The 126,316-nt window shown below is 43.0% G+C and overlaps 1 protein-coding gene across 1 annotated transcript; it reads right to left on the bottom strand.

Annotated features, from left to right (window-relative positions):
• Positions 1-6,143: 6,143 nt before the first annotated feature.
• On the bottom strand, positions 6,144-70,739 carry RAP1A (RAP1A, member of RAS oncogene family). The gene is made up of 8 exons (XM_053914815.1): positions 70,623-70,739; positions 24,002-24,085; positions 20,009-20,077; positions 17,815-17,871; positions 16,274-16,414; positions 14,578-14,721; positions 9,327-9,442; positions 6,144-6,843 (listed from the first exon to the last, which is right to left on the bottom strand). Exons 2-7 carry the CDS (start codon positions 24,056-24,058, stop codon positions 9,356-9,358), a joined length of 555 nt encoding a protein of 184 aa, XP_053770790.1. The 5' UTR covers positions 24,059-24,085; positions 70,623-70,739; the 3' UTR covers positions 6,144-6,843; positions 9,327-9,355.
• Positions 70,740-126,316: the final 55,577 nt, after the last annotated feature.

The raw sequence follows: 126,316 nt of genomic DNA, 5'->3' as shown, positions 1-126,316 counted from the left end.
CGAGGGGAAGGAAGTTGGGTGTTCAGCGCCTTGCCTACCTCAGCCACCCTGCTGGCCACACTCCAGGCATTGTCTCCGGGGGGCTGAGGGGCTACTGAGGCACCGGGCGGACAGTCACTTGTTTGGACGTGGTGGGAAATGGGAGGGTGTCAGGCATATATTTTTAAAAGCCAAAAAAACCCCAGAACAAAAAAAAAAAAACTAGAAAGTTTCTTCCAAACAGGGTAAGTGTAGCAACTAAAACTGCTGCATAGACTCAGCCCCCTGAGCCAAGGCGCGAAGGCTGGTAACTTCTCCCCCAACGGCCTCCCCTCAGAGCCTCCGGCCCTACCCTGGACAGCCTCGGAGCGTGCTCTTGATCTCGGGGAGCCCTGGGCCAGATGGACTCAGGCAGGTGTTAGGATCCCTGATCGGAGGTTCTAGGCATCTGTTCAGATAAGCCCATTTATATCCCAGAAAATAAGGGAATTCAAGGGCCCCCAAACTCCAAAGCGTCTGGCTTGGGCTTCAAGGACCCTGCTGGAGCATAGGGATCAAGTACCGTCTTTAAACTTCCCCATTGAAAGGATCGGCTGCCACGGGACCCCATGCCCGGTCCCAGTTCCAGCTCCTGCTTTCCAAACCAGGGAGACGGCATGCTCAGCATCCCCTCAAGCCCCGTGGCTCTTCAAACTGCCCAACCCCTCCGAACAGAGAGACGCTGGTGATGCCAAGGGTAAGGTGGACAGGGAGCGACAGCGTGGCTCTCCACTCACCTTGGGGAAGGCCCGAATGATGGGAACCTGGTGTGAGTGCTGGCACCTACCACACAGAGGAGGATTAAGGAAAAGATCCTCTCCCCTGGCTGGTGTGGCTCAGTGGATTGAGTGCCGGCCTGCGAACCCTAGGGTTGCTGGTTCGATTCCCAATCAGGGCACAGGCCTGGGTTGTGGACCAGGTCCCCAGTAGGGGGCATGTAAGAGGCAAACACACATTGATGTTTCTCTCCCTCTCTTTCTTCCTCCTTTTCCCTCTCTAAAAACAAATAAAATCTTGAAAAAAAGGGAAGACCCTCTTACCAGCCTTCTTAATCTATACAGTACATCCCCTGGGAAGGGCTGGGGGGCCACTGTCTCATGCTATGGAGTAACAGGAAAGACAGGAAGACTTGGGAGGGGTGGGGGTGGGAGTATTTACTACATGCCCAGCAGGTGCCCCAAATTCTGAGGGCAGCAGACTCACGCCAGGTGAAGCAGGCGAATACAGAGCAAAGATTTCTCTCTTCAACCCTAACATCTCTGAGTACCATATTCACGCTGGTCCCTGTCTAAACTGAGCTTTTGTTTGGGGAGGTTGACAACCGTGTGCCACAGAGAGATCGTCTCCATTCAAGGGGGGAAATGAAGTGAGAGATGAGGACCAGGAAGACAGAGTCCCGGGGAGCAAACAATTCTGAAACTTTCCTTCTGGTCGGTTCTGAAATGCCCCCACCCTGCCTTCTCCACATCTCACCTAGCTGACGCTCTGCCTAGTTACCTAGTCTAACCCACGAGATTGTCCACTTCCTATTCCAAGGCTCCATGCCTGATACGGCCCCAACCTGCTCCCCCAGCCTCCTCCTTCCACGCTAACACCGACGGAAACTACATTGCTTCTTGTCCATTTTCTGCACTTGCTTTCTCCCGGACTCTGAGTGTAGTATTTATTCTCCCGGCTCTCACCCTAAGGCCTACCTCCCACCCGCCTCTCGGAAGCATTTCAGACCCCAGAACAGAGGGCACCTGTCACTCCCATCTCATACTACTGTTCTCTGCTTAAAACTCCATGGCATTTTTTACCAGTCCTTGTAACCTACCAGTTCCTATACCCGCACGCTGCCCTCCCTTCCGCACCAGGCCTGCCTGTGCTCCAACCTGGTCAGCGTCTTCCCTTGCCCACAAGATCCCATTTCCTCTCCACAGTTGTCCCCAGTGGGTCCCCACCTCAGACACAAACACACGTTGCTTCACCATCTTCACAGAGCAGCTGTGCTCGACGTCTCCAAGGCCTTCCTCCCACGTGCTCCCACACCTACTCCTGACACTGTCCCCGCCACTCCACCGAAGCCCAGCTAGGTCACCAGTGGCCTCCAGGTTCTCCTCTGCTCATCGCTCCTTATCTTCCCACCCCACGCCGGCACTCCTACACCTCCTCCCCACCTGCACTCAACCCTAGTGGCCCCGTTCACCTTCCTGCTCTTAAACATTAAATGTCACTCTCCTGCCTGAACTTCTTCCTCTGAATCGGACTCATACTCATATTCTGCCTCCTAACTGGTCCCTCTGCAGGCTCTTCTCAGCTCAGCAGCCAGAGCATGCCTGGTGGTGGGTGGAGTCGGATCATATTTTCTATCCTTTGCTGAAATCCTTCCTGTGGATTCCACTCAGAACATGCTAAAGCAGATCTGCCCCCTCCCCAATCCCACCCGACTCCTCTCTCCCCAGTGCTCACTCCGCTCCACCTGCGCTGGCCTCCTTGCTAGTCCTCCCACACGCCCGGCACCCACCGACCTGAAGGCATTCACACAGGCCCTTTCCACTGCATGGACGCCACCCTAGCCTCCCCCCCCCACCAACTGCTATACTGTTCTCCACAGCACTCACCCCCCCCCAAATGCGCATGCATGCGCACATAAACCTGGCACAAACTCCACAAGGGAGGGATCTGTACTATTCACCGCTGGGTCTCCAACATGCAGAGCAGCATCCGGCATACAGCAGGAGCACACTAAATGCTTGCTGCTAAGCCCATAGTGATCATGCCCTGTTCTGCTCTGAATGCCCTACAAGAACTTCTGCACAGGCAAGAGCAAACACAAGAACTCACATGGTTAAACTTAAAAAGTGAGTGCATGGAAAACAACAGCTCACAGTAAGTCACATCACTGCTTAAAATGGGAAGGCTTATTAAGGTTTTTCCTCAAGAGGAACAGCCAAGCCCAGGTTTAAGAGAAGCAATTAGCAGGGAATGTATGTCACACCTTGGGCCCAGAACCACAGGAGGCTGCTGCTTAACAAGCCGAAGAACTTGCACCCCGCCCCCCAACCCCCTTGTAAAGCTCCTGCTAACAGAGCTGCAAAACAGAATCCACGCTGCATTCCCAGAAAACAGAACTGGGCACCCAGTTCCAGGCTTCCCGCTGTTCTCAGCAAGAGTATCTAAGCAAGACGCGGCCTTAACTAAGTGAGCCGCACACTCAACAGACCCGCGACAAGACCGCAGGAAGAAAAATCCACGCTCAATGCCATGTCTGTACCACATTTTCAGGCGTAGCTTGCATTTTGTACATTTTGGGGGAATAGAAATGCTAAAAGCTGGGTGGTTGACTGCCTCAAAGCTCACATTCATTTCCCTCCCTGCAAGACGGGCTCTTTCCAGATCCTGGACGAGCACCCAAACCGCTCTGCCCTCTGAGGTTTGGAGCTGAGCCCACAGGGGCCATTTCAACACACATTCAAGTAGCACCTTAAGTAAGTACAAAACCCGAATAAAACAAAGGATTGTTTTACAAACTATTTTCCTCCTCCAGATACCAGACAATTTCTTCACCATTTGGCTTCCCCACACATACAATTTGTAACAGCGTAGTTTGTGTCCTTTAAGACTCTGATGGCTTACCCAGGGACATACTGAGGTCACCTGTATGTCTCTCTGTCCTCGGTCCTAAAAACAAAAGCCAGACACGTGAACTGACCACTGTGCCAGTGAGGGTAATGAGGCGAAACAGTTGGAACTGCACAGGCCCAGAAAAACAGAGGATGTTCATGAGTGGAGAAAAACAGCTCCCTATCAAGTAACCTGTTTTAATAAAGTTGGTAATAAAATAAAGATCAGTATCTTCCCAAGGATTAACTTTCTCCATGCACACGCTCGCCTCAAAGCAGCAGACCGCTCCACGGAGGGGTGAGCAGTGGCAGTGACGACGGCAGGGGCAGGCCACGGTGCCCAGGTGACAAGTCCAGTTGCAGGGCCCGGGAGGAAGAGAACCAATGCCAGGGCCTCAGCTCTTTAAGTCACACATCTGTGACGAATTGCTTCTGTGTCTTCCCTGCCCACTCGGGTGGCGAACTCATGTGGGAAGGCCTTCATGCCTCTCTGCGAGGCGTGCAGCGCTTACAGAGCAGATGGTTTGCATACGTACTTTGAATTTCGTGCTTATAGAAATGCTAGCTGACACTGAAGCTCCCCCTGGTGGACGGTAAAACTAGATTAGCTATTTATTGTTAACATCTAAAGCCAGATTGCTGAGGGCACCGCTGAGCCACTAAAGCTGTGTCTGTCTGTGTTGGCAGAAAAGAGCTACTTCTCAACTGTGACGTCAGGTCTCCTCCAAGTCCTGTGAGACTCACATAACCAAAGCCACTGCACTTTCAATAGCCACGCCAAGGGACAGGGCGCCAGTCCTCATGCATTTACCATCTGGGCTGCATGTGATCTTAAGGGTGTTTTGGGCTATACAAATACACCGTATTTTCAGGTGTCCCGTCCTCCAGAACCAAGACTGAGGAGTTCACATGAGGACAACGTGAGAGCACACCTGTCTCACTTTCTAACAGGACACCTGTCCACCTCGCTCGGCCAAGGCAGTCTCCTCGAGACCGCGGTGCCCATCTCTGACCCCAGCTGGGCCCACTCTGCACACTACCAGGCAGCTCACGGGCATTTTCTCCACTGTCCCACCTGTATCCCAAGGGGACCGTAGGAGTCGTGACAAAGGAACCAGGACCTGTCATCTTTCTCTAAACCACAGGACACCAAGTTCATGCTACTCGTCAATCAGACTGTAACTCAGAGTCATTCTCATTTAATAATTTCTACTTAGTCTGGCAAGCAGCTCCATAGTTTACATCACAGGTTCTATTCAGACACTGTTACTCCTTTGTGAGATGCCCGTCTATGTTCGAGTCCGAAAGAATGCTTGAGAGGTGAGGTAAAAACGACTTCAGAGGCCTTCAAACATGCCACCCTGACCTGGACAGACTGGCCCTAACGCTTCACTTGCTTTTTAAAAATATATTGCATTTGTTAGAGTTTTGGTCCATCAATCCCAAGCATAAGTGTAAGTGCATCAATAGGAGGGAAGGTATTGGGTAACTAAGTTTATTAGAAACTCAAAAGAATACAATTTCAAATTTTTTTTTTTTTACAATACTTTAATATTTTCTCAGGTTGGTCAGAGCTTACATTTGAAATCTGAGTTTTAAATTTCAACTTCATAATGGATGGGCTGGTTGACCACACTCCTGGGAAGTCTCAGCAAGGCATGAACGCTACGTCACACCTAGTTGCTCCGAGACAGCATCTAGATCCCTGAGCAAAGATTCAGACTTTCTGGGTCTGGTCTCCTAATATTCAGGGACAAGGCACAGGGTTCCCTAAGCTCGTTTCCTTGCTTCTCCAGCACTGTTCTGCTCGACCTCTATGGAGAATACATAAGTCATCATCACCCCGGTCCATGTCCTACTTAAGCCCCATCTTTGTTTAAAAAAAAAAAAAAAAAAAAAGGAAAACACCGGGAAGGAAAAGGAAAGCACCACTACACAATCCGCTAAAAGGTCACCTCGGCGATCTTTTCACACCGCCGCTGTTACGCTACTTTCCATGCAGCCAAAGCCAAAGCATCCATGTTATCTCACGTGCGCCCACTTCTCTCAGACTCCTCCATCCATGGCGAAGCAAGTTGGGAAAACTTTACAGACCATTTCACTGGTGGGCCTATACCCACAAATTAACAAGGGCAACAGCATTCCCTTGATCAGATTACAAGCCACGGAAGATTTGCAAAAGTTAAACCCTGATACAGTATTAAATTTATCTTTTTACATATAAAAATAATACACAGTGGGATATTTTATTCAATAAGATACAATCTTTAAGATCCAGAGAGAATATACAAAACTATTCTATGCAGTCCGATGTCTGTCACTGGACAGGAGGGATGAATGTATCTGGAACAGACAGTGTGAGGCCTGTTCCTGGAGAAGTCACCCGTCACTCGGGCTTCACAGCCAAGTGCTCTGCAGGTTCTAGGCGGAAAAGAGCTACTTGTTGCTTTTAAAATGATGTAATCATTATAAAAGAAAGGCCTTAAATCTATAAACAATAACAAAAACACACAAACCAAATGAAAATGTACTAAAATTTAATCATTCATAAAAGCTGTAATTTAATCTGGCAGTAAAACACAAGAAGCAATATTAGAGTTGGTTTAGTATATTATATATTTTAGCTTTGAAAGCCATAGAAATCAGTTATCCCAGTTTTTTTTCCTATAAAAGACCCATTTTCCAAAGCATTATGCACAAACAATTTTAATTAGAATATAATGACAGAATGATATTTCATAATTTTTAAATATAAAATGAAGTCAATGACTCAAAAAAGTTATCTGCTGTAATGAGTCTGGGGGGGTCTCATAGTCTCTGTCATCACAGATACAAAGCGTGATGGTTCGGCATCTCGGTGCCTACAGGGGCAGGAGGGGGGGGCATGGTAAAAAGGTCGGTATGAAATCATCTGATTATAGTAGCAATATCTAACTTCGGAAATGCATCCATGCTCTTTTGTATAATCATATTAGAAGTCAAGTATATTTATTTTCACATCTGTTATAACTGCTATTGCAAAGGAGAAATACTATTGTCTTATTTTCCAAGAGATATACACAGAGCAAATTTTTTCTCTCTCCAGGGAACTTGTGCAAACCAATATAAGATCTAAATTCTTCACATAATATATAAAACAGGAGAAGCCTCTTCAGATTTGTTTTTGAAGTCTGGAATGCTGGCACTTTCCAATTAGGCAACAGTTCTTCATTCCTGCAATCTAGAACATGGAACAGACAAGACATGATATCTACGTTAATCTGCATGCTAGAAGGTGACCGTGAACAGGCAGCTAACCAGTAGCAGAGAGAGACGATGGCTTTGGCTGACCGTCACTAGCGAACACAGTCGGACCACCCGCTGCAGCCACAGGGCTACGTTAAACCCCCTTAGAGATGCTTAGAAAGTAGTTTCATCACACGTAGCATGCCACGACGCCCGACAGTCCCGTCCGCAAGAGGAAACGGTGGTCGTTTCATTTCTACCCCATTGCAGCTCCACTCGGAAAGCCCCTTCCCCTAAGGAAACAGCACCTGCCCGCACCAGCTGTCTGCGGGAAATGCTTCACTCAGCCACCTCGTGACCAAGTACATTGGGGCCACTGCTTCCCAGGCGGCTAGGACAGGGGGAGACGATTCGGAGGAGCTGGTCCCATACTCAAGGGCAGAAGACCCCCCAGCCTTACTGCTCAGCAGGAGAAAATAAGGTTAAAGGAAGACTCTCCCGAAAGGAACTGTTCTCCTAGGTCTTGGAAAGGGGTAAAAACACTGGCCCCGTATCTCAGGACTTTTCAAATGGGATCAGTGTGGCCCTCCCGTCCATAATCACAACAGCGTGCTCTGCCAGCCGAGTGCTCTGACTGCTCAGGACTCTGCCCCAGCACTTGGAGAGCCCAGGTGACCCAGCGCCTAGATGGTAAACTGAGTGACACAGCGGAGTCTGAGGACTTACACAACCAGGATGCAAGTCTGATTCCTAGATCCAGGCCAAGGTCTCTTTCCTCCGAGGCAAACCTCACAACGCCCCGCAGGGTGTGCAAGAGTGCATTCTCACGACAGGCCAGGAGATGGCACCTCTTCCTTTAAGTATGGGCTGACTGGACAATTCTGAGTTGGAAATTCAACTAGGACCAGTCAGGGTAAAGGCAAACCAGGCCAGCCAACTCCAAGAGAGCTAAATGACATAACTCAGACCTCAGACGGAGTCCTCATCTCCCCCACCTCTGCACAGCAGCAATTTAAACAAGAACCACTTTCAGGGAGCTGAGACCTGAGAGCTACTGAACCAGGATTTCACTAGGAGTCTAAGGCCACGGTTCGGCTGGCGCTGTCTTTCCTGAATCCAGCTCCCAGAGGTGATTGCACGCCCCTTCCCCTTTCTGCCTAGTCCCCTCTACTTCCTTTCAAAAAGGGGTGCAACGATGGAGACTCGGGAAGAGGCAGTCTACTAAACAGACCAAACAGACAAGGGTTAGCACAACCAGCTCCTAAGTGGGCGCTCCTCTCAGCGGGCCTAGTGGACAAGCCACAGCACAAATCCACTGCATAAAAACACTCCTCTATGGTACTGTCTACAGTTAATGAAGATAAGCAGAAACTGGCCAGGGGACTGAAACGCACAACTGAAGAAAAACAAGCAAATGGCCTCACAGGGCCTGGCTTCTCACTGGACAGGTGGCTTCAGTGCTGGCAATCATTTCTTTCCAAAGCGTTCACTGGTGAAAACTTACATGGCGAAGTCACTACTAGCTGGAAGCCTCCAGAGAAAACATCTGCAGGAAGCCAACCCGTATCTGCGGTAAAGCGACTACCGATGCCACACGGATGCAGCTCCACACGCCCCGCGCACGGCTCCGGTTGGAAAGACCCGCAACGCTAAATTTGGGGAGGAGCTGGAACCCAAGCTGCCGGTAGGTGTGTTAACTGGTACAACTACTGAAACACTTCCTTGTGGTACCTACTAAAGCCGTCCGCCCAGAGTGTACGACCCGGCCACCCCATTCCTGGAGACACACCGAACAGAGCCACACGCACACGTGCTGGAGGATCTGCGGCCGACGTGCTCGGCAGACCCGCCCGCGCTAGCGCCCGACGAGAGCCCGAAGGTCCCTCTGCACAGCAGAATGCACTCAGTCGTGTAACAAAATCAAACTACTGCTATACGCGGTCAGGACAATTCTCCGAAGACCCACATTTTTGAGTAAAAGAAGCCAGACATAAAATAATCCACGTTTTAGTTTGTATTAAATTCAAAGAGAGGAAAACTACTCCGTGTTTTTTGGATTCAGGGCAGGACTTCCACCTGGGGAGAAAACACTGCTGTTAAGATATGTGGGTATGTTCACTTTAAATAATTCATCCAATGTGCACCTAAGCCTTTTTGTAAGCCGATTTGGCATGAATTGGGGAGTGACCTTGGTGGGCATTCTATTCACTCCGCCACTGTTCTTTGAAGACCACTCTGTACCAGGCACTGGGGACACCGTGGTGAGCAAAACAGACCTGGTCCGGCCCTCACACAGCTTAGAATCTCACGGAGGGAGACAAGGGACTCCCCAGAGGGCCGTATCTACAAAGTAGGCACCACACTTACAAGTTACAGAAGCCTGGAAATACCCTAACAAGCGCGACAGGATGTGGTTAAGCTTGGGGACAGCCCAATACAAAGGGAGAGGGACAGACAGGCACGCGGTCTGCGTCTCACCTGGCTCAGAGCTGCTGCTCCCCGCGGGTCTAGAGCAGCAGACATGACTTCTTTTTAGGCTTCTTCTTCTCCACTGGTGTTTTCCTATTTATCTGTCTGACCAGGTCATAAAATATCTGAATAAAAGAAAGAAAAAAGGACTGATTCAACCAACATTTGAGACCTTGTTCCACAAAACAGTCCTGGTTCTGTTAAAAATTATTCTGCTCTTGTGCTTTGTTTTAAAGGCAGGTGCGTTCGAAGCCCCAGCTGCCTCTCGGTCAGGGTGAAGCAGGACTTACCTACTTATAGTGAGGGAAACACACTTGCCCTGAGATATCCAATATCAAGCTAAGCAAAATAATCAGTGCAAAAGAAGATAGCAAAGTTATATTCTTCATGGAATCTTCCATGCTTGAAGACCGAATCTTCGTATTTATTTCTTAAAAACTTCAAACTCACAAAAAAGTTGCAAACATTGTACCAAGAACTTGTGTACACTCTCTACCCAGATTCACCCATCAGTAACATCCTGCCACGTGATCATCGCCACACGCTCTCAACGCTCACACGCACATGCACGCCTGTTCTCTCGGCTGTGTGAGAGCAGTCTGCGTAGCACAGGCTCCTCGCGGGCGGAGCGTGCGCTTCCTCAGAACAAGGCTGCTCTCTTACACAGCCACGGCCACACCACGGTCACCGCGTTCCACACACGCGGGCACTGCCCCGTCGCTCTGCACCGTCCACAGCACAACCCAGTAACGTGCTTTATAGTAACTCCCCTCCTGCGCCCCAAAGGGTCCACCCAAGATCTCCCACTGCATTTGCTGCCTGCCCCTTGAACCTTTTATAATCTGGAAGAGTCCCCCACCTTTGTCGATGACACTGTCATTTCTGAACAAAATGGCTAGTGACTTCACAGAGTTTTCCTTGACTCAGGTTTGCCTGGTGTCTCTGCACGGGCAGACCCCACGTCACAGTTTTGGCTGGAATAGGACAGAAGCGCTGCTGTGTGCCCTCAGCCCATGGTGTTGCTTGCCCCTCTCAGTGATGTCAATTCGGTGAAAGGGCAAAGAGAAAAGGTCTGTGACCCCTGACCTAAAGTGACAGGCAGTGTCTGTTAATAAATCTTTCGGGCTCACTCTGGATGAAAAATACAAGGTACCAAAGACGAAAGTGCACTACTCCTCATTTCTCGGACGCAGGTAAATTCTGGCTTCACAGAGCTACGTATCACACGCCCAAGGGTCGGAGCATGGCTGAGTTGGGCTCTCCGCTGTGTAATGCAAATGCTCATTTACCAATGACCCGGAATAGAAACAAATGACCCCGGACGCTCCTGACTACTATTCATCTGTAACAAACAGTGCTTTGTAGACGTGTACCAAATTGTTCCAGCTTTTAGGGGCAGTACAGGGACAACTGGCAAAATCTAAAATATGTGCTCAACATGGACTGTGTCAGCATCAATTTTCTTGATTTTTTTAAGAAAGATTTTTTATGTTACTTATTTAGAGAGAGGGGAAGGGAGGGAGAGAACATAGGTGGGCAAGAGATTCGGCTGTCCCTGGCACACCCCCCCACTAGGGGACCGACCTGGCCTGCAACCTAGTCATGTGCCCTGACTGGGAATCGAACTGGCAACCTATCAGCTGGCAGGCCAGCACTCACTGAGCCACGCCAGCCAGGGCAGTTTTCTTGATTTTTAATAACTGTATATGTAACAGTTGGGTAAGAGAACGTCTGGGAGCTAAGGGCGCACACGCTAACTGAGGAGTAAAGAAGAGCGCTATACAAACATGACGAACTGTTAGTAACTGATGAATCTGAAGGGTGAACAAAAATTCTTTTTATTGTTCTTGTATCCTTTCAGTACATTTTCAAAGTAAAATACTTTTTAAGTTATTGGTCTACATTTTAAAAGATGGATTCAGATAAAGCAACTTCTACTTATCTTTAAAAATGGTCCTAGGGTTAGCAATTGTTAGGAAAAACACTACTGAGGGGTTTATCCTAAACCTATAAAAGTGACTATTCATTTATATTTTTTTCTTTCTGCTCCCCTCCTCCCATCTTCTTCATACCATTTAACTATCATCTTTTGCTAAGAAAGGTGAACACACAGAGTGTATGAACAAAACGGTTTTGTTTCGCAGCTCTGAAATACAAGCTGGCTTACAACTCTGAAGCCCTTGAAGGGCTTAGTATGCGTAAGCTATGAACATGCACTAGTTAGCTTGCTAGCCTCAATGCGTAAACTATAAAGTGAAAACTGATAAAGATAAACTAAAACAGTAAATTAATCAAACCCATGTTTCCCCATGCCAGCCAGATGCAGTTTCTGATACCGTACAGAGCGGTAGCTGATTTCGCAGCAGTAATTACCCTCCACGACTTCTCTGGCAAACGCTGCCTCCCTCAGAACAGGAGCTGGCTCCTGATGAGCCAAGTTCAAGCCGTGCTGTTTGTTAGGCAGGCCGCAAGTCCTAGCCTAGGCTCCTCGTCTCTCTGAACTACAGAAACATCTAAAGGGAGCACACAATAGTTTCTCGATCCCTCTGCCATCCCTCAATTAGGATGTTTGACTCCTATTATTATTCTCAGCAAAGAACAATGAATTCTTGACAGTGATTCTAGTATAGCTATGTATTACTTTCAAAACATTGCAAAAATGGTGTGGATAAAAGTTTAAAATAGGTAGGTAGTAGGTAGGTAATCAGAGAATGAGACAGCTATTTAGCCAAGCAGTATGTCCTGTACAATTGCAAATTTGAGTCCAAGAACTGAATCTTGTGAGAGTGTGATCCCTCTATCTTCCGGCATCCAGAAATCTCACCTTTACAGGCATCAGTTGTCTGAGGAACTATTAACTATTTAAGGGACTGTAGCTGGGTTATCAGGCGATTAAAGAAAGAAAGAAAAACAAAAAACCCCACCAACCTAGCATGAAGTTTGTGGTGTTTTCCAAAAGAGTAAAGATTCTTAAATAGCTAATGTATTCCACTGTGTTTTGTTTTTCTATTTTTGTTTTATAAACCCACATGTCAAGGGGTGACTTTAACAACTGCTGTGAAGAAGTAGTTCTACTGCACTGGTAGCCACAACCCAGAGAAAGATTTAGTAGCATGTAACTTCCCATAAACGTGTCATGTTTAAACGGCAAGGAACAACTCCTGTCCACTGTGCTCAGTGGACCCTGGCCCAACCCAGCCCAGCTGAGCCCCAGAACTTGGTGGGTGGTCCCAGGAAGGGAGAGGACAGAACAGCAAGGAACCAGATCCCTAAGGCCAATCACCCTGCAGGTGGTAACCCTGTACTACTACTGTTATCCTAATAGGTTTTATCTCAAAGTTATCTTTCTTTTTTTTCTTTTTGGAAAAGACTATACAAAGTTAAAATTTTATGATTAGCCAAGTTTTTCAAAATAACATCTATGAAACTGTAATTCTATACCAGAGAAAGTTGAAGCTGGAAGCATCTCACACTTCCATGTACTTGGCAGTGAACACTAATTATTCCTGAAGATCTCAGCAGGACCTGTTCCCTGTTACTCTGGTGCCTAACACAGTACCAGACACGTAGGCACATGATCATGAAATTTATGAATTTATTTTTATGTACTTATTAAAATTGGTTTTACCTAAAAAAAAAGCAAGCTTTGACACTCTTATTTGTAAAACAGAAATCTTCAGCAAATTTAATATTTTTCCTGGCACATACTTAAAAGTAATTTGGTCATTTCAAAAGTCAGACAACCATAATAATGGGTTGGCCAAAAAATCCGCTACATTTTTTCTATACAATAAAAGACACATTTTTCATTTTCACCAATAACTTTACTGATTTGGATATTTGAGTATGTCAGCTGTCTCCTGCTATTGGCTTCTAGCGGTAGAGGCCAGGGGTGCTGCTAAACATCTTCCAATGCATAAGACAGCCCCACAGCAGAGAATTATTTGGCCAAAATGTCAATAGTACCGAGACACTTCGCAGACCACTTCTGACACATTCGATCAGTCTCAGCACCTTCTCTGTACAGTGCACACATCTTTTTGTTTACGTTTCAGTTGTGGTTTTTACCTTCCTTGAAATAATAAAACATAATATGCCAAAAATGTTGCAGGTTTTCTTCCATCTTTAGTATTCAAATGGCTACACGAACATTCACCAATTCTGGTGAGGTTTTAAAAATGCATGCTGATACATTTACAGTCATCACAATACAATCTAACAAAATTGTTTTGAATGAAGTTAAAGACAACTAAGCACTACTAGAGCCATCGTACAGAAAAAACCAAACAAACTGTTTGGCCAACCCAATATTAGTCAAGTAAGAATGACTTATAGAACCAAAGGTCAGAGGAATAGCAAGCAAACACAAGACTATGATAACCTAATCTGTCCTTTGCTCTCATCTTTACTGTGTGTGAGCCGAATTCCAACCAATCACCTGGGATGCTACAACCCGCAAGCACACCAGCAAGTGAAGCTTATGCGCTTCCAAGAAAAGAATGAAGGCATTAAAAAATGTTTATGTCAAAATTAATAAAGCAAAGGGAACCTCAAGTTCCCGCTTGGTTGGCGGGGGTGGCTGGGGACCGCACTAATCTCTCAGGGGTCCGGCAGACTACCGGCCCTGCACACCCTGGCAGGCGGCTTGCTTGTTGAGCATTCCCGTCTGCAGCCATGTTCTCGAGATAGCGGAGTGCTCACGTCACGGACAGAAAAAGCCTCGTGTACCCGCTGTATTGGGCGGAAAAGAGCGTGAACAGCAGTCCGCACTCAGAGTCCTCCCTGAGTCACGCACTAGAGGGAGGCAGGGCTCAAAACTCCAACTTCTGTGATGTCCACAAGGTAATAACGTTTCTGCGTAACATACATTCACAACAACAACTATTTTAATTTTTGTGGCTTCCTACATCCCATTCTTACATATCTGCGTAAGTAACTGTTACAATGCAGGGGTGATGTGACAATTTTCACATACCAGTTCCTGGCATATTATTTAGAGGCTTAGCAGGACTTGAAACATATTCTGTAACTTCAGCTTCATCTTTTCCAATAAGGTGAATGTGAACGTTCTCATTACATCATCAAAGTGATTTCGTGCGAGCAAGAGAGTATGCTTTCCACGAATTTCTTAGTGTTTTCTACAAATTGTAGAATCGAGAGTGTTTAAAAGAATACATTTTTTTCTTAAATAATTTTTGGCTGTTAACTTCAAGGAAATAAAAAAAGCACTTGTCTGTGTCGCCGAGCGGTGCCAGGTTACCTCATTAACGTTGATCTTTGACTTTGCAGAAGATTCTAAGAAGGCACAGTTACACCACTGTCTTGCTAAATTCTGACCCTGTTCCTTGCCAACTACTCGCTCATCTTCCAGGTCACATTTATTGCCAACCAAAATCATTGGAACCTGTGGGAAGGGAGTAAAAGAAAATGATCACCAACATAATTATTATTTATCCTTTCAAAGTAAGCAATACCAGCCACCAACTGGAATGTATTAATGAGGACTGTGCGCTTCACCCAGAGCTTAAAGAAAGGTATATGAATGTGTGCTGGGGAGGGAGGGGGTCGGGGAGGGGAGAAGGTGGATAGAAGGGGACAGACAGAAGCATTATGGAATATAATCCCAGAATTCTCATGTGGGCTGCGAAGGACAGTGGAATTCCAAGCAGAAAAATCTGCGTACAGAGAAGAATGTACTCATCGGGCCTGTGGTTTAAGTCCTTCATCTTACAGTCCGACAAACGCCAGAAGCGGTGGCAAGACCAACACAGCAACTGTAACAGGCCCTGCTTCTACATTTGCCACAGAGATCTAACGACCAGTTCAGGTGGGTTGTGAGGAGAAAAGAAAGACACAAAGCAGTGCTGCCTTCCCTTCTTCTCCACGCTGGAAGTGCTTGGCCATGTCTATCCACACCCCCTACTTCCTTCCAATAAAACAGACCGCTAACCAAGTGTACAACATCCTTAGTCCAAAGGTGTCCAGAGAGCAAAGTCACCTGTGAGGTGACGGACACAATACAAAAAGGAATCTAAGGGACGTGGTGCATCTTGCACCTAAAAGGAGACAATCACGGAACACTAGGCACCTGCAACCCCATCATTTTCAGTCTGTTGTATGGGGTGAAGAGATTAACATGCCTGAGCCCAGTGACTTGCATTTAATTGTCCAAAACAGAATTTTCTTAGATCAATTAGTCCCGGGAAGGGAGAGAACTATGCACTGGGTTACTGTCGGTCCTGAGTCATATGGTGTAAACCCCTCCCACCTTCAATACTACCGAAGTTAAGGTCCGGAGCAGGCACGCAGGTTCCCGTTAGAAATGCGAGAACGCGCTAAAGGGAAAGAAAGACAAGAAGGAAATTCTATAGCCTAACTGACACAACCGGAAAGGAACCCTCCGTGGTTCAAAACTGAAGTGAACATGTAAAATATACCTTTCGTCTTTGCAAAAAGGCACAACAGCAGCGACGCTACTCACCAAGTAAGACAAGAGTTCTAACAGTCCAGTTCACTAAAATTTTTAACGTAATCGAGCAAAGAAAAAAACCTGACATAAAAACTATTACCAACAGAATTTTAGAAACAGGAACAAATCCTTATGGTCCTCAACAATGCTCTTTGACCTCCGTTCCTGCCAACACTGCCACCTCTCCCAGCTCAGTCGAGCCCCGCCTGTTCCACCAAGCCCGCAGGTCCTCTGCTCTCCCTGCTGCACTTCGAGCCCACGCAGCACGAGGCGTGCTTTCCCACTCAGCGCACCCTCCTTTCTAACCGCCTCAGCAGGCACGGCATTTGTAGGTGAATTTAGAAAGGTAAAATTTGTTGTGGGCCCAGGGGCCCTTTTAGGCACGTGGTAGGTAACCTCCAAATGCTCTACAGACAGAGCAAACAGGCATTTTTTATGTGGCCGCAGAGAGATGGCCGTGTGTCCTGTAGAAGGGAAAAATACTTACATCTTCTGTATCCTTAACCCGTAAAATTTGCTCCCGCAGGTCCTGTAAGTCATTAAACGTGGACTGAGCTGTAATAGAATATACTAGTGCAAACCCTTGGCCATTCTTCATATACAAATCCCTCATCGCTGTAAATTGCTCCTACAATAAAAACATGCAATTATAAACATGATTTCTCAAACACATGCTGGAACAACGTAAATGAGACTCATCACAAGTGAGCTATTGCATTTATTACATACTTTATAAGCCTAAGACAGGACATACAGTTTCTAGAAACTCCTGACATGATGTTCCTGTTCTCCCTACTTACTTGACTAGAACAATGAAAATACACTAAAATTAGAAGGAAAATCTTAACCTCCTTAATTTGCTTTTGTGTGATTTAGGAAAAAGGGGTATCATTTCTTTTCACTATATAGATCCTAATTAAATTATTTCAATGCCGCAAAGATGGCCTCCAAGGCAGCGCTGTCAGGGAAGAGAAGGCCGAGGACGGAACCCGCAGGCTCTCTGTCACCAACAGTTGGCAAGATGAAGACGGGAGGAAAGAAAACTTAGGAGTGGCCAGCGGTACAGGAAGAAAACCAACAAGTGGTGTTTCCTGGAAACCAAGCGGACAGACAGGGAACAACTGAGTGGAAGGTGCTGAAAAGCCACAGGGCTAAGAATGCCTGCAGGGGACGACGGAGGAGCAACAGGCCACGGGCCTGAAGCTATGTGAAGGGGGTGAGGGCATGAGAGCAATCAGATGTCAGGGTGAACGGACTGCAGGTTGCCCCGAAGCTGCAGGGTGTGAGAGGAAGTGAGCAGAGAGAGCAGGAAGTGGGAGTGGTGTGCTGGATAAAGAGACCGGGCAGAGCCATGGTTATGGGAGCTGACAGCGAAGCAGGACGGCAGCCAAGGCACCGACAGGCCAGGCTGCTGGAGAAGTCTCTCCAGCACATCTGGACACAAAAATCACCAAGGACTCCCACTGCAGCGGTGCTGGAAGGAGTGAGCAGAGTTCTTCTGGGGGAAGAAGTGGTCCGAAACAGGACACACTGATGTCGTTACACTCAGTTAAAGGTAAGAAAAGTGAGGCTCCGAACAATCCCAAAGGGTTTTGTCAGAAAACGTGTCAGTAGCCCTCTGCGATGTTCAAATACAATACTGATAAAAAGCGAAAACAATTTTTATAAAATGAAATGAATGACTCTGGTGCCAAGAGAGAAAGTCTTATTTGAACCCAGTGAAATACCTATCTTACCTAAAATTCTGGATCTAAAACACCTTTTTTGGAGCAGTAACAACATCCTCCTTACCTGAACACAGGGAAAAGAAACCCACCACACAGATTCTACAGGTGAACTCGACATACAATTTGATAGTGAGAGGTGGGCTTTAGGCTCATCACAGATGGTTTCATGCACATATGAATTATTTAAGAAGCCCTACATTTAGAGAATTTGTTCTTAATCAGAATAATTACTTTTACTCAGAGAAGTACTGATGATAAAACCTGTTCACAAATTAAATTTATCAAAAAAGGAGAAGCTTACTGTTCCTGCTGTATCCAGGATTTCGAGCATACACTGTTGGCAATCTACTTCAACTTGCTGTTGGGGCAGAAAAAAATGAGAAAGAACATCAAAGTGTCAGTCTGTTTTCCTCCCACCCCTCCACTCAAAGCGCGTATTAACAACTGCACAGCCTTTCCTCAGCGGACCGTCCTACTGGGTGAGGCCTAACTTGGGGTTACGATTAATGACAGGAGGTCTCGGGCATTTTCTATTAATGGTACAGCAGCCAGGACTGTTAATGCTGAGTTTGGGTATTTCTGACCACTGTAAACTCTGATCATAAAAAATAAAAACCATTTTTTATTATTAGAAAGCAAATGGTCAAAAATGTATAAAAATGTTTATTTTATCTTTAAAGAAAACAAAGCACAAAATATTAAATAACTCATAATGAAGACAGGTTTTGGGGCAAAGAAATTTTGGCAACTGGCCATGTTTCAAGCTGTTAAAAGTTTTACTGAAATATATTGTATCCCACATTTAATACATTAAAAAAATTTTAATTTGAGAGATAAAGGGGGCCCTGCCTGGGTATCTCAGTTGGTTAGAGCCTTGTCCTAATACGCCAACGTTGTGGGTTCAATCCCCCGTCAGGGCACATACAAGAATCAACCAATGAATGCATCAATAAATGAAACAAGAAATCCATGCTTTTCTCCCTTCCTCTCTCTCTAAAATATCAATAAATAAAATTTATTTAAAAAAGAGATAAAGGGAACACAGAAGAGCCGATGGATAACACTGAACTCATACAGTCCTGGAGATTTTAAGAACAAGGTTTTCTTTGGAAAAGCCTGTGGCCTGTGTGCATAAGGTGAAATTTTATACACTGAACTTTTATTTTCCCAGCATCTTATAAAAGAAGAGAAGGTTGGCCTAAAGAAAGTATCCACTCTCAACTGTGTGGAAAATTTTTAATCAAGAAGGGATTAAGAAAGTGGTCAGTCTCCTGCATTCCACGTACCGATCCCCATTTGTAGTTAAAGCTTTAACCAGCAACTTATTTGGGGGTAATTTCAGCAATGCAGCACTGTCTTCTAAAATTAACCTGGGGGCTATTTTAAACTTTGCGTGCGTCAGAGCAGGGACTGACGAGCACCACCGGTGTGGCCACAGACTCACTGTCCCACTACTTACGGGACGAATGTGGTGACCTGTAAATGGGCGGATTCAAGGAATGGTGAATTAGGCCTGCGGTTTCTCAAAGTCTCTCAAGCACAATTTTGTATCCAATTTGCAGACAATGAAACTGCTCCTCCACTACAGCCTGATGAACTTAATTTCCTATTTGCTGAAAGGTAGGTTTAATCTTTTGTGTGTGTGTGTGTGTGTGTGTGTGTATCATTGGCTGCTAGTCTTTCTTATAATTCTAGGTTCCCCCCCACCCCACCCCCATAAGGTCTAGGAAATAAAATCATAAAAATTCTCTACAATTCTAGCTAGTCTTGTAGTTAAATAAAATAGTACTTTTTGTCAAGATCAACTTTTTCCTTTTAATTAAGCTTTACTGTTTTGGTTCACAACAAAACTGGGCGGAAAGCGGAGTTCCCATACACCTTTCTCCTGCTCCCCACTAGCCGCCCTCACCGTCAGCATCCCACACTGGAGTTGCTTCTGCTGGAATCAACGGACCTATATTATATAGACACACCGCTACCATCCGAAGCCCACAGTTCACAATAGAGTTCACTCCTGGTTACGTTCTGTGGGTTGGAACAAATGTAGAATGGTACGTGTCTACCAATATGGTATCATACAGAATCCAGTAACTAACTTTTTATAGTCTAAAGATGAAATACTATCTTTAAAGTTATTATCTAACTAAACATAAAATCTTTTAGTCACTGGAAAACTGCAAGCATAAAAGTGATCTTGATTTTAGTTCACAAAAGTTTGTCAAAAATATACCTACTTACTTAAGTGCAATTTTTCTACATTAAAAATAGTCCCCACTAGGAAAATGAAGTATACTAAAGAACAGATTACTAAATTCCCTGTACCTAAGCAGCATTCAGTAATAAATATTTTGTCTAGGTGTAACTTTTAAAAACAGATACAGAACATTTGTATCATTTCTCAAAACTATTTTTAAGAAGCAATTCCGTGGATGAAGTTTTAAAGTCTTAAGGAACTACTTGTAAGCATAGGCACGCATACAAGTTTGACATTTTACCTTTCTGTAGGAGTCTTCTATCGTTGGGTCATATTTTTCAACAAAAATTCCCTGAACAAACTGAACTGTCTAAAAAAAAAAAAGGCAGAAAATAGTTAAGGACCTAAAAGAAAAACCAACACCTATATGTTACTTAACCTCACAATGTGGTCAAGACGAAATAACACTGAGTGAAAATTCTGGGTAAATACGCAAACGTGAAACATCGGTATTTTTCAATACGAGGCCACACTGATAAACAAGATCATGCTGATGATGAAAGGGGGGGGTCACGTTAAAAACCATCAGCAATGCTGCTGCTGGCATTACACTATTAATTACTATACTGAGTTTTAAAATACAAGATACAATGATACATTCTAATTTATTAAAAAATGGAAATTATCAGTAAACTCCTATTACTCTTCTCTGTATCTATAGTAACTTTTATCTCACGGTCTTAAAGGAGACAGACAAAAGGTTCTAAATTTTAAAGTCTTTAACCAGTCTTTTGAATTTGGGGGGAAAGGGAATTAAAATGTATTGAATTTACTCAATGTATAATAATCACATTCAAATTGCACATTCACCTCGGGAATTTTCCCCACTTGCCAGCTGAGAGTCCAGCGTACACAGTCCTGGTTCCAAAGCTTTATGCTTTTCACTGGAACCCGCTGCCTACAAATCTTTCTCAGGTTATCTACTTTTATCTCGAGGATTACGGGAAGCACAGACTAGAAACTAGGTATTTTATCATTTGACAATGAAAAGAAGCACTGAAGACGATTGTGCACTACTTCCTGGACAGCTTTGAAACAGGATCTGGTCCATCACTGCCCAAAGCACGGTTAAGTTTGTGGGGCTGAGCTCATGTGTACTTCAGTTACCCAGAGGAGGGTTCTGTACAGGATTTTAGCTTTAGCTAAACAGACCAACTTGAATATGGCAAAACTTCTAATGTCTTTCTCCTACTAAGCTTCTGTTCTTCAAAGGAAACTCAGGATATTATACCAAAAACTTTATTTTTATCAAGGATATAATCACCTCATCTTCTTAGTACTACATACCATTTAAATATGAAAAACTTCCTAGTATGCTTTAGACTAGAGCAGAGGTCCTCAATATGGTTTAGGGCAGAGATTTAGGAAAAAACCTGTTTTCCTAATAATACTATAATGCATTCTCTCATAAATTTACAGTGGAATTTTTCAAAGGATATATATATATATATATATATATACACACACACACATATATATATATACCCCCACACACATATATATACATATACAGGATCTGGTCCAATAATGCCCCTTTTTATTACAAAATCATAAGCATGTGATTCTGTAACATAACAATATCACACTCAAGCACACCGTATGACATTTTAGGTGACATGTTCAAATTAAAACCATACATTATTACACCTACATTATTCCCCTACTGACCACACTCACACAGGCGTTACTTCTGCCGGACCCTGTACACCACATGCTTTAAACAAGAAATCGCATGCAGAAGCAGGTATGAGAACCCAAGTCATTTTACAAGCCAGTTGTTAGCAAGGGACTTGCAAAAAAGCCTGTCCCACACTTCTCACTCCTTTCTTATAAAGGCAAGCTTCGGTTACTTCTCTGACCCTCATGCTCTCAGCTCTTACAAACATCTCAATCATCCATACAGACTGTTGTTTTAATTCTTTCATTTTCCCTCTGGATCCGCTGCTCCCTTCCTGGCTCGCTGTCTTTTCTGTACCAATCACTCCCTTCTCCTACAGACTTGTTTTCCTCTCCACTGTATTACTGCCTCCAGCCCACTAACATGCCCTCCCATCTCCCAACCTAAAATGAAAACCTCCCCTAACTCCACACCCCTTCCAGCTCCTGCCCCCTCACGGTCCCCCTCCCCTACAAGGGTGGTTCCACGACCTCAGCTTTCACTCACTCTTCAACCCACCCCAGGAGGGTCAGGCCACCATCACTTACTGAAGCCGCTTTTATGAAGCCCAGCCACCTCCTCGTTCCCAGATCCTTTTCCTTTGCCTGACCTGACTTCTGAGCAGTCGTAAAGACAGTCTTCACATTCCAGTACACAACATTTTCTTCTATATATGTGGGGCCCTTCAACTCTACCTACCATTCAAAGGCTGAGAGGTCCTCAGAGCCCAGTCCCGAGCTCTCCCCTCTCCCCAGACAACCTTACTTATTCCCACGGATTTTTATTTTTAATTATTCTATTTATTTTCAAAAGGGTAATTTCATGGACATAGGATAAAGTGCCAAAGATCCAAAAGAGTATGCCATGGTAACTCACCAACCCTCCCTACCACCTCTGTCCCCAGAGACTCCACTCCACTCGCAAGGAAGTGACCGTTCTCTGCAGCTTACTTAACCCTGCAGAGGGCGGTCTGTGCATTTTAGGTCTCTCTTCCTCATCCTCCCTTGTTTATGAAATACAAATGGCAGTATGCACTGTCTGGGACCTTTTTGCTCCCTAAATAATACATCCTGGGTATCATTACGTATCTACATATGTAGAGCTGCTACACTCTTTTTAATAGTTCTACAGCAGTCTCCTGAAAATATGCTATTAAAAACTTACTAAACTAGGCACTCAGGTTGTTTCCAAACTCTTGCCACTGTGAAGAAGGTCCCAGTGGGTACCCCTGACCACGTACGTCACTTTGTGAACTTTGTGGGGGGATAAATTTCAGACAGACGTGCTGATGTGACATCACATGCTCATGAAATTAAACACCACTGACATATTCATCACACCCCAAGTCCTATCAAAAATCTCTCTTTTAAGCTGTTATCTTGAGGATCCATTGTTTATTTGATATTATTACTCAAACAGCTCACAAACATAAAATTGGACATGACTCTTGACCTTCACTCTAAATCTGCTTGTTCCCCAGTGTTTCCCTTCTATTTCAATGGTCCACCATAAAATGGGTAGCTTGATTAGAAATGTGGGAGTCATCCTTGACAGCTCCTTCTCTCCTTGTCCCCACATCACTCCAGCACTAAGTTATGTCAGTTCTACTCCTATTTAAGTCTCAAAACATCTACTTTCCTCTCCTTGACTGCCACGGCCCTCATGTAAGCTTCCACAAATAAGAAGAAGAGGTACTGCGTTAACTCCCAATCTGCGCCCACATCCACTGCCTCTTGTCTAGTTACTCTCCACAGAGCAGTCCAAGCGCCCTCTTTAAAACACACGCCCAGTTCTGCCAGCCCTCCCCCCAAACCCTGTCTTCAAGGGCTTCTCATCATCGTGAAGAGTAGGTTCCAAGTTCTGAGATGGTTTTTAAGCCATCTGGCGCTGCCTGCTTCTCACCTCATTTCCTTCTACTTCCCCTCTTTCAACCCCTGCGCCAGCAAGCGTGACCTTTCTCTTGGTTTAAATGCTATTAGGTTCACCTGCCACAGGGGTCTCTCTTAACAACCTGTACTTTTCTTTCAAACTATGTCTCTGGCAATTATAATCATGTGGTTCTTTGTTTAATTGTGCATTTATCCCATCTGGTCCAAGGTGACGAGAGACTGGGATCATGTGTGCTCACTGTCAGAACCTCAGAGCCGGACACTGTCAAAGCTCCATAAATATTTATAAATACACACGCACAGGAAGAAAACCTCTTCGTTCCATGTAGCTCTGGGATAAAGGTAGGGTAGGACTTACTCCACTGGTACCCATAATACTCAGTCTCTTCCACTGGAATGTAAGTTCCTTAAAAATCGAAATAATCTCACACCTCTTTGAATCAGGAACAGTAGTGTTTGACATAGAGTAGGAGCCAGTAAGTATGTGGTAAATGAAAGCATGAATGAGTCACCATTACAAAACAATACATCCACGGTTACCAAAAGAACCCGTCCTCTCTGGGCTAGATGTAAGCATATGAAGAAATACTGCCACCTTTTCTCTTAGTGACGTGAAATTTCAAAGCAAGAAAATGTCAATGTTCTTCTTGTATTATACTAATTAGTCATAGTTAGGTGGCTAACTTACCAGAGCAGACTTCCCCACGCCTCCTGAACCAAGGACCACTAGCTTGTACTCACGCATGATGTGGTCTGTTTAAATACTGACAACCTGGGGAAAAAAACCAAAGATTACTCTCAGTTGGCCAAAAACTCTGTTATCTTTTTCCATTAAATAAAAGGCACATTTTTCATTTTCACCAATAACTGTACTGATTTGGATATTTGACTATGTCGGCTATCTCCTGTTATTGGCTTCTAGTGTGTAGCGAGAGGCCAGGGGTGCTGCTAAACACCTTCCAATGCATAAGACAGCCCCACAGCAGAGAATTATTTGGTCAGAATGTCAAGAATACCAAGAAACTCTGAAAATCACTTTTGACACATTCAAACAGTCCCAGCACCTTCTCCACACACCGCACAAATCTTTTTCTGTGTTTCAGTTGTGTTACCTTTCTTGAACTAATAAAGCACAATATGCCAAAAATACTGCGTTTTCTCCCATCTTCATTATTAAAATGGCTACACAAAAATTCACCAATTTTGATTTTTTAAAAAATGCATGCTGATATGACAATTGTCACAATACAATCTAACAACACTTTTTTGAGTGAAGTTGAAGACAACTAAGCACTACCAGAGCCGTCGTGCAGAAAAAAACATGACCGACTTTTTTGGCCAGGCCAATACACATACTAAGATCAGCCTAAGGATGTACAACTGTTACACAAAATAATAGGAGGTTTTGCTTTTGTCTGCTTCCCCCCTAAGACTATCCAAGCAAAGTCAGAGAGGCCACACAGTGAAACCACGCAGAGGTTAACATAAACTTCCAGGACCACTGCCAAGCGTTCTGACTCATCGCAGTCATCTCTGACTAGCATCAATCGTTAGCCTGTTCATGCCACTTTTAAGACTGATCAGAAAATAAGGTTAAAACTAGCAGTTATAAGTACAATTATAAATTCAATTATTTATGAAGCTATCATTTAAACAACTTTCGTACTTTTAAAAAAAGTTTACTCATAACCTTTAGTATAATGTACATGCTGTTTAATTTGCTCGAAATATGATACAATAATTCTATACTATTTGCTCTCATTATTGTACTATAGCTGAACTATGTAAATGTTACCTTGAAAATTACTAGGATACGAATGGGAGATTATGGATGAAGCTGTTAAAACTTACTACATCGGTGGGTAGTAGTAATATCCTCCATGAGGCCCAAATTGCTACAGAGAAGAAAAGGAAATATAAGCATTTTTTAAATCTCCATGCTTATCCTAAAAGGTAAAAAGGCAGGGAAGAATTTCCAGTGGTCAGGATGGAATACCTAAGAATGAGCTTTCCATCCTACAATCGCAGCACTACCAGATGAAACAGATAAAAACAAGCGCTGTCCCACACGGCCAACAAGCAGTACAGGACTGTGATCGCTGGGTGGGTGGGTGGGTGGGGAGGAACTGAAGCGAGACCTGCCACGGCCCGGCTTTCTGCTGGAAGGCGCCGTTCGGGCTGTGGCACAGGGAGGAGAGCTCAAGCAGAGATCAGGAGCATACCAGGAAAGAAAGTTACATGCAGAAAATTCCAGAAATCTGCACAGAAGTCTGTCCACTTGAGTCTGTGGCCGAATACTAAGCCGGGTATGCAGGATGAAACTCCATGAGGTAAGATAAAGAATAAATAAGCATCTACAAGCTGAACACTTCCAAGAGCACTGGGAAATAATGGAGTTCTGACCAGGAAAGTCCTCCTTGTTGAAATACAGGCAACCAATTCAACCCAGAAGATTCATACTAGAGAGGATATTCTAGATGCTTCCTAACAAAGCTTCAACACAAGCCTCAAACGGAGAGAGCCAATCCATAAGTAACTCAATTGCTTGTCGTAACAAAATCCAAAATTCTTTAAAAGAAGAAAAAATATCCATCATATAAAAAAACACTGTAAAATTTCTAATGTCCATTTCATCCAATAAAGAATTAGTGGACATGTGAAGAAGAAAGAATATGCAACCTGAAATCAGGGCGAAAAGAGTCCACTGTTAACAGTCCCAGAAACGAGACAACGTAGTAAGGACTCAGAAGCTGCCATTACAAACACGCTCAGGACCTAAAGGAAAACACGAGAAGAGATGTGATGGGGGAAAGAGCCAAAATTAACTTTAGAGTTCAAAACTAATATCTGCAATAAGATATCTCTGGATGGGATTAAGAGTCTATGAAATACGACAGAAGGAAATGTCAGAGAACTAAGCTGCAGAGAGAAGAAAGGTGAGGAGGAGGAGGGTAAAGAGGGAGTCGAAAGGAGAAGGGAGAGGGAGAAAAGAGAAGAAAAATAAGAGAAGAGAACCACAGGACAACATTAAGCTATCAGAAAGACTTCCCAAATTTGATAAGAAATATAAATCAGCAGATTCAAGAAATTCATTGAGCCCCCTCCTCAGTATAAATACAAAGAAAAGTGAAAGGCACAATAATTAAATTCCTGAAAAACTGTCAAGAAGAGAAAATGTTAGAAGAGAAAGAATTTAGACAGCAGAGGAACAAACTTAAGAAAATATGGAGCCTTTCTGAGAAGCTATACAAGACACAAAAATGAAACATTTTTAGAATGCTTGAAGAAAAAAGTAGTGAACCTAGAATGGTAAATACAATGAATATATTCTTCAAAATGAAAGTAAAAGCTTTTACAGACCAAAAAAAAAAAAGCGGGGGGAAAAAGTTGACCAGCATACTCTTATGAAAGCAGAGGAAGTTCTTGACGTGGAAGAAAATGCTGAGACAGAAACTAGATCTGCGTAAAGGAATGAACTGTTGACAGATGCAACAACATGGACGGATCTCAAAAGCACACCAAGCAAAATAAGCCAGACAGACCCAAAGAGTGACTGCTGTAGGGTTCCACTTGCGTAAACCCTCGAAAAGATACACTAAGTCACTGCCAGAAAGCTGCTTGGGACCGGTGGTGATAGGGCAGGGCTGGTGACCACAAAGGTGCACGAGGGAACTTAGATGACCTGTACCTTGACTGGGGCGGTGGTTACACACGTGCATACATTTATCAAAACTCATTGGACTGTACCTTTAAAATAGGTACATTTTACTGCATGTAAATTATAGCTCAACAGAACTAATTTAAGAAAATTCAACGAGAAAAAAGGGAAATTTCTCAGAATGCCAATGATATTCATGGCATCATGAACTGAATGCATCCTCTGCAAATTCTTACCTTGAAACCCAACCCCTAACTCGATGGTACTAAGAGGAGGGGCCTTTGGGAGGTAACCGGGGTTAGATGGGATCATGAGGGCAGAGCCCTGATGAATGGGGTTAGTGCCTTTACACGAGACCTAAAAAGTCTGTGTCTCTCTGTGCTCGCCTTGTGAGGATACAAGCCAGGAAGCAGGTCCTCCCCACACAAGTGATCTGCCAGAGCTTTGATCTTGGGCTTCTCAGCCTCCAGAACTGTGAAAGGGAAACTTGCTGTTTAAGCCATCCAGTCTATGGTAATTTGTTACAGCAACCTGAGCTGATTAAGTGACAGTAAGGATGTATTAGTAGACCATGCAACAGACACTACGGCAAGTACGGTGGTTGTTCTGAGTCAAACCCTTAGAAAGCATCTCCTGGGTATCATCAGTTCTATGCTAGGTGCCAGGGACACGAAAATCGAAAGCATGTGTTTCCCATCCTCAAGTAGCTCATAGAGGAAGAAAAAACAAATGACTACCATATGACGTGAACAAAGTTACTACAAAGACACAATCAGAGGGCTGGGGAGGGGTAGAGGAGCAAAGGGGAGTGCAAGACAGTTTTTCAATGCAAGTTACGAAGAGCTAAGTGAACAACTGAATAGGAACGCTCCAGGTTATGTAGGGAAGGGCACTCCAAGCAGAGGAAACAGCTTGAGCAAGCACTCTAACCCATGAAACAGAGAAGATCCAGTGTGGCTAGAACACAGGGTTTTAAAAGGTCTAAAACGTGAGGCTGGGTATGGGGACTGGGTAATGCTTGCAGAGGCATTTGCCATATTTAGAGTTTACACTTTATGCCTAGTAAGCAATGGGGAGAAAATAGTGATTCTTTAAAAAAAGTAATATAGTTACATATATTCTCCAGCAAAATAGCTGGTAACAGTACATATATCAAGCGGACTGAAGAGAAAGTGAAGGCAGGGGAGGAGGCCCCGGGGAGGGCTGCAGTGCGAACAGAGAGGGCTGCGCGACAGCATGGGGCTGAAGAGGGAACAGCGGTGCCTGCAGGGAGAGCTGAGAGGAGAGTGTGGCCCATCCTGGGCTACTATTAAGGTGAATGAAGAAGAGTCGACGGTAACTCCTAGACATCTAGCTTGGACAAATGAGGTGGCTGGCAGCCGCCTCCCATAAAGATAGGAACTACAAAAGGAGGTTTAAAACCAAGATACTACTTTCTGCCAAACATTCAGTTTGAGATTCCTGAGGAAAAAGTAAAGTGGGAGAGGTGTATGCTGGACACTAGTCACCCAATACCTCCACCTGCACCCGGTGATTCTCTGACTTCCACGGAAAAAAATACTGATGGTTAAACACAAGCGCATGTATTTCACCCAGACAGATTCACATCCCTGAAACTCCCTTTCCAGGCCCCAGCTGATTCTTAGTCAGAGGACTGCTGTCATTTCAATGAGATGTTGAATGAACGAGAATTCATGATTTCATTTAATCCAAAGACATGTATCTTTCAAGAGGTAACCCTAATACTCTCCAAATTGCCTCCCAGGGCAAGAAAATTTGGGGAAAGCACTCAAGCACGGCCAAATTACCTTGGGCATTCTGCAACAATAAAACACTCGGCCTCTGTGCCTCAAGTAAAGTGACATGACATTCAAGTTCCAGAGTCATTTTTCACATGTACTGTAGGTACAGAAAATTATTTCTTTTACACGTAACAAATACCATGCTTACAAAGGTAAATCTATATGCGCACATGCAAATACAAAATACAAAGCTCAGGTAAGAAAGCACACACACACGCAAATACCCAGAAGGAATGATGTGAATTAATATTTTCTTTTTAAAGGGGTTAGTTCTAGCTCACGACCGCCAAGTTAGAAAACCACTGTGCTCTTCCGAGCAAATCTCATGCCTTTTTATGGAAATCCCTGTGCCCTGAACTCCCAACACAGCACCAGGAAATTTCTCACTCTGGTTAAGACTCCCCGACAAATAAGGAGGACAAGAATAAACATTACACTATGTTTAAATTTTAAGTCAATCTTGAGTACCTAACATTATGGTCCAAAGTTACACTATAGCATTTTTTCTCTTCTTCCTTCAGCAATAGTACTTCTAAACTTCACAAAGTAATACATAACTTGATTCTTTGACACAAATTGATCCCACTTTGTTTTTAATTATGTAAACTAAGTAATTGAAAGACAAAATAGTTTCTCTACAACTAAACCTAAAAAACAAAATCTATTAAAGAAAATTTAGTTGTGACAAGAATTTTTAGAGAAAAAAAATTTTACATTAAAAAACACGATGGTAGTTTCTTAACAAGCAGTTACTTTGTTGGTTATATTTCGATATTTGTAGAAGCCATGAACATTTAAAAACGGACAACTGACCACGACATGCTGGGGGTAGGGTGGGGGGGAGTGGTGAGTAAATATGGAAACCATGGTCAGGATTTAACTTTCTAAAATATGAAGTGTTCTTCATAGTACATAGCAATGGAAGTCCAACTTTTTTGTGACATGAAGTCACATGATTTTTTCACTGAGACAATCTTCTTTATACTTTCTTCTCCTTCTGTTCCAGACCAGTACTTTGGGAGGAGGATGTAGACAGAGGTAAAATGATGAGACACAATGTCCTTATCAACAGTTTATAAATCAGTCCTCACACTCTTTCCACCGGGCACAACGAGTCCGACAGCTCTTCCCACCCCTTCCCACCGTGAAAGGAGATCAACTCCTGTAAACACAAGAGGCCAACATGGGTTCCCAACCAGAGGAGACAATCACAAATTTGAGGAAAACAATTTGACAGGGGCAATAAATTCAACAAAGCAAGATTCAAAGAAAACTGAGTTAAGAGGACCTACAAAAGACTGCAAAGTAAATGTAATATCCTTAAAGAAATTCGTGAAGGACACAATGGAAAACTTAGGACACAAAACATGACCACCAAAAAAGCCCAGCAGAGCCTGAAGGGAAAACGGATACGGCTGGAAAGCCGGTGTGTGAACCAGGGCACTGCACCCACCAGCCACAGAGCGCAGAGCCCAAGGCCAGGGACGAAAGAAGAACGGTAAATCCCAAGTCTGCCAGCTATCTGCAAGGGAGTCTAGAAATGGGACAGAAACACCGAAGAAATCACAGGACATTTCCAGAGGTAAATTAAGAAAGTTAGGAATCACCAGGTTTAAAGGGCTCAGTGAATGCAACATCATCATCACCATCATCACCACCATCATCATCATATCATCAAGATTCACGACTGCAAATATTGTAGTTGAAATTTCAAACCACCAAAAGTGAAGGCAAAATCCTGAAAGTTTCCTGAAGAGAAAAAATACATCCCCACCGCCCGAACACGGGCGGGTTGAGTAAACAAACAGCAGAAGAGAGGTGGTCTGACTTCTGAAGCTAGAAAGAGCACCAGAGCTGTGCGGCTGCCCCGGAGCTGCCACTTTGGAGAGACCACAGGGACAGAGTGGCCTGAGGAGCCCCAGCTCTTGGAGTCCTGCCAGAACTATGAGTAAGGGAGTCTTCGAGATGATCCCAGACAGCCAGCATCTGACTACAACCCCCCCAAGAGACCTTAGGCCAGATCCACCCCGCTGAGCCACTCCCTAATTCCCCAGTCAAGAGCCTCTGGAGTTGCAATGCATGTTATTGTTTTAAACCACTACATTCTGGAATGGGTTAATGACTAAAACCAGAAGAAGAAAGGAAAAATAAAGGAACAAAGATCAGATGGACAAACAGAAAATGAACTGATGTCAGACTATCCAAATATATCATTTATTAATATAATATAGTATTAAATGTCTGATAGGAAAAAAAAATTAAAACATACAGAGCACCACACCCAACAGCGGCGAATCACACGCTTTTCCCAAGTACACGTGGATCATGTATCAGCACAGACCACGCAGGGCCACAAATCAGGTCTCAGCAAACTTCAGAGGACTGAAATCATGCAGAATGTATATTTAACCATCATGCGATTAAACTAGAAATCAATACAAAAATATCACTACATAATCTCAGAATGATTGGAAGTTAAACAGCTCAAGTATAAATAATATAAACAGTAAGACCTAATGATAAAAATACATATCAAAAATTAGTGGAGTTGATAATCCAACAAAAAGAGGAATTTTATTCAAGAAATAGAAAGGCACTAAAACAAGAAATCATGGCAAGCAAATACATCAGTAAAAATTACTGCTAGAAATCTAATTATCACTATAAAATACATACAAAAATCTGGAAATAAAACTATGATTACCTCAACATTTTGGTTTGGGAGGAGTTAAAAAGTAAAGTTATGTTAAAGTTTTTCTCTTGGGAAAAGGATAAGGACATTCAATCTCTGTATACATGTTGAAAAAATATAAATCTAAATGTGAAAAATGTAATGTCAACAACTGGATTATATACAACCTAAAAATCACTACAGGAAAAATGGACAAAGGGATCTTGACCAATTCCACATGAGGTAGAAAATGAAAAATAGCCCTGGCTGGTGTGGCTCAGTGGATTGAGTGCTGGCCTGTGAACCAAAGGGTCACTGGTTCGACTCCCAGTCAGGGCACATGCCTGGGTTGCGGGCTGGGTCCCCGGTGGGGGATGCACAAGAAGCAACCACACATTGATGTTTATTTTCCTCCCTTTTTCCCTCCCTTACCACCTCTCTAAAAATAAATAAAATCTTAAAAAAAAAAAAGAAAAATAAATAACAGTAAAGAAAGGTACACAAAAGTAATAAGAAAAAACAAATCAGTCCCAATACAGTAAAAAGAAATCCCCCCAAATCACAATTTTGTAAACCACAAATGATAGAAGTTGGAGACTTAGAAAATAATACACTTAACTTACAGGTACCAAATCTTACATGTTGTATGAATAGCTTATTTTGTCTTTTTTTAAATATTGAATATGCCTGAACTACAGTGTGTTTCTTTTGTTGCAACTCACTCTAAACACATTTCTAGATATGATGGACTGTCTAGTTCTTTCAAATCTACCCTCACAAAACCATCCATTCCATTTCTGGGTAATCTGATATTAGAATGTTCTTCCCTCTGCTGGGTCTTTGTAGTGTCTGCACAGTGGGTCTCTGCCCTTGCATGATAAGCAGAATAAAGAGAGTTCCTCTTCTAGTCTATACCACTTCAAACACCTGAAGACAGTTATCTCCCTGCCCCTGCCCGCCATATCCTCTTTTTCAATAAGCAACTCTAGTTTCTTTTCCAAATATTAAAGTTTCAAATTCTGTTATCATCTGGTCTTCTCTGCAAAAGCTTTAGTTCTTTACTGACATAAAAGTAATATATGCAAATTGGCACTATTAGCAGTCATTACAAAAATAAAAACATTAGGAACAAAAAAACATTCACTGTATTTTCTTAACCTACAACTACTTCAAACTTGTTTCTTTGAACGTCTTCCCCTGTATTTCTAAATAAGACAGTTACACTACTATCTCTTGGTTTTCAGTTTTAGATACTGCTATTATGATAGATGAGGATTTTAGCTCTCTTAAATGACACAAAGCAAAGTAGTATGTCAAGATTGCCTTTCCTTTTTTGTATAACTTGTTTATTCTGGAATTTTTGTGCATGAAAATAATTTTCTACCCAAACTTGCCAGATAATCAATTCAACCCTCTTACTTATTCAGGAGTCAAAGTTCTGGCAAGTTTGATAAGGGTCTCAAAAGGCTTAATATGCTGTTATGACAACACATAAAACAATACACTGTTTAAATTAGTCCTTAGACAAAAGTGTGTTGTATGCTTTTCTAATAATCACCTCTGTAGCATCAGTAGTTACAGCTCCTTTTTCATTTTTATTGTTTACTTTTGCCATTCCCCCTCTCTCTGCATCAATCTTAGCAGGTTTGTTCATTTTATGACTTTTTAATAAACTCTGGCTTTATGCATTCTCCACTGTGGCTTGTTTTATATTACTTTAATTTCTGCTTTTAGGTCTATTATTTCTTTCCTTTCTTTTTCTGCTTTACATTGAGTGCTTGGCTATTTAAGTTTTAGTCTTTCTCATTTCCAACTGATATCTCAGACATTCCACCAGGAATCACTCTCCTTCTACCTACAGTGTCTCTTTGTAAATCTGTCTTAGTGATGTTCTCTTGGTGGTAAAAAATCTTTCAGTTTTTATTTTTCAGAGAACTTTATGTTACCTACACTCTTTAAAAATATTTTAGTTTTAATAGTTATTTATTCTCAGCACATTGTAGTTATTATTCTCTTGTCTTCTGGTTTTAATTTTTCCTTTCAATAAGTCAACCTAATTGTAGGTCTTTTGGAGGTAATTTGTCTTTGCTCTATGGCTATTTTTAAGATCTCTGAACATGTGCGAATTTAACCATGAACTGTTTAGGTTTTGATTTTTACAGCCTGTTTAGGATTCGTGTTTTTACAGTTTTCAAAATTCAAAATCATGATCTCATCAAATGTTATCTCTACTTGATTTTTCTTCACATCTGGACTCAGCTCAACTGTTAGTTTCTCGTGCTCTTTTATTATTTAGGACTAGGCTCCTGTAATAAGAGGCCCTACTGTGGCTTTAAACAAAATTCAAGAATTTTTTCCCTCTCATGCCAGATGGAAGGGACAGTGCAGGCTGGTTTGGCAGCCCAGCCAGCTAACGTGGCTGAGCTCTCACATCCTGCTCTGTCGTCCTTCGGGCACTGCCCTCTTCCACCCGGCTGAGAATAGTTCACCACCATGCCCACACTCTAGGCCGTGGGAAGGAGGAAAGAGGAAGGAAGGGATACCCCTTTCCTCTTACAGGCATCATCTGTAAGGTTAAAACCTATGCATGCGTCACTTCCACTTGCATCCAAGTTGCCAAACCTCGTCATACAGCCAAACCTTACTGTCAAAAGGTCTGTCATAGAGTCAACCCTTACTATCACACGCAGAAGCTGTAAAGCTTGCTCAACAAACAAGCCAACGAATACATCCATTACTTAGGAGAAATGAAACAAGGGAAATCAGCAGTTTCTGCCACAATTCTCCAATTCCTTTTTTTGCTTAGATATTTCCCATCCCGGCCTCTTCATTTTGGTTAATTTATTTTTGAGATCATCTTCCAGTGCGCTAAATTCTCTAGTCTAATCTATTTTTAAACCTATCTAGAGTTTTAAGAACTTTATTTAGAGTTTTCATCTCTACAAGTTCCCTACCCGGGCCCCTCCCCCAGCCTCATTCTTTTTCCTCACAAGCACTCTCATGAAATGGTTAAAAGTCTGAACTTCGGGTGCTTCCTGTCGGGCTAGAATCCTGCTCGACCACTTACTAACCTGACTACAACTTTTCCTCACAGGATCCAAAAATATCCCATACTCTGTGCCTGTGGGTAGGACATGTGTTCTTAAATCCATGAGATGTCAAAAAAAAAAAAAAAAAGTAAATGCCTATATTCTATTTTAGCAACATAGTAAGTCATCAGAAAGTGCATCATAGGGGAACCCTTTTTACTTGTATTACTATCTGCTTAGTAAAATGAGTATTTTTCAGCAACTGTTATCATCACAGGCAAATAAAAATTTATAAACCATGAAGAAAATTTTATAGGCAATGACCAACACTTTCTAGGTTGACAAAAATACTTTTTCTCAAAAAATAAGGTTTACTAAATTAGGTTTACTACTTTATCCTAGGTATAGCTAAGTCTATCAATTCTAGACACTTGATAGATACATTATCCTCTTAAGGGCATTACCTCATAAATTATATAATCATAATTGTAAAACATAAGACTAATGCAAAAAAGAAGCCATTGCTAAAGTATGAATTTAGAATAATTTCTAAAGCAAAATGGCATAACTGTCACTAAATTTCTGAAATTTTTATTCTTTAAAGACTACTTCACTTCTTAAAACCAACTGACATGCCTGGACTTTTCCCAGAGGGAAAGTAAATGATGTGACCTATACCAACTAAATTTTATGTAGCATTTTATCATTTATAAAGGTCTTTCCCTTTATATTTTTTAGTGCATCAAAATCAAAACTGTATAGTTATATCCCCATTATAAAGATGAGAAAACTATACAAAGTTTAATTTGGATTAAATGATGTAAGTGAAAACTAACTAGGAGGCTGTATGTCTCCTGATTTTATTGAAAGATTTTATGTGTTTATTTTTAGAAAGAAGGGAAGGGAGGGAGAGAGGGAAACATCCATGTGCAAGAGAAACTTTGATTGGTTGCCTCCCACACGCCCCCTACTGGGGAACCTGGCCCACAACCCAGGCATGTGCCCTGACCAGGAATCAAACCTGCAACGTTTCGGTTCGCAGACCAATGCTCAATCCATTGAGCAACATCAGCCAAGGTTCTCTCTTGATTTTAAATGCCATTCTCTTTTCTATGTAATATGACTTGTTATATAACAACAATAACAGCATACATTTACCGAGAGCTTACCACATTCCAGGCACTGTTGTAGAAATCCTCACAAAAAAGATTATGAGGTGGGTACTAGTCATTTGCCCAACCCACACACCTAGTAATAGAAGCCAGACTCTGTACTCTTTAACCATCAGACTAACTAGCCCTGACTCATACACGTATACAGAAATTTGTACTTGCATAGAATACCTTGGGAAGGAAACTGAGGAATGAAGGGATATGGAAAGAAGAGAGATTTTTTCACTATGCCTTGCATGAATTTCTTGAAGGTCAGGCAGAGGAAAGGGTGCAGGTAGAGGGAGATTATAACAGACATGGAATTGCATTTAACAAGGCACAAATTCAGGACAATAAAGAGTCTAATGAAAAAATTATTTTAAGAAGTCTAGGTAGCTTGAGCATTTTCAGTGAAAGGGAGGGGGAAGGCCTGAGTACGGACGGATGTGGCCAAAGTCCCTGTGTGAGAGATATCCTAAGAGCTTGAAACTTTCTGACCAGAGGGGGAAAGCCACCTAAGGGTTTTTGAGCAGAGAATTTGAGGGGGAAAAAAGAATTGTAAGAACTGTATAGGTTGGAACAAAAGAATGAGAAACTGGAGTATGTGGACTAGTTAGGAGGGTAAGGAATGGGGCTGAGATTTGAAATAGAAAGAGGGTTATCTTCAAAGGACATAGTTCAGCAATGTTGCTGTGAACATCAAATGAGATAACGCACATGAACGCCTTGCTTTGTAAGGAGAGTGTTACTTGGTATTTTGAGCCCACCAGAGGAGAGGTAATGTAAAACAGGAGTGGAGAGCGCTGTCAGATTAGGAACTTCAAATCTGGAGCCAGCAGAATACCACTTACTGATTCTGAACCTTACTGACTTGAAAGGTCCCCAGTTTTTGAAAACCATCAACCAGAGACGGAAATAGAGATCTAGGAACCCAAATTAACAACCTCTGAGTGAAAGGAAAGATCTTTCTGCTGGCATATCTGGATCCAAGAACAAGCTCTTAAAGGGTTTGGTGGGAAGAATTATGGGAAGAATCCGCTATAAAGTACTGGTACTACCTGTGAAGTGGTATATTAATGTGGACTTGGATTAGCTGTAAATATATATTTCAAATACAAAGGAAACCACTAAAAAAAAAAGTATAACTGATATGGTAAGGGGGGGAGGAGAAAAGGTCATATAAAATGCTCAATTTAAACCAGAAGGTATTAGAAGTAGCATAGAAGGAGAAAAAAAAATCACCCACAAAAAAAAAAAAACAAAGGCAATGAATAGAAAAACAGGAACTATGGAAGGTATTAATCCAACTATACCCACAATCACTTTAAACATCAATAGCCTCAATACACAAATTAAAAGAAACTGTCGGAGTGGTTAAAAAAAAAAAAGATCCAACCATATATATGTTGTCTACAAGCAACCCACTTTTGAATATAAAAACAGACAGATTAAAAGTAAATGGATGGAGTAAGATATACCATGTGAAAACTAATCAAAAGAAAGCTGGAACAGCTATGTTAATTTCAGAGGAAGCAGACTTTAGAGCAATAAAAATTATCAGGGATAAAGAGAGGCATTATACAACGATAAACGGGTCAATCCTCCAATAATTCTCCGATCCTTAATGTGGGTGTGCCTAACCACAGAGTGCCAAATACTCAAAGTAAAAACTGATAGAACAACAAGGAGAAAATCAGTTACGGACAAAGTTCACAGTCAGTCAATTGGATCTAATTGATATTTATAGAATACTTCACCCAACAACAAAATACACATTATTTTCAAATGCACATGGAACATTTAACAAGACAGACCCAAATCTAGCCTATAAATCTCAATAAACTTAAAGGAATTCCTTTAAATTCAATGGAATTAACTTAGAAATCAATAATAGAAAGACATCAAGAAAACCCCCAAATTTTGGGAAACTAACTAAACAATTTATGATTCAAAGAAGAAATCAAAAGGGAAATTAGTATTCCAAATAGAATAAAAATTAAAACACAACATGTCAAAATTTGTTGAATAGAGAGCCCAGAAACTAACCCTTACATACAAGTGGTTAAGTGATTTGCCAGCACGCTAATGCCATTCAATGAGGAAAGGACGGTCTCTTCAGCAAATGGTATTGGGAAACCAGGATATTCATTCATCTGCAAAAGAACTAATTTGGACCCTTACCTTACACTGTATATAAAAATTAATTCAGAATGGAGCAAAACCTAAATATAAAGAGCAAAACCATAAAACTCTTAGAGGTTAAATATACAAATTAAGTCCTACATCTCAAAAACAAAACAAATTTAAAAATGAGTAAAACTGAGTCGAAGGGACAATTATCCAAAGGTAACGTACAAATGGTCTTGAACACACGCAAAGATGTTCAACATCAGTAATTACTAGGGAAATGCGAGTCAAAGCCACAGTTAGATATCACCTCATATCCATTAAGATGGCTATCACAAAACAAAATCAAACAAATAAGGAAGCAGAAAACAACAAGTGCTGGTGAGGATGTGGAGAAACTGCGAACTGCCCGTGGGAATGTGAAAAACAGCATGGTGGTTCTTGAAAGACTGTGAAGTGGATTTACCACGACCCAGCAGTTCCACTTCCGGTGTATCCCCAAGAGAATGGAAAGCAGGGACTCACAAGAGGTATCTGTAAAGACACCCACGTTCACAGCAGCATTATTCACAATAGGCCCCAAGAGGAAGCTACGCAAGTAGCTGTCAGCAGATGAGCGGGTAAACAAAATGCGGTCTGCACGTTCAGTGGAATATTCTTCAGCCTTAAAAAGGAAAATTCCGACATGTGCTACAACATGGATGAACCTTGAGAACATGACAGTAAGTGAAACAAGCCAGTCACAAAAGGACAAACCCTGTATGATCCCACTTACATAAAGTACCTAGAGTAGTCCACAGTCAAATTCACAGGCAGTAGAATGGGGGCTGCCAGGGACTGGGAAAAGGGGGGAATAGCGAGTTAGTCTTTAATGCGTACAGAGTGGCAGTCTGGAAAAATGAAAAAACTCTGGAGGTGGATGGTGCTAACAGGTTCACAAAAATGTGGATGTACTTAACTCCCCTGAACATTTAAAGATGGTTATAATGACGCCTATTATAATTTTTTAAAAAGTGTAACTCACCATATTAACTTAAAAACAAAAAAACCCACAGACAGGAGAGCCAATGAAGGAGGACAAGAAGCAGCAGCCAGTGAAGTTGGGGAAAACCACATGTGTGATTTTTTGGAACAAAGAACATATTTCCAAGAGGAGGAAGTGATCTACTGCTAACATGCAGCTGACAGGTTGAGATGAGCAAGAACTGACCACTGGATGTCCCTGGAGACTCGATGAGCTCATTTCAATGGCATAACCTAGGGCCAAAAGCCTGGCTGGGTTCAGCAAAGACTGGAAGGTAAGAAATTGAAAATCACATTATAGAGAATTTTTTTGAGGAGTTTGCTTAAAGAATGGGGGGGGGGGGCGGGGTCGTTAGTACAAGGGAAAGAGGATTTGGATCCAAGAGGGTCTTTCCCTCCTTCACTTTTACACTAGGCAGAAGCAGGGACACCGACATTTCAGAGCTGCTCCGGAAACGTCCAGAAGGAACTACTGCAGGGGCACTCTCGAGACCCGTGCACGCCTGACACCAGCGGACAGTGCTGCGGTTTTCAGTCGCATCTTTCCTCTCCAAACATCGTCTCACCATCTTTTTCTGAGGTCGTTAAAATTTTTCATAAAATTCTTCAACAAGTAATGCAACAATACAATACATGTACAACGATTCAACTCCCCTTTTTGCTGGCCAGCCCCAGGTGTCTGCTACTACAGGTAATGCTGCAGCGAGTCTGCACGCACACTTAACCAGAGCTGCCATCTTCGTCTGCCGGTGACACTCTCAAGATGGCTCATCACTAGATCTGGTGAGGAATATTTTTAAGGTTCTTCACGGAAATCAGCAGTTCTATCAATTTACATTCCCATCAGGAATATGTGAGTCCCATTTCACTATATCCCTCACAGCACAGAGTTTCAAATTAAATTTTCTTATTTCAACTTAAATGTTCTTATTTTGTTAATACATCAAAAATGTATGGTCGTACTTTAACTTTCTTTGATTAACTGGCATGGTTAGACTTTTCCAAATATTTATCAGTCACATCTTTTTTCTTCTGTGAATTGCCTGTTCTTTTCTGACATTTGTCTTTGAAAGAAGTTCTTCTCCCCATCAGTCCAATCTGTTTAGCAACAAGGACATCCACCGTTTTGATTACTGCAGGTATTCCCTCCTATTGCTTTTAATTGTTTATTTTATCATGCTCGAGTTAATTTTTGTTAATTATGTTAAATCTAACTTTCCTTTGTCATTTTCCCTTCAGAGTTCGTAATTCAGTTATAATTGCCAAGGACTGGGTACCAGTGGATTAAAACAAAAGACTAGGTTTAGAAAGTTCTGGTGTAAGGAAGTTACAAAAGTCCCCTGTGCCATGAATACCTGGTTTATTCTGGTCTTTTACTATTTTTTTAAGATTTCACTTATTTTTAGAGAGAGGGGAAGGGAGGGAGAAAGAGAGGCAGAGAAACATCGATGTATGAGAGAAACCTGTATCGGTTGCCTCCCGCATGCCCTGCCAACTGGGGACCTGGCCCGCGACCCAGGCCTGTGCCCTCACCAGCAATGAAACCTGCGGCCCTTCTGTTTGCAGGACGATGCCCTACCTACAGAGCCACACCAGTCAGGGCTGGCCTCCTTTTAAATGCAAGTCAGAAAGTTTCTTGATATATGACTAATAGATAAATAAGTAGGTAGTAAAATCCGGTAAAAAGCAATGAGAAGAACAGGACTTGGACTGTGAACACCTACCGTAAGTGCTGGCTCTACCACTTACTGGCTGGAAGACTTTGGACTTCAGAGCCTCACTCAATTCTCAGGATCTATCAATAGCATAACTTTCATTGAGGGATTACCATATGTCAGACATGATTCTAAGAATTTTATTTTTGTCAACTTATTCAAATACTACTCTAGCATATTATAATCATCACTTTATGTAAGAGAATGCATATAACCTAGAGAGGTAAAATAATTCATCAAAACTCTCATAAAATAGAAAATGGTAGAACCAGGATTTGAACCTAGGCTTTCTAATTCATGTCACGTCCTGGCACTGAAATCTCATAGGTGTGGTGAGAGCATTGCACGAGGCAATACACACGGAAGCATTTCATAAAGTGTGTGACTTAAAATTGGTTAAAAACGAAAAAGATGGCAGCAAATCCCTCAGTACATACCTGTACTGACAACTGAAACCCTTGCCGTAACCTGCTCAAATACCAGGGCAGACAGCCCCTAGGTCTTGCTCTCTGGCTGGAAAAAATTCTGCACCAGGCTAGAAGAATATGTGATTTATTCCATGGAAATGATAGTACAGAGCATGATCTCTTCGCAGGTCAGATCAGTTACATATTCCAATCTAGAAGCCCCGTGAAAACAAGAGACTCAGCTTGTCTTTCGTCCTCTTACATCATCGTGCCATGTCTTCCTTTTCCGTTAGGCACAGTATTGTGGCTTGCACCCCCTTCCTTAGATCTGTAATGCCATACCTAGTTCCCCATTTCCTATCCAAATCCTCCATGCCCTCTGGGGTGCATTTCAAGCCCCAACCTCAAATTTATATCCATTAACTCAGCAGTCCCCAACCTTTTTGGTACCAAGGACCAGTTTCGTGGAAGACAATTTTTCTGTGTGTGTGGGGGGGGGCAGGGAGGGGGGGTTCAGGATGATTCAAGCGCATTACATTCAAGCTCACCTCCGGCTGTGGGGCTGGGTTCCTAAAGGCCCTGACTGGTATGTGCGGCTCCAGGTTGTGGAACCCTGCATTAACTCGTGCTTTTTGCCTTCTCTTCTTTACCTGGCCTCTCATTATTTCCTTTATAAAAACTACATAGTCTCTGGTCACATTTTCTTTTTTTGAGATATACTTTACATACATAAAACTCACTACCTTCAAAGGGTATGGTTCAGTGGTTTAAAGTACATTCACAGGTTGTACAACCATGACCACTACCCAATTCCAGAGCATCTCGCCACCCTAACAGCAAACCCTGTATCATTAGCACTCATACCCCATTTCCTGGCCCTGCAGCCTCTGGCAACCAATCACCTATTCTCTACGTCTATGAGTTTGACAATTCTAGACATTTCTATAAATGGAAGAGCACTGTGACCTTCTGTGTCTGCCTTGTTCCCTTACCATTATCATGTTTTCAAGGCCTACCCATGTTGTAGCGCGTATCGGTACTTAATCTCTCTTTATGGCTGCATAATATTCCATTCTCTGGCTGTGCCACATTGTGCTTACCCATTCGTCAGCTGACGGACATGAGCTGTTTCCACTTTTTGGCCACTAGGACCAATAATAGCATGAACACAGTGAACCGGTTTTCATATGAACGTTTCCAATTCTCCTGGGTACATACCTAGAATGGAACTGCTAGGTCATATAGTAACTTTATGTCTACCTTTTTAAGGGACTGCCAAACTGTTTCTATAACACCCTTACCACTTCACGTTCCACCAGCAATGGATGTTCTAATCCCCCCCAGTCTTGTCAAAACTTGCCATTGTCCATTTTTTGATTACAGCTTTCCTAGTCATAAAATAGTACCTCATTGTGGTTTTGATTTGCATTCCCTAATGTCTCTGGTTAATTTTATTTTATCTGATATATGAGTATATTTCTTTAATTTGCTGCTAGCAAACTTCTCCTGTGAAGGGCTGGATTATAAATATTCTATGTTTTATGGGTCCCATATGGTCTATATTGCATATTCTGCTTTGGTTTTTTAAAATTTTATGGTTTGTTGGTAAAACAACAAAAGCAAAAGCCATTTCCACCTTGAGAGCCATACAAAAACAGGCCTTAGATTGTAGTAATTTGGCCACCTCCACTCTGTTTCATAATGAGCCTTGCCTTATCCATCAATGTCCACTTTGTCGAAAGCAAGGCCGGCACTATTTTGTATTCCTTTACAGTGATCTGCACTTAGCCCATGAATAGAAGAGCAGAGGTTCTAAAAATATTTGAACTGAACTGCTTGCACAAAGAATGTCCCCAGTCTAAAAGAATATTATACATCTCCCCATGAGTATTTACACAATATAAGGCATACTAGTTTTTAAAATGATTACTAAAAGCAAAAAGTTAGTTTTCTTTTGAAAGTGGGCGGCTTGACTAAGAATATTATAAGGAAGAAAATTTCATAATGCCCTTTGAATCAAAATTAGTCAGTCAGTGAACTCACCAATTTATTTTGAGGACATACTTCTGAATCAAATATCTCTAAGTCCTAACGCTGCAAGTAAAATTAAAATTACAACAATATACTGCAGCAGAACTTGGCATCTGTCCCTCTAACTTGCCATACACCACCTACCAAAAATCAGAAGGTGCATACTTCTGGCAAATGTGAAAAGCCAGTAATTTCAACAACTTGAGTTTTACATTCTGAAAATCATAGGCTGTTTATATAGAAGCACTTTGATATAGTATTTAGAATGAAACTAATTTGAGAGAGAGCAGACATAACTAGCTATTTATCTCTGGGAAAGTCATTCAACATCTCCAAAGTCCAGACTTCCTCATCTTGAAGAGTAGGAGTTACTCCATCTGTCTTACCTTTTCACAGAATTGGGAAAATCAAATGAGACAGTTTACAAAGGCTTGTAAAAAGCACTCTACAAATATGACTCATATTGTTATAAGGATTCTAAAGCCAAACCATGGTGGCGGTTCTTCTTCAAGGCTCTCTAACAGAGGGATGGAACTCAGCACAATCTGGTCCCACACTATGAATGGCATAAAGGTTAACCAAATGCATAAAAGCATTCAGACCGGTTCCCCAGGTCTTAGGAATGTAAGACAACATTCATTCTTTTGCAGCTGTCACTTATTTTAGCTAAAAGGAATAATGGATTAAATATTCCTTTAAACTCTAAACTGCCTGCTAAAAATTCAACTGGAGCCAAACAGTAACCTCAAAAATTAAGTCAGAATCAGTAGTAAAGTTTTGATCTACAGAAAAGAAAAAAATGAATAAAGCAATGATAACATCTACTATTCCATGGTAGGTACTTTACAGGGCCATACCAATGGATTTTCTTGAACATAAGGTAGGGCTCCTATTATTATCATTCACATTATACAGGTAAAGAAAACGAGGCTAAGAAAAGCACCTCACCGAAGACCACGGACAGTAATTTGCATTGCTGAGATCAGAACTCAGGCAACAGGACGCTGGGTCCACATTCTTAACCTACACTGCTGTTTTCTGACACTGTGTTGATCAGATTTCATTTTCTATAGTAAAAGCAAAACAAAATCCAAGGAGAAAATTTCCACATGTGTACTTCATCTCATTTTCTTTCCACATCTAACTACCACAAAACTAAATAAAAGTAGTTAAAAGACCAGAAGACCATACAACAAAACAGGGTGATGGAGGGAGGATTGACCTAACATCACCTATATTCTAATAATAGCTTCTAATTTTTTAAAGTTCAAAATGAAGCCTTGTTTGAGCAGGTCTCTTTGCTCATGGTGGCTGAATTCTTTTAAGAAAGCTCATTCCAATGACTTCAGGCCTCTCTCTAGTCACGTGCTGAAAAGGTGCTGGAGTACTTCCACAGGGTAGGAGGACACTAAACACTTGAAATACTGTTTGTTGGCAGAAATGACTGCCAGGAAATATTTGTGACATCCGGGTCCACCCACTTTCCATCAGCATAACCGACTAATCCCACCTCCACTTTCCCTACTCCCATTCCTACTTTGGTATATGCATTAGTGTGAGGTCCAGCGCATAAAGACGCTGCGAGTTTGCAGAAACTAGTATGAGTGTCCTTGAAAATGCCATTCTCATCCAAGTTTTAAACTATGAAAATTATTTTGAATACATCTTTGCTGGGAAAATTGTGACTAGAAAAATATTAATCCTGGCAAATGTGTGCTTGATAGTATCTAATTCTATTTTTTAAAAGTTGTTGTATCTGAATGAGTTGTACCTTTATCTAGAGAACACAGTACAGGAGGAAAACCCCCACAATCTTGCAGTGACCAAGGATCACAGACATGGAAACGGTTAAGAATATTTAAAAAAGCTGGGGAAGAAATAAAATTGAAATAATTAAAATTACAAAACTAAAACATGAATGTATGGGAACAATTTTTAAGTTGTAAAAAAAAGAAAGAGTCCCATGAAATGTGATAAAATTTCCTACACACGAAAAAACACAATAGAAATTACAGTTGAATAATGACTTTGTTATAATATACCTGAAAATATGATGATTACAGAGGGACTTCTATGTAGAATTAGTTCTAGACACGAAGTACGCCAGTCATTTTCCCTGAGGAGTAGAATTCTCAGGGCAGTACAGACTAAAAGACTGGTAATGTTATCGGTAACATTCATACACTTCACAGTGATAAGGAGAAATTAATCTGCTGGCTGTATGAAACTTATCAGAATAACAGCATATACAAACTATGAAATCTGAAAAACGCAACAAATAAATGATAAAATTACTAATTCTACACATTGTGCTTGAGTCTTAATACTTTTATACTTACATACTTCTCTCGAGGTTCTTAAAAATGAACTACAATCTTTTGTTGTTATAACAAAAGAATTTATCAATTTGATTAAGTTCACATCAGTTAAAGGATACCAATCAATAAAAATAAAGGACTTACTTTGAAGCCCAGATTTGGACCAAGCTTGTTAACTGGGAAAAAGTATTTACAGCCAAATCAAAAACCACCTGAATTCAAGAGACACCTTAAGTATTATTGTATTACTAAAGCCTGAGGTCTGGGTGCAGAGGGAAATACTACAATTAAACATCTACGATAACACTTTCCAGAAGCAACAATCCTGACATGGATTAGATCAGAGCCCTGTTTCTAACAGTACCTTCACTGGCTAGAAACACGTAATTGAAACATTAGCCCAAATCAACCTGTAAGGCATGCCAAGCACAGCAAACATCAAACTTACCTCAATACCCAGATTAATACAGGAAGATATATAATAATAGTCCCTGATATTACAAATACCTATCACGTCTATCTACTAAGGACATGAGGCCATGAGGGAGAAAGAAAAATAAAGTTGGTTACCTAGATTTAATAAGAAAAAAAAATACTATAATCCTTTCTCAAAGTGTTAGTTTGAGTAAATTATCAATTAAGAGTAACAAACACTGTTGGGAAAAGCCAAGTATTTAGGTGCTTCTCTCTGAGGGATGAATTCATTTTTCTACTCCCTTAGTCTGCATTTGCTGAAATTATTTATAGATTGGGTACCAAGTTAAACAAAAATAAAGGGAAGGAAGTCTGATGGAGAACTTACAGGGAGACCAGTGCTGCCTCTCCTAAAAGTCCGAACACAACATCTGTAGCTGTAACTGACAGGGCTCCCCCAATGCGTGGACAGTATACCAGCAGATACAACTCACTGAAGTGAAAAAGCTTGCCGAATAAATGTTCAGATATGGAGGAAGAGAAAGAGTAGAAGCAATCTGCTCATTTACTAGGGGTTCTTCAAACCCAGGGCGCTGGGGCACACACAAGGAAACACGAGAGGTTTACTTTTACAAGGGTCTTACTATCAGCACACAGACATGACTCACGAAAAAAGATCATTAAGAATCACTGGTAATTGTCTAATTTCCTTTTCCCCACCCCATCGAAACCTCAGACATTTTGATCCCTTCATCTCCCAGCCCATCATCTCCTCTCTCTCTCCTACACTGATCATCAGCGTAATTTAGCAGCTATGCACGGACTTTGAAACTTAACTGCCTGGGTTTAAAGTCCAGCTCCCATCACACTTGCTCTGTAACCCTAGGCAATGTCTTAACTTCTCTCTGCTTCAGTTTCATCACCGGGATAAGAGTGCCTACTTCACAGGGTTATTTTGAGAGTGAATTAGCATCCTTGAAACACCCTTATAAATGTGCCCAGCACAGGGTAAGAGCTCTATCTTTATCACTATCATCTTTATCTGAGTTAATTCTTTGCCTAGACCCTCTATTCCTGGTATTTCTGTGTTTCCCCCAAATCAGCCTGTATAACCAATACCCATGAATGAATCTTAAAACCTCTCTTCACTGCTGGAGGAAATACCATTATGTAACTCTGTCACTAGTGAAAATTTCTAAAATCTCACCCGGGCCCTCAGTACTGCCCACCAACCTTTTTCCAATCTCCCCTTTTCTCATTCCCTCTCCTCACTGGTAAACTTATCAAGTCCAGTCACTACCACCTTTTTTCCTCCAGCCCCACTCAGAGGACAAAGCTGTCCCTCGTCACATTTACGGTCGGCCGTCCCACCTGGCCTCTGCAATGCTGTCATGCAAGCTAGAAACACACCAGCCAATCGATTCTATTTCCCATATATAATAAACAGCTAAACTAGTTCTATGGATTCTTAGCTCCTAAATATTTTTTAAATTATTTACGCTTTTCATCTCTATTACCAGTCTGTTAATCAAAGCCCTCATCATCTCTTAGCCAAATCCTTCCATGAGATGAGCAAGGAGATTAAGGAGAATCGAGAAAAAGCAAATATCAGAAGCTGAGGGAGATATAATATTGTGATTGTTTTTGCAGTCTCCAACCTTTCATCTCTCGAACATCCCCCAATGATTTACTTAACATACAGCTCTCCTGTGGCTCCCCTGCCAAAAATCATTAAATAGTGCACACCACCACCCTCTGTCCCTATGAGCTCTTAGCCTTTCAGCACTAGCCCCTCTCCCACCAATCATGGACATACTTTAGAAAGTACCAGAAGTTCTTGAAATGCTATGCCAAACAAAACAAAAACCAATCTTTTTAACAGCATAATTGTCTGAAGAGAGGAAGGAAGAGGGCCCAATCCAAAAATTTCAAATTTTCAGTGGGGTCTATGACTCCCCAAAAGGTTCACTATTCTAGAGAGTAAGGCCCAAGCTCATTAACGGCCTGTGACGTTTTCCACGACCAGGCCCTCGTCCACGTCCGCCTCACCAGCTGTCCCTCCATGTGGGTAGGTAACAAGAGTTGGTGTGAAGCAGACATGTTATTTTTGCATGTCTAGTATCCCTTCCTTCTTTTGGAACAGCATCCCGACTCTCTGTTGGGAAATAACCCTCGTCTCCCTCATTGCAGTTTCCGTGGTAATGTCGGTGAAGGTTCCACACCCTCCACGGGGCATGGAAGACATCTCTCCCAACCTTGAACCAGGCCCACTAGGCGGAGTTTCCCAAGAAGCTGAATCGTGAACTGGTCAGAGCTGACTCATCCTGACTGCGGTACACGGTTGTTCCTGCCACCAGGTTCCGACCCGTGCAAACTGCCCTGGTTCTCCTCCAGCTTCCTACAGCTCGCATGGTCGTTTCTCACGTAAATTCTGCTATTCGACATTCCTAAATAAACACTCTTTTTCTGCTTAGATTAACCATTTTAGCCATTTGTTCATTTATTAGAAAAATGTTTATTAAACCATGTGATGGTTCGTTGGATGTGGTCACTTGGCTACGCTACCCACAGTCCCCAGCTACAGAAACACACACTAGTGTCGCGGCGTTGCTGTGACGGCATGACGTAAACAACACTTGGGTGGGTAACATCTGCAATCAGTTGGCTTTAAGCAGACACCAGCAATGAGAGGAGGCCTCAACCCATCAGCTGAAAGGCCCTGAGGGAAAAACTGAGGTTTCACCGAAATTCTTCAGCAAGGCTGCCAGAGTCCCCAGCTGGCCTGCCCTGCAGATTCTGGACTTGCCAGTCCGCATGCTCACATATTACAGTTCCTTGAAATAAACCTCTCTCTCCCCCACACACAATGCGCACGTACTGCGTGTGAACACGCACGCACCCTACTGGTCTGTTGCTTGCAACCAAAGAATCCTAAGTACACAGGTCGCTGAGGATAGCGTCCCCAAAGAGTTCGCTGTCTCACACCAGTGCTAATAGTTTAAGAGCAAAGCTGGGAGTAGAATTTTTGAATTCTAACCCTGATGGCAATAAAACTAATTTTCTAGATTCCTTCAAAGTACAGGGAAATGCACGAAGGAAGGCTGCTTAGGGCAGGGCGTCTCCAATTGTTGCGCAGGTTCCTTCACTCTCCTTCAGGGGGCCGCAAACTAGGACTCGCAGGCCAAATCTGGCCCGCTGCCTATTTTTGTGTGGCCTGTAAACTAAGAATGGTTTTTACATTCTGAAATATTTTTTTAATCAAAATAAAACTAGTACTTCATGCCAATTATGGAAAATTCAAATTCAGTGGACACAGCCATGCTCATTTGTTTATGTGTATCGTCCATGGCTGCTTTTGCCCCGTAACAGCAGAAGTGAGTACGCCAACAGAGACCACACGACCCTCAAAACCTGCAGCACTTTTTATCTGGCCCTTACTGGAAAGGGTCTGCTGGCCCCTGCTCCAGTTCACTGGAGAAAGCATTAACTCATCTTGAGGAGGAAAAGGGGAGAGAAAGGTGGGAAAGCTTAAAAAAGAAGATATAAGAAAAGAAACAAATTGTATCATTTATTGGGTACTTACCATGTACAAAATACTGCCTTGAGCTCTTTACATGTATCGTATACTTTGTATCCTCACAACACTCCTGTGACGCAGAGACTATCATCCCCGTTCTACAGATGAGGCAGAAGGGCTTCGACAACACCGACCACAGAACCGGGAGCACAGCCCGGCAGCGTGGCTCTCGCAGCTGCGCGGTGACCCAGCACCGCACTGCGTCCTCACTCACCCTGCCCACTGAACCCGCGCTGCGCGAGTGCCGTTCACTGGCCTTAGCACTGCAGCAGCACGAACTCTGTAGACAGCCAGTGCTGGAACGCGCAGACACTGCGGTAGTGCGTTCCTGAGACAACTTGAGGGGTTCCAACAAAGGAGGGGTTCCTGAAGGCAGGAAACTGAGAAGATTCCCCCTTGCATTCAATCGCTGCCTTCTCCCAAACCAAACTGGGACTTGGAAGCTCAGGCAAGCTTCTAGATGCAGGCTAAGATAAAGCATGGCCTCTTCCCATGTGTCATGTCTCATCATGACCAATTAAATAAAAATCTCTGAACTATGGGGCCAGGATATGGCTATTTCTCCAATCTTCTTAGTTAACTCTATTTTAGAGCCAAACTGGGTTGAGACCCACCACACTATACTACCTCATTCCGTTTAGGGAGAAGAATGGTGATTAAAAGGAAAAAAATACAGGTGAGGAGAAGAGCAAGGGTAGAGAGATGTGGGAACCTGACAAAACTTGTCTGTGAAAATGGGAGTTTTCATTTAGTGCCCCAGCATGCTAGTAAAAAACATTTCCAGTCTTCGTGTCTCATTTTACATACGAAAACTTAAAGAAAAAAAAGCAGCCCTGGCTGGGTATCTCAGCTGGTTAGTGTCAGTCATCCCGATGCACCAAGGTTGCAGGTTTGATCCCTGGCCAGGGCACATACAAGAGTCAACCAATGAGCGCATAAACAAGTGGAACAAGTCAGCGTTTCTCTTTCTCTTCTTTCTCAAATCAACAAGCGTGAAAATTTTTTTAAAAAAGAAAGCAGATTGAAAACAAAACTAAGTATTTCTGTACTTAGCATCTATTCTTAGGAAATTCCTTTAAGGACACATAGCAAACTGTAACTAATATTTTTTTCTTATCTGTATTTTTTAACCTGATCTTTATTTTTGCATAATGTATTACTTATTTAGTTAAAAATAGTGACTTCATTTTTAAAAGTGGGACTAACAGGATGTTCAAAGATTAATTGTACTTTGAACGGAAAAATAATTGTGTAGAGAGCTAGTAAAAATTACTCAATGCTCTCCTGAAAAGCACTTTACTTTCTGTCGGAGCGCAAAGCATGAAATCACCCCACATGTGCGTGCAGTGGAGCTGTGTCCTCCAACCAAACCTGACACAGAACCCTTTCCGACAGGTGGGCACTACTTAAAGTCTAGTGGGCACTGATTTATCACAACACTTAGTGTGAGGGGGACACATTTCAAATAATGAGAAAGAGTAAAGTGGAAAAATTTTGAAGTTTACAAACACAAATGTCTATCACATTCTAATTTTTATAATCGACATAACATTTAACTAAATGTTAACTAATCTCACATAACATTTAACTAAAATCAAATACCCTCCCCTTCTATGGACTATTCATTTAAATAAATCTGACGTTTTTGATACGGCTTCAGGCTTCTGCAAACCAAGCACTAGGCAGTAGGCGTGGTAAGGCAGTAGTACCCGAGTAGTCACACAGGCCTGGCCCAAAGTCTCAAGTCCTACACAGCTCAAGCAGGGGTTGTCACGACTGCGGCTGTCACCCTGAGTACAGAAACCAGCTTCATGTATTTGCACAAAGCGGGCAAGCTGAATTCTGCACCAAAGAATAAAATCTCCGACTTGGTTCAATGGTGAGCCTCAACAGACAAAATCACATTTGAGATGGTAATTGTTTTAAACATACCATGCAAAAAAACAAAAAAACCCCACTACCACGAGGGGAAAAGTGCGTGTGTGTGTTTCCCACTTTGCCAGATGAAGACCCACGCCGCAGAGTGAGGGAACCTCTGTCAGCATCAGGAGCCTGCCTAAGCCAGCGGTGGTGACACCCGGCTCCAGCCGAGGCTGCTCTCAGAAAACGGCCCCAGTACTGAGTGGCATTTGTACTACGTATTATAATTACACAGTACATCATATGTTATACATTACATATATATTATAATTAGCCTTCATCCTAGTGGTGAGTGCAGTACTCTCAGGAGAGATTCTTCATTATGAAGGTAAACTAACTCTTCCAGGACATTAAGACCATTTGAAGGTCTCACTCCAGCATGTATCTTAAAAAGCAAGGTTGGCTCATGGATAGAACTGTAGTTAAGCAGGGTCAGAATCAACATTTAAAGATTTTAGTAATGGTGTAAGCAATTAAATTTAAAGGAGAAACTGCCTCAGAAAAAAATCAGTGCTTTAAAAAAAAAACCAAACTAAAAGCATTTCTACTTTTATAGAGCATAGTTCTTTAGCAATGCTTAGTGGTTTCCTATAAAGAAATCTGCTTGAATCCAGAAAACACTAGATTAGAGTAAGAGTCTGTAAAAATTGGATTCCGATTCACAAAAGTGCTACCCAATATAGTATCTGTTCTGATATATTTTTAACTTTATGAAACTCTAAACCTCAGAAACATGTATAAATAACTTTGGAAACAATATATAAAGAAACTATATAAAATTAGCAAAAACTTATGAGGTGTCTAAAATAAGGACATTACCAGAAATGTAAAAGGAGAGGATTTCTTTCCTTCTCAGAGGAATACAAGTTAGACAGCAGAGAGTCTAACTTCCTTCAATCAATAAACCCAAGATTAAAAGGCGTATTTGACAGAAATGTTGTGGTTCCAGATATTCCCAGAAAGCTCACAGCTCACCAGCTTGTTTATTTACTTTGCAAGTTAGAGGTGCTTTTAGAGTTCTGAATTACTGCCAGGCAATAAATGGTTTCCAGCCTAAAAGTAAAAATCTTGTATTATTCTAATCTCGTTAAAATACATATACTTGTCTTAAAAACAAAAGCAAAAACAAAACCCTAGCCAAACTTAAAACTGTTAACTTGTAACCTGAAAAATAAACAGGCACATCTGACTACTTAATGTAACATTTTCTATCTCCAGATATAAAAGTACAATGCTATAAAGTTACAGTAATTAAAATGTAGGACTACCAACATCAGAGTAGGCAAATAAAAAAATGAAAGAGAGTAAGCCTAAAAAAAGACTCAAGCATATAAAGTGCTTCCGATTCTTAAATGACCCAGTATTTCTACCACAAATGGAAATTCATGGCACAAAAAAACACAAGCAAACGAAAATGTATGCCAGAAACAAACAAACAAAAAAGCCAGGAAACCAAAGATCCTTCACTAGAAGAACAGATACACTACCATACATCAATACAGCAGAATACTGCTCAAAAGAATAAAGTAGAATTATGGAGCGACATGAAAAGATGACCAAAATACCTCAGGCAAAAAAATAATAATTTGCCATAATTAAATTGCAATCTAATCTTCTTTAACAAATATTCACATTAACAGTAGATGTTCTTGGGGAAAGGGACTTCCATTGTTTAAGTTACATATACCCAAGATATTTAAACATACAGAATAAAATAATTAAAAATGCATGAAAAATTCAACTACAATGATTTTTCACAGTACAGCTTTTATAATAAAAAAATGAAAACTATAGGGTATCATTTAAGGAAATGATCACAAATTCACATAATGGAATACTATGCATTGATATTATTTATCCATTAGATATGACACTATTAAAATATATTTTTTCATGAAAAACTCACAATATAAAAATATTATGCATCTGATCTCATTTTTTTTAAAGAGAAAATACATGCTTGAAAAGCACTGAGAAAGAAGTGTAAGAAAATGTTTACAGACTGAGGTGATGTTTCTTTTAGCCTACTGTGTACATTCTCCACAGGGGCAATACTGCCCCCAAGTGGGTAAAAAGTGGCTCTTGAGGAAAAAAAAAACCCAAACCCCCAAACAAACAAAAACCCCTCAACTCTTTTAGAATATAAAGCACAGTCTAATATACAATACATAAACAAATATACAGTATGTCCGTGGTATTAAAACATCACAAGGGGACAATTAGGAAAAAAAAATCTAAAAAGGCTGCGGTGAGGCGGGGAACAACTGATCACAACAAAAATGGCTGGAAACACGCTCGTTGGTACTTTCCCATTTCTTCTACGTTGGTATTACTTGGTTTGAGTAAGTAACGTATGTACCTTGAACTAATTAAAAAGGGACATACGATGAAAAGACATAACATTTTCATTATTAAATATAAAATGTATTCTTATACTTCCAACACTTTAAAAATACACAATTTTTAAAAATGTAATACTCAAACAAAATGCAGGAGAAAGACATGGAATTACTGCATCAGAATCAGTGGTGAGGGACCCCCTGGAGAAGCAGATCACACATTCCTGGGTTGTACTGCAGACCCAATAAAACCAGCATTTCTATGGATGGGGCTAGTGGCGTTTATTAAATGAGGCACATTTATATCCATCAGAGAATCCATGGAAATATCAAATCCAGACAGACATATGTTAATTTGTTCTAAGAAAATGTTTAAATTATGTATGTAAGTGATAAAAATGAGAAATAACCTCAGTGCCCAGAAATCTGGGAGGAGTCCCCTCTCTTTCCTTTGAGGAACTTGAAGCTTCAAATTTCTGCACAAGCCAGTCAAACACACCCCACTTTCATTTTCTGTACTGGGCACAAGGCAATGCGAAGAGTATACAAGAAATAAGCAATATTCATCAATTTTGCCACGGAAATAAACTCATTTCAATTAATCCCACAAAAGCCAGCGTTAAAAACTGGCTTTCTTGGGCACCATGGCTCACACAGAAAGTTTTTAACCCTGTGATGAAAATCACACAGCTCGCGGAACCAAAGTCACTGCTGGGCATGATAACTGGGATGCCGTCAGCCTCGCTCAGTTCTAGTTCACGCACTTATTTCGCACATCAGTCTTCAAGTTCGCAAACCTTTTCCTACTCTCATTACAAATCTCTCTTGTTAAACAGCCTGAGTTTAAAACAATAAACCGCAATGACAAGATTACTGTGTACATAAATAATGAAATTACTTGAGTGCATAGCTAAACAGTCCCACATAACTAACAGAATACACGGGGCTAGTCAGAACAGTGGATATAAAGCGAAGGATATTGCTCCTAGGGGTGCCCAACCTGCGGTCCGCAGGCCACGTGCCGCCCAGGATGGCCGTGAATGCAGCCCAACACAAAATCGTACATTTACTTAAAACATTATGAGGTTTTTTTGTGATTACGTGTCACAATGTGTTTAATGTGTGGCCCAAGACAGCTCTTCTTCTTCCAGTGCATCCCAGAGACGCCCAAAGGTCGGGCACTGCTGCTCCCTAGTGATCGTCTACTCCCGATTCTCAGACATCAATGCCAACTTTTGTTGGTTGTAGTAACAATGGCAGCAGTAGTATCTGAGCGCTTTTTGTATGCCAGGCATACTTAATCACCAAACATGCCTACGAAAGGGCACTCTTCTTTCGTTTACAGGAGAAAAAACGGAGAGAGAGAGGTGAAGTTAACAGCTATGCAAACTTTCAGGGAATGTTTTGCCTTCTGGCCACAAACACATTATTTAATGACCCAATATTCAAAGTGAGATTTGGCATATTATTTATATAAATAAACTTATATCCTGTAATTAAACAACATCCACGAAACAGCATGTAAATGAACGTAACTGAGGCAAACCTGTCTTAGAAGAATCAAAGTGTAAGCCTTCCCATCAACGGTGCAATCCTTTTCCCACTTCTCCTTCCCTGCACCCAGAAAATGGAAACCTGATTTTCCCTATTTTTGTTTAAAGTGCAGGTTTTATCGTACATATAATTCCATCTCAGGAATGCATTCTGTTCCGTAAGTCATTTGCAAAGCCTTTTCCCCCTAAGCATTTTCACCTTTAAAAGTATTATAAAACATCATTTCATATTCTATGATGAATTCATTTTAGAACTTTCATTTTCTATTTATAAAATATACGAACAATGTATAAAGTTCAGAAAGTAAAAAGTTTAAAGGAGAAAAGAAAAATCACCTGAAATCCTAATTCAAGATGGTAACTTTGGTCCTTCTGGTATTTCCTGAGCCTGTATTCTATACACGAATGAACATTTTGTAAAAATGAGAACTGAAATCATACTATGTAAACACTGATAATCTGCTTTTTCTCCCATAATATAGCACGTTTTAGAAATCATGAAGATGAATGCAATTACATGATTGATTTTCTACAAAACACTTTGGTCTAAAAAAAGTTTGTTATACTATGAAAATTAACAAGATGGAAAGGGGATGGTGGGGTCCTTCAAGTAAAGAATTCTCTCTTTTGCAAGTATTTGAGTGTTTAAAAAAGTCATTTAAAAATGTTACTGATTAAATAGGCATTTTCTGTACCACACGAAAAAAGCTGACAAGTCCATCTTCAGCACATCAACAGAGAGAAGACATTAAACACGTGGTTATGGAAGTGTGACAATTCTCTGGAGACACACGCCCAACCCCACACACCTGACCCTAGCAGAGCCAGCTAAGAACACCACAAAGTGATGATTCTTCAATTCCAGTGTCTAAGGCCTACTGCTCACACACACAGCAAGCAGATGGCACTGCGTGGTGACACAATCTCAGGCTTGTCCTATTGTGACAGTTGTCTAAGTCTAAAGCATAACGGGAACAAGAGAATAACTACATCACCTGAACCCCCACAAAACCCACAGATTTTGATTGGTTCTTGAATTACAATGCTATCATATTCCAATGTAATAATTATAATATTTGAGTACAAGTAAGAGGTTACTAAGCATTTATTTAAAATTCAAAGGGATGTTTTACAATGGAGTTTATCCAAAGCGTGCTATTCAATATTCAAAAGGCATAGGAACTTTTTAAAAACAGTATACTATCTGACCAATTTGAGTTACTGAAGTTCCAACTTACAATCTGGATGTAAAAGAAATACCATCAAAATAACTTCATACTGGAAAATCTCAACAAACAAAGAGGGTCTAAGACACAAGATTCACCTTCCAAACTCACTTGCCCATGGTTTTTCTTAAGTTAATCTGATATTCTTAAATAATTACATTTATAAAAGTTCCACCTACATCAATTTTTAGATATATACATCTGCAGAGCAAACTGATACTTATACTTTACATGCAGAACTTTCTGAACCATGAAAATTTCATGCTGGGGGTTAGGCGTGTCATTATTACACCAATTACACAGGATGGGCAAAAGTGGCCAGAAGCAGGTTTACAACTGTTCGTGTGAAAAATAACACAATGATTAATAAATAACTGTACAAGAAGAAACTGTTGCGTGCGCTCCTAACTGCAAACTACTGTCACCCACCCCGTCCGGCTAGAACAGAGCACAGAGGTGCAACAGCAGGGCCGCCTATATGTGGTCACACAGAAATCTAGCAAAATCAATAAAAACTAAAAACCAAAAAAACACAAAACAAAACAGCAGTTTGAGGATAATCTTTTTTAAACTTGTCATATTACAGCCTTAATCTCAGACAACTAAACAAATTCTAAAACATTCCTTCTTTACAAAAACAGCCCTCCCTCTTCACTCTAAGTTTACTGTACTTTCAGCTCACACCAACAAGACAGACCCCCTGCTTCCTGAGTGTGAGACTCACCCAGCCCTCTCTGAAGGTCCCTGCAGCCACCACATTAACCCAGGGTTCTGTACACCCACCGAACACTGATTTGTCTCCTCACAGCCCTCACTCCATCTTTCCTTTCTGTGCCGATGTCTTTTCCAGGCTAGCAGCGTGACTTCCACGTGTAAATTCTGCACCATAACCCCTTCCCTTTTGCAACCTTCCACTCAAATAGCTTCTATCTCTCGATTATCTGCACCTACTTTCATCCTTTAGGTATCCATTCCTATTTGGTATTCATTTAAAATAATTCTAAACTTAAATTTATTAAGATATTAAATCATTTGAATTAGAAACTGTATAAATGTGCAGTTTGGATATTTCATGCTATAACCATAGCCCGCCTGGGTATCAACAATGGTTGAAAAAAAAATTATCCCATTACGTATTTTTTTAACCCTATTAAATTATCAGTTCATATTTCTGAACAAGAAGCCACAAACTTTGCTGCACTAATAGAAAACAGAACCGCAGGCCCCTCCGCACAACTGAGAGAGATTAGATGGAAAACTAGTGTTGGCTATACAATCATTTCAACTACTGCTGTTCTACCATCTCATTTTGGACTACAGTAAATTTTTAATAGTTTTTAAAAATTAAGAGATACAAACAGAACCAAAAGAAGATGATATCGTGAATGTGAATACAAGGGTCTCATGTAGATTTTTTTTTTTTAAGCTGAAAACATTACAGACTACTCAGACAGTTAAAAATCTAAGTGAAAATTATACTCTTATTTATACTCTCTCTGTTTCTGGTCTTTATTTCCCTCTTCAGGATTTTTACTGTGTGGTTTATTTTAAGTAGCTTAAACCACATGGGGGAGGAGGGAGTTCTGTAGAATAAAAGGAAAGGTGAATTCAATTGTTTTTGAAAATTTTCTAGACTCATCTGGAAGAAAAACGCTGTGTTGCACTGGAGAAATGATGAGTAACAGAGGCAGTCTCCTATCTATCACCTATGGATGGACTCATTCATTCCATTCAAATTCATTCATTCACCTCTGCATGGGAGCAAAACACAAATATTTATTGATCACTTATTTTATGCCTCCTACTGTGCCAGTCTCTGCTTCTGGTAGTTTGCTGTCAGCATTATTCTCTATAGTTAGAGTTTGTGACTTCTCATAAATTACACAATTACTTTTGAGTTTCATCATCTATAAAAAATGGACAGTACCTATTTCGTAGATTTACGTGCTGATTAAATGAGATGTAAGGGCTTTACTTTCAAGAAAATATTTTTAAAAAAACCCTTCGTGGGCTTTATGTTTTTTTATTTCAATGCTCTGGGAATAGAATAGGAAAATCTATTCATGTCTCACACACTTCACAAATCACCTCATGTAAAAAATGAATTAATTTTCTTTTTTTAAACATATAAAATTGTGAATTTTCTTATAATAGTGTATCGCGAGCTGCTAGGCACGCAATCTAATAACTTACTTTTCCTGCCAAGAGGCGAGCCGACTTCTAAGAATGTGAGACATACACAGTGGGACGGGCACGACTGCCAGCGGAGTGACAGAGCCAAAGTGGCCCAAAGCAGGGACGCTCCTGTTCTCAGCTGTGGTTGGGGAGGGGAGGGAAGGGTGGGAGTAAGCAGTCCGAGGAGAATGACGTAGTTCTGATTTCTGTTGACAAAGAGAAGTATCTTCGAACCAACTCAAAACAGAATCAACTATAATGGGATAGTGTGAGACATTAAATCAGTATTTTGGCTATCTGGGGTCTCTTTAGTAAATGACGTGTCATTCAATCGACCAGATCCGGGCTTTTGCAGTTTACGTAAGAAAAACAGTATTTAGAAAAAGCAACCCGCAAACAATCCTCAACCTTATGTGCTACATTTACTTATTACAGTCAAGTGCTGCTTTACCACTAGGACAGGTTCTGGAAAATGTGTCATTAGGAGATTCTGTCACTGTGCAAACATCCCAGAGTGCACGTAGAGTGCATTTACACAAACCTAGATGGTACAGCCTCTTACACACCTAGGTTCTAAGGCATAGCCTATTGTTCCTAGGCTACACGCCCTGTACAGTGTACACTGTACGGAATACTGTAGGTAACTGTAACACAATGGTAGACATCTGTGTATCCATATATAGGAAAGATACAGTAGAAATACAGTATAAAAGGTAAAAACTGGCACACCTGGATAGGGCACTCATCATGAGTGAACTTGGAGGACCGCAAGGTGCTCTGGGAGTCAGCAAGTGAATGGTGAGTGACCTTGAAGGCCTAGGACCTCACTGCGCCGCTGCAGACTGTATAAACACTGCACACACGGGCTGCACTAACTTTTGAAACAACACCAGACTGAATCGAGCAACACAGAGTGATGCAATCAAGAGATGCAGCAGAAATCAGGTGACGTAAAGGCTGCTGCCAGTCTAACATGGCATACTGTTTTACAGCAAACTTTTTTATAAGTAGAAAGAATACACTCTAAATGACAATAAAAAGTACCACAAACACACAAACCAGTAACACAGTTTATCCACACCGAGTCTTCTGTACTGGACATAAATAAGGGTAGGCGCTGCACTTTGACATGGCAGGCAGCACGGCAGGCCTGGTCACGCCGGCGCCGTCCCAGCCACGCGGGCACTGCACCACGAGAGGACTGCCACTAGGCGGTAGGAATCTGCCAGTGCCATTGTGATCTGACGGGACCACAGTGGTAGACGCAGTCCCCCGCTGACAGAAACCTTCAGTGGTGCACGAATGTAATTTAAAAATACTTTCAAATATACTTTTACAGGAACCAAATTTGTTTTTGTTTTAATTTTATTGTTATTCAATTACAGTTGTATGCCTTTTCTCCCCATCCCTTCACCCCCCCCAAGGAACGAGATTTGAATAAAAATTAATAATAAGGACTTTATTTCTGAGTTTAGAAAATATTTGAAACTAAAAGAAATATTTAGAAAGGTGTAAATAACAACTCAATGCTTTAAAATATGCAAATATCTGGAAAGTGTAACAGCCTACATCTAATGTTTTGAAATCAGGGGTTGCTTCTTTTCTCAGCTGGTGACACTAAGGAAAGACAGCGAAGATGGCCACCAGCAAGGCCACGAGAGAGGTCTCAGAAGAAACCAGCGCTGCTGACGCCTTGATCTCGCACTTCAGACCTCCAGAATTGTGAGAAGAAATTTCTGTCTTTTAAGCAAAAAACAAGGAAGAGAGCGAGCAGTAATTCACAGCTGACGTGAGGTTACTTATCAGTCAGAAAGAAATACTAACATCAATTTTCAGGCTAACTTGCTTCCGTATTATTCAGCCACGTGGCAAGTTCAATTAACACTGAGCTAGAGCCAGGTACAAGAATGGCTAAGAATGGCATGTGCAGACTAATATATTTTTTTTAATTAAGAAATTAAGGGGGGAGGGAGAGAAGCACTAAAAGTAGTATTTTTTTTCTAAAGTATTCCATATACTCAATGCCCTGTTTCCCACTGCCCCACAGTTCACTGCGCTCCACACTGAGCTGCTCACCAAACAAGAAGTCTGTGCTCCACTTTCATTGTTTCAGCTGACACAACGGATGTTTCTGAAGTCCGCACCTGCACAAATGCTGGGAGGACCACACAGAAGACTTCACCTACAGTGACGTATTTTAAGATACCCTCTGAACGGGAAGGGTCTAGTCAAGGAACACGTGTAAGGGACCCACGGACATGGACAACAGAGGAGGGACTGACTGTAGGGGGTGGGGGGCCCCTGGAGAGCGAAGGGGGGGAAAACTGGGACAACTCTAATAGAACAAGAGAAAAACCAAGTGAAAAAAGAAAAGATATCTTCTGAAATACCAATGGCTAAATGTGAGGATTCTGTTAACTAAGAACCCAAAACGCTAAGTAAGTAAAATTTCTGAGAGTACAAATCTGTCAAAGGAACAGCATAAACATGCTTTTCACTGATGAAGTAACAGGAATTTTTACCTTTCAATTTTTTAAGGAAGGAGGCAATGACCAGAGTACACCAAGGACTCTCTCTCTCAGAGGCTGCCCACCTCCGTGCAGCCTGTGTCTCTGACTCCAGCTCCCTTCTGAATCTCATCCTCAAACGGGGCTCATGTCTGAAGAGCCAGATCTTCACACGACTGACTCCCAGCATCGCCCCTCCAAACCTCCCCTCGTTTCCGTTACAGCCTCAGGCCTTCGCCTGCCCTGCGTTATTACCAGCCTCCCTGTCCTCGGTCCCTTCCTGCCTCAATTCATGCTGCACACCCTGTAGCCAGACTCACCTTCCAAACAGGAGGTCCTTTCCCTCCTGTCCGACACCCTGTGCTCCTGCACAGGGCCCATATGGCTCACCCTAGCATTCAATGACTTCTGAAGCCTAGGCCCAATCGACCTTCACGGCCTTATCGCCTATTTTCTAATTACTCAGGTTTAGGCTCTGTCAAATCAGTCTCCTGTCCTCCAACTTGTCCTGGACTTTCTGTTTTGGCTCATGCCGTTCCTACCATAAAGAATGACTGCCACCCCCCCCTCCAGCTGCCATTGCTCAAGGCCATCTTGTACCCTTGCATTTATTTAGTCATCTAAGCAAGGCCACACAAATGACATCTCCTGCCCCACCCATCGGAACTGTCCAAAAAAACAAATTTAACGGTAGCTAGCTTTTATTAAATGCCTACTACATGCCAAGCAGTTTACATCGTATTTCCAATTCTCTCAACCATCCTCTACAGTAGGTATTATTACTCCCTTTTGAAAGATGAGAAAGCCAAACTTCAGCAATATCAAATCATATATTTAATAAGTTACCTTGAATTACAACACTCAGTAAGTTGCCTCAAATCACGTACTTAGTAAGTGGCAAAGCAAGGATTTGAACCCAGGCAGCCTAACTCCAAAGCCATTGCTCTAAAAACTAAGTTTTTATTTTTTGGTCTGAACCATGTGACTAACCCCTCCATCCTCTCTGAAATAATTTAGTTCTACATAAGTTATTTCTACTTACTACATACTATAAGCTTCCTCATGTTTGTTATTTTAGTAAAGGGAGAACTTTAAAATGCTATTTCTTCCCAATAAAAAAAAAATACTCAAATTGTAACTGTAAAGAGTATCTTTTTGCCCTGGATGTTGTAGCTCAGTGGATTGAGAGCTCGGACTGCGAACCAGGGGGTTGAGGGTTTGATTCCCAGTCAGGGCACATGCCTGGGTTGCAGGCCGGGTCCCCAGTGGGGGGCACGTGAGAGCCAACCACACATTAATATTTCCCTCTTTCTCCTTCCCTTCCCCTCTCTCTAAAAATAAACAAACAAAATCTTAAAAAAAAAAGTATCTTTTCATGTCAGAAAGATAATTTTTACCTAAAATATTTTCAAAGAAATTCATTCCAAACAAGGTTTTCAAGATGACTGTAAATTACTAATCATACACTGTAACAGCTTTAATTAATGCTATGAAGATTTTGTGATTATGACCCAAGAACTTTAAAAGATACCTACCAACCTGGCACAGACTGTAAGAACTGACCTACGCAGTGCCACTGGAGGGCACTGAGACACACACACTCTCACACGCGGTGACCACCCTTTGATCCGGTTACCCCACTTCTGGGGATCTACCCTAAAGAAAGAAAGAAAAAACAACAACAACAAAGATGTAATCAAAGACAAATGCACAAAAATGTCTTTCCCAGTGTTATTTAAAATAGGAATATTTTAAAGAATCAACCTAAAAGTGCCACACTAGGCAGAACACCAACATTCTGATCAGAGAAAAAAGTGGGAGCAAAACAGTCTATATAAAAGTATAATTCCAAATTTTTTTCAAATAAAAAATTCTGCACATGGAGGGAAAAAAAAACTAGAAAAAACGTGCATTAAAATGTTAGTAGTAATTATCTCTGGGTGGTATGTTTATGGGTGCTTTTCTTTTCTTAAAAAAAGACTATTTATTTTCAGAGAGAGGGGAAGGGAGGGAGAGAGGGAGAGAAACATCAATCTCACACGCCCCCAACTGGGGACCTGGCCGCAACCCAGGCATGTGCCCTGACTGGGAATTGAACCAGCGACCTTTCAGTTCTCAGGCCAATGCTCCACCACTGAGCCACACCAGCCAGAGTTATGGGTGATTTGCAATTACTTCTTTACATCTTTGTTCTTTTCAAGATCTGCCACAATGGAGCATGAGTTACTCCGAAAAGGAAAGTGTTTAAGCAGTTACAACTACTGAAAATGATCCTGAACCTAACAAGGGCATGTTCCTTGGAACAGAACTACATTTGCTAATGCAAAGAAAATGGCAAACTTTTGTTTCCAGCTTCTATTACATTCATGTTTACCTTTAGATTGTGTAAAGAATGTTATCCAAAACTCAGTAGTGGTCATAAAATTATATGAGGCTCTCTATCTAAAAGTCAGCCAATGCTCTAACAGAAAGCACCCGTTAAGTGAACTATTTGGCTGTGTGTCTACTGAGAATAAACGTTCAGTTAATCCTAACCCAGAACATGCAAAACAGAAAAATCAGAAAAACTACTCTCATTTTGTAAATTAAATATACTGTTGTTGCCTTATAAGCACATCTTAGTTAGGTCTGGAGGGGGTAGGAACTTGAAAATAAAGCTGGCAAGCTACCAACATTCACTAAAAATGCACAGTGATACATTTGTCTATATGCACATTTCTATTCTAGTGCATAGTTAACTTTAGTGGCACAGGATGATTTTAATCAGTGTAGAAAAAATATGAAGCTGGAATACAAAAAAAAACCCAACAAAAAAACCCCACAACAACAAAACCCCTCACATTAAACATAAAATGCGGGCTGAAAAATAAAAAATACTTCCCACAATGTGGCATATTGCAGAAAAGCAATTTGAAAAATAAAGTCTTGGATTAAAGTAAAATAGGCATTAGAAAACAATTCTTATTTCACTATATTTTAAACAACTGGAAAACTAATTTGCTCTAACACTAAAAAGCTGTTAAAAAATAAGACCACAGAAATAGTTGTTGAGTAGCTAAGAGATAATTTAAAATATTTTACTTAGAAAATGAATATGATTCTATTTTTATCTAACATGAAAATACAACATTTATTTATAAAAACATATGTCGGGTTCTGGCAAACAAAATTACTGGACTATAAATTCCTTAAATAGAAACTACAGCCTCACATCTCAGTTTTCATCAAAGAGCCTAATACTGGGTCACTCGAACATCTGTTCAATGACTAAATCTGAAATCTACTAATGAAATTATGCAACATTTTCACAAGCATACATTGGAAGTTAAAAGGTATTTCAAAAGCTATCAATGATTTGGGCTAGATACAGAAAGCTCCATAAAATCCAAGATAGTGTTAAAATTTCAACTGCTAAAATAATTAAGTTATGGTTGCTTGCTTAATGTTCTATAATCCTTGTCTAGAACAGAATGATTCTGTTTATAAATGAACTGAAAAACGTCCCTGGAAACACAGTGAATGAAACTGCTCTCTGGATTCCACGTCTGACAGATCTGAAACGTTCAGTCCGCAACGAGACAGAGCTTCCCACTGCTGCTAACTCATACTCTCGTAACTGCATCTGGGGTCTGTCCAAAGAAACAGTTGGAGCCAGTTCTTTGTGCCTCTCTCACAACCAGAGTAAGTGAACACAGCACAGTATTGCAAACAACCCCGAATGTTACAGGTTTATACACTTAATGAGTTCAATGAAAGGCACCTGAAGTTTGAATGAATCCAACGGTGTTTTTTTAAATCGGTTAAAATGTGTAGCTTGGTATATTCCTTATTCTTATGAAATATAACCTAATTTAAATATATCCTGAAACCTAACATGGGGTTATGTATGTAATTCCAAATTTGGTTAACTTTACCATTCCACATTTTGAACCACTCTCTACCAACGTGAACTAAATTGGCTAGAGAAAGCAAACCATATCTGGGAAAACTGGATATGCAAAGAAATTTTTTTCAAGATTTACCTAACTTAAATTTATATAGCCTAAATATATGTCATTACTACAAAAAGAAGGGCCATTAACTTGTTTAATGATTGAAGTAAGTTTTGTAGAACGTATTTAATCCTCCATGTGTGTATCACGTACTTCTGAAAATCATATTAAAAGAATTATTTTTCAACCACTGTATAAAAGCACACCATTTCTTGTTTTGACTTCATCTAATTGTCACACACAACTGCCTTTCCTTATTGGTGAGCACATGCCCCTTCGACCTCCAAAGGCCTGTCCTCTTAACCAGTCACCTCAAAGCTGTGTAAAGCGGACTGGAGAGAGAGAGTGTGAATCATTCAGCGCAAACCCATAACCACCATTACAAAACTTCATTATGTGAATGGGCCAGTATTACCTCCGTGAAAGGACTGAAGGGCACATAAAAACTACCCCAAGTTTCATGCATAAAAAATGAAAGCTTAAGTATTTTTATGCTTAACACAAATCTTTTTCAGAAGATGTCGTTGGCATTAAGTCTGGCAGCAAACGATACAAGAATGAGCAGAAAATACCATATTTTGCCATGTATAATGCACTCCCGTGTATAATGCGCACCTATGTTTTTGCGTGCATTATACATGGGATTTTATGCCCCACTACTATATCCATGGTAGGTAATCATTATACCCATGCATAATGAGCATCCTTATTTTTCCCTCAAAAATTTGGGCAAAAAAATGCACATTATACATGGCAAAATATGGTACTTGAAATATGACACAACTCTTTTTTAAATTGATGAGTTTAATTTGAAAAGGAACATTAGAAGGAACTTTATGTTCATAATTTTAAATTCACTAAAACATTAATATATAAATGGTTTATATGAGATATTTTTATTGGGATGGCCAAAAAGTCTGTTATGTTTTTTCTCCATAAGATAAAAGACACATTTTTCGTTTTTACCAGTAACTTTACTGATTTGGGTATTTTGAGTCTGTTGGCTGTCTCCTGTTATTGGTTGCTAGTGGGTAGAGGCCAGGGGTGCTGCTAAAAACCTTCCAATGCATAAGACAGCCCCACAGGAGAGAATTATTTTGCCCAAAATGTCAACAGTCCCAAGAAACTTCGCAAACCACTTTTGACATATTTGATCAGTCACAGCACCTTCTCCATATGCCACACAAATCTTCTTTTTGCATTTCAGTTGTGTCTTTACCTTTCTTGAAATAATAAAGCATAATACACTGAAAATGTTGCGTATCTTCTTCCATCTTTAATATTAAAATGGCTACACAAAAATTCACTACTTCTGATTAGTTTTTTAATGCATGCGGATACATTTACAGCTGTTACAATACAATCTAACAAAATTGTTTCACATGAAGTTAAAGACAACTAAGCGTTACTAGAGCCACCCTATAGGAAAAATGTAACAGACTTCTTGGCCAACCCAATATTAAACTTCTAAAAAATAAGGGAATTTTATAACTGGAAGCTTGGGTGTTGTCTGAGGTTCAATGAACTGCTGGGTCCCTAGCAGGTACAGACGTAGGGCTAGGTGCTGGCAGGTAATTCAATTAGTTCAACCCAGTCACTTTGTAGATGGAGTTCCCCAGCTCATGCCAAATCAAGCCATCTGGATTTCAGAACCAGGAATGTTGAGCGATGCCCTCACGGTGGTATAATTTCTATCAAAACAGACTGGCATTGCCCTGACCGGGTAGCTCAGTGGGTTAGTGTCATCTCAATACGCCAAGGTGGCAGGTTCGACCCCTGGTCAGGGCACATACAAGAATCAACCAATGAATGCATCAATGAGTGGAACAACAAATCCATTTCTCTCTCTCTCAAAAATCAATATAAAAAAAAAGACTGGTATCGTCCTCCTTTAAAAACTAAAATTTCAAAGCTGCAATGCTGACCTTGTTTAACAGACACAATAGTCTCTGTGTTTTGAATAACTATAAAGAATTGCAACAATTTAAAAACTCAACTGTGAGAGTCCTCAACGAAGTACTAGTTGCATAATTTATTGCAAAGAACAAAACATGGGGCTGCCACAGCTGTAAACTTCTAAAGACATACCAAACAGAAATTAAACAAATTGCAGATACCATTAAAAAATCTCTAAGAAAATAAGAAATTATTACTATGAAAAATTAAATGCTTGACTGGAATGCCAACTGTATATAAGAGATCATCAACAACATATGAATGAAGTTCATGGGTAACAGTGAACTCTGGCAAGATCTGAAGTCACTTCACTATTAGATTATAAATTAAGACAGAATATAAAGTTCTCTGAGGGCAGAGACCCTGTTTAATTCATCTCTCTATCCCCAACAATTAGCTAATAATACATATATGAACTCTAAATGTGAGCCACTGGAAAACTAAACCTAACAATCTAAAATATCTCTTTTTATAACTCATTATTTTTAAAGTATTAAATAATGATACCGAATGCAGGTGACACTGCCCTGAAACTTAAGATCAACAACTGTGGCTATCACTTTAACTCCTGCGACTTACTCTCCGGAGCAATTCATAGACACACCACCAAGAACACAAGTATATTCACATACTTGGATTCAGCAGCAGTTCTGGAAATCAATCCCAAGGAAATATCCCAAAAGAAAGAAAAAGGTGTATAAACAAAAATGCTCACTTTGTTGCTATTTTAATAGGGGAAAAGGAAACTACCCATATGCCTAACAGCAGGTAGATGAACTAATTTGCAACCACTGAAAAAGATTCAAAATAACAATTATCCTCCTGACTGGTCTTCCTGTTTCTACTCTTGCCCCCCGCCCCCCATCTCCACCAAGCGGATTTCCACACAACAGCCAGAATGATTCTCACAAACTTAAGTGAGAACAGGTCGCTCTCAGACTCAAAACCCTCTACGGTCTCCCATCTCATTTGTAGTAAAATCCATAGTAAAGTTCTTATCCAGCCTGCAAGGCCTTATAGCGTGGGCCCAGCTACTTCTCTAACCTCAAGTGCAACTCTCTCACTTTCCCTCTTGCTTACTGGCGTTCCAGTTGTTCTAAAAAAAAAAGGCAAAGTACACACACATCTTTGCACTTGCAGTTCTCTCTGCTGGTACCATTCTTCCCCCAAAGCACCCATCCCTTGCTTCCTTCAGGTCTCCACTCTAGGCTCACGTTTCCCTGCCTATCTTTCTTTACCCACACTGTTTCGCGGCCCTCTCATCCTACTTTACTCTTCTGCATGGCTCTTAAAATCTGGAGTATTTTCTACTCATGTGGTTATGGCTCATCTCTCCTGATTAGAACATAAACTCTGTGACAGCAAGGACTTTGTTTTATTCCCAAAGATATTCAAAAAGCACTTGTTGAATTAACACTGAATGTTGATACAATAATTATTAACTACATGAAATACCATGCATATAAACAAGATGGGAAGAGAACAGGAAAATTGAATAGTTTGATTTGTGAACATTTTCACGTGCTGTTCATACTGCTCAGATGAAGTTTGTACAATAAAAATCGTACATTCATCGTGATTACGATTTTAAGCTCCCAAAAGCAACTATAGCAATCTGATTTCCTTGGAAGCCATCAGGAACTGTTAATGACCGGTAGCAGCTATTAAAGAGAACTTTGCCCCATAAGTTGCAATAGCAATCACTCTTAAATCTTGTTCCCAAAGACCCAAAGTTTAATCTGTAAGTGTAAAGACTGTCATTCCTGAGGACAGAAAATGAACAGAGGCTTCTGAACAGCTTTTATATAGAACTGCATGATAATCAGGGCTCCAGGTTACTTTTCAGACAGGTATCCACGGTTGGCTCCAGAGGCTCCCTGGAACTGAATGCAAAATTTTGTGCATAAATGCCTATTACTCATTTTCTGCAGAGTCTATGTGTTTCATTATATTCTCAAAAACGTCTGTGGCCTAGAAAAGGTCAAGAATTACTATTTTATATATTGGAAGTGAAATGCAACATTCAAACGTGCGCTACCGCTCAAAAGCATAGAAGATATATAATACCTAGACCCGTTTTGGAATCATTCGATACACTCCAGAAATACTGAGTGCCTACCGTGCACCAGGCACTGTGTTATCCTCAAAAACTCACACCTAATTACAGTTTGCAGCACGGGATTCAAAATACCGAGGAAGCACAAGACTCACTGAAACACCAGAATAAAAAAGAATTTCAACCAACGCAAATGTAATTTCAAAACAGAAAGTGTTATAGGAAATCATAATAAAGACACAAAGGAACTCGGGGCCTGATTTAGTGCTTTTTATGTCAAAATATGGCAGATATCAATTACATCAAAAGGAAAACTACACACATGCACGCCCACCCCCACACACTGACAGGAAACCAAAAGAAAGTTTCCAAATCCTGTTTCCAGCAGCACCCCTTCTGAGGCTGCCCTTCAGCGTGCTTTTGAAGGTAGGAGCCCCACATTACCACCGGGAGAGCTGATACTTTGCTCTCTGACTGTGATTAAAAACAGAAAGAATCCTCCTCCCACACTCAGGAAGCAGAAAATGTGGCCACCTGTAAGGCCGTGGCCCATTAACCTCCTGCCCTCTTACTAGTCCCTTTCATTTCTTACACTCTCTTCCCTTCAAAGCAACGATAAAACGATGCTCCCTCCCAAAAAGAAACACCTAACCGCTCAATGCTAGTTCTTCTCCCAAGAAGTCAAAAGGTCCCCTAAACTCTGGCTGTTAGCCCCGGGACAAGACCCCATTTTTTAGTCTTCCCTCATCGTCTCCCCATAGCAGTAAATTACACAACTCAGCTTAAGACACTGTCCCTTAACTTCCTGCGTGAGGGGGCAAACGACACCCCTACTAGCCCCAGTTCGAAGGAAAACGAGAATCAGACGGACCTCCTCCCTAGCGAAACTTAGGGAAGCAGAGACCCCCCAAAAGCAACGCCGACAAGGCGAACACATGGCGTGCTACGGAGACCTGGGGAAGAGAGGGCGGGAAAGGGGCCGGGAGGTGGAGTGGGACGTAGAGATGTCAGCCCTGAGCGCCGGGGGATAAAGGAAGGCAAGGCAGACCCTGGACCCTGGCCGCCGGAACACAGGGCAACGCTCCCGTCTACGCGCACCTCGCCAGCACTGGAGGGAGGGCAAAACATTCACCCAAGCCGCCCATCCCCTCTTCGCGTGCCCCCAAAGGGAGAACTGGGTTCAAAGGAGGATCTGACCCTAGTCTGGGGACACGCGAGAGGAAATTAGCGGCGACGTCCGTTCTTCTCTACCTCTCGGGCAGCGAGGGGCGAGGGCACTGCGTCCGGGGAGATGGCGAGGGAAATGGGCTCGTGCCATGACACCTCCGGGAGTTGGAGGGTGGGGGACACAATGTCCTCTTTCTCTCCCACACCCGGCCCGGGCCCCTCCCGTCCGTCTCCCGCAGGCCCAGCCACAGTCGACCGGCTCCGTCCGCGGGCGTGGTTGGCTCTGGCCCTGGCGGCGGCGGCCGGGCCTCCGCGAGCCCTGGCCCCTCCCGCCGGCCAGGCCCCCGGGCCGCCGCCCCGGACACCGAGGGAACGCGGAGGAGGAAGGGGAAGCCACGGGACTGACCGGCGACAGGAGCCGCCTCAACCCCGGCTCGGCCGACCCGCGCCCCCCGCTCCCTCTGGGGTAGCTCCGGCTCCCCGCCCCTCACTCACCCCGCCCGGTCCAGCGCCTCCTCCACCTCCTCCTCCTCCTCCTCCCTCCTCTCGGCCGTGGCTCCTGCTTCGGCTCTGCGCGGCGACGGCGGCAGCGGCCTCGAGAGCGGCAGCGGCGGCGGCGCCTCCAGAACGCGCACGCACGCAGGACGCAGGCCCCACCCCCTAGTTCCGCCCCGCCCCTCCGAGTCCGCGTCGACCAGGTTTCGGCCCGCCTTCCCCGCGGCTTTCCGGAGTCCGCTTAAAGGGGCCGCGCAGGAAGGGGTGGAGACAGCTGAGGACCCTGGGGGAGGTGTGGAGAGTCGCGGCTCTGCGGAGGTTGGGGTGTGGGGGTGCGTACATCCGGAAACGAACTGAGGAAGGGTCCAAAGATTCAGGAGGAGTAAAATCTGGGAGGGGATGCAGTCGTTGGACATGTGCTAATTGAACACCTATTTTGCCCGGCACTATTCTAGGCGCTAGGGATAAAGCCATAGGCAAGCAACGACCATCGTGAAGCTTGCCTTCCAGTGGGGTGGGGGAGAAGAGAGAGCAAACAAAAATTCTAAGTAGGGATAAGTAGTGTGAAAAAAAAAACAAAGCTGGGAAGGAAGTGACTTCATAGCTGACAAGGTATTTCCACTCAGGGGAAACCTCTGAGCACATACAGGTATGATCTGCAGGTATGAGCCTAGCCAATACCTGGGGCGAGAGAAGGAGGGCAGGATAGCCTTTGAAAGAAGGCTATCTTTCAAGCTGAAAGAAAATCAGCATAAGCTCAGAGGTGGGAATGCGCCTGGCTTGCTGCGGGAGTAACAAAAGGCCAGCAAGGCTGAGGAGTCAAGTGGCCGCAAGTAGCAGGCTGAGAGGTGGGGCAGTGGCCAGATCCTATGGAGCCCAATGGGCCGTTATAAGAACCACTGAAAGCCATGGGAGGGTGAGAGAGGGATGACAACATCTGATTCACATTTTTAAAAGTTACTCTTACTAATGTGTGTAAAATACACGATAGGGAGACCAGTAAAGAGGCTGCTTGTGGCAGATTGGAATAGGCCGGGGGCAGGGAAGGGGTGAGAAGAGGACAGTTCAGACACATTTCTAACAAATGATTTTGGCAGAGTGTGTGAAGGAACAAAAAGACAATGGATGATTCTTAGGTTCAGGGCCCTGACAGATGGGTTAATGGCGTGCCATTGTATGAGTTGGGGGAGACTCAAAGAGAAAATGTGGGGTGAGGGAAGTCAGGAGCTCTGTCGCACATGTTACACAAGGTGCTTGTCAGACGTCCCATGGAGATGAAGAGTAAACAACTGGATATGAGTCTGAAGACAGAGATTTGGGATTCATCAGCACAAAGACACTTTTTAAGCCTTAGGTTTACATAAAATCGCTTCGGGGCAGGGGGTGGGGTGGGGGAGAAGAGCTGGGGGAGAAAGACTAAAAGGAACGTGGACATTTGGAGTTTTAGTAGAAAAGGAGAAGATACGAGGAACACCAGGAGACGGTGCAATGTTAGAAGATAAGAATTGTTTCAGGAAGGTAGGAGTGAGCCGTCTTATCAAATCCTGATTGAATGAGTAAGAAGAGATCTGAGAATCCGAGGGCTGCCTTTGGCCTGATGAAGGTCGCTGGTGTCCTTGACAGAAGCAGTTTCCATAGGGCCAAAGGGGAGAAAGTCTGATTAGGGTGTGTTAACGAGAGAATGGGAGGTGAGGAAGAGAAAGTGTATATAGCAACTCTAAAGAGCTCTTAAGGAACTTCGCTGTAAAGAGCAACTAAGGACCAGGCCTTAGCCAGAGGATTACTTGGGATCTAGGGAGGGTATTTTAAAGTGGAAGAGGTTTCCTGTGTTGGTTTGCTAGAATGATTCTCTAAGGTAGAGCAGCGATGGGCAAAGATAAGAGAGCACAACTGGAGAAAGATTGTCCTCAACAAGGGGAGAGGCAGCTGGACCTGGCAGAGAAGTGAAGGGTGCAAATGCAGGTACGTCAGGTAGGACATTGGGTGGCATGCTTAGGCTACTGTGGAGCAGGAGGGGGTGGGTGGAATTGAAACGCAGCCCCTGTTCTACCAACCAAACTGTGAGGCCACATCAGCCTGGAGAAGGGGTATCTTTTCTAATCACTCCACCTAAAGGAGTGGTGGTGCCTTTTAGCAATTCCACTCCCCCCGCCCCGCCCTCCCCTACCCAGTGTGCCTTTCCCCTGTTGTACTGTCTGTGCCAGCTGCCTCGCTGGGTGTGATGAGTTAGATCTGGACTGTGCGCTTTCCTTTATGTGATAGAAAGCTGTGATTGGGGATGGGCTACTGGCAACTTGAGGAGATAGAAGGCGAGAAAGGATGCCCTTGGAGAGTGGAAGAGTTACTAGAGAGGTGTAGTAGTCTGGACAACCCTGAGGGCCCTCTCCGAGTTGGTGGTCCTATACTGAAAGCGAGGCCACACAGCAAGATTGTGTGGTTTTCCCCCTGGGTTTTGCTGATGAAGGCCAATGAGAGGGGGAGGCGAACATGTCAGGGAGTGGTAACAGTGATAGACCTTGGAATCTCAGCTGGGAAGGAAGAGAGGGCAAGTCCCAAAGCGGTGGAGCCAATGGTTCCGTGGTCCCTGTGGGAAAGAATAGTTCAAGAGGAAGCAATCAGTACGTGGAGGCAAGGGGACTTTCCAAGGACAGAGTGTGGGGAAGGGTGAACGAGGCGGCTGGGAGAGGGGAAGTGAAGGTAGCTGTGGGAAAATAGGGTTCCGGCAGGCGCCTGGGGCTGGGGACACTGCAGCTCTCTGGGCCCCTGCCCTCCTCACAGTTTCTACGTGAGCCTTGGCCTGGCAGAGGTGGAGGGGGCTGCAGGAGTTGGGGAGAAACGAGGTGCAGGAGGGGATAAGCCAACTAGATATTGCCCGGCCCCTTTACAGCATTGGGAGAGCCCACTGGGTGCTCTGCTTTACCCACTCTCTCCTTTTCACCCTGGACAGCGAGCATTTGTGTAGATACCCTATTCTGCCTGGTGTTTGAAACAAAGGACATCTTTCCCCCCAAACCCAGCTCCTCCGCCTCCTGATTTCCCCTTCTGACTCAGGGCACTGCCTTTCTCAGTTACTCAACCGGCAGACCTCAGTGTAGCCCGTCTTCCCCATCCCCGCGCCCAGTTAGTCCCTAAAGTACAGCAACCTGCACCGTCCAGGCGCACATTCTGCCAGGATGGAGTGTTCTAGATCTGCACCGCCCAACACAGAGGTCACAGGTGGCTTTTGAGCACTTGAAATGGGGCTAATACGACGGAAGAACTGGATTTTAACTTGTCCTTAACTTTAATGAACTTCAATTTGATTGAAACAGCCACACATGGCTGGGGGCGGAGGGTTCTGTGTTAGACAGGGATAGCTCCTTCCTACACAGCGTCTCCTCTGTCTGTCCTGTCTGTCTGTCTGCCTGGCCGCTGCGCTAGGTCAGGTGCGGATGACCTGTAGCCTAGGCTTCTGTTGTAGTCTCCCACTTGGTCACCTGCTTAGTTTCTTTCTCTTCAGTCCATCTTGTGTTCTTGGCAGAACCATCTCTTTAAAGCAGGGGCCAGATCACAAGCCTACCCTATTTACAAAAAATTAGCAGTAGTTCTCTGTCAAATGAGGTACAAACTACTAAGTCTGCCATTGGCCCAGTGGCGTAGCTCCATCTCCCTTCTCCAGCCTGACCTTGCACTTCACCCTCACGTAGACAGAGCTGGTTCTCAAGCAAACTTGAACCACTCCCTCTAATTCCTACTAACTTTTTACGAAGGAGCCAACTCACTTGCCTAAATTGTCTCTGCCTGGAACCGATGCCTCCCACCCCTCTTCCAGACCCCCAATTTGTTGAAATCCTTGAAGGTCTGTCTGATATTGCAGCTCCTGCCTAGAACCTTTTCTGATTTTTCCTCTCCTAAAATGTCACTGTTTCTGTTGTTACTTCTCTGCTGCCTTGTCCTGTATTTTGTGTACTTACTTCATTCTTATTACTAAATATTCCTCCTCGCAGAGTGTTTTAATCATGCCGGTGTCCTTTGCAGTGTCGGTCTGCCATCTTTTACACCCACAGAGTGCCCCTCCCCTAGCTGCTGAATGGAGTTACACACTTTTGTGGAATCCGGTGAGAATGGCTTTATGCCCTGGGAGAAAGAAAAAGAAAAAGCAGCAGAAGCAGGAAGGCAGTTATTTCATGGCGTCCCTGACACAGCTGAGATTTCTTAAGTCGGAAGGCCAAGTTTGATGCAGAACTCCTGAAAATGTATAAGCGATGAATGAAGGCAGAATGCGCAGGAAAAAATAAATTAAGTGGGACACAGCTCTTTGAGACTGATAGAATCTTGACCCCGGGTGTCCAGTTCTTGGAGGATGCTGGAAACAGTGTGGGGGTAGATGAGTCTCTGTTCCAGGAAATGGATGACTTGGAGCCGGAGAGTGATGAGTATCCTTCAAACTCCCAAACTGCTGGTCCAGAGAGTGACTTCACCGGCTAAGGGATGATCGCCTAGTGCAGAGAGACCTGACGGCCACAGCGTCTGAGCCTGTGCTGAGAGGGTGTTGATTTTCTTTTTTTTTTTCCTTTCTTTCCTAAGAAAGAAATAATTTTCAGGGGAATGTTCTTTTTTTCCCCAGCTTCCACTATCATGTATTTTTCTTAGAATCTGGATTCAATTAACTGCCGCAAGACAGTGCTCAATACTAGTTAAGACTCACTTTAGGTTCTTTAAACTCCCTCAGTATTGATAAATGTGAGCACGCACTCCAGTAAAACTGGAAAAGTACAATTGGACGTGCCAGTGAGTTTACTCAATATTGATGGAACTACAAAGTTTTATGTGTGACACGGGGACTTTCATGGGACAGAATTTGGCCTTTAGAAAATAGCTTACACATAAGCAAAGTTACCCTTTGCTTATCCATGCTCACCTATTTAGTGTCGCATCAGCAGACCCACGCTTTCACTATTATTCTTCCTATAGCTTTCATCACGGAACTTAAGAAACTGACCTTAAATAAAAATAAAGCCATGAGCTTTTCTAACATGAGATTCAAACTTTCGAAGAGGAACTGACTGGCTACATAGCCTTTCCTTCTGAATGCTCCCTAAGCCTAGGGCGCTCTAATCCTAGAGAGCGTGATGTGCTTGGAAATGTCAGGACCTGCCTAGCTGCTGCTAGGGTCAGTTTATGGAAAAGGCCTTTAAGAAGCATTCAGATTGTGATACAGATCAATGAAAAGAGGCTTCTATCTAACAAAGGTTGAGGAAATGTATTTTTAGACCTCAGCCTCTTCGAAACCTATAAACCAAAAGTAGAATTACATCTGCTGTGTCTAATACACTTTTCCTGTTGGTGCAGTGGTTTTTATATAAAAATATACCTTACACATGTAGTTAGTACCTTACACACATTTATTCAACAAACCTTAATGACGTGCCAAGTTCTCAGGCTTGTTGCTGAGGACACAAAGATAGGGAAAGATATCATGGGCCCGCCTTCAAGAAGGTAAAACTGGGGCCTGACAATGGTATGTCATTTTACAGATTTCAAAATGATTCCACAGAACCTAATTTCATCCTAATTTAATACCAATGATGTCATTAAAGTATGTCACTTTGGAGAGGGGACAACTTGCTCAGGGGGATTAAATGAATTGCACAAAAGCACAGAGCTATGAATTGGCAAGATCTCAAGCTGGAACCGATCTCTGGGTGACAAAACCTTGGTTGAGTTAGAATGTAATTGTCCTGTGGGCAGGGACCTGATCTGTTGTGTTGATTACAGTATGCCCAGAGCCTAGGAAAGTTCCAGGCACATGGTACATTCTCAATAAATATTTTAGAAGTGTGTGTGTTGTGGGGAGAGAGAGAGAGAGAATATATACCGTATTTTGTCATGTATAATGTGCACCCACGTTTTTGGCCCAAGCTTTCAGGAAAAAAACCTTTCATTTGAATTTTTTAGTTCAATTTTTTATTTATTTATATTTAGCTACTTGGTTTTTGTTTTATAAGGGAATTTTAGCATTTATTTTTCAACATGTTATGGCACAATAAATTTTATGTTCTAAATGATGACAAAACACAAGAATTGATACAAGCTATTTCAGGTACTAACCATGTATAATGCGCATCCTTATTTTTCCCTCAAAAGTGTGGGCAAAAAAGTGTGCATTATACACGACAAAAATACGAGTATGTGCTCAATTGGTCTTTTCTAGACCAGTGCTACTCAAAACGTGGTCCATAAACTGGTGCTGGTCCACAGAATCGTTTACTGCGTTACCCTTGTCCGTTTGGGCTGCTGTAACAAAGTAGCGCAGGCCGAGCAGCTGGAGAACAGCAGAAAGGAGGTTGTTTTCTTTATTTCTTACGATTTGGGAAGATTAAAGTCTGAGATCAAGGCATCAGCGTGGTCATGGTCCAGTTAGGGGCTTCTTTGTGGTTCTTCGCGATGTCTTCTTCCTGCCTCCTCTCCTGGTGGAAAGGACTAGGAGCTCTCTGGAGCCTCCACAAGGGCACCAGTCCCCGTCGCAAGGGCTCCACCCTCACAGCCTACGCACCTGCCAAACAGCCACCTTTGAATCTACCATCTTTGGGGAGTTAGGATTTCAATATGTGAATTTTGGAAGGACACAACCATTCCAACCATAGCAGCAGTTGGCCTTAGGATAAATACAGAAAGGGAGAGTGAGCATTTAGAATATTTTGTGGCAACTTGACATTGCTGTGACATCCGAACAAGTGATCAGTGGACTTGTCTGGTTGAACAGGGTGTGGACCAGAGAGGTGTCCAACTTGTGTGGTGGGTGACGTGGTATGAGCTCTGTGCTTGTCATTTGGCACCTAAGTTTTTTTTACCTTTTTACCTCCCTTCATCCGCTTTTCCCACCCTGTGAGCCCCTGCCTCTGGCAAGCACCAATCTGTTCTCTAGATCTATGAGTTCAGTTTATTTTAGATTCTACATGGAAGATAGGTCATATGGTACTTGTCTTTCTCTATCCTTCTCTAATTTATTTTACAGCATATTGGCAAGATTTCATATTTTTCATGACTGAATAATATTCCATTGTGTGCTTTTGTGTGTGTGTGTGTGTGTGTATGTATATCAAAATTTCTTTCATTCCTTGATGGCCACTTTAGGTTGCTTCCACATATTGGTTATTGCAAAAAGTGCTGCAATGAACATAGGGATGCATATCTTTTCCAATTACTGTTTTTAGATTTCTTCACACAAATACCCAGAAGTAGAATTGCTGGATCGTATGGTAGTTCTATTTTTAATTTTTGAGGAACTTTATACTGTTTTTCATAGTGGTTAGACCAATTTACATTTTCACCAACAGTGCAGAAGAGTTCCCTTTTCTCCATATTCTTGCCAATATATCATTTCTTGTCTTTTTGGTAACAGCCATTCTAACAGGTGTGAGCTAATAGATCATTGTAGTGTTGATTTGCATTTTCCTGATGATTGATGATGTTGAACATCTCTTCACACACCTGTTGAACATTTGTTATATCTTCTCTGGAAAAATGTCTATTCTGATCTTCTGCCCATTTTTTAATTGGATTGTTTGGGTGCTTTTGCTATTGAGTTGTATGAGTTCTTTATTTATTTTGAATGTTAACACCTTCTCAGACATGATTTGCAAATATTTTCTCCCATGCAGTAGGTTGCCTTTTGTTCTGTTGATGGTTTTCTTTGCTGTGCAGAAGCTTTCTAATCTGGCGTAGTCCCACTTATTTATCTTTGCTTTTGTTGCCCTTACATTTGGTGTCAGATTCATAAATCACCACCAATACCTATGTCAAGGAACTTACCACCTATGTTTTCTCTAGGAGATGTATGATTTCAGGTCCTACACTCAAGTCTTTTATCCATTTTGAGTTAATTTTGTGTAAGAGAGGGGTCCAGTTTTTATCCTTTCGCATGTGGCTATCCAGTTTTCCCAGCACCATTTATTGAAGAGACTGTCCTTTCCCCGTTGTATGTTCTTGGCTCTTTTGTTGTAAATTAATTGACCATGTATGAACAGATTTATTCCTGGGCTCTCAATTGTGTCCCATTGATCCATGTCTCTGTTTTTATGCCAATCCCATACTCTTAATTACTATACCTCTGTAGTAGAGTTTGAAATCAGGGAGTGTGATATCTCCAACTTTGTTCTTCTTTCTCAAGTTTGCTCTGGCTATTGGGGGTCTTTTGTGGCTCCATACAAATTTTAGGATTGTTTGTTCTGTAAAAATTGCCATTGGAGCCCTGATTGGTGTGGCTTGGTGGAATGAGTGCTGGCCTGAAAACCAAAAGGTGGCTGGTTCGATTCCTAGTCAGTGCACAAGCCTGGGTTGCAGGCCAGGTCCCCAACTGGGGGCATGCGAGAGACAACTGATTGATGTTTCTCTCACACATTGATGTTTCTCTCCCTCTCTTTCTCCTTCCCTTCCCCTCTAAAAATAAATCAAGAAAATATTTTTAAAAATTGCCACTGGAATTTTCATAGGAATGGCATTGAATCTGAAGGTTGCTTTTGGTAGTATGAACATTTTAACAATATTAATTCTTTCAATACATTAGCCTGGAATATCTTTCCATTTATTTGTGTCTTCAGTTTCTCTCCTTAATGTTTCATAGTAGTTTTCAGTATGAAGGTTTTCACCTCTTCAGTTAAATTTATTCCTAGATATTTTATTCTTTTTGATGCAATTATAAATGGGATTGTTTTCTTAAATTCTCTCTTTTTTTTACTCATTTCCTTTATTTATTTTTTTTTCAATATATTTATTGAATATGCTATTACAGTTGTCCCACTCCCCCCCCACTCCACTCCATCCTGCCCACCCCCTCCCTCCCACATTCCCCCCTATAGTTCATGTCCATGGGTCATACTTATAAATTCTTTGGCTTCTACATTTCCTACACTATTCTTACCCTCCCCCTGTCTATTTTCCACCTATCATCTATGCTACTTATTCTCTGTACCTTTCCCCCTCTCTCCCTCTCCCACTCCCCTATTGACACCCCTCCATGTGATCTCCATCTCAATGGTTCTGTTCCTGTTCTAGTTGTTTGCCTAGTTTGCTCTTGTTTTTGTTTTAGGTGTGGTCGTTAATAACTGTGAGTTTGCTGTCATTTTTACTGTTCCTATTTTTGATCTTCTTTTTCTTAGGTAACTCCCTTTAACATTTCATATAATAAGGGCTTGGTGATGATGAACTTCTTTAACTTGACCTTATCTGAGAAGCACTTTATCTTCCCTTCCATTCTAAATAATAGCTTTGCTGGATACAGTAATCTTGGATGTAGGTCCTTGTGTTTAATCTTGGGTAATGTAACTATGATGTGCCTTGGTGTGTTCCTCCTTGGGTCCAGCTTCTTTGGGACTCTCTGAGCTTCCTGGACTTCCTGGAAGTCTATTTCCTTTGCCAGATTAGGGAATTTCTCCTTCATTATTTGTTCAAATAAGTTTTCAATTTTTTGTTCTTCCTCTTCTCCTTCTGGCACCCCTATAATTCGGATGTTGGAACGTTTTGAGATGTCCTGGAGGTTCCTATGCCTCTCCTCATTTTTCCAAGTTCTTGTTTCTTCATTCTTTTCTGGTTGGATGTTTGTTTCTTCCTTCTGGTCCACACCGTTGATCTGAGTCCCAGTTTCCTTCACATCACTATTGGTTCCCTGTACATTTTCCTTTGTTTCTATTTGCATAGGCTTCATTTTTTCATCTACTTTCGAACAGATTCAACCAATTCTGTGAGCATATTGATAACCAGTGTTTTGAAACTGTGCATCTGATAGGTTGGCTATCTCTTCCTCGCTTAGTTGTATTTTTTCTGGAGCTTTGAAGTGTTCTATCATTTGGGCCATTTTTTTTTTTTTTTTTTTTTTGGTCTTGGCGCTTCTGTTGCTTTAAGGGGCGGAGCCTTAGGTGTTCCCCGGGGCGGGGTAACGCTTGTCGCTGTGCTGTGACGCTGTACGTGGGGGAGGGGCCGAGAGGGAGCAATGGCGCCCGCCTCACTCTCCTCCGGATTTCAGTCTTTCACTCCGACACCCACAATCAAACTGGGCCCCTCTGGTGCTGGTTCCCCAGTGGGTGGGCTTGTGCATACTCTAGGCCCCTGTGGGTCTCTCCAACGACCTCTCCCATGAGGCTGGGAGTCTCTCCTGCTGCTGCCCCAACCCCCACGGGCGCTTTCAATCAGAGGTTTGAGGCTTTATTTCCCGGAGCTGGAGCCCTGGGTTACGCAGTCTGCTTCGTTCCCCGCCGTTCGCCTGGTTTATCTGTGTGCAAATGTGGGGCCCCGGGGTGCTACCCACTGCTCTGCCTGCCCTGCTCTCCGCCACTCCGAGTCCGGCCCTCTCGGTTTATCTGCACAAATGTAGGGTTGCAGGGTCTGCTAGTGCTCGGACTGCCTGCTCCGTTCGTCCCACACTCCGCCAGTCTCAGTCCCACCACGGCCACGTGAGTCCTCTCCACCCCGGTGCCTGTCTCCGCCCCTCCTACCGGTCTGGATGAATGTTTATTTTGTATTTTCTTGGTGTTGGACCCCCTTGCTGTTTGATTTTCTGTCAGTTCTGGTTGTGCGAGGAGGCGCAGTGTGTCTACCTACGTCGCCATCTTGGTTCTCCCCTTAAATTCTCTTTTTGAGGGTGTGTTTTTAGTGTATAGAAATTCAACAGATTTTTATGTATCACTTTTGTATCCTACAATTTCACTGAATTCATTAGTTGTAATAGTTTTTGATGGAGTCTTTAAGGTTTTCAATTATAATATTATATCATCTACAAGTTGTGACAGTTTTACTTTGTCCTTTTCAATTTGGATGTGTTTTATTACTTTTCTTGCCTAATTGCTCAGGCTAGGACTTCCAATACTGTATGAAATAAAAGTAGTAAGAGTAGACATCCTTGCCTTGTTCTTGATCTTAAGAAAAGCTTTCAGCTCTTCACCCTTGAGTGTGATGTTTGCTGTGGGCTTGTCATATGCAGACTTTATTATGTTGAGGTGCATTTCCTCTCTACCCATTTTGTTGAGAGTTTGTATCTTAAGTGCATGTTGAATTTTGTCAAATGCTTTTTTTGCTTCTATTCAGATGATCATATGATTTTTATTTTTCACTTTGTTAACGTGGTGTATCACATTGACTGATATGCAGATGCTAAACCATCCTTGTATCCAGGGGTAAATCCCACTTGATTGTGGTTTATGATCCTTTGAATGCATTATTGAATTAATATTTTGTTGAAGATTTTTGCCTCAATGCTCATCAGAGATACTGACTTGTAATTTTCTTTTCCTGTGTTGTCCTTGTCTGGTTTCAATAGGAGGGTAATTCTGGCATCGTAAAATAAGTTTGAAAAAGTCTCCTTCTCTTCTCTTTATGGAAAGAGTTTGGAAAGAATTGGTCTTTGAACGCCTGACAGAACTCACCGGTAGAGTTATCCGGTCCCGGACTTTTATTGGTTGGAAGGTTTTTGATTATTGACTAACGCTCCTTACTGGTAAAGCCTCTGCTCAAGTTTTCCGTTTCTTTGTGATTCAGTGTTGGTAGATTGTGTGTTTCAGGAATTTAATCATCTAATTCTAACCATTTTGGCTGTTTGCCACCCACCTTACTCTCCTCGTGGATATTCTTCATGCCTTTGGAGTAAAAGTGTCACCAACAGATTTGAAAAACACTTTTTTAAGTTTTCTTTTTCTTTTTTTTTTAACCACAGCCTGTGGTGAGACTTCATAGGATTAAATGCAGGTTCTACTACTTGTCAATCATGCACCTTGGGCAAATTCTTCACTTCTTGCAGCCTCAGAGTTCTTCTCTGTAATATGGTACCAATAAAAGTACAAAATTCCATAAGGTTTTGGTAAAAATTAAGCAATCAGGCATGTAAAATGTTTTTCATAATGACAAAATGTTTTTATATAATAATAATAATAGTTATTATTATTATTATTATCATTTCATTCTGGGTTCCTAACAATTTATGCTATTCAAAAGATTTAAAAAATCTTGACTCTACACAGGTGATTCTGTAACTATCGTGACTTGTAAATAGATGGTCAATTTCCCAGTATCCAAATGATTAAAAGATAATAAAGATCAGCTCATTTCAAAATCCTTCTCATTTGTTCTTTTAATGCTTTATGTGATCTGTGGGACAGTGCATTTGACTTCTAAGTGGCTATTAAAAGCAGTTTCCCTTTTCTGAGCTGAGGTTTTTAGGGTGGGGAGAGAAGGCATGAAGCACATGAATGGGGAGAGGGCACACACAGACACGGAAGAGCTGTTTGTTTGGTGGTGAGTACAGTGCCTATTTATATGTGTCTATGACATGCTCTATATGCAGGGCCCCCTTACCGCTAAGCGGTAGCCATCTCATTCTTTTCCGCTCCCTTCCATGAACATCGCCACATCTGGAAGGAAGTGGCTACTCAACCATGCAGCTCTGCAGCTCCTAGAAGGAGTCAAGAATTTTTGCAGCAAGAAAGTTGGATAAGGATGAGCACCAGGCAGGACATTGATGGCCACTGATGAGAAGGCCCCACGCAGGCAGGAGGCCAGAATGTGCCAGCAGTAAGCAAAGTTTTTTTCTTATCAGAAGGAAAAAGGTTGTACTTAACTACTTTATCAAGGAGGACACTGTCCCCAGACCAACCCAGCCTTCAATAAATGGAGGGAAAAGGAATCCTAGAGGGCCCGCCCTAACTTCGTGGATATGATGAGTTCACATCGTTCATTCTGTAACAAAACTCAAGCCTATATAAACCAGAAGTTAAGCAACCTGAGTGTATAAAGATACATTAATTTACAAAAGGCAGGATGGCATGGTGAGGGTTGCTAGATTCAGCAAATAGAAATGCAAGATGTCCGGTGAAATCTGAATTTTAGAGAAACAACAAATACGCTTTTAGTATAAATACGTCCCACACAATATTTGGGTTGTTTATCTGAAATTTAGATTTAACTGGGCATGCTGTATTTTATCTGGCAACCCCAAGTGTGGTTAAACATGTTGGCTCTGGAGTCACACTGTAAGTTCAAATCCTGACCCTGCCACTTACCAGCTGTGTGAACTGGGACATGTTACTTAACCTCTCTGAACTTCAGTTTCCTTGTGTGTAAAATGAAGATAGCATTTACCTACTGGAATTGTGAAGATTAAATAATACGTAAAAATGTAAAATGGTAACAGATACATAGTATATGCTGAAAAAGGACTAGCTCCTTTCATAGGAAAGGTGAGTGGTTATTAACTAATCAAAAAAAAAAGTTTTAAATTGATATTCTAGTCCAATGGTCTTTAAAAAAAAATTTAGGTAGAGATGTTTCCCCCACCCCATTTTCATGGTACTTTCAATTTTGTTAACAAATTAAATTAATTCAGTTTTAGACCCACTACTTATGGCATAAAAGATCACACAGCCAGCATCTTTCAGCATCATCCGTTTTGCTATTCGTTCCCTTGGTTTCTAGCACTTGGATCCAGCCCGGAAGATGTCCTAAGCTCCAAATTGCCCCTGGGAAGGTGGGTAAACTTTCATAACGCACTGCCTGAGAGTTTGCCAGGAGAAACTCAGGAGGGAAGGGCAGCCCTAGAATGGGGTTTCTGCAAAGCGGAGCTCTGTGCTCTGTAGGCCATTTAAGAGCAGTCACTTGCCCGGAGAGGTCCGGTTCTTGCACATAGGACCCATCAGCACAACATTCAACATCACACAACAGGAAACACGGTGAAATGTGAAGAACGATAGACCTGGAACCCCAAAATCTGGTTCTACCACTCAGAGCAGGCCACCTCACACTTTTGAACATTTGCTCCCTCGTTTATAAAGTGAAAAAAATCAGTACTACCTCAAAGGGTGAGCGTTAAGTTAATTAAGGTGATATAATGGACACTGTGAGCGCTCAAATATTTGTTAAATAAGATGCTCCTAATGGGACAAAATAAGTGCTTAATAAATATTTGTTGGTATGAGTTTGTTTATTACTCACAAGGAAGACCATAGCACCCTGGGGCAGCCTTACAAAAGGAGCGAAGCCTGCGTTCCTGCTCCTTTATGTGGCTGAGCTAAGATAAGACAGCAACTCCTTCCTCTGTCCGTATCTGCTTCTGGGTGAGGACCAAAATCTTCCAAACAATGATACAACCTAAGGGGAATTCAAGCAAGGACGCCAGTGTTTCCATCTCCAGTGGTGTGTGTGTGTGTGTGTGTATGTGTGTGTGTGTTGGGGTGGGTTTGGGGAGTGGGCAGTGGTGAGAAAGGGAAAAGGCCAAAAAAGGAGTCAAAAATTTCCCACGCATCCGAATAACTAGTTGAGCCAGATACCAAACTTTGCCCATAAAAAATATTAGCTGGAGGCCAGAAAGTGAAAATGTCACTTCCACTACATCTACAATATTAATGCTGGGCTGAGGAAGCAAATCCCAAATTCAACCAGATTCAGAAATTAGGAACTCGGCTTTTCCAGAGTTTGTACTGATTAGGCTTGTTCAGCGCAAGCGGAGGTAGACTGCATTAGGGGGACAGCATAGCAGAAAAAAAACAGAATTCATGAGAACATTCCAACTCAGAGAATGAAAGTTCCTGTCTGAGCGTTTACTGCTAGTAAATGAGACTCGATGAAAGAGTGTAGTAATTTCTAAGGGGGAGCGAGGGATTGGGTACTAGGGTTTCGCCAAGGGGGTTCCCTAGGGAGTCAGCACATTAGGGTGGAAGGTCGGAAGGAGAGCATCACAGGGCAACACGGGGATGATGGTAAACTAGGGCAGTTGTAAGACCAGCTAGACAACTATTTTGAAAGGCAGTCAACATTTATACAGCTGCTCCTGGACTCACAATGGGGTTACATCCTCTAGACCCATTGTGAGTCAAAATGCATTCAATACCCCTAACCTACGGAACATCAGAGCTCAGCCCGACCCACCTTAAACACACTCAGAGCAAAATATCCAAAAAAACCCCCACTGGCAACACAGCACACCATCAAGTGTGGGCGCCTCGCCCCCGTGATCGTGTGGCTGATTGGGCGTGTGGCTGCCCAGCGTCACGAGAGAGTATCATGCCACGAACTGCTAGCCCAGGAGAAGATCAAAAGTCAAAATTCGAAGAACAGTTTCTACCGAATGTGTATCACTTTTGCACCATCGTAAAGTCAAAAACTTGTAAGTAGACCGATTGCAAGTAGGGACTGACTGTATATTGAATATGGACTATGTGCTCCACAGCTTCATCAGCCTTCAGGGGATACTCGTACAATGTCATGTAAAGCAGAGCGCCAGCACCCAGTAGGTCCAGTTTAGGGGAAAGGAGCCATGAGCTTAGGTGAGACAGAAGAAGATGAGCAAAAGAAGGCTCTCAAACCAGAGGGTTAAGATACCTTCAATGACTAACACTTCAGTTAAAAAAAATAAGGAGCCAAATTTTTTACTCCATTTTTGGCTTTTTCCCTATCTCACCGCTGCCTAAAACAGAGAATAGAAAGAGAATTTGCTACCAAAGAGGAGGATTTCTGGCAAAATTCATTCAGTGTCGGGGATGCTGGGGACATGACTGGAGGCCTCATTTGGACTTTGAACTTGGCAAAGGGTAGAGGGGAGCAGTCCTCAAGCCCTTCCCTTGCTTCCTGCCGCGCAGAGGTGCATAGTACAAAGGGAGAAAAGCCACAGCCTGTGCTCCTCCTGACAGGCCTCCGGTCGACCAGCGTCTTCCTGCAGCGAGTTGTAGGGGTTCCCACCGCTCCTCTTCACCCTCTCCACCTCACCCTCTCCACCTCACCCTCTCCACCGTAATTGCCCAAATGAACAAATCATCACAAAGGCAGCCTATGCAATCATCTCACTAACGCTCATTTGCTGACTTTAATGAGCTCCAGAACCAATTTGTGATCTTACAATCAGCTCAGGGTTATCACCGAAAGAAAGCACTGTAAGTAGAGAGGCGGACTCTGCAGCCCACGGATACCTTGAGATGAAAATGAACCCAAAGGGAATGAGTTCTTGTGGACGCTCTAAGGCCTCGAAGTCCCCTAACACCATCAAGCACAGAAATGTCAGCTGTTCGGTGACCTGAGGAGCTGGCTGCTGTGCCGTACAGCAAACTACATTCAAGCACGCTTTAGTTCTCCAACTTTCACAGCTTCCTCTGCCCTGCCTAAAAAGGAAAACGCTGCCTCCGAGCTGTTACAATAAAACTATTGGCAGCGTGTGAAGCGAGAACAGAGCCTCGCCTTGGTCTGTTGCACCACGCAGATTTATTACACCTCAGGGTAGTAGAGACAACACCGGGACTTGCCGCCTGATCCCAGCCTCGCTCGCGAAGCAGCGTGGTGCCGGGCACTGGGAGGGCCCGCGGACTCCCTGTACGGAGCTAAGTAAGCACTGCCGGGCATGCTCTGGGCTCAGTGCCACCAGAGGATGTGGCACGGGCGGGCCGTGCAGAGCCGAGATGAGACGCAGAGCTGGAGAGGAGACGTTGTGCTTGGACAGAAAACACTGGAAGCCGTTTGCCAGGTCTGGGAGGCCAGCGTGTCCACACTTGCTCATTGCCAGGGGACTAGGCCTTCCCACCCACCTTCCCAGCCACCTTCCTCTCATGACAGGCTCCTCTACCTGAAATCAGAGGAGAATGCAGTTTGGGGACCACAGAGGTAAGGGAGTCCTTTCCAGGGCATTTTACCTGCCTTAACATTTCCTTTTTTAACCCTTACCTGAGGATATTTTTTTCATTGCTTTCTAGAGAGAGAGGAAAAGAGAGAGAGAGAAAGAGAGAGAGAGAAACATTGACATGAGAGAGAAACATTGATTGGTTGCCTTCTGGTATACACCCCGACGGGGTATCAAACCCGCAACCTGGGTAAGGGCCCTGACTGGGGATCAAACCCGCGACCTTTCGGTCTACCTTTCCGTCTATAGGATGATGCTCCAACCAACTAACTGAGCCAAACCGGCCAGGGCTTACCTGCCTTTTGACAACACCACCCCTACGAGAATCTGCGACCATCAAAGTTAAATCTGTCGAGTTTCTGAGGAGTGGTTCACAAAACTCAGGGTTAAAGGCAATCCCCCTTCAGGTTGAGGGGCTCCCTCAGGGGGCCAGCCTCACTCTGGGCTGCATCTCTGTCTCTTCATTATGGTGCCCGGGCCCCGAGGTGCCCAATCCATCTTGGCTGCTTCCAGGGAAACTGCTCAGAGGCACTCGGGCACTCAGTTTGCCCATGGTGACAGTGACAACCTCGCAGAGGACAAGGTCCATTAGAGGTGCCCTCCTGCTCAGCTCGCTCTGGAAGCCTGTCATTAGGATTTCTAATTTTTCAGATAATGGGAACTTAATGGGGATTATTTTGGATTTTTTTCACCAGCCAAGGCTTTTGTACCCGCAGCCCAGCTGCACTGCCTGAATAAATTGCATCCTGAGCAAGCGAAAGCTGTGGCCCAGGGCACTGCTGATGTGGCCTCAGAAACACAGTCCAATCTGATTGCCTAATTTTCTCTTCTCTTATGCCAAGGTTTTCCTGTAACAGCATTTCCGTTCCTGGCGATCTTGGTGACCACTTTGGACTGGCCTTTGTTTCCCCACCAATGTTTAGAGAGAAACATCTTTAACAAATCATCAATGGACTAATCAATGAATTCTAAGCATCGGGAGGCTCAGGCTTCTACTGCTCAGGTGCTCCTTACCACATTTTCTACAAACCAAGAATTTAGCCAGCCCATAATCCATTACTGGATTGTACTCGGAGACAGAGATGTATGTTCCAAGGATAGTGCCAAGACCAAAATGATTGGGAAATTACAATGAACTCTCGGAGGAATTGAATGATCCCAATAAATATTTTTTTGAGGCCATTAGGCCATGCGGATGCAAAGACGCTGTCCTCGTCCTCTGCCAAAGCTTTGGCTTTCTTCTCGGTAAACAAACGTCTGTCGGTTTTGCGCTGGTAAGTGGTGGTCAGGGGGGTAAACTGGCCTTTGCGGATTTTTTTTTCCTGCTAAAATGATGGCAAACCACACAAATGTGCAAACCATTGTCCTTAGTAGACCAAGGGTGCCCCACACCTCCCAGGGCAGGCTGGATCTGGGCATCCCCCTGCCTCTGTTGGCTCTCAGCTCTTAGGACCACTCAGCAAACCCTGAGTTTTAGAAGTCACTTCAGTCCTGTGGTGACGGATTCCTGACATGTAAGAAACCATGTCAGTCTTCTGTCTGGTTCAGTGGAGTCTTATAACTAATAATGTGAGCTTCTGGGAGTGGCTTCCATCTCACCTTTCCCCCCAAGATGATCCAACAGCCTAGAAGCGAGAGAGGGAGGTTGATGAGTCACAGGAGTAGAGATAAACACGGCCCCAGGTGTGTCTGGGGAGGTGACAGGCCCGGGTGCTTCAAAGCACATCACTGATCATTTTTGACAGAGGACCCAGTACAGTTTTCACTAAACGATGGTTTGTGGGTAAAGTTACAAGACAGGGACTTCACTGTCGAGCAACTTGTGGGATGGGTGTCGATGGGTCGGCCCAAAAGGAGGAAGAAGGAAAAGGGCACCAAATAAGGCCAATGACCACGCAAAATGAGAAGTAAATAGAATCTGTGGCTTGTACACAAATTTTTTGAAAAAACCAGAATTGTGCCAGAAGTGGGGACTTGTTTTTCTTTATGTGTATCATGATGGGTTATTTTAAATTTTTGTTTTTGTTTTTAAGGGTATAAAACCAAACTGTGGACACTGGGAATGAGTTTCAAGGGAAACCAGCAGGTCATAGGGACCTCTGAGAATTTGGATTGGAGCATGGAGGTGAGGGGGGCATTGAGGAGATGAGAAAGAGGCAGAGGCATTAGTCCCACAAGAGGCAGTCACTCAACTCGAAAGGGTGCCTGTGTCACCCACAGCCTCGAGGAGCACAGACAGGCACAGAAAGTTGGCTCGCCAGCCTGGACATGGACTGATGGGGCAGTTTCACTGTGGAGCACCGGGCACAGGCTCATGTGCCGCCTTCACCAGCCTGCAGGTGCTGACTTTGCTGACAGAGCCTCTACCGCACGCAGCCACAGGGCCACTTCCCACTTCCTCCTCCTCGGCTGCATCTCTCACCAGCGAGGCTGAGGCCCCCTCATCTGCTTTGCATCTCCTACATCAGAGCTTTGGGATGGCAGATGGCAGATCATCGTTGCCATCTTTCCCTTTTGTGCACTTGAAGTCTGAGCAGAGAGGCAAAGTAGAGGTGGCCCAGGAGCAGAGAAATGTCTGCATTTCCAGAATGAGTCTGAAAGGAAGCTCCTTTGAAAATGTAGCAGCAAGCAAAGACAAACTTTCAGGACAAATGCTGAACTGCCTCTCATAGAGTATCGATCTTACAGATTTTACTTGTTTTTTAAAAAAAATTAATTTTTATTTTTTATTTTAGAGAGAGGGGAAGGGAAGGAGAAAGAGGGAGAGAAACATCGATGTGAGAGGAAAGCATCGATCAGCTGCCTCTCGTACGTGCCCTGACCTGGGACCGAATACGCGACCCAGGCACGTGCCCCGACTGGGAACTGAACCAGCCACCCTGTGGTATGTGGGATGATGCCCAACCCACGGAGCCACGCCAGCCAGGGCAAATTTTACTTGATCTGTTAAAGAGAAGAGGAAAGGAAAAAAACCAAAGCTAGATACTATTCCTTTAGTTGGTGCAGTAGTAAGAAGAATCTAAAATATGTTCACCACTTTGTAAATTGCACTCCTGAGCAGTTCAGTGGGGTGGAGTGGCTGAACACTTTGGAGAGAGGTAAAAGTATTTTACAAAGGAAACAAATAAAACGACTGTGATCGAAAATTTCCTACCTTGACAAAAATTACAGTTCAGCTTACAAGCTAAAGGAAGATTCTGTCAAAACTCACTGCACCCCAGCTAACAGCCTACTGCTCCCCTCAGTCTGCCTAGTTTGGGCGCCTTTCATCTCAGAATGATCAGTAAATACTAATTAATTTTCACAGTATCCTGACACTGGTCGAGTCATTCACACTTAGAGAGATGACAGGTTGGGCAGTAGGTAGCAATTTTCCTTTATTGTCACTCCCCTTCCCACATGCTGGGAAACTGAGGCACAGATGGTTCTGGACCGAATCAGTGGTGTTCCAGGAACCAAGGTTGGGCACGTCTGTCATCTCTGGGAAGTGGCCTTTTGATTCAGCAGTGGTACTTTCCCATGTCAGCACTCTGTGTCAGCAGCTGAGATGACTCCGTCCAAGGGGCCCCAGGTTCTTGGGCTCTGCTTCATCTCAGAAAAGCTTTCTGGGCAGCTGAAGAACATGTAGTGGGTGGGGAAGTAGAGTTTGATGGGTGGGTGCTCGAAGGGGTCTTCGCAGGGAAGGAGAGAGGCTCCGTGATTGCGAATTAATACAGCTAGGGAGGGCTGGGCTGGATACTCGGGGTTGTCCTTGAAATGCTGACAAGAAGCTGGCAGGACGGGCACTAGCTCTGCCCTTGGCAATGAAGCATCAGGATGCTGTGGTAGAGCCTGACCCCCAGCCTCACTCGTCCTGTCCCACACACCCTGTAAACTTGGAAAGGGGCCACACGGGGGCAGGTTTTCTTGGGGCCCTGTTTGTTTCCTCCTTCCACAGAGATTAACAGGCTCTTGTTCCTGGCTTGATCAAAGCGAGCTTAAGAGCAGCTAGACCAGGGGTGTCAGACTCATTTTCATGGGGGCCACATCAGCCTCGCGGTTGCCTTCAGAGGGCCGAATGTAACTTTAGGACTGTATACATGGAACCACTCCTTAACAGTTAAGTGAGAGCTCAGCGCCGCCGCCGGGCAGAAACAAGGTGCCGGGCCGGACGAAACAAGGTGGAGGGCCGGGTTCAGTCCGTGGCCTTGTGTTTGCCACCTGTGGGCTAGATCATTCCGCATCAGCTGGACGGTGACCAGGTTTTTAGTGCCAGAAGAGAAAGATGGACAATTTTCACTAGGTAGAAAAGATTAGACCACAGGGGGCTTGTTTTACCCCATCCTCACAACCTCTTGCCCCAAAAAGTGAGGGAAAAATAAACTGATCCATCATTCAGTGAACGCCGCCTGGCACTGGGTGGGCTGTACCTCAGCAGGGAATGGGGGTGGGAGTGGGGGCAGACATTTAATGAGTGCCGCCCCTATGCTGGTCACTTTATATAAATAATTTAATTTAATCCTCCCTCACAAAACCCTACTATACAGGTATGATTATTCTCATTAAAAAAAAGAAATAGACATCTCCCATAGGCTCTCGCAGTTACGAAGCCATGAGGCCAGAATGTAAAACCCAGGACTCCCTGACCCACCTTCCCTGCGCGAATATTGTTACTAGGCTGAAGTGCGCATTTTGAGTGGAGACTGACTTGATCCTGACCTTGGCCTCTAGGAGGAAAAGGACAGCGGTTTGGGGACTGTCTTCTTATACCACACGGTTGTCAAAATGTTCTCAGTGACAGGAGGGGCCGGGATGTCAGACTGTTTGGCTGAAGGGTCCGATTCATTGAACAAATATCTTTCATTCCAGGGCGTGGGGTGCAGGTCCTTGTGAAGGGTGATCAGCTTATGGAGGGAGATATTCTGCGACTTGTGTGTTGAAAAATCTAATTAGACTTTACCCTTATGCCCCTGTTAGTGAATTAAGGGGTACCTCAACCTAGAAGGGCCTTCAAAACCATTACTACTCTTACCCTGTCGTAAAAGAATTATAGCCAAATTTATTGAGGGCTTAATATGTTCCAGGAACTGTTTCTTGGGTTTCATGTGTGTCATTTAATCCCCCAACAATCCCAGGAGGAGGGCAGTGTTAATTTTCTTCATTTTACAGATGCAACTGCAGATGAAAGGCACAGAGTGGTTAAGTAACTTGCCCAAAGTTACACAGGAAGGAAGTGGCAAAAGTAGGGTATGAACCTCCAAACCTGAGCGCCTATCATCCACTTTTTTTGCTGCCTGTCATTGGGGAAGGTTGTACATAGACAGGAAGGGCTGTTTCTTGGAGAAGAAGATTCTTCCTTCCTCCTTTCCCATTTCTAGAGTAAGAGCAACCTTCGGCCACATGAAGCACTAGGTCCCTTAACCCACGTGAACACGTTAACCTGTTAGAGTCTACAGAGCCGAGCTCAGTCCCTCATGACGCAGCTTTGTTCCTCTCTTTCCTTCTCCCCGGCTGGTCTTCAGCATCTTCCTCTTGAGGAAGAGGAATGGGGGCAACTGGAGACTGGGATCTTCATGCTTATTTCCATAGAAAGTGGCTGAAACCCACCCCGTGGGCACAAAGGGGCCCACCGTCATCAGTGTCCTCACCAAAGGGGGCAGACAGCTTATCCACGCTGAACATTGCAGTTGAGGCTAATGAACATGGTCTCGTGTTGTTGGCTCCATATAAGTATGTGGACCTCACTGGGGAGAGGCCAGGCCCTCAAGACAGACAGACCTCCCGTCACTACGGAGAGCAACTCCGTCCCTAGGGAGAGCAACTGAGTAGAAACTGAGCGAGACTGAGTGTCTCCGCTCTTAAACTTGACTGCTGAAACTCACATCTGCTGACCTTTTCAGGTGTAAACCAGGATCGCAGAATTACTCACACACCTCCGAAAGTGTAAAGAAAACACAGTTTCCTTTTTCTCTAAGGCCCTCTAATGTCTCTTCGGAGCCCTCACCTACTGGGTAACCAGAGGGAGAAAACTAATTTTAGTTCAATAGGTTTGAAAACTCAGTCATTCAATTACTTAAACAGTTTCTTTAGGCTTAACCCCCTGTGCCTGGGTTAAGGCCCAGCCTTTCTGACTCCTCCCTCCTTCTGCTGGCTTCTCTGCAGATCAGCGATTTTCAACCTTTGAATAAACTAATGACTAAAACTCTGCAGCACGCCAAAAAATATATTTTTTGCCAATCTGACAAGAAAAATAGGTATAATTTTGCGATTGCTGTGTTGGCTGTTGTCATTCTTCTTATTTGACAATCTGAGGGAAGAGAGGTCAGTGCCCCTGAACTGACGACGAAATAGTCAGGTGTTACGTGTTTTGAGAATTCTTGCAGCCGCTCGCGGAAAATCGCTGTGATATTCGGGACTCATGGCTCTGAGACCAGGCGCTGGCTCCCTCACCCCACGGCTGTGCCCTCCTAACAAGGGGTTTCACAGGCACTGGGCAGGAGCTTTCCTGTCCTTGACGTTCTCTTAATTATTTCACCCTCTCTCAGGCAGAGACCTGGAGAGGAGCAGTTAGGAGGGGACAAGGGGACTCCAGGCCTGGAGTGCGGGCATCCGCTCCATCTCCTTCCTCCGAGGAGAGGAGAGCTGCTTACCTCTATCACACACGGAGGAATATCCTCTTTATCAAGGGGCAACTCTAAAAACTGAGTGCTTGGCTCTTGACCTTCTAAAGGGTGTTGACTACCCACTGTGTTCTTTCAGGCTGGGTGTAAGTGAGTGTCCTGACCTGCCTGTGGCATTACTCATCCAGGCAAGGCCTCCGGGCAGCGAGAAGAGGGATTTGGGGAGAAAGTGTTTGCTGCGTATTGTCCCTGTTACATCACCGGAGGGGTGGCGGAAAGGGTGGCAGATTCTGGAATGTGCTTGGAAGCACTCCTCAAAGTAGAGGCGGTGTGGTACAATGCTTAAATGCATCCACTTCGATCTAGCCTGGCTTTTGACATCTCCTTGTGATTTGGACAACTTTATTCCTACGCGAATTCCATTTCCCCATCCTTAAAATGGGAGAGTAGCAGTGTCTACCTCACGGGGTGATTACAAAGTTTCGATCTGTCAACAAATAAAGAACTTGGACATTGTTTCTAGTAAGCACTATCTCCTGGTAAGCACTCAACAAATGTTAGCCATCCGTTACGAATGCATATGACATTAGATTTTAACCCTTAGAAGCTTCTTAGGTCTGATTAAGGAGAAAGAGCCTGGCTCTCGAAATAAGCAGCCTAAGTTGTATGATCCCGAGCAAAGCTATAGGGCCTCTGTGAGGTGTGGTCTGCACAAAGATAATCTCCCAGGACAGCTCTCAGAAAGAACTGAAATAACGCCTGTGAAGCACTTAGCAAAGAGTTTGGCTCATCAGTGAGGCTCGGCCAATGTTTCTTCCCCTTTCCCCTTATGTAGGTAATGTGCTCTCTTATAATTGTTTACTGTTATATTCTCAACCAGGAATCTAAAGCTTTTATCAGCCCCTAAGTGGCTAGCCCACAGGGGAAGCCCAATAGATTCACTGACAGATGCAAACGAGCCCCCAGATCTGGGGCTCAGGCCCCAGAACGTCTCCCCTGTCAGCGGCAGCTGCGCAGACGACAGAGGACCGGGCCTGCCTTCTGGTCTCGGGATCTTCTGGGCACGCATTTCCCCCCTGCTCTTTAGGAAGTTACACGGTGGTCCGTTGGAGGCTTTTGCGTCTGCTTTACTCACATTGCTCAACCCACACTTGGAGAGCAATGTGTTTGCATAAATACTAGCAGATGAAATTTTTAAAATATCACTTTTTCTCTCCTGGCACTCTGCGAGAGAAATGAGCAAGCGTAAACAGAAGAGCGTCACACCAGACCTGCAGCAGATGGGCTCCTGCTGGCGGTCTGAACTCGCCTGGAGCTCTCGTGTTTGGGAGACGGAGGATTACGACAAAATTTCCTTGTAATGCTCTTGTGTTTTTTTATTTCTTGGGCCCAGTGCTAATTGCTTACTGACTGGGCTCCATGTACACGTGCAGTCCAAATTGTCCCTTTGGGGAACCAGCGGGAGGCTGTAGCCTCTCTGCAGGACAAGTCCCTTTCCTGAGTCCAGTTTGACTTAGGAATCAAGGAGAAGACAGAAAGAAAAAGTTTATCTTCACTCCACACTGCAAGGGCAGGGAAAGAAGGAAACTCTTCACTTCCCGTGTCAGATGTTTTCATGCTTACGACCCAGAGTTTATTACAGACATTAAAAAATGGAAACCGATTGTGTTCCCACCTGACCAATCCTGATTTGGGCCAGCTCGGTTCACACAATACATCCTGAGAAGTACATCTCTACCCGGGGAGTTACGCATCAGTCATCTTAACTCCAGCCCACACCTTTGGGCCAGACTTGGAGAGATACTATTTTCATTCATTCATTCAACAAACTCTATTGAGCATCTACTATGGGCTAAGCACTGTGCTAGGAGAGGGAATATAGCAGTGAAGAAGCAAGATGGTCCCTGGAGGAGCTGCTCGTCCACAGCTGACTTGGCCGATGCCTGGTCTTCAGGAATTATCATCAGGGGCCTCTCAAGTTAATGTTCTGAACAATTCTGCCTGCCCATGATGGTGACCTCTGGATCTCTAGAAAGTTCCACCCTTAATCAATAAGTATTGGGTTGACCAAAAAGTCTGTTTAGTTTTTTTTCTGTAAAGTAAAAGACACATTTTTCAATTTCATTATTGATTTGGATATTTTGAGTATTGTTGGCTATCTGCCACGTGGTATAATGTTGATTTTCTCAATGAATGTCTCAATTTGATTGCTATCAACTTCAACTCATCTACCCGACCAGGGAGCATCATCCAGCAAGAAATCTCCAGCACGAACTTCGCAAACCACTTTTGACACATTCGATCAGTCACGGCACCTTCTCTATATACTATACAGAGACTTTTTTGCATTTCAGTTGCGTTTTTACCTTTCTGGAAATAATAAAGCATATTACACCAAAAATGTTGTGTATTTCCTTCCATTTCAATATTAAAATGGCAACACAAAAATGCACCAATCTTGACAAATTCTTTTTAAATGCACGCTGATATGACACCTGTCACAACACAATCTAACAAAATTGTCTTGAATGAAGTTAAGGACAACTAAGCACTACTGGAGCCATCTTATGGAAAAAACCAAACGAACTTTTTGGCTGACCCAATATTAAGTCCTTTTTTAATTATTATTATTACAAGCATGTTTATCTGTTAGGTTTAACACGGGAGGCAGCATGGAGTAATGTAAAGACCACAGACTTCAAAGGCAGCCCTGGGCTCTCATCTTGGCTCAAACATTTAATAGCCATGTCCCTCTGGGCGAGTTATTTTTCTTTTCTGTAGTTTAATTGCCTTATGTAATAAATGGGGGAAGAGTACTTAACTCTGGATTGTTGAGATTCTTAAAGGAAATAATCACTGAGAAGTGCTAAGCACAGAGCACATTCTCATCTATGGCGCTCAGGAACTGTATTCAACATGATGCAGGGCTTGCCTTTGTAAGAAAACAGCACTCGCCTGAAATATGTAATGACAACCATACAACAGATGATGAGTGATACACTGTAGCCAGAGCTGACTCTACCCATTCCCCATGGGGCCAGCTCTTCCTGCCTCTGCTGCCTTGACCCTGAAGCTCAGAACATCCCTCTCTGGCCAGGGACCCACCCAGGGACACCCCGACCCCGTCGGAATGAGAGACAGGAAGATATTTTATCAATGTTTCAAAATGAGATCCTCAGCTTTGTCACACAAAAGGGTAGCCCCTCTCCTTTATTTTACTGTTATTTTTACACATCAAAAAAAGTATCTGTTCTCTTCAGGATCCTTGAAAATGTTGAGCCGAAGATGAAACTTGTGGGCCAAACTGGCAGGGAAGTACACAGCTAGATGCGAGTGGCATTACATTAATCAATGGGTATGTCCTTCAAGACCCCTGGACCAGAAATCCATGAGTCTTACAGCTCCAGAGGGGCCAGAATCTCCAAGGAGCGGAGTTGCCAGCTCCCTCTGATTGCCTGTCCTGCGGGTCCCTCCCCTAGCTAGCTCTCAGGTCACCCGTTCAGACGTTGGTAGGATTTACCACATGGATAAGTGATGGGGTTGATGTGAAAATCTCTGAATTTCGTACATTAATTAAAGAATTATAGTTTAAAAAACTGGAAACAGATGCAATGTCCAAAACATTGGGGATAGTTAAGTCAACTGTATGGGTTATTGGTCAACATAATAATTATGGTGACATAATTTCCCATATGATAACAGGGAAAGACAGTAAGATACACTTAGCAAAAAGCAGCACACGAAACTCTAAATACAAAATGAGAGCAACCGGGTTAAAAAAATAAATCTATGCCTATAAAAAGATTGGAAGGACACACTGAAATGTCAACATGTTGAGCTTGGAACTATGGCTAGTTTTTTGTTTCTACTTTTATTTTTATAACAAGCATATATTGTTTATATTGTCTTAAAATGCATTTATTTACTTACTGATTTTAGAGAGTGAGAGGAAGGGAAGTGGGGGAGAGAGAGACACACATGGATTTGTTGTTCATTTTTGCGTTCATTGGTTATACCTGTATGTGCCCTGACGGGATGGAACCCGCAACCTTGGCAAATCGGGATGATGTTCCAACCAGCCAAGCCACCCAGCCAGGGCTTAAAAAGCATTTTGAAATGAAGACTTCTGAAGCCAAGAATATGGATTTCCCTGAGATGATTTTTGTGGATCGTTCCCAAAGAGATTTTTCAGTGAGTCCCCGGTGGCTCAGCTGAGTGTAGGTCCAGGGGAGCAGAGACAGCACTTGTAAGGAACTTAATGGGAATCAGAAAGTTGGCCATGACCAAGTCTTGGCTTCTGGGCTTTCTTTACAGGGGCTGTAGTTTCCTTTCTAGCTACCAAGCCCTGTTAGCTTTCAGTCTCCCCCCTTCCTCTTGAGATGGAGCTTTGCTCTTTCCCAGGCATGGATCCGGTTGCACATTTATGCGGGATGGGGGGCAGGGCTGCAGGAGATGAACCTACCCGCTAAGTCCTGCAAGTGAAGCAGAACGTTCGTGGCTGCGGGCTCAACCAAGTCAACTTGTTTTGTTTTTCCCTGTCTTCAAGCTAGTCCCCAAATTTCCTGGGTTCTAACCGAAAACAAGAACCAGACCTTTGGTGAGCTAATGCTGTCCTCCTCCCAATCTGAGACAGCCTATGTCAGGGAACATTTTATCATTTTTCCCCCCAAATTCTCCTGGCAACCATTCCTCAGTAACAGTCCTGGATGCATCTAAGCCCTTGTTCCTTGCACAGGTGGTTTTACTTTCCGGAGTTGGGGTTCAGAATGAGCCATCACCAACTGTGCCTCAGTGGTATGCAGATTTCTTCGAGCTAGAGGCAGTTTTAGCTTCCTGCTTAAGAGAAACTCGGCCCCTCCCTTTAAATACTGTCTATAAGGCTGGGCAAATATCTATTTACTGAATGTCTGTTTTTCTTACCACCCTGCACTGAGCCTTGGAAGCCCCGTGGTGCATTACTTCATCCCTAGCCCAGATGTCTTATGCACCTCGGTCCCCATTTGTATCTCTGAACTTCTCCCACATGTGCATGTCTGACTTGCTCGTGCATGCAGGGTTCCCGTACATATGTATGTATTAACCTTGCTTGTTTTCTCTTGCTAACCTGTCTTGTATCTATTTGATTATTATTAGAGCAGCCAGAAGAGCCTTGAGGAAAGTTTGTCCCCTCCCAACACTGGCTTCTTGTAACAGTTCGAGGACTGTGGGCTGGCCAGACAGATCCCCATCAAATCAGACACTAGACATGTTTCATGTTTCAAAGAGAGAAACTCCTTTTTTACTTGCATAAAAAGCAGGAGTCATGTCCTAAGCTGTGAGGACACATGCTCCGTGGTTTCTAAGTCAGTGACCCTGATGAACCCATGTCCCTCATCTCTCAGCAGAGCCACCGCCCTCGCTGGCTGTCACGTCTGCCCTCAGTGCTGCCTGGAGCCTTAAGCCATGAGCTGGCCACCCGGCTCACTGTTATGCTGCAAGATAAGGTTATGGGAAAATGATGCATTCTAAAAAAATCTGGACAAACAGAAAAGTACAAAGAAGAAATTTAACTTATGCCTCGACTCCTAAACAGAAAAGGACAAAGGAGAAATTAAAGGCATGTCCCGACTCCTATTACCCGTAAGCATAGGACCAGAAAGGCAACGGCACTGGAGTAATGTCGCCGTGTCTCTGACTAGCAGCAGCAGCCTGAACCAAGAATTCCAAGCCCTGGGACTCCAAGTCTGTAACAGAGGAGGACTGCAGTCAGGGGATGGGTCCAGCTGAGTTTTGCTAGACAGCCCAGTGTTCGCGGTTCCTGAGGGGCCTGCTCATGGCCTGAGTCAGCCTGGGCGTGTGACAAGCCACCGTGCTGATCTCACTTTTGCAGCCCAGTTAAGGTCCCCACCCCTGTGCCCACTCAGCTGCTGTTAGCCACCTCTGCCAACTGGCTCGTTTTCTTTCTATTTTTCTCCCCCCTTCCTCTCTCTCTGGGCAGCCACCTCCTCTGCTATTTACCCAACACACCCGCTCACCATCAGAGCTCTGCTGTTGAAGCGTGGTGACTCATTTGTTACTTAGGTATTTTGGGTTCATTACTCTTCAGCCAGTTTACCCAGAAGAACCACACAGAGCCAACACAGAGCAGAGAGGAAATGGGGGCGTGCAGATGGGAGGGAGTGGGGCAGAAATCCAAGGGCTGCTGTGGAAAAATTCAGGCAAGGTGCTGTTGCCCAAGCTCAGACTCAAAGAACAAGGCCGTTCCAAAAGCAACCAGGGGAAGGAAACAGTGCTGTGATTAAAACTTCATTGAGAAGGCCGGACACACCCCCTAGAGTTCTCCCACAGCGGAGATGGAATGTTCAGGAATCCAAAAGAATCGTCATTGCTCTTTGGGAATATTGAGAGCAACCACACCCGAGCTGTGTTGACTCGGCCAGAGCAAGGTGGAAGGGAGCACTGGAGGGACAGCCGAGCGGCGCCTACAAACTACAGTCCAAGTGCTTTGCTCTGACCTTCAGCCCCCTCCTCCCCAGCATCTACCTGCCTTTGGCTCAGCCGCCTAGGTTTGCTTTGCCACGGTGTCCGGTGCAGAGCTGCTGCTCTCCTAAGCAGACAGACACCGCTGACGTTATGAACAACGGAAAAATCATGTGTGACAGGTCAGCCAGAAGCTTCATGGGTTTGAGAAGCTTCCAGAAAGTTATTGTTTAGAAATTAATTTTCCTTAAATTGTTCCCCCTAAGACTGTTCAGTACACGATGCTTCTGCTCGTACTCGAGCCTGCCTTGTTTTATTTAGTTCTAATCTCTTTAGTAAGAGTATTAAATTACCGTTTGTGGCATCTGCCATCCGTTTCCAGTTTGGGGCTTGCAAAATGAGTGAGATGGGAGCGTTCATTTCTTTCTAATTATGCGGTCTTACACTCAGCAAATATTCCCCAAATGCCTAAGGTCAGGTCCAGAGCTGGGGGATGGGATAAATCCCAGGCTTCCGATGGGCAACCCCCGAACAGGGTTCTGAGCTCCAAGAGAAAGGAGCTGATGAGAATTACAGGGAGGCCTGATCCATGATACACCTCGTGATTTTTGGGTTTGGGCTGTCAATTCCTTCTTATGCGGCATGGTGTGTTAGAACAGTCGGTTGTACCCAACGGCAGCTACATGCAGACCTTCTCACTGGAAACAGCAAGACATAAAAAATGCGTATCGTGGAATCCACGTGTGAGGAAAAGGAAACAAGGACGGACCGGTCACTGACGATGTCACGTCGCCGGCTCAGCCCCGACAACAGCATCACATGAATCACGTTTTCTGACCCGTAAAAAACTTACTTTAAAACTCACTTTGAAAAAAACTTACTTTAGTTTCCATATATTAGTACGTTTAAAAATATTTTTAAATAACCTTAAGAGTAAATCATAATGGATGGGTCAAAGAAAAAAATCATAATTAAAATAAGACAACATGGGGAGCGAAATAATAAAATATATGTCAAAACTTGTGGAATGCGGAGAAATTTGCAGAGAGACATTTACAAAAGTTTTAAAATGCTTATTTTTAGAACAGTCTAGAAATTAATGAACGATGCATCCAACTCGGGACACTGGAAAAGGGGACAATAGCACAAACAAAGGAAGTAGAAGGAAAGACATAAAACAGAGGAGGAATTAATTAAATGGAAAACAAAGGCATAATAGAAACGATGAAGAAAACGGAAAGCTGGTGCTTTGAAAAAACTAATAACCTAACAGAGATTAAAAGTGACAGTCACTACATATATTATAAAACTTTTAAGAAATATGAGAATCTTATAAACTTCCTGCAACTAAATTTGAAAACTTACATGACATGACCAGTTTTCTAGAAAAACATGGAACTTACTAAAGCTAATTCAGGAAGAAAGAGAAAATCTAATTAGAGAGCTACGGCTATTTTTTTAGTATTTGAATTTTATTTTAGAGAGAGGAGAAGGGAGGGGGAAAAGAAGGAGAGAGACATCAGTGTGTCAGAGAAACATCCACTGGCTGCCTTCTGTACACACCCCAACCTGGGACCGAACCCGTCACCCAGGCATGAGCCCTGATCAGGGAATAGAACTTGAAACATTTTGGTGTACGGGACAACGCTCCAACCAACCGTGCCACCCGGCCAGGCCTTGAGCTTATTTTTAGACTCGAAGGCTCTGGGTGGGACTCATTTGTTCATTTATTTCATTCTACTAATATTTATAACAGCCTAAGCCAAGTAATAACGGTCCTTCTTTCATAGAGCATAATATTCTAGGACAAGACATGGAAATAACACAATGACAATAGAGGTGATAGACATGTACACAAGATGTTCTTACAGAACTGAGGGGCATCAGCTACCACGGAGTTAAGAAAGGCTTCCTGGAGGGGGAGGTATTTGAGAAGGATGCTCAGCGGGTAGTTAGCTAGCCCAAAGAGGAGACAGTAGCAGAGCATCCAAGGACGAGGCTCAGGGGCATAATCACCCTATGGGTGTGGTCAAGGATGTTTAGAAAAAAGGAAGTGTTAGGGTACTTAGTGGGATAAGAGCCAAAGATATAGCAGGGGCACACCATAAAGGACTGGGTGTTTCGTGAACGCAAGGTGAAAGTGGAGACAATCATAATGGGTAGACTTTAGAAACTTGGCCTTGAAGGAGAGAGAATGGGCTAGAGCCAGGACAGGAGAGCACTGTGTGGAAGGGTGGAAGTTGTTTTTAAAGAGAGTAGAGATGCAAATATTTGTGCGTTGTCAGGAAAGACCAAAGAAAGGGGCGGCTTGGAGTAAAGGAGAAAGAGGGGGTGATTACAGAGTGAGAGTTTCCGGAGGAGGAGGCAGAGACCAGATGGAGGGATTAGCCTTGAACCGGGGAGACAGCTACCCTGAAACAGGGGAGGAGGAGAAAAGGATAGAATTAGGGTTTCCAGTTTTCAGGTGCTGGGGAGGGAGCTTAGGGAGCTCCAACCAGATGGCTTTAACTTTCTCAGAGAGTAGAAAGTAACATGGTTTGCTGAACGGCAAGGTGTTGAGGGTCTGAGGGGAAAAAGGGAAAGAGTGGGAGAGCTGTTGATCAGATGACAGCTGGCTGGGGTTAGCAGCAGCTGGAGAGCCACCTGAAGCTGGAGCAAAGGTCCCTGCCTGAGGGCTATAGCCACCTGGTGCACAAGTACAGGAGGCAGGAAGTCAATGACCAAGGATGGAACGTTCTAGAGAGGTTGAAATACTGGGACAAGGCGGGGGAAGAGGGCTGGGAGAAGGCTGCTGGAGAGGATTAGAGGGCAAAGTCGTTGGTGTTGAGGAGTCCAGAAATGTAAGATCACGTAACACGGAGTCTTCCCCATGGACACTGGAGCTTCGCAATCTGATAGAGGCCTAAGAGGTGTTGGGGAAGGAAACCGGATGCGAACCAGATGCCAAGTCCTCGGTGAAGGTCAGCAGATGCATGATTCCCACCAGCTCTGGTGCTTCAAGACTGCAGGGTAGTTTCACCAAATTAAAAAAAAAAAAAATCCGAAAGAAGGCAGGGAGGTGCCATTTCCACATTCCGAATGAGCTACTCATTTGTTTGTTCATTCATCCTTCCATCCATCCTTTCGTTCCAATCCTCCAACAGCCACAATATTTACGGAACATCATCACTGGAGGCAGACAAGGTTTATTTCAATTCATCAGTGCTGAAACACACATGCCCCACCCCCGCCACACTCCTCCAATTTTTAAAATATCTCTGAAATCATTTGGGACACTTCTCACACTGATGTCGGCCAGGCCGGAGTCATAGGGTAGATGTCCTGGTCTCCCCGGGCTCGAACTTATTCATAGCTGTTCACATTGTCATTACTTCAATTGATTTAAGTACAATGTTGGTAATAACATGTTGAGCATAGTTGCTGTTTAAATTCCCCAAAATTATACTCTCATTTGGCATTGAAATGAAAGTTAGTGTGTTTGTAGAAGGCATGGAAATCACGGGACATGAATCCAATAACAGGCAAGCAGACATTCATCCTTGGAGAAATTACCACCATTCCACATATTGTCGCAAAACTCAAGAACCAAGTGTTTTATGGGACCCTTGAAAGAAAAAATACCCACAAATAAATACAATTGTGTTATGTTTGTTACTGACACATACACAAAGAATTGCCTAAGATAAGCCAAGCAAAGAAGGGGAAGGTCTAGAGAACTGTCTTGTATTTCAAAGCCAAGAGGCTGGTATGACTAATTCCCGGGTCACAGGGTTACGGGTAAGGCACTGTGTCAGAATTTTTCTTCTTTGTGATACATAAAACAATGGTGGGTCTTATAATCAAATGTGTCTTACAATGGATGATATGATACTTCATGGCCTAGAACTAGCTAGTAAACATTTTCTTTTAGAGAAACATAGAATGTCAGATCTACAAGAAGCAACTTTCTTCTTTCCAAATAAGGAAACTGAGTCCAGGAGGGAGGTGGCCGGCCCAGGACTGCGCCCCGCAGCTTGTTAGAGGCAGTGGATATTATCGTGCCTTCTGGCAAACAAGCAAGAAAAGATAAAAATTACACAATAGGATCGCTTTTTTTTTTTTCTATTGGAAGGACGATAAACAGGTTTAGTAACTACTAATTTTTGACAAGAGGCTTCTGATTTATGCTCACCTTCTCTGTCTCTTTAATCTCCTTAGTCACTGGCCTTGCTGGCTTTATAATTTAAATATTTCATACAGCTCACATCTCAGTGTCCCTTTTTATTTTTCTCGAGAAATTTCCAAGACACATAATACAGTTTAAGAATAGACAGAAAAAACGAGCTATTTAAAACATAAAATAGTCCATTATTTGGTGTGATATCTCTTTTCCGATACCTAAAACACTAAGTTGCTTCATTGTCAGTCCTCCCCTGGAGCTGGGGTGGTGGAGGAAGGCAGGGGTGCAGACTTGAAAGGGAGGATTATATTAAGAACAGTGGTGGCCCCCAGCTGATGAAACCCACATGGAGTGACTAGAGACAGTTACCGCCTCCTACCCGCTTCCTTCTGGCCTGAGCTATCACAGAAGCAATCTCTCTGTTTACTGCCCACAGCTCCTAATGTTACTAAGAAAATATAGCAAACGGGTGTGAAAATAAGAGGAAAGACACTTAATTTTCTAGTTTTGCAAGTGGTAAGCTATATGCTCCTGTGGTGAGAATTTTATGGCCAGCAGTTGGAATTCATTCTTTCCAATCCAAATTAGTTTGTTTGGTTCGTTATATAATAGTTGCTACTATTTCTACTCTTACTAAATAATGACATTCTGGTCATCTGCCACACTAGTTAGTTACAAATTATTCCTAATGTATGAGTGAATCACTCTGAAGGCATCAGGAGAATAATGTAAGACACTATGAGAGACCCGATTTCTCTCTTCTCTCCACTTTGCGACTCTTTTTATCTTCAAGTGTTTCCAGTACAGGGGAGGCTGGCCCTTTTCTGGTGGTAAAACTGACCCAGAGTGTGTCTTGCTCCACATGCTTCTGATCTTTCGCTTTTGTAAATAGAAAAGCACACGTTTTAAATAGATGTCTGGTTATGTTTTCAGAAAACGTCAAACGAATTCATTCATGGTGGGTTCAAGTTTTTCCCTAGTAGCTCCAGAAAATTCATCCTTTTTCAAAACAGGAAGACTGACAACTGAAAATAAATTAAAAAAAAAAAAAAGGAAGGTTGGCGTGCATTTGACTTCACACTGCATTGGCGGACTCGTCAGAGAGGGAATGTAAGGAAGGCTTGATCATTTTGCACGGCAACCACGTGGCTGAGAAGCCAGCTACTACGAGCTGGTCTCTTGCACTGTGCAAGGCGTCCCGAGAGAAAACGTACTTTCTACCTGCTTCACCATTTCGGCTGCTGGCATCTGACAAACGCCCATAAGAACCGATGGAAGTGGGTCCAAACAGTGGGCCAGAGCTTCCTGACCCTTTTCCCGCATTTGCTTTTCACAGTTAAAACATCAGCTGTATATACAGTTGTGTATCTTGTTTTGTTTATTCAACATTATTATGTCAGCATTTTCTTATGCTACTAACTCTCTTAAGTATGATTATTCATAGTTGTATAATGTCTCACTGTGAATATAGCATACTCTTTTTTTAACCCATTCTCCTGTGATGGTAGATTCAGGGTGTTTTGTGGCTTTTGCTATTATAAATAGTGCTGTGATGAATATCTTTACGCATTAATCTTTTCCTGTGTGAAATGACATTGACCTCTTTCAGGCTGGTGGGGTATTTTTTAATATACTGCAATGATAATTAGTGAATCAATGGCCTAAATGTGATAAATTGTATTTAAAATGACTGTATTGACAATGGAATATTACTTGGCCATAAAAAGTATAAAATCTTACCATTTGTAACAGCATGGATGGACCTAGAGGGTATCATGCGCAGTGAAATAATTCAGACAGAGAAAGACAAATTCTATGTGATTTCACTTATATGTGGGATCTAAAGAACAAAATAAATGAACAAACAAAATTGAAACGGACTCACAGATACAGAGAACAGACTGACAGCTGTCAGAGGGGGGAGACGGTTGGGGAGCTGGGTGATAGAGGTAAAGGGATTAAGTACAAACTGGTGGTTACAAAAGAGTCACAGGGCTGTAAAGTGCAGCATAGGGAATACAGTCAATACTATGTAATAACTGTGTATGGTGGCAGGTGGGGACTGGAAATACCAGGGGGACCACATTGTAAAGTATATGATTGTCTAACCACCATGCTGTACAGCTGAAACCAATAAAAATAATACTGGAAGTAAAGTGTAGTTGAAAAATAAAAATAAAAAAACACAAAAAGGAGTGCAAACCATAAGTAAAATGACTGTATCAATAAAAAGGGATGTTTTGGTGTACATGCTCCTATATTTAGGGTGTACCCTCCTACCCTTCGGCACTTTTCCAGATCAGGGAGAGGCATCGGGGGTGGGTGGCTGGGGGAGCGTTTAGAGGGCCAGTGTGGGCCTGTGCCTGGCAACCTCGGCTCTGTGACCAGGAAATACGGGAATCCTTGCAAGGTACTTTGTGACAATCATTTTTTCTTGCCTTCCAACTATGAAGAAATGACACATTTCATGTAGACAGAGGGGACTCCAGACCTCCACACACTCTTTGTCCTCTTGCTGTCGTTACAGGGCCATGTGGCTGTAGCAGCCAGGAGCCCAGACCGGCCAGGACCAGGGCCAGGAGCCGGGCTCTGGCCCCGGGTGGGAGTAATCCCCTAGCTTGGCACCTGGGTGCTTCAAAGGGCAATTGGATCTGAAAGTCCTCACTTAGATCATGCTTTCTGACACAGCTGTTAGAACACACAGCCTGTAAACAGGAAATGCCTCAGGAAGTACAATTGAGTACATCTTATTTTTATTTTTTAAGAAACTATTACAAAGTCCATGCAGAGGGTGACATTTATCTGGCATTGCAGTTAACAAGTCAGAGCGGCCTCCCGGCAGCCCTAGTTTTATGTTGGGTGCCTTAGTGCTGCTGAACAGGTGCTTAAGTAGTCCCACATCAATCAATAACTCATTTGGCCTCTTAAAATGAGTGTCTCAGTCAAGGGAGTTATAAGCTGCATAGTTGGTTTTTGCTGCCATAGAAAAGGAAAAGATTGACTAAACCCTACACCAATATTTAGACACCTCTGCGCTTGGAATACGGGAAATTTAGCACTGGGCCAAAGGAGAACCATGTGAGACAAGATGGGGAGGCTCTCGTCGGTGGAGTAGCACCAGGAAAGGCTACAGTTAAGAGCTGCTGACTGGGGAAGGCTAAGCTGGGTAGAGGATGCGGTACTAACCTGCCCTGGGCACCAGGTTCCGCCCCCACCCCCCGTCCTGGCTGCCTGCTATTTGTTTCAGTCACCCGGCCTCACCAACTAGGCAGTTCACACCACAGGGCCTTTACACGTGCCCACAACACCCCGAATGCCCCTGTTCCTCTCTTTTCCTCTCTTTGTTTGGCAAACTCCTGCTCATCCTTCAAGGCTGAGACGTCACTCGATTTGGTAATAGCACGAAGACAGCATACTACAGTGGAGAGAACTTGGACTTCAGAATGAGACTTAATTGGGTGTACATCTTGGTACCATTTTTCACTAGAAGGATGAGCTTGGACAAGTCGATGTCACCTGTCCAGTGTGTCTCCTCCTCAGTTAACAGAGCTAATACCTCACTCAGTGGAGCGTGGTGAGTATGAAGTGACACAGTTACATAAAGTACTTAGCACACAGTAGACACTCAGTAAATGTCAATTTCCTTCGGCCACGCCCATCTTCCAAGCCTTTCCCTAATTCTCGAGGCAGCTTGACTTTAGCCAAAACTTAGAGTATGAGAGCCTGTGTCTTATCTCTGGGTCTGTAGTATCTACACAGTATTCAAATTCTTCATGCCATGCCTAAGTTAGGAGGTTTCCAGATGGAATTTTGAATTCATTTATTTACTCTACAAATATTTACTTAATGACATCAGATAGCAGCTAACCACATCACTGGTGTCTTGATTTGTTTTTTCTTCCTTTAGCGTAGGGTTTCTCAACGTTGACACTAGTGACATTTGGGCCAGATAATTCTGTGTTGTGTGCGGTCCTGCCCCTTCCATTATAAGAGGCTGAGCAGCACCCCTGGCCTCTCTCCATCAGAAACGAGTAACAACTGCCCCAAGCCAGATGTGAAAACCCAAAATGTCTTTAGACATTGACTGTCCCTGGCTGAGAAAAACCGCTCTAGAAAGTTGCTCCCTTGGTTAATCCCCACCCCCTCCCCAGTCTCTATATTCAGCCTCCATTGGCACTTGTCCTGATAAAAATCAAGTGTCACTTTTTCCCCCCCAGTCTCTCAGAACAAATTAATTGAACACAAACAAAGCCTCTGCCTTCACAGTCAAGCTCTCCAAAAGTCTAGCCTGCCTTCGCTGTCCCCTTCCATCCATTCTCCCACCTGCTGTGGCCAGGCCGCCCCAGCCCTTCAGGAAATGCTCTGCCCAAGTTCCTGCTGCTAAACGGCCAAACCCGCTGTCCTCTTTCACCCTCCATCTTGCTTGGACTCCGTGACATCTGATACGTGATCAATTCCAGGATGTTTTTCTTTCCTGGTTCTTCTTTGACCCTCTTTCACAAACCCTAGAGGGGTTTCCTTTGATCTGCCTCTTCAGTTCTGTCATTTCCCCCTGGGCTCTTTTCTTAGTCCTCTCCCTTCTTTCTCAACCTGCTGCACAGCCCCCTAGTCTCAAAGCTTTAATTCTAATATAAGCACCAATTCCAAAATGTTTAGTTCCAGCCCACATTTCTCTCCTGAGAACCAAACCTATATGCCCACTATGTGTCTCACAGACATCTCAAAGAGAACTTTTATCCTCATCTCTTTCCAAAATTGCTTCTTTCTCCCCTTCCCATGCCCCATCATATCTGCCCAGTGGAGCACCGTGTGAGCACAACGCCCTGGTGGCAGATCTTAGGCCCTTTAGTAAAGGTGTTCATCTTCAGTGGTTACCTAGTGATGCAAGGTGGAGTCAGTTCCTCTCCTCCTAGGCCCTCCTCACAACCCTCTGGCTGCGTCCCACCCAGAGCAACAGAACCTTCATATTACTTTCAATGAGATAAAGCACCTGGTGCACACTACTGAAACTGGAAAAGTCGGAGTTCATGTTACCTGTCACTACCAGAACCAATAAGGAGAGACAAGGATTGAATCTTTGTGGGCTATTTACTCAGATGCTAGTGATCTGAGAAGATGGAAGGTTGTATACTCTCAAAAACCATCTTAACAAGCTGACCTTTTTATAAGGAGAAGAAAAGGGTAGGTAAGAGGTTTGGAACAAAGGTGAATCAGATACGAGTTGCCGTGGAGAGGGTGATTTTCCTAGTAGTTATCTGCTGAGCAACAATTCTTTACCTGCATCACTGCATGTAAGGATGCTCCCTCCTTAGAACACAATGGGCCAGAGCCCATCTTGATCAATCGAAGGCTTGCAGACCCCCAGGGGCACAAAGGTAGACTTGCTTGTTGACCTCCTGGTGTCATATAGGTCACGCATTCCAGTTCTTGGAATAACAGCCTTCCACATGCTTTAATCACTTAAGACTATCAACTACAACTACAGCTAAAATCTTTTAACTCTTGAGTTCCCCATCACTAGGTACTAAGTCCACGTCAGCTTCCTTTCTCTCCTATTATTCTTCAGAAATAAACACACTCTAGAATATTGAGTTGTGCATGGGTAATGAGATTATAAGTGATCTTTTTCTTCTGTTCTCTAAAATGTATTCCCATGGAAAAGAAACCAAAAGAAATTTGGTTTTGCAACCCAAAAGAAAAGGTTTTGCTGAAACAGTCTGACGGGAACATCTGATCATGCCACTGCCCTCTACTAGCTGTTCATTGCCCTCATGGTCAAGTCTAAACCTGTAAGCATGGCTTAACAGATCTTCTCTGATTTGGCCTTGATCTAGTTTTGTGTTACCTTTTCTTATGCCTTACGGCCCCCCTTCCACATTAAATACTTTGGCAACTCCAAACCTCTTCCAGATTCCTGAACAAGCCAGGATGTTGTCTGTTTCTGCATAGGATTCTCCCTTCGCTTGGTGACTGACCCATGCCCTTCCCTCCATCCCTTCCACCCTGTGCCCGTACACAGGTCTACACTCAGACACACCCTCTGGGACACGTGGCCAATTCTCCTTTCTCAAGACTCAGTTCAAACATATTCTCTCTGTGTCTGCCTTCCTTCCTTCCTTCTTTCCTCCCTTCCTTCCTTCCTTCCTTCCTTCCTTCCTTTCTTCCTTCCTTCCAGTTGCATTCTTCTCAGCTTTATTTATGTGTGTGCTGGAGCGATTTTGTCTGCTAGACAAAATTGTATCCAATCCTTAATTGTCAATAGTGGTTTAGTGCCTTCTTACTTGAGATAGTAGTTCAAAGTCATGTTTGTTGAGTTCCACCCGCCCAACGTCTCTAGGAGTTCTGATGTGTCTGGTTGGACACTCCAATACCTTTCCTAAATGTGAAAGAGAAGAGCCTGGACTTCAGGCCCTCCTGTCCACAGGGCTGCCGCAGATACTGGTGCACAAGCTTTGCCCCGAGTCCTGGCCAGCTTGATTTTATTTGATTGGAGCAGGTTGATGATAAAAAGTGTAATGGATCTGCAAACACACTTGTGGTTGTGATGGTCTAGGCAGTGAACATAAATCCTCACTTTGTCCCAGAACAGTTGGCCTGGCTGTGGCTTTTGTGGGAGCCCAGCCACATGTATGGCCAACACTATGGGGCTGGCCAGGCACTTGTAAAAGAGAATGAGTCAGTAGTCTAGTTCACCGGTTTATTAACAGCCAGATGGACGAGATGCAAAGGGTGAGGTATGGGGAAAGGATGTGGGGCTTCCCTGTCTGCTGTGAGGGTGAGCTCTCCCGAAATCTCCACATGTTCATGAACCAGGAGGCTCCTGAATCCTCTCCTTATCTTAGTCTCCAAACTAAATGTAAACATCATCTGCCTTGTTGCTCTTTGCCCATTTAGGCATTTGTCAGGGCATCTAGGATGCTTGATTATACTTATTTGGTGAATCATCTGTCTCTGTCTAAGAGACTGTGTGCTCCTTAAGGGCAAGAACTGTGCCTTTCATTTGGCCTATAGGAGACATTTGTTTAAATGTCATCTAACTGGGAAGCACTGGAGTAGACTTTAAGATGGGAGGAGGGAAGGGAAAGGAAAAAGCCACAGTCCCTGCTGCCTTTTTGAAGCTTGCAATTGTATAATGAAAATGAAATAAAACTTCCCTAATTTGGTGAAGGAAGTAGACATACAAGCCCAGGAAGCTCAGTCACAAACAAGGTGGACCCAAAGAGGACCACACCAAGGCACATCATAGGTAAAATACCAAAGGTTAAACATAAAGAGAGAATCTTAAAAGCAGCAGGAGAAAAGGAGATAGTTGCCTACAAAGGAGTTCCCATAAGACAGTCAGCTGATTTCTCAAAAGAAACTTTGCAGGCAAGAAGAGGCTGGCAAGAAGTATTCAAAGTGATGAAAAGCAAAGACCTACAACCTAGATTACCCTCTCCAGCACACTATCATTTAGAATTGAAGGGCGGATAAAGTACGTCCCAGACAAGGTAAAACTAAAGGAGTTTATCATCACCAAGCCATTATTATATGAAATGTTAAAGGGACGTATTTAAGAAAAAGAAGAAGATAAAAACTATTAACTTTAAAATGGCAATAAGTTCACGACTATCAACCATTGAATGTAAAAAACAAACTAAGCAAACACGCAGAACAGAAACAGAATCATAGAGATGGAGATCTTTGGAGGGTTATCAGTTGGGAGGGGAAGGGGGGAAGGGGCGGGAAGGTGCAGGGATTAAGAAGTACAAATTAGTAGGTACAGAATACACTGTGGGAGGTTAAGAATAGCATAGGAAATGGAGTAGCCAAAGAACTTGTATGGGTGACGCATAGACATGAACTAATGGCGGGGGGGTTGCTGGAGGGAATGGGGGGTTACCAGGTGGAGGGAGGCAAAGGGAGAAAAATTGGAACAACTGTAATAGCATAATCAATTAAGTATATTAAAATAAAATAAAATAAGAAAATGAATGTTATTAAGTGGAATAAAGAAAGAAGAAATTACAATAAAAGCTAAATACTTTATACACTTTATCTCACATTTAGTTCATGATTTACTTGGAAATATATGGTATTGTTTTGTAAATACAGGAGATTGTGACTTTCCTGAGGTTAAGTGACTTGACCAAACAGCTAATAAGCTACCAAAATCCAAGCTCCTCATCTACTAAATACAATAATATATTTGATGCTCCAGTTTGAATGAAGTCCTCCGAAATCTGTTCAGGGAGAAGCTACCCTCAGGGGTCGCTCATCAGGACAGCTCACCTTACAAGAAATTCTGGATTCCTCCAAGAGAATACCCAGGTGTTGGTTGATTAATCCAAATTTACAGGGGCTGATATTTCTACTGTTCCTTCTCAACCCATCTTCCCACCTCCACCTCCAGAAAAACTCTAAAAACACTAGCTCATCCAGTTGCTGGATCCATACCTGCTTGCCCTAGGGAAACTCCCCGTCTCAGGGGACAAGGAAAACCTGCCTGCGTGGGATCAGGTACCTGGGACTGCTTCTTGGGGACACAGGGAGAGCAGTAGGCCCTGCTGATGCAAATCTGGGGGCTCTATGAAAGATGTTTATCTGAGGTTACCTAGTAACCCAAGGCCAAGTCTGTCCTTCCCCTCTGCAGGCCCTCTTCCCAAAGCGCAGGCTGGCTGCAGGCCGCCAGGGAGGCCTACCTCCTGGGCGCTTTGCTAATGACTTTACAGGCTGATTGAGATCGGGTGGCCTCCAAGCTGGCACCAACACCCATTACACTCTCCAAAGATAAGGAAACCAAACATTAGTGAGCTGGTAGCAAACAGTGCCATAAACACACCCGCGCCTTCCTCCCGTGTGCCTTTCAAAGGACCAGCAGACGCCACTCCTGTCCTTATTTGCATAGGGAAATAAAGACACCCCAACACCACCTCCACTGTCTAAAGTCGCTTTCGCTCAGGGAGATTCCATAGCGTAGGCCTCCTCCATTCCTTTGCCGAATCAAATGCCTTCCTTTTATTCTCCAGGAATTTTCCAAAGAACTCTACCTGCCCGAGCGCCTTCACTCCATGGCTCAAATTATCCATTTACTGAAACGGTACTGCAGACTAATCAGTATGTGTAGGTACAAGATGCAGTTTAGCGAGTATTTTCTGGCCACTTCATGTGTTTTTTTTGTCTTGTGTATCCGAATAGTTTATAACCCCGCCTTGGGACTAAAGGTCACCTGGTGTGGTCCTCTGACCAACAGTATGAGAATTAACTTGGCGTTTGTTAGAAACGCAGACTCTCGGGGGGCACCCCTTTGTAGAGCAGATGACTGTCTAACCACTATGCTGTACCCCTGAACTAACACAGAATGGTACTGAACATAAACTGTAATAGAAAAATAATATTAAATAATAAATATTAGATGTATTATATTATTATACATAATAATAAAAAAGAAATGCAGACTCTCAGGCCCCGCCACAGACCCACTGAATCAGAACCTGCATTTCACCAAGATCTCAGGCGATTCACACGCACCTCAGAGAGTCTGCGGAGCTCTGGGCGAGAGTGCTGTCTGCGGACGCGCTGGCTGGTCCCGGAGTGGAGGCGTGTGCAGGGCAAGCTCTGCACGCTCTGCCCGCCGAGGCCCTCCAGGGCGGGCAGCAATGCTACGGATCCCTCTGGTGTGTTTTTGTACATAATGTATATTTATATATTTAATATAAATTATATATTAATTCATAGTATATGCTATAATGTATAATATAATTAGTATATTATAGATTAATATATCACATATTCTAATTATAATTTATATATTATAAATATATTTATAATATATAAAGTTATATGGTATATACTATTTTATAAATGGTATATTATAAGTTCTATCAAATATATAATGTATCATAAATTAATATAATATATTATATATTGTATTAAATATATAATTAATCTAACTATACCAGCTACATTTACTTTAATATATAGCATATTAAATTAAATAATTAATATGTAATATTTTGTAGGGTATTTAATAAAAATCATGTTATATATTTTTCAGTGCCCTACACAGATATTTTTATTAGTAGTAAATAGGAAGAACGAGAAATACTTACTGAGCATTCGTGTGCTAGGTGATTTACGTGTTATTACGCTGCCATAACAAAGTAGCATAGGCTCGTGGTGGGGCTTAAACAACAGAAATTTGTCTTTCCCACAGTTCTGGAGGCTAGAAGCCCAAGACCAAGGTGTCAGCAGGTTTGGTTTCTTCTGAGTCCTCTCCCTCCCTGGCTTGCAGATGGGGCTGTCTTTTTGCTACATCCTCACATGACCTTTCATCAATGCACGCATGTGTCTGCTCTCCCTCTCTGGGTCTAAATTTCCTCTTCTTCCAAGTCAGGTTGGACTAGGGCCCATCCTAATGGCTTTGTTTTGACATAGTTACCTCCCCCCTCTCCCTTGTAAGACCATCCAGGCCCCAGCACCAGAACGTTAATAGCAAACAGCACCAGATGTTAGAGCTCGGTTCTTGAGTTCTGGCTAAGAAAAAATTCAGAGCCAAGACTCAAGAACAAGCAAAAGTTTATTTAGAAAGGCACAGACGTTGAAGTGAGCTGTGGAAGAAGTGAGCCAGCTGGGCTGTATGGGCTCAGGAAACAAGTTACGGAGGCAAAATAAGGGCCCTCGGTGCTTAGGGGAAAGAAAGGCAAAGAAAACTCTCCTGGGGGGAAAGAGAGGGGAAGAGGCGCAGGCGTGCTCCAGAGGGAGAGAGAGGCAAGCACCTCTTCGTTACCTCTTTAAAGATCTTATCTCCAAATATGGGGGTAAGGATTTCTCAACATATATATTTTGGAGGGACACCAGTCAGCCCAATACAACTATAAAGTAACTAATTATTATTATCCCCATTTTACAGATGAAGGAACAGGGACTTTCAAAAGTTGATTAACTTGATTGACACACCGTTAGTAATGACAGAGCCAGACTGAATTTTTACTCATTAGTTTGTTTACTCATTTATTTAGTATGTAATTATTGGATAGCTACTCTGTGTTATACTCCATACTATGTAATAGGGCTACAGAGGGAAGGGAGGGAGAGAGAGAAGGAGAGAGACATCAGTGTGTGGTTGCCTCCAGCACATCCCTTACTGGGGACCTGGCCCACAACCCAGGCATGTGCCCTGACTGGGAATCGAACCGACAACCTTTTGGTTCACAGGCCAGCGCTCAATCCACTGAGCCACACCAGCCAGGGCTAACTGTTCTTGATACATTATTATTAACTAAATTTTTGAATTACTTTTTATACTGGAGTCCATATACTTATCCTGTTTACTTCTGTAGAGATTCATTTTTGTGTAGCTTACACCATCATTAATTACCAAATTCAAGAGAACAGTTTAGAAAATTTTCAAACATAGCCAGCGTCTGACTCTTGCCTCATAAACACCTACATGGGACCATCTCTGTTCCAGGCCAGTCCTGGTCATTACCCAGGGTGACCAACTCATCCCAGTTTGTCTGGGACTTGGACGTTCCTGGGTTTAGCCCTGAAAGTCCTGTGTCCCAGAAACCCCTTCGGTCCCAAGCAAACCACCACAGTTGGCCACCCTACTCCTGGACTAGTACAGACATCACATATAACCAGAGCCCAGTCAGAATCGAGATAGATTGATGGAAGTATAACATTAATTTCACGCAGGCCTTTCTCCACTGCTGAACTAGAAATAATTTGGGTATGAAAACCCCACATATTTTGTGTTAGAAGTCATGTCAAAAAGCATCACTCATAACTGAACATACTAAGTACCAAGCAGCAGACCCCAATTAATAGTCACTCAGAGTTTACAACTAATTGGGTTTCAGAGGCACATGAGAAAGTGCACAATTCAAAGCCATTTTGTTAAGTGCCCAACAAGTGAACTGCTGCACCTCATTCAGCCTTGATTTGACCTTGAAGTCCCTTTCAACTTCAGTATAGTTTCAATTTAGGTGTATTCTAAGATGCATAGGCTGTGGGGTGAGAGAAGAGCAAGAGGCAAAGAGGTGGCCTCAGCCCTTGGTTTCAGAGCCTGCTTCTGGGAAGGCCTGCCATGCTGACCGCCCTTGGTGCTGGCAAGGGACTGAGGGATGGGTGCGGGCCACTGTTTGCCCATAGGGCACTGGCGTCCCGTGCCAACGTGAATGTTAGGTTGGCAAGCGTTTGCATGCCCTCTGGGAAATTAGGAAGCTTCCCTATGCCACACACGCAGGGCACAGCACTCAGCAGCGTCCTCCCGGACATTTTATGCTTCAATTTATTTTTTCCAACCATCTCCTTCTCTAGCTAGGAAAAGATTTTTTTTTAATGCTCCTTATTAATCAGAACCTTCCAGGGAAACCCCTGAGTTTTCATCCCCCACAAATACATCTGTGGCTTCAAAAATGCCCCCAAAATGGGGGAATTTTGAGATTTTGGAGGAGGCAGTACAGTCCCCTGTGCACCCAAGGATGGTTGAAGGATGCTGGGAGAGCCTCCTGGCCACAGGTCCCACCCCATCTTAGCCAATGATTCCTTCATGTGGGACCCAGAGACACTTCACACCTCAGAGGCCCACAAACATGAACCCCAGAGAGATAATGGCTTAGATTCCTAGAATCACTCAGGAACACGGGAGCTTGGGGATAATTCAGCCCATTCCCCTCATTTTACATTAAATTAAATAAAATTAAAAATTCCGTTCTTCAATCATACTAGCCACACACCTCAAGGGCTTGCTAACCCCATGTAGCTAGTGGCGTTACTGTGCCTATTAGGCAGCATAGGTTCACGTGTCACTTTCTCTGATGTCCCCTGTCTGTGTCAGAGTACTTAACACACTGTGATATCATGGCCTGCTTTCCATGAGACTCTAAACTTGACAGTTAGGGCTTTGTCTTCTTTGTATTTTCAGCACCCAACAATCTGGGCCTAAAATAGTCTCTCAGTTTGTCTGACTGCGGGTAGGTGCTTGAACACCAGCAAATTTCCTCTGGGCCTTCGAGGTACTTCCAAATCTGTCCCTGACCAGCTCTGGGACCTCGTCTCCTACCTGCTTCCCTTCTGCTCTCTCTGCTGCAGCCACGCTGGCTCCCTGCCATTCCTTGAATGCCTGTGCACAGCCTTCTCTGCACCTGGAAAGCCCTTCCCCTGCAGAGCCAGGCGACCTTGCTTGTCCCCTCACTGCATTTGGATACCTCATTAAAGCTGCCTTCCCTGGCCAACCTTATAAAAATAGGCCCCATTCTGCCACTCATTTTCTAACCCCTTTATTTTTCATTCTGGTGCCGTCACCCCCTGGCACGTTGCTTACCTACTTAATCTGACTCTCCCTCCTAGAATGCAGGGTTTGTGAGAGGAGGTACTTTTCTGTGCTGCTCAATGCTGCATTTCCAGAAACTAGAACAGTCCCTGACATCTCATAGGTGCTCAATGAGTATTTATAGGCTGCCAGGAGGTTAGACTACCTATGAAGAGGAGCTTGGGGAGAGGGGAAGGGTAACAAGACTGTCCACTGCAGAGTTCCAGAAATTTCAGTATTTCTCCCCGTTGAAATTTCAAACTGCCCAATGGCTTGGAAAGTCACCCAACAACAAGATTTATTATTATCATTTTTTTTCAATTCTCACCTGAGGGTATATCCATTGATTCTGAGAATGAGGGAGAGAGAGAGGGAGAGGGAGAGAGATGTGAAAGAAACAGCAATCGGTTGCCTCCCAAACCTACCCCGACAGGGGACCAAGCATGCGACCTAGGCATGTGCCTTGACCAGGAACCGAAATCACAACCTTTTGGTTTATAGGACAAAGCTCCAACTGGCCAGGGCCCAACACCCAGCTTTTCCTTGATTTATGGTGCAAGAGTTGTTGCAAGAAAAACAGAATAATCATGAGTTTTAGGAGGCCAAGGCTTCATGACTATGTCCAGCTGCCTGCCCCTTCCAAAGGTGGAAGGGTTGGCCGGGTGGAATGTGGCCGTTGCAAGCTCCCGTGGCAGTTGGTAAAGGAGATCAGCAGTTGGACTGATGGAAGGGACTCCAGGAGGACACAAGGACCAGGAGGTGGCCAGGTAGGAAAGCTTCTAGGGAAAACAGTCAGGCTGGCTCTTGGGCGGCCTGTGTCCCCGAGTGGCAGTGAGGCGTAGCAGAAAATGTCAGAGCCAGAGGCCACAATCTGGCTCTGAGTCTGCATACTGATCGCTTTGGAACGTGACTCGCTGGGGCAAGCTACTCAATCAGTGCTTTGTCCTCACCGGGAAAATGAGATAATTTGTAATTCACGGGATTGTTGCGAAGATGACATGACATGATAAATGGGAAAGCGCTCTGTAAACTGTGAAGTATTTGAGAAATACCCGTTATTAGCACTCCAGGCATTTTCCCTTGTGTTCTCCTGTCTGCCACCCTACACATTCAATCATTGGGTTTATCGATTATATAGAACTCAGGGCTCTTGTAAACTTTTATTTTGTTATAAAACTCAGATCCTTTCTTTGTGTATGTCCCATAGGGCTCAGAAAAACAAATCTCAGTCTGGCCTTTGAGAACCACCATCATTTGTGACTTAAGGAGCCACATTTTGGCATTTTAACGAATGCTGTGCTCCATTGATTTCGTATTTGAATGTCTTATCTCCCCAGATAGACTATAAACTGCTTGTTGCTCAGAGCACAGACTTCAGACTCATTCCACCCTGGGTTTAAATCTTGGCTTTGCTACTTACCTGCTGGGGAGGTTACTCAGTCTCTTTAAGCATTATCTTACCCACAATATTGACATCCCAATAATCTCTCTTGTAAAGTGTCGTGAGAATTGAAAGAGAGTACATCCAGCGCTCTTGAGTCAGAGCCTAGTGCACAGCAAGAGGCCGATCGACTGTACTTTCTGAACAATAGAAGCTAACATAAGACTAGGCACAGCTATGCTAGCATTTGGGTTTTCCCAAAATACTTGAGAACTGGTAGTAAAGCAAAGAAAGCAAATAGCAATTCCAGGAAGTAAAGCAAATAAAGCCAATAGTGATCCAAGGCCAGTTTTGACTTGAATCTCCCGGGCTAGCAGTAAGAACTAAAAGGGTTATAGCTTTCTCACCCAGGCAGAGACTTAAATAATGATATAAAAGCAATTAATTTTCTTGGGTCGGCAACTGATAAATCTCACTTGACGTATGACCGTGGTTTGGATAGAGGAAGGGGTATTGGCATATTCATCTGAGATGGTGATGGGGTGGTTGTGGGATATAGGCGTGGGGCACAATAATACATATTTTCAAAGATATTTTCCAATTTCAAACCATCTGCCCCATTTTCAGACCACGTATCTTGATTTTGGTTCAGAAAATTTGATGGACGTAAGTATAGATACGTTACTGTTCATCATCAAAAGTGATTAGCATTATGTTTACCTATTTGGCTATTTGTTTAATTTATTCACACAATAGTTTTTAAATGAATAGCCACGAGGATGCAGAGAAAATGGATCAATTTCAGACACATTTCTGATAGCATTGACCCAACTCAGGCACTCATGAAATTATGTGTTTACACACACATACACACATGAGAAAAAGACTTCCTGACAGAAACTTGAAAATGAGGTGAAATCACAAAAAACTCAACAGCGGTTGTGAGCAATAGGAGAGTAATGGTCTGTGATGGACTCAAACTCTGATCATTCACTCTGGCTTTGGCCTGACCACGTGACCTATACTTCCCGCCCGCCATCCTCTCTCTTCCCCAATGTACCTACAATCTGTTTTTCTGCCAGGTAGGAATTCAATAATAGCCTGCAGGTGGTCACCAGGTTGTCCATCTAAAATTAACACCCAGGTCAGGGAGAAGCTCTGAAGATGCAAAGTCCAGACTCTCCTTCAGGGTGCGGTCCTCTCAAGTCAGCCGTATTCGCTGGACGCAAGGCAAAGCTCAGTCTAGTGCAGGGTGGGCATTCAGAGAGGGACGGCAGTCTTGGATTGACTTCAGCCAGAGACCCAGTGCAGTGTTTTCACATGAGGAACAAAGCTGGAGCCAATGAGGAGATAGGCCCCGAGGCAGGAGGGGGAAGGTTGGCAAGGGTCTGGGAAAATGGAGAGAAGTTGGCTAGATTCATCTTTCTTGGTTTCCAAGGCAATCGACAAGTATATATCATGGACCACGTGCCTGCAACCATGGCCTTCTTTCTTTCTTTCTGATTTGCCTACTCCATTTATTCATTGGCACAAGTACTTCTTAAGAACCGACTGAGTATCAGCGAGTGAGTGTCCTGGGACCAGGAAATATAATAACAATAATTGAAATCAGGGCCCCTACCCTACTAGGCCTCATTCTCTCCATTGGCTCAGCTGTCAGGAGCGTGTGAGGTAGAGTGGGGGTGGGCTTGAGTGGGAGTGGGGGATGTCCTCTTCATGATTTCATGTGTTTAAGTATATTGAAAGAATGCCAGGCAATTTTGACAGCTTTACCTACCAAACCGTCATCTTTGCCTTTCTGGTGCCTAGACTATTCCCTGGCACACAAGAAGTGCTCAGCAAAAGGACGTCAAATCACAAAACTGACTGCTGTGTGAGGCGATTTTGACTTCCGTGCCTTATGTGCCAAGAATCTTTGATCCTGAAGTGAGGGACAGGACACCCGACAAGTATGTTGTGGCACGTAGACATCCCAGTGTTGAGAGTTGTAGAAATAGAGGGCACACCTGAGAGCAGATTTAGTAATTCACGCTGTAATGTGGGCTTTGGTTTCACCGCATCAGATGACCCAGCCCTCAGACTTGAAGTCACCTTGACACTGGACCCCTTTCACGGTCTTTAGCCCAAGGAGAGAGGGAACGTTTTAAATCAAGCTGCCATTGTATTTCTCCAAGACCAGGAAGGCAGTGATTGTAAATGGAATGTGGGTAGTTTAAATATTAATAACACTCATTTTATATTTGAATAATGCTTTTAATTTTCCAAAACATGGTTTATGTAATTGGATTCCATTGGATCACATCACATAATTGATAGGACAGATATGATGATTTCCTTTCCAGACAAGGAAAGGGAGGCAAAGTAGGAATAAATAATTTACTTAAGGACTTACAGGTGGTTCCTGGGCCCGCAGGGACTAGAATGCAAAGCTCTTGGAGACTGGTGCTGTGCTTATTTCCACATTTGCTCCTAGAGGGTCTAAGTTTCGTAAGGACAAAAACTGTTTAGATCAATGATCTATTTCCAATGCCTGATGGTGGGTGCTCAATAAATATTAGTTTAATTAATGAATAAATTATTTCCTGCCTTCTAATTTTTTGGATCTGTTTTAATTGCTATGTTCCTAACTTCTTAAGTTAGTCAATTAACTCATTGATTTTTTGCCTCTTTTCTTGCTAATAAAGAAAATCGAGACTGTACATTACCTTTTAAATACTGATCTAGTCCAATCCCACAAATTTTGATATGTATTTTTATCATTATTCTTTATTATTCAAGCCTATAGATTTTTCTGTATGTCTAATGTGATCTTTGGTGTATTTCTTTTTATTTTTTAGCATTTCATATAATAATGGCTTGGTGATGATGAACTCCTTTAGCTTTACCTTGTCTGGGAAGCACTTTATCTGCCCTTCCATTCTAAATGATAGCTTAGCTGGAGAGAGTAATCTAGGTTGTAGGTCCTGGCTTTTCATCATTTTGAATAGTTCTTGCCTGCAAAGTTTCTTTTGAGAAATCAGCTGACAGTCTTACAAGAACTCCTTTGTAGGTAACTCTCTGCTTTTCTCTCGCTGCTTTTAAGATTCTCTCTTTATGTTTAACCTTTGACATTTTACTTATGATGTGCCTTGGTGTGATCCTCTTTGCATCCACCTTGTTTGTGACTCTCTGTGCTTCCTGGGCTTGTATGTCTATTTCCTTCACCAAATTGGGGAAGTTTTCTTTCATTTTTTTCAATTAAGTTTTCAATTTCTTGCTCTTCCTCTTCTCCTTCTGGCACCCTTTTGATTCGAATGTTGGTGTGTTTAAAGATGTCCCAGGGGTTCCTAAGCCTGTCCTCATTTTCTTGAATTCTTTTCTCTTCCTGCTGTTCTGATTGAATGCTTTTTCCTTTCTTGTGTTCCAAATCATTGACTTGATTCTCGGCTTTATCACCTCCACTGTCGGTCCCCTGTAGATGTTTCTTTATTTCACTTAATGCAATCTTCATTTCTGTCTGGGTCTTTTTTATGCTGTTGAAGTACTGAATGAGTTCCTGGAGCATCCTAATAACCAGTGTTTCGAACTGTGCATCTGATAGGTTGCTTATCTCCATTTTGTTTAGTTCTTTTTCTGGAGTTTTGTTCTGTTCTTTCATTTGGGTCATATTACTTTGTCTCCTCATTTTGGCAGCCTTCCTTTGTTTGTTTCTGTGTATTAGATGTTGCTGCTTTGACTCCCTGTCTTAGTAGTGTGGCCTGTTGCAGAAAAGCATACCTGTTAAGTTGTATGGGGTGGAGTCAGGTAAATTGCTAAGGTGGGGCAACCCCTGTCACAGCTCTATTACTCTGTGTGAGGAAGGGCTCAGAGAGGGGACTGGCCACTGTTTGGCCTCTGGAGGTTTGCCAGGGAGGAAGCTGTCTCCCGGCACGCCCTATTACCAGTCACTTCACTTTCTTCCTGTACGCCCTTTCAGCTGTTGCCCTGGTGCTGAACCCAGAGTGGAGTGGGTCTGCGTGAGTCTTAAGTCTGTTGCAGTCCCTTTAAGAGGAATCTCTTGAGAATCCCGCAGCTTCTTCTGCACCCCAACCCCCACTGGTTTTTACAGCCAGAAGTTATGGACACTTATCTTCCTGGGGCTGGGACCCTGGGCTGGGTGGTCTGGTCTGTGACTGGGATCCCTTGTTCCCAAGGTATCCCTCCTGATTTTTATCTACCACACATAGATGTGGGACTGCCCATTCCTATCTCCACACTTCTCTGCACCACTCCATGTCTCCACCCCTCCTACCTGTCTGGAGGAATGTGACTTCTTTAAATCCTCGGTTGTTGGAGTTCCACACAGCTTAATTTTCTGACATTTCTGGGTGATATTTGTTTTGTAGTCTAGTGTAGTTTTTGCTATAGTTGTGCCTGGAGGTGAGGCATCTTTACCTATGACTCCATCTTCACCAGAAATAGGTAGAATTTTCTTTATTTTTCTCTTATTTCTGTAAGATTTTTTAATGAAGGTATCCATTTTTAGGCAGAATTATTTTTCACGTCAGTCTTTGGATGACATTGTACTTCTGTCTTCTGGCTCCAATTGTGATGTGGAGGAACAGTTGTCAGTTTAAATATCATTCCTCTACAGGTAATCTGTTTTTGCTTTGACTGGCCTTAGTATTTTCTTTGATAATTTGTGGTTTTACTCCAATGTCTCTAGATGTATTTTCTTTTTCTAAGGATTCATTGTGATTCCTTAAGTTTAACATTTGTGTCTTCTATCAGATCTAGAAAATTTATCAACCACAGTCATCTTTTCAAGTTAAAAAAATTGTGGTAGAAAAAAACATATCAACAATTTTAACCATATTTATACAATTCAGCGACGTTAAGTACATCTACATTGTTGTGCAACCATCATCATCATTTGTCTCCAGAACATTTATCTTCCAAAACTGAAATTTTACACCCATGAAACACTAACTCCCTCTTCTCCCAGTCCCTGGCAACTGCCAGATTGTCTCTATAAGTTGGACTATATACTTATTTAATATCCTGTAACATTAATACCTATGTTTAAGTCTCGGCAGGGGATTTTCCCCCTACATGTTGTTCTGCTCTCTCACTCAGGGGAGTTTGTATCCTCATGTATTGTGTGATTTTTCATTGTGAGCTAATATTCTTTGGAACTCTGTGGGGATTCTTAGAGGCCTGAGTGGAGAGAATTTGTTTGCTTTTGCCAGAGGCTTGGGCGCTGCTAACCTGGGACCACTGGGACCATTTTGACTCAGTTTGTGATTCAGGTTTGTTTTGAACATGAAGGAAATCTGAATTCAGGCCCCAAACTTACTGGAAATCTCACATGTAGTGAAAAATTCACAAAGGAGACTCTTGGACCATGTACCAAATGCCATGACTAATATATGAATTGAGTTGCACTATAGTCCTTTGATAGATATATGTGCCTCTTTTAACTGTTCACTGAGCATATAATTCTTTGCAACTCCCCAATAAATGTTTGGGTTTCTGATCTTACTCTTCAACTTCTGTGAACTTGAGACTTCCTGTGCTGCCTCCAAGTGGCCATTAAAACGAATGCTCTAGATTATTGTGGACCAGCAAATGTTCTGGCGTGGCCCTTAGGGTTAGCTTTCACCCTCCTCTTTAGGTCGGTGCTGTGGTTTCATCCGTAACCTTCAAATATTTTCTTTATCATTCAGCCAATTGGGAGGTGTTTGTTAGACTTTACCTGGTGGTTCAGAGCAGTTTAGAGCAGCAAGTTCTTCAGAAATGAAACCCTCTACACACCCCTGTGGGTTCAAACAGCTCTGCAGTCCGTGCGGCTTCCAACATGATCTTTGGTGTATTTCTTTCTTTCTTTTTTTTTTTGTATTAATTCTCACAAGTCTGTGAGATAGGCATTATCGTTATCATTGTTCCCATTTTATAGATGAAGAAATGGAGGCATAGAAAACTTAAGTAACACACCCCAGGTCACACAGCCAGTAAGTGGTAGGTATTTGAATCTGGGAGCTCTGGCTGCCGTGCACATGCTCTGAACCACTCCAATCAATCATCTTCAGTTTTGGCGTGGTGCCCAGCACGCTTCCTTCCTGCCTGTAGTCAGAAAGAGGAGGCAATGCATACCCATATGAACCCATCAGAAAGCAGAGAGAACACTATGAACGGTTGTAGGTCAACAAACCAGGCAATGTAGATGACATGAACAAAGTTAAAGAAACAAATGACCAAAAACTGGTTCAAGAATAAAAATAAAATCTGAACTGACCTATAAAAAGTAAAGAGATTAAGTCAGTAATAAAAAAAAATAAAAAAAAAAAACCCTCCCAACAAAGAAAAACCCAGGACCAGGGGGCTTCACTGGTGAATTCTACCCAATGCTCAGAGAAGTTATCACCAATCCTGCACCAATACTTCCAAAAAATAAAGAGCAGTGAACACTTCCTAACTTATTCTAGGAGGATATCAAAACCAGACAAAGACATCAGAAGAAAACTACAGATCAAATTCCCTGGGACTATATATGCAAAAACCCTCAGTAAAATACTAGTAAACCTAATCTAGCAGCATATGAAAAAGATTAAACATCATGACCAGGTGGGATTTGTCCCATAAATGAAAGACTGGATAATGTCTCGTGTGGTATACAAACAATGTAATATAACTTATTTATAGAATAAAGGGGAAAACACATGATTTCCTAAATGGACACAGAAAAAGCATTTGACAAAATCCGATACTCTTTCACAATAAAGGCATCTAACTAAAACAGAAATAGAAGGGAAATTCCTCAATCTGATAAAGAGGACATATGAAAAACCCACAGCCAACATCATACCTAATGATGAAAGGCTGAAATCTTTCCCCCTAAATCAGGAACAAGACAGAATCAGGAACAAGACAAAAATGACCACTTTCACCACCTCTACTCAACATTCAATTGGAAATTCTAGCCAGGGTAATTAGGCAAGAAAAGAACTAAAACCATCCAGTTTGGAAAGAAAGAAGTAAAACTATCTCTTCCATAGATGATATGATCTATGTACAATTTAAATACAGAAAACCCTAAAGAATACACACACACAAAATAACAGAAAATAATAAGTGTTGGTGAGAATGTGGAGAAACCAGATCCCTTATACACTGCTGGTGGGAATGTAAAATGGTGTAGTTGCTGTGGAAAATAA

The sequence above is a fragment of the Desmodus rotundus genome, chromosome 12, assembly GCF_022682495.2.
Source record: "Desmodus rotundus isolate HL8 chromosome 12, HLdesRot8A.1, whole genome shotgun sequence".
NCBI lineage: Eukaryota > Metazoa > Chordata > Mammalia > Chiroptera > Phyllostomidae > Desmodus > Desmodus rotundus.
Note: the sequence above shows the minus strand (reverse complement) of the source record. Positions and strands in the feature narration are given on the sequence as shown.

What these genes read in the sequence shown, in the direction of transcription:
- RAP1A (XM_053914815.1), bottom strand. Translation starts at nt 24,058, where the DNA reads ATGCGTGAGTACAAGCTAGTGGTCCTTGGTTCAGGAGGCGTGGGGAAG. An exon ending in GGGTTAAGGATACAGAAGAT is followed by an intron (nt 14,722 to 16,273) that starts GTAAGTATTTTT and finishes CCCTTCCCACAG; the next exon opens with GTTCCAATGATTTTGGTTGG. An exon ending in CAAAGATCAACGTTAATGAG is followed by an intron (nt 9,443 to 14,577) that starts GTAACCTGGCAC and finishes TCTTTTATTCAG; the next exon opens with ATATTTTATGACCTGGTCAG.